This window comes from Phyllobates terribilis, unplaced genomic scaffold (assembly GCF_046119375.1).
Source record: "Phyllobates terribilis strain yellow unplaced genomic scaffold, ASM4611937v1 Scaffold_117__1_contigs__length_5270597, whole genome shotgun sequence".
NCBI lineage: Eukaryota > Metazoa > Chordata > Amphibia > Anura > Dendrobatidae > Phyllobates > Phyllobates terribilis.
In genome coordinates this window covers 5,077,820-5,221,998 of record NW_027362877.1, presented here as the reverse complement: position 1 = coordinate 5,221,998, position 144,179 = coordinate 5,077,820, and the positions used below count along the sequence as shown (strand labels likewise).

At 48.9% G+C, this 144,179-nt stretch overlaps 1 pseudogene; it reads right to left on the bottom strand.

The window, feature by feature from the left end:
- Positions 1 to 25,257: 25,257 nt before the first annotated feature.
- On the bottom strand, positions 25,258 to 112,919 carry LOC141201521 (uncharacterized; annotated as a pseudogene).
- Between the last annotated feature and the right edge of the window lie 31,260 nt (positions 112,920 to 144,179).

Below are 144,179 nucleotides of genomic sequence, written 5' to 3'. Positions count from 1 at the left end.
GGGGCACAGTATGGGAGGCAGTGTATAGGAGGGACATTGTGTAGGCACAATATGGAGGGAGTACAGTGTGGAGATGGGGCACAGTATGGGAGGCAGTGTATACGGAGGGACATTATGTAGGCACAATATGGAGGGAGTACCGTGTGAAGATGGGGCACAGTATGGAGAGGGGGCATTGTGGGGAGGGACACTGAAGATGGGGACAGAGTGGAGGCTATAGGTCATAACGTAGGCATAGTGTGTAGGATGGACAGTGTATAGGTCATAGTTGTTAAGGGGCGATAGTGTGGTGGATATCTTTAATATAACGGGAGATGCGTGTCTCTGTCTGAAGCCTTTATAGACTGCGCAAGCGCGACACGCCTGCGCAGTCTGGCTCCAGACAGAAGACCGCATGCAGCCGTTACAGGTAAGAAGAGTGTATGGCGCCGGAGATCACGGTATGCGTAGACACTGAATGCATACCGCGATCTCCAGCGCCATACTTACATACTTACTTGACCGGTAGGAGTGTTGCCGTGGCGTCTCTCTTTGCCGGAGACCGGGGCGTCGGAATCGGCGCATGCGTATAGCGCTATCCAGCGCCATTTTACTGAAGACACATTTACAGTGTGTCTTCAACAAAATGGCGCCAGACAGCGGGGTATGGGCACGCGCGTACTGCGGTGCCACACTCCTCCGGCAGAACAGGACACCACAGCGCTGGAGCACAGGGAAGAAAGGTGAGTACAAGTGTTTATTTTTTGTATGTGTGCAGCGTGAAAGGGATGAGGGGTGCCATACATACCAGGATAAAGAAAAAAATCGCTGCACAGCTGTTTAGTCGGTGCTCGAGTAGGGGCCGAACCCATGCAATATAGTGGAAAAACCTCGGCACTCAGATTAGATCAAGTAAAAGAAATTTTAATGCAGTCCAAAAATTAAATAAATGACAAACGTTTCAGTCAAACCGACCTTCATCAGTACAACAGACTGCCTGATACGAGGGGGTTAAGGCATGAGAATCATGGTGCCATGAACTAGCGGTGGAACCGCGTTCTACACCAGGCTCCCCATATACTCCATGGTTAAGGTAGTTTCCGCTATATTGAGACATTTTGTCCTGATTCCTGATTCTCATGCCTTAACCCCCTCGTATCAGGCAGTCTGTTGTACTGATGAAGGTCGATTTGACCGAAACGTTTGTCATTTATTTAACTTTTGGACTGCATTAAAATTTCTTTTACATGATCTAATCTGAGTGCCCAGGTTTTTCCACTATACATACCAGGATTGGGGGGTGAGGGGTACCACACATACCAGGATTGGGGGGTGAGGGGACAATGCATACCAAGATGAGGGGTACCACACATACCATTATTGTGGGGGTGAGTGGACCATGCATACCAGGATTGGGGGGTGAGGGGACCATGCATATCAGGATTGGGGGGTGATGGGACCATGCATACCAGGATTGGGGGATGAGGGGTTCCATGCATACCAGGATTGGGGGATGAGGGGTTCCATGCATACCAGGATTGGGGGGGTGAGGGGACCACACATACCAGGATTGGGGGGTGAGGGGTACCACACATACCAGGACTGGGGGGTGAGGGGACCATACCTACCAGGATGAGGGGTACCACAAATACCAGGATTGGGGGTGAGGGGACCATGCATACCAGGATCGGGGGGTGAGGGGACCATGCATACCGGGATTGGGGGGTGAGGGGTGCCATGCATACCAGAATAGGGATGAGGGGTACCATACATACCAGGATAGGAATGCGGGGTACCATGCATACCAGGATAGGGGTGAGGGGTGCCATGCATACTAGGATGAGGGATTAGGTGCCATGCATAACAGGTTTCTGGGATGAGGAGGCCATATATACCAGAATTGGGATGAGGGGTGCCATGCATACCATGATGAGAAATGGGGTGCTATGCATACCAGGATGAGGGGTACCATACATACCAGGATTGGGGGATGAGTGGTGCCATGCATACCAGGATGAGGGATTGGGTACCATACATACCAGGATTGGGGGATGAGAGGTGCCATACATACCAGAATTGGGATGAGGGGTGCCATGCATACCAGGATAAGGGATGAGGGGTGCCATGCATACCAGGATAAGGGATGGGGTGCCATGCATACCAGGATAGGGATAAGGGGTGCCATGCATACTAGGATGAGGGATTGGGTGCTATGCATACCAGGATAGTGATGAGGGGTACCATACATACCAGGATGAGGGGTACCATACATACCAGGATTGGGGGATGAGGGGTACCATACATACCAGGATGAGGGATGGGGTGCCATGCATACCAGGATTGGAGGATGAGTGGTGCCATGCATACCAGGATGAGGGATTGGGTACCATACATACCAGGATTGGGGGATGAGGGGTGCCATACATACCAGGATTGGGATGAGGGGTGCCATGTATACCAAATTTGGGATGAGGGGTGCAATGTATACCTGATTTGGAATGAAGGGTGCCAAACATACCAGGATTAAGGATGAGGGGTGCCATGCATACCAGGATTAGGGATGAGGGGTGCCATGCATACCAGGATTGGGGATGAGGGGTGCCATGCATACCAGGATAGGGATGTGGGGGGGCCATGCATACCAGGATTAGGATGAGGGGCCATGCATACCAGGATAGGAATGAGGGGTACCATGCATACCAGGATGTGGGTGAGGGGCCCATGCATACCAGGATGAGGGATACCATACATACCAGGATAGGGAAGAGGGATGGGGCACCATGCATACCAGGATAGAGATGAGGAGTACCACACATACCAGGATTGGGTATGAGGGGTGCCACGCATACCAGGATTGGGGATGAGGGGTGCCACGCATACCAGAATTGGGGATGAGGGGTGCCACGCATACCAGGATTGGGGATGAGGGGTGCATACATACCAGGATTGGGGATGAGGGGTGCCACGCATACCAGGATTGGGGATGAGGGGTGCCACGTATACGAGAATTGGGGATGAGGGGTGCCACACATACCAGGATTGGGGGTGAGGGGTGCCATGCATACTAGGATTGGGGGTGAGGGGTGCCATGCATACCAGGATTGGGGGTGAGGGGTGCCATGCATACCAGGATTGGGGGTGAGGGGTGCCATGCATACTAGGATTGGGGGTGAGGGGTGCCATGCATACCAGGTTTGGGGGTGAGGGGTGCCATGCATTACAGGATTGGGGATGAAGGGTGCCATGCATTACAGGATAGGGATGAGGGGTGCCATGCATACCAGGATAGGGATGAGGGGTGCCACGCATACCAGAATAGGGATGAGGGGTGTCATGCATACCAGGATAGGGATGAGGGGTGCCATGCATACCAGGATAGGATGGTGGGGACAGGATGAGGGCAGCACATACCAGCATGGGAGACGATATACCAATAAAAATGCTCGCCACCCGGACGTAGAACGGGTTCAATAGCTGGTAGTATATAAGGGAGGACGGTGTGGAGGCAATATTTTATAGGAGAGGAGGCCATGTATCATAAGAGGGACAGTGTGGATGTCATTTTTTGTGTATGGAGCACAGGGAGGCGCTATTATTTATTCCGGAGTACAGCACAGGCTTATTTACGGCACAAACAAAAACCGAAGGGAAGACCCGACCATAAAGTCCCAAACATCAAATATAGTGAAAAAAATATTATTTTATTTATTAATTACAGGTGACAGACAAGTGGATAGCAAACAATGATAATGATAAAACGTATAATTAAAAACATTTAAAAACAGAGGCGCATATCCGGGTGGTGTATGAGAAAATTCATAATGGGAGCAGCCAATTAATAAATAGGATTACCAGTCCATACACATTGGATTATAAATGTATACATATGATTGTCACATAAAAACTATATAATAAATTGACCAAAATATATGAAGTGCAAATGCATATGCTATGTTAAACCCTCTTCCATCAATATGTACAGTACAGACCAAAAGTTTGGACACACCTTCTCATTTAAAGATTTTTCTGTATTTTCATGACTATGAAAATTGTACATTCACACTGAAGGCATCAAAACTATGAATTACCACATGTGGAATTATATACTTAACAAAAAAGTGTGAAACAACTGAAAATATGTCTTATATTCTAGGTTCTTCACAGTAGCCACCTTTTGCTTTGATGACTGGTTTGTACACTCTTGGCATTCTCTTGATGAGCTTCAAGAGGTAGTCACCGGAAATGGCCTTCCAACAATCTTGAAGGAGTTCCCAGAGATGCTTAGCACTTGTTGGCCCTTTTGCCTTCACTCTGCGGTCCAGCTCACCCCAAACCATCTCGATTGGGTTCAGGTCTGGTGACTGTGGAGGCCAGGTTATCTGGCGTAGCACCCAATCACTCTCCTTCTTGGTCAAATAGCACTTACACAGCCTGGAGGTTGTTTGGGGTCATTGTCCTGTTGAAAAATAAATGATGGTCCAACTAAACGCAAACCGGATGGAATAGCATGCCGCTGCAAGATGGTGTAGTAGCCATGCTGGTTCAGTATGCCTTCAATTTTGAATAAATCCTCAACAGTGTCACTGTGACGCCTCAAAGCCTCCTGTAAGCCCTTTTCTTACCCTGAGAGATGGGGACTCGAAGTCGGGTCCTAAGTTGGAGAGATGGGATGCAGTCGTGGCCCGGACCCGCTCCGTGCCCAGGGCCATCACATTAAAAAAAGATGGTACGGGCTTATCTGGGTTGAGTGGCTGATTACGACTACGCCACCTGTGGCACCTGGTGAAGGCCACCAGCGCCGCTGCAGTCCGCTGAGGCATGGTCGTATAGTGGCCGACGTTGTTACTACTCCCCACAGGCGGAGCAAGGCCTCAGGGCAGAGAGACAGGATGACGGGGGTAGTAGTCTAGAAAGTCTGTGTCGTGCGGTGTAGCGCAGAATAAAGAGTCCGGAGGCCATAGGGGTGAACTTCCAAGGCTTTACTCACATCAGAGATGGCAGAAGGAAGGCGACTCCCTGCTCCTCGCGGAGTTCTGCGGCCACCAGAGACAAGGGTCCGACAACCTCCGAGTAAGTCCAGCGTTAAATCAGGACCCTGCACCAGAGTGTTCCTAAACTTCAGACCGGGTCCTTTCCTGTCTGTGTGTGTAGATAGGCCGGGTCTCCCTCTGAACTCCTCTCAGAAAAAGGGCACGGGTGGCAGCTCTGCTCTTTCCGTTACTCGGTGGGATCCTCAGGGCCTACCGGGCTTTCCCGACCAGGACGTGGAGTAGCAAGGTCGGGTGTCGGGGCCGGTACCCCTCTTGCAGCCGGGCTCCCTCTGAATACATCAGGTGGGCGAGGACAGGTGGCGTACACCGCTCCGTCTGCATCCTCCCTGGGACCCATTTGCGGTGGAGCTACACTCTTAAGCTCCGGGCCTTCTTGGTCGTGGTCCTTGACTGGGTTGAGACCTTCCTTGTCTGCAACCTGCCCCTCGTCCCAAGGTCGGGGTATGAGGGCTGTGCCTCCATCCCCTGCAGGTCCACACAGGATCCACTTTCAGGGTAGGAGATCACAGTACATGACAGCCAGTAAACTTGACTAACAAGGACCAAGAACGAAGATGGCTTATTATTAAATATGAATTTTACAGTGTCACTAAAATGTGAGTCCTCCACCCTCACCCACTAAATGGTTCCCCTAACTCTTGGTTCCCCAGTCTCCCTGTAACCAGGAGGGCAGCACCTAGTGCATTCTAGCCCCCTCTGGTGGAGAAGTGTGGTGTTGGATGTAAAGGAAGGGTCCTGAGCATCGCACTGTTCTTACCTCAGAGGAGGAACACTCCACTCCATTAAAGAAGTGCAACATCCCTGTGGTGGTCGAACCCCCAGGGGCGCCACATCACCAGCAAAGCACCCCCACACCATCACACCTCCTCCTCCATGCTTCACGGTGGGAACCATGCATGTAGGGTCCATCCGTTCACCTTTTCTGCGTCGCACAAAGACACGGTGGTTGGAACCAAAGATCTCAAATTTGGACTCATCAGACCAAAGCACAGATTTCCACTGGTCTAATGTCCATTCCTTGTGTTCTTTAGCCCAAACAAGTCTCTTCTGCTTGTTGCCTGTCCTTAGCAGTGGTTTCCTAGCAGCTATTTTACCATGAAGGCCTGCTGCACAAAGTCTCCTCTTAACAGTTGTTGAAGAGATGTGTCTGCTGCTAGAACTCTGTGTGGCATTGACCTGGTCTCTAATCTGAGCTGCTGTTAACCTGCGATTTCTGAGGCTGATGACTTGGATAAACTTATCCTCAGAAGCAGAGGTGACTCTTGGTCTTCCTTTCCTGGGGCGGTCTTCATGTGAGACAGTTTCTTTGTAGCGCTTGATGGTTTTTGCAACTGCACTTGGGGACACTTTCAAAGTTTTCCCAATTTTTCGGACTGACTGACCTTCATTTCTTAAAGTAATGATGGGCACTCGTTTTTCTTTACCTAGCTGCTTTTTTCTTGCCATAATACAAATTCTAACAGTCTATTCAGTAGGACTATCAGCTGTGTATCCACCAGACTTCTGCACAACACAACTGATAGTCCCAACCTCATTTATAAGGCAAGAAATCCCACTTATTAAACCTGACAGGGCACACCTTTGAAGTGAAAACCATTTTCGGTGACTACCTCTTGAAGCTCATCAAGAGAATGCCAAGAGTGTGCAAAGCAGTCATCAAAGCAAAAGGTGGCTACTTTGAAGAACCTAGAATATAAGACATATTTTCAGTTGTTTCACACTTTTTTGTTAAGTATATAATTCCACATGTGGTAATTCATAGTTTTGATGCCTTCAGTGTGAATGTACAATTTTCATAGTCATGAAAATACAGAAAAATCTTTAAATGAGAAGGTGTGTCCAAACTTTTGGTCTGTACTGTATATATACCACAATATATGTATCACTATTTCTCCAAGAATGTGCAAAGTTGCAATTATATATACATATATGTTCACAAGGTGTGTGAAATTCTGTAAACATTATCCCATGTTATCACAGGTATGCAAAATTTACAAATAAATTAAATATGGCAAAAAGAATAAGTAATAAGGAAATCCTTAACATGGAATGAACCACAAAAATGTGCATATGAGGTAATCCCTAAATGTTAAGCCATATAATTGGCATGCATCAGTTGGACCACATAATTGGCATATATCAAGCTAATGGGTACTTACAATGAATAGCCACGTTCCCGAACCCGGGCATGCGTACACACCGACGCGCGTTTCGGCAAGCGCCTTCGTCAGGGGGTGGAGACATCAGTAAAGCTGACACTATAAAAAGGGGCCAAGTGCCAATCAGAGAAGGAAGGTGTGTTGCGGTGGACCAATCGACATGGAGGGGGTGTGATGTGACGCGATACGGGCTACGGTGCGAGCCCGCCCCAATGACAGCCACGTCAGGTGACCGGCAGCTCCGAGAACACGTGGTGTCCACGTGACCCGGAACTGCAGGACCGCTGTGGACGCGGCCGGCATGGAGGCGAACAAGCGCGGGAGCGCGCCTGCGTGCCGCCATCTCCAGGACAGAAAAGGAGGCGTGGTGTGACACATGTAGTGCCGCGAGGGCAGCCGCGACCACCGCGTCATGCGACCCAGTGCCAAGACCACATGATCGCATGAACCACGTGATCCAGCGCAGAGGGCCACATAAAGATGCAGCGGACACAGGTGCCCAAGGGCAGCAGGGCAGACATGCGTACCGTCTCCCTTCTGATAGTAATATCAAGATATATAAAAGAAAGAAATAGGGCAGATCTCTAAACCCTAAGAAATGATATGCCAAAATGTGTCCAGCAAAGAATACACCCAATTAATAGGATAGTTCTGTCATAGGAGACATAATAATTTTATGAAGCGAAAATAATGAACGATCAAAAATAGATAAAATAATATAATAAGTAATAATAGATAATTAATTATAAATAAAAGTTGAAAAAATAAAATAAATGGTGATTAATTAATCAATCAAATAATAAACCAAATAATAAATACAAAATACATATTAAAAATGAGTAATAATAATGTGTGAAGAAAAACATAAATAAGATTATAATGAATATAAAAATAATAAGGTGAAAAAATAACAAAAATAAAATGACAATGTATAATGAGGTGGTGATGAAAAATATGTAAATAGATATATAAATATAAAGATAAATATAATAAAGTGAACGTAAATTATGATAAAGTGAAAAAAATATAAATAAAAATAAAATAAATTAAATGTGTAATTGAATACCATATGTATAATGTGTAAGAATGTGCAGAGATGACATATGCTGATGAAAAGTGATGTGAAAGAAAGTGATAATGTGCAAAAAAGAAAGACAAGTGACAAACCAAAAGAGAACACCACGAAACAACAAAACAAACCAAGTAAAGTGCCATGATGAATACTAGGATTGGGGGTGAGGGGTGCCATGCATACCAGGACAGGGATGAGGGGTGCCATGCATACCAGGACAGGGATGAGGGGTGCCATGCATACCAGGATAGGGATGAGGGGTGCCATGCATACCAGGATAGGGATGAGGGGTGCCATGCATACCAGGACAGGGATGAGGGGTGCCATGCATACCAGGATAGGATGGGGGGTGCCATGCATACCAGGATAGGGATGAGGGGTGCCATGCATACCAGGATAGGATGGGGGCAGCACAATTACCAGGAGGGGGCAGCACATACCCGCATGGGAGACCATATACCAATAAAAATGCTCGCCACCCGGGCGTAGAACGGGTTCAATAGCTAGTAGTATATAAGGGAGGACGGTGTGGAGGCAATATTTTATAGGAGAGGAGGCCATGTATCATAAGAGGGACAGTGTGGGTGTCATTTTTTGTGTATGGAGCACAGAGAGGCGCTATTATTTATTCAGGGGCACAGCACAGGCTTATTTAGGGCACAGCAGGGGCAGCTATTTTTATTCAGGCGGCATTATAATGACACTTTTATTATTAAGGGCACTGTGTCGACATGTGCTGCAGAAGACCGAAGAAAAGAACATCTGTTGAGCTGCGGATGTAAAAACTTACCCTGGAATCAGGGGCAGATGAAGAAGAAAAGGATGTGAGCAACCAGAGAAGACGTCTCCTATAAGGTACCGGGATCTAAGGCTGCATTTACACTGGACAAACGCGGCACCTAAATGCCCCCCGACTGGTTATATGGAGCCGATCGGCAGTCGTTTAATCTCCTGTGAACCTTAATATGATGGTTCTGTGGGCAGAGAATAGCACTGTCCTCGGCAGCACGTTTACACAGGATGATCTGCTGCCCAGAACAGGAATATTTAAGCTTAATGATTTCACCTGATGAACTAATGTTTTGCTCGTACATCGGGTGACTGTCAGCTGGTTTAGATCGGCCGATCAGTATCCGATTATTGGCCGGTGTAGATGCACCTTAAAGAGTTGCCCTGAGTAACGTTTCCCCCAGGATTCCAAAGAATTCATGTAACCAGTCTCGCCCCTATCTGAACCTAGCGGCGTGCGTGTAACATTGGTGGCCCGTACGGGGAGTCCTGAGCAGGAATTAGCGTGTAGAGGGAGAAGAGGAAAACTGGAAAAAAACAGCAGCTCAACTCTACTCTGCTACACCAGTTAAAGGGGACCAGCCCTAAAGAAAACTCACTAGCAGCAATGGATGTGGAAATACAAATGGACAGAATTAGTGAGCTGCTTCTTCAGTTAACCTGTGAAAAATTGAGAACAGTAGCAGAACATATAAAGATGTCAGAAGAACAGATTTCTAAAGCACACAACCGCAGACAACTGTTAGCTGCCATTAATTAAAAAATGGATGAGCTGGGAGAGAAAGAAGCTGAAGACGTCATGGGGACGGTCCTCCAGGAGCTAACACAGTTTCTAACCAGGTTGAAGTTGGAGGATGGAGGGGCAGCACCAATTACCAAAAGCGGGAATCTCTGTCCGCAGACTGAACTACAGGTATTGGAAGAACTAGTAGACTACCTGGTAAAACCACCCATCTTGGGATATCCTGATTTCAATTTACCATTTCTTCTTCATTGTGACGCTTCTCAAGTTGGACTGGGAGCTGCCCTGTATCAGCATCAAGATGGAAAAATGAGAGTGATTGGTTACGGTTCTAAAACGTTGACAGACGCCGAGAAGAATTACCATCTACATTACGGAAAATTGGAGTTCCTGGCATTGAAATGGGCTATCTGTAAACAATTTGGAGATTATCTCTACTATAGCAAAGAGTTTGAGGTATACACTGACAACAACCCTTTGACCTATGTCCTTACTACAGCCAAACTGAATGCAACGGGTCAGAGATGGGTCGCTGAACTAGCTGACTTCAATTTCAGCATCAAGTACAGGCCAGGAAAATGCAATGCGGATGCTGACCCGTACACAAATCGCAGAAAAGAGAGGTAATATTGTACAGTAAAAAATACATTTTAACCGGCCTCGGAGAGTTTTTTTTGGACGTGGCAACAACAAACTGATGTATTCAACAACAATGAACACTCCTCTCCAGATGATGATACCTTGCACCTGTCCATATTGCAAATGGAGCTAACAGTGGTATCAATAGGGAATAAGATAGATTTTTACAAATTTTTTGCAGCACGCTGTATAAGGTAATAACACCTGGCTGTATCGGTGTAATATGCTATCCATACTGTGATAGCTCACCCATAAACAAATTTCAGATACGAGAGGTAATTTTGGAGAATATGAAATCAATTTGAATTGGTCTTCCCATTATTAAATGTAAAAATAGAAGTTCCAGTGGAGATCCAACAGTAAAAGAAGATTAAGTTTATTCACAAAGTAGTTAAACGGCAGCAACACGACCAGCTAGTGTGAATACCAACGCGTTTCCACCACCTAAGGGGAATGATGTATTTATCGTCATGTGCATGCAATAAATAATAGTATGGGGAATAATACCTGACTGCAGTGATCAATATTTTAGATTAAATCCTGCCTCACGTTCAGACCTAGCAGCACCCTGGTGCCGAGTTGGAAGATCCAATAGGATTCTCGGTTTAGTACCATTCTTCTGTAATTGCCACCTCTGCTAGATTTATGGACTTTATCAATAGCTCTAAATCTGAGTCCTGACAAATCACCCTTATGTACAGTATAATAACAAAATGACGAGATACTGCAGAGATCAGAGAGATGTTAATAGCTGTTGTGCTGGTTGCAACCGACATACTGAACGCGGCCCTGAACACAATCGACTAAGGCTATGTGCACACCATGCAGAAATGCTCCGGAGTTTTCCTCAGCGTTTCTGCATCTCCCTGGCAGAAAAAACGCATGCGATTGTACATGCGGATTGTACATGAGGATTGTACATGCGGATTGTACATGCGGATTGTACATGAGGATTGTACATGCGGATTGTGCATGCGGATTGTACATGCGGATTGTACATGCGGATTGTACATGCGAATTGTGCATGCAGATTGTATGTGCGGATTGTACATGCGGATTGTACATGCGGATTGTACATGCAGATTGTACATGCGGATTGTACATGCGGATCGTACATGCGGATTGTCCATGCGTTTTCCTGCCAGGGACAAGCGGATGTGAAGCGTTCTTCACATGCATTTCCGCATGCGGGTTGACAAGCGATTTTAGCATCACTTGGAAAGTGCTTGTTAACTTGGTCACACTATATAAATCCATGCAAACAGCAAACAGCATAGATTTATATAATGTGACCATAAAAGAATGGTAAAAAATAAAAAATAATTCTATACTTACCTTCTGATGGCCCCCGGTGTCTTGCTTCGCTCCGTTCTCCCTTGCCGGCAGCTCGCGGTACACTGAAGGCCCTGCCGACATCAGCGTCGCATGACCCGTCACATGACTATGACGTCAGCGCAGGTCCTTCAGTCCATCGCGATGTGTCGGCATGAGAGGAGGAGCGCAGCGGGGGCCGTCAGAAGGTAAATATAACATTTATTTTATTCTTTTTTTTACAGGTTCTATGGTACCCGGGTCCGGAGGAGAGTCTCCTGTCCTCCACACCCGGGTACCATCCGCACATTGAACGCGTGTATTCCGCATGTGCTTATCTAGTGAAGCGGATTCCACGCGTTCTAATGCAATTCAATGGCGGCGAAAACGCAGCACTTCGGCAAAATAATTGTTAGTGCTGCGTATTTTTCCGCAATGATAATCCGCAGTGGAAATTTCCGCAGCATGTACACAGCACAGCGGATTATCATTGGGGAACATGGCGGACCTTCTACCAAGCGTTTTTTAAGCGTTTCTGCAGCGTTTTTGCCGCTGCGGAAACGCTTAAAAACCGCATCGTGGGCACACAGCCTAAGGAAACCACACCCGGTGTAATTCATAAACTGCTGAATATGGTGCGTTTTATTAGTGGAAAAGGAAGTGGATTCGTTACCTTTTAATACATCTAGTCCGGCCGCACTGGAAATATCCTTTTAAGCACAGCCATGTGTCTGAGATCTGCAGCTGAATTGATGGATCCGTGCTAGGAGCCAATACAGAGTCAGTAGTGGGGTCTCCTGGGGGTCTATCTGATGGGATTCTCTTTTAGGACACGTGACAATGTTTCATCTTGTTCTCGTACCGGTAAATATTTCTTCATTATTCTAACCCCATTATAATAACTGGGACTATACTCCGTGGATAATGTAATGACATTATTGGTAGCGGCTGTCGTGCATTATATTATGTGTGAATATGGGATATTATATGTTGTATGCTTCCTTCCCGCAGATACTATACTCCGGGTCCATGTAACTCTTTCCATGCAGGACTCTTTTTTCCCTATAGGACTCATGAGATTTGTATGCAGACCCTGATGGTAACAGTTTCCTGGCTACTGAGCTAAGTACAGGTGTGATGTAATTATCATAATTAACCTGTTACATTCATTGGTCGCCATTAACATGGGACTTGTGTATTTGTTCCTTGTAAATAGCACCATTGTGTTTTCAGCAGAGAGCCCTGAGTAAGACCCCTCAGGGGGTGGAAACACTTTGGTGTTCACACTAGCTGGTCGTGTTGCTGTCGTGTATTGTAACTACTTTGTGAATAAACTTCATCTTCTGTTACTTTTGGATCTCTGCTGGAACTTGTATTGTTACATTTGCTGTTCAGGCCGGTCCCGGGACTTCTGAGCGGATCCCTGCAGCTGTGTCCTGGATACTACTTACTGCTGAGCTCATCTTCCATCCTCCTCCTCCCTGCATATATCATTCCCATTATTAAGGAGTGGGTCTCCTACACATTTATTGTGTATATGTTATAATACCCCCGGTGGCACTAAAAACCATCTCTGACAAAACGCCAGCGGCCTGGACCTCCAAGGCGTAGAGAGACAGTTCATGCCACTTGTGTAGCTTTGATACCCAATAGCTGTAAGGCACAGAGGAATCACGGAGGACGTTGGTACAGTCAGCAAGGTACTCCTTCAGCATCTTCCAAAACTTTTCCCTTCTTGTCAGAGTACCTCACGAATCAGGGCCTAGGCGCTGGGAGGGTCTGAGAAAACTGTTCCAGACCTTTGACAGTGTTTCCTTGTCTCTGGTTTGTGTATCCCTCACCTGTACTCCTTGGTTATCCAACAAAATGTGACCTCTGCCACCAGCGTTGTCAGATAATTCTTCATCAAGGGCCTTCTGGTACTGCAACATTTTAATAGACTTCTCTGCCAGACTAGAACGTTCTCCTTGTAGCGCGGGTCTAGAAGTGTGACCAACCAGTAATTACTGCTGCTCAAAATGCATATAACACGAGGGTCACGGGAAAGGCAGCAGAACATAAAGTAAGCCATGCGTGCCAGACTGCCAACAGTCAAGACTTCCCTGTCCTCACCAAGAGGACGACTGTCTATGCTCTCCTCCTTCTCCTCCTCGCTCTCCCTCTTCTTGGGCCATCCAAGCTGAATAGACGGTAATAATCTGGTGTGGGTAGTACCGTCTGTAGCGCTGGAACCCAGCTCCTGATCTTCTTTCTCCTTATTATCACCCAATCCACATTGAGATGAGATAAGGCTGGGCTGTGTAGCATCACCCTGTCTAGTTCCTTGCTCCATCTCATTGTGCTCTGCCTGCAAAGCCTCCTCTTTAATTGTGAGCAGCGAGTGTTTCAGTAAGCAGAGAAGCGGGATGGTGATGCTAATTATGGCGTCATCACTGCTCCCCATCTTGGTTGAGTCCTCAGTTTTGGAGGACGGCACAGATGTCAGACATCCATGCCCACTCATCAGCTTTTATGTGCGGAGGCTGACCTGACTACCGACGGGCGTGTTGAAGCTGGTACTCAACAACTGCCCTCTGTTGCTCACAAATCCTTCCCAACATCTGCAACGTTGAGTTCCAATACGTGGGCAGTGGAACCTGTAGCTGACTTTCTAAAATGGGCACACATGCAGTGTACTTTCACAAGGAGCTCGGGCAGATCTGGGTAGGTTTTGAGAAACCGCTGAACCACTAATATGAGCACATGGGCCAGGCCTGGTACGTGCGCGAGATTGCCAAGCCTCAGAGCCTCCACCAGGTTCTGGCCATTGTCACAAATGACCATGCCTGGCTGTAGGTTCAGTGGTGAGACCTTCAGATCTGCCTGCTGTTACAGCTTTCAACAGCAGTGTGCGGTTTGTCACCTAAGCATATTAGCTTCAGCAGAGCCTGTTGCCGCTTTGCTAGGGCAGTGCTTCCAGCTTCCGACTGATGTGGTCATTTCGGATATGCAGGCTGAAGAGGAGGAATAGGTTTAGGAGCTGTAGAATGTGTGGGATTGACCCAGGGCCCACAATCCTCAGCGTCGGGAGGATGTGTTCCGTCCCAGGGTCCGACTGGGTCCTGGCTTCCACAGTTTTAACGTAGAGTGCCGTCAGTGAGATGTACCGTCCCTGACCACAAGCACTTGTCCATGTGTCTGTGGTTAGGTGGACCTTCCTAGTAACTGCGCTGGTGAGGGCACGGGTAATATTCTGGGACATGTGCTTGTGTAATGCTGGGACTACAAACTGGGAGAAATAGTGGTGGGTGGGGACCAAGTACCGAGGGATGGCCGCCGCCATGAGATTGCGGAAATCCTAAAAGGCAACATTTCCAGTGCAAGCAGTCCAGAAATGTGGCAGTTTAGTATTGTGGCCTGAGGATGGTTGGCTGCGTATGTGTGCTTGCGTTCCAAGGGCTGGGGTAGGGACAACTGAACGCAGCACTGGGACAAGAACGTGGTTGCTGATGGTGGTGGTTGCAAGTGTGCAATGACAGGTGTGTGGCGGGAGGCATCTTCGCCTGCGCCATAGACAGGGGATTGTCGTGCACGCACAACAGCGGAACAGGTAGTGGTGTCACCCGCAGACACTGTTGCTCTACCCTGGAGCTCTGACCAACTAGTCGGGTGCTTTGCTGTCATGTGCCTGAGCATGCTAGTTGTAGTCAGGCTGGTAGTTTTTCTGTCCCTGCTGATGCTGGCATTGTAGATGTTGCAAATGGCCTTTTTTGGGTTAACTGGACAGTCTTTAAAAAAGAGCAAGAATCGGGGAAGACATAGCAGTTGGACTGGCAATGTCCACTTCCCTAAACCTTGCCAACTTTAAATCGAGTATAATATTTGTCACATTCCCAAAAATGTCTGTATTATTACTGCAGTAATATAGGATCAAGTCTAATGACCACAGTTTTAGGTAGTGGCCTAATAGATATGCTATTGGTCAGCGACCAAGTGTGAATAGGTTTGAACACACAGCTGGCAGGCTTTAAATGGAGTATAATATCTGTCAAACAAGAGAAAAAAGAAACCAGCCTACCCACACTTCCTGGCGTCCTGAAGCATGGACCTCAAGGGACCACTTGCGTTAGAAGTAAAAATACAAAATGTTCCAGCTTCTGTCATGCGCAAAAAGATTTTAATGGTAAAATGGAAATTCCATGGAGAAAAAAGGCAAAGCAACGCGTTTCAGACGCAAGCCTGCGTTCTTAGTCAAAGCTATACCTGGAATTAACATGCGTGATTATATATAAAAGGCCCTCCAATACAATTCAAGATTGTCTTTTGTATTGGTAGTTTAATCGTGTGATTTCAATCAAGATAACGTCACATAATAAAGTCATCAATAGATAAACCCCAATATAAAACTACACAAATAAGAAAGTACAAAAATATATATATTTTTTAAATAACTAATACTACCCGGATACCTGGGGTTAGAATTATAGAGAGTGTTGCATCGTCCTGAAGAATAGGTAAAAATGTTAAGATTATCTTTCTAATACTTTAGCACTTTCTTTACAATTCAGTCCACAATTTTATAGTATTAAAAAAGATAATCTTAACATTTTTTTACCTATTCTTCAGGATGATGCAACAGACTCTTTATAATTCTAACCCCAGGTATCCGGGTAGTATCCAAAAGAGCACAAACCTTGGGAAATACTTTATCCCCAAATGTATGTAATCCAATACAAAAATGCCACACCGGGCTTAATTGCCAGGGATTTTATAAGTGTGGACACAGTCGATGTAATTTATGCCAAAATGTAGAAATAACAAAGGACTTTCATAATTCAGACAAATCACAATCATATCAAACAATACATTAATTGTAACAGTGATCATGTGGTGTATGTTATTAAATGTAATTCATGTGACAAAATGTATGTGGGGTGCACCATACGAAGATTAAAAAAACGAATCTCTGAGCAGATCACAGATGTATATAATATGTCAGATACAGACGCAACACATCCTATGCTTCCAGGCACTTCATACAATGCCACAACAAGAAGATTTCACTGCGGGTTTTCAATATCGAAAAAATTATACCCAATCCCAGAGGAGGAGACATCAGAAAACGTCTCCAAAACCCAGAGGCATAATTGGATGATGAATCTGGATACATGTTATCCTACCGGCCTGAATATGTGACGTGAGCTTACGCTCCACTGTTAACATCGCATCTTATATGCTCGCATGTATAATTGTTTAAAATATATATATTATTGTACTTACTTGTGAAGTTTTATATTGGGGTTTTTCTACTGATGACTTTATTATGTGACGTTATCTTTTTTAAATCAGATAATTTTTTATTCATTTAGAAAAAAATAATGAAATACAACTTCAGTATAACAATTTTCCATTTTCTTATTAGCAAAAAGAACCCTCAACCCCCCTCCCCTTTTACAGACAGCAATAATAATCCCTCATCGTTATATAAGATATGATCCAATATCCCACAAAACATCCTATAACCATTTCACTGCATTTCGCAGTGTATTCACCGGAATCTTCCCTCCAATAGCATTAATCACACCTTCCATGGTGCCCATAGGTTGTCACTGAGTTTGGTATTTTTCCTTTTGAAATAGATTTTCTCCTCCATCCGCACCACATAATCCACCTGCCTTATATACTCCTGTCTAGAGGGAGGCTCCGGTCGCACCCAATACCTCGCTATTACCTTTCTAGCTGCATATAAGAGTCTGGCAATTGCCAGTTTTGCGATATCATTCCCCACAAGTTCCTCCACATATCCCAGCAAGCAAACCACTGGATCTGTAGGAATTATACAGCGATAACGCCCTTCAATTAGGCCAGCTACTTCAGACCAATAGTTTCCAAGTTTTGGGCAACTCCACATGACATGTAGTATACCGTCAGCTTCTGACCCACATCTCGGGCAATCCGAGGTCTCCCGTACCCCTATTCTGAACATAAAATCGGGCGACCTATACGCTCTGTGAATAAGAAGTAGTTGGGACATTCTGGCGGGTTCACTTAGAGTCAGCTTGGGGATATATTCTAATATGGATTCCCACCTGTCATCCTCAATGGTACCAACATCTGCTTCCCACTTTCCCTTCGCCAAAACAGGATAATTCAGTAGAAAGCTGTGAAGCAGATCGGCATACACCGTAGATATGACACCTGTTTACATCCCCCCATACAAATATAATCAATGACGATGTCCCTTTGAACAGATCGGTTCCTGATTTTCCCTGGCTTAATAAACGCATGTTTAACCTGTGTATACTGATAACTGTGTCTGTCCGATCAGTGAAATTCCTCTTTCAGCGTCTCTAGGGTTTTGATGCTTTGATTATCCATCAGTTGGTAGATGTATTGTACACCCTTTACCACCCAGCCTCTCAGATCTCTTATTTTGTAAAATTCACATAGGTTTTCATTATCCCAAATAGGAGTATACGTTGTCAGCCCCACTATGCCTCTAATCTTCTTCACCCTCGTCCACAATTTATGGATTAGGCCACAGGTCAGGTATGACTTGCCCATCTTCCCAAAAAGTCCCGTTTCTAGACCCACTACCAATGGACTCTTTTTAAGATAAAGTTCCAGAACCGCCCAAATAGTCCCATTCCCTGCCCTCTGCTCCCACCCTCTAATATGCTGGGACTGAGCTGCCAAAAAATATACCCACGGGTTTGGTAGAGCGAGACCCCCCTCCTCCTTCGGCCTCTGGAGAGTCTCCATCTTAATCCTAGGCTGCCCTCCACCCCAGACCAGATCTCTAAATATTGCATTAATGTGCTGGAACACCGACCGAGGAATCCACACAGGGGAGTTATGTAAAACGTACAACAATTTGGGCATCAGCACCATTTTAAGAAGATTGGTGCGTCCCACCACCGAGAGGCGCATTTTGCTCCATGTAGATGCTTTATCCTTTAATTTCCCCAGTATTGGGTATACATTCACCTGAAGGTACTCCTTTACTGGTAATGTTATTGTAATTCCAAGATACTTAAATTCTCGTAGCAACTTGAGTTGTGTACGCTCCACCTGTTCAACATCTAAACTATTCAGGGAGTCTATTTCCATAATATGAGATTTATCCCAGTTAATTTGTAACCCAGATAATAAACCAAATCTATTGATAATAGCTATTGCTCCATGTAATGATATCTGAGGGTCCTGTAAGAATAATAAATTATCATCTGCGTACAACGCTATCTTCTCCTCCGCCACACCATACCGGAATCCCCTCACCACGTCTGACTGTCTCAGTACAGCAGCCAACGGCTCTATGGCCGGAGCAAATAACAGCGGGGAGATGGGGCAGCCCTGTCTGGTTCCTCTAGTCAAATCAAATTTATCTGACCACTCCCCATTTACTCTCAATCTGGCCACCGGACGTGTATATAACAATTTTATCCATGCCAAAAAAAACGGACCAATTCCCATCAACTGGAGAACACGAAAAAGATAACTCCACTCCACACTATCAAAGGCTTTCCGTGTGTCTAATGAGACCACCACTCCATGCCCAGCATTATCAGCGGCCAATTGCATATTAAGGAATAGTCGCCTCAAGTTAATGGCCGTCGATCTATCCGGCATAAATCCTGACTGATCCGGGTGTACAACACCAGAAACCACCCGGCTCAATCGGTTAGACATTACTTTAGCTAAAATTTTAATATCAGCCGGTAGTAAGGATATGGGTCTATACGAATCTGGCTGTGTCCGGTCCTTATCTGCCTTGGGCAGAACCACCACCGTAGTCTCCCGCATTGACTCCGGTAATTCTCCCACCTCCAGAGCCAAAAACACATCTTTGAATTTTGGCAATAGTACATCTCTAAGATGTTTATAGAATTCTGTTGGTAAACCATCTGCACCTGGGGCTTTATTATTTGCCATTGAAGCCAAAGCTTCCTCCATTTCCTCTACCGTCAGGGGGCCCTCCAAGCTATCCCTAGCCTCCTCACTAAGCCCAGATATCTGAGTACCCCTCAAAAATTGGTCTATATCATCTCCCGTGTTCCTTAATTTAGAGTTATATAGGTCACTATAGAAGTCTCTAAACACCCTCAAGATATCTCGCGTTTCAGTGACTAGGGTGCCAGTTGGATCCAAGAGACCATACACAAATCCCGGTTCCCTCTGCGCTGCCGCTATAGTAGACAACAGGTGACCAACTTTTTCACCCTCTTCATAAAAGGCAATTTTTTGGAATTCCCTCTTCTTTTCCCCATTGGCCAGAAATATTTTATCCACCTTTTTTTGAGCTTCCTTCTGTTCTGTTGCGCCTCTACGGTGGGATTAAGCACCAACTCCTCCTCTGCCCCCCTCAGCGCAGCCAATGCCTCTCTTTCCTCCAATCGGTTCTGACTTTTACATCTGGATATATCTCGAATCAGTAAACCCCTAGCATAAGCCTTCATTGTGTCCCACACAGTTCCTATGGCTGTACTTCCCATATTGTTCTGGAAGAATTCCTCCACCTCTCCTGCTATTTTCTGAATATCTACCGTTTCCAGCCATACCAGGTGAACCTTCCACTCTTTCCATCCACCATTCCCACACATACCGAACCTCAGTTCCACCAGCAAGGGACTATGATCAGAGAGTATCCTAGGCAAATAATCAATATGAGTGATGTTTTGGTTAACCAACCCATTTCCCAAGGCTAAGTCTATTCTAGACATAGAACCGTGCGTCAAGGAGTAACATGAATATGTCTTCACTCCCATATGTCTCACTCTCCACAAATCTATCTGGCCCACCTCTGACACATACTTAGCAAAGGGTGTCTCCCGCTCTCCGTCAGTTCTTCCCGGTTGCCTACTAGTTTTGTCCCAAATTTTAGTCATTATATTGTTAACATCTCCAATCAGCAACACAGGAATCCCTGTCCAATGCCTCGTGAGCTCTATAATCTCTTGCAGTTTTGTCCCAGTAAATGGAGGTGGAAAATACACTGCCACCACACAATATAATTTGCCATAAAGTCAGCAGACTAGAAAAACGTACTGTCCATTTTATCTATTTTAACCTCAACCTCCTCAAATGGAGTCCCCACATGCACCAAGATGGAAACCCCTCTCGCATATGCAGAATAAGTAGAGTGGTATACTTTTTGAACCCATTTCCTCGCCAGGAGCATAATTTTGTCCCTCATCAGGTGTGTTTCCATGAGGCAGATAATGGAAGGCCCGTGGGCCATAATATTTTGGAGAACAATAGCCCGTCTCTTACGGTCTGCCAAACCACGTATGTTCCAGCTTAACACCTTAACCATACCCGCCATTGTTTATCAGATTCAACTTCTGTGTATATAACCACATCATAAGATGTCCCCCATGCCGTCCGTCCCTGGCCCCCCCGCATCCAACCCCCCCTCCCCCATGCCCCAAACCAAAACTCCTCTGACCGCCCCTATCTCCCCCAAACCACCTCCCAATTTGTCGTTCCGTTCTCTCTATCCGAGAGTTGGTGAATGAAACCGGCCTATTCCACCAACTATCTTCCCAAAGGCCTCTCCCGCCTTATGAAAAACATATTATATAAAAGGTATATAAACTGTATGCACCACCAGTACGCCGCTCCAGTCCATGATCAGACTTGTATCCTGCAACAAATAGTTAAATGCAACCGAAAAAGGATAATTATAAATCACATTCACAAAACCACAATCTCCCTCTCTTCAGCCGTCCTTGTGCTCTCGCACTCGTCTAGAATTCTTTTCAATCCAGTCCAGAGCTTCTTCCGGAAATTGCAGAAAGTGTCCTCTACCCAGTGCAGCCAGTCTCAGCCTGGCCGGATACATCACAGAATACGCCGGTCCCATGTCTCTCAGCCTGGCCGGATACATCACAGAATACGCCGGTCCCATGTCTCTCAATTTTTTCTTTACATCTCTATAATTCATGCGCCGTGGGTGAATAGTCTGAGTAGAACGAGATATCTTGTCCATCAATTGTTAAATCCTTGATCTTCCTCGCCGTACGTAAGATAGTGTCTCTGTCCCTGTAATTTAAGAGCCTAGCCAGCATGGCCCGGGGGGCTGCTCCAGGAGGCCGGGGTCTCAGTGGGATTCTGTGAGCTCCTTCTACAACAAAGACCTTTGACAGTTTATCAGTTCCAAATTTTTCCAGCAGCCATTTCTCAATAAACTCTGTAGGGTTTGATCCCTCTGATTTTTCCGGAACCCCCACTATCCTGACATTGTTACGTCGTGACCTGTTTTCCGAGTCATCATTTTTAGCAGTGACATCTGTTAGTTGCTTGTCTGGCTTTTTCTGAGCAGCTTGTAGAGATATTATGGTGTCCTCCGCCGTGCTCACTCTTTCCTCTACCTCTCCTGTGCGGACATCGGCTTTCTGCATGGCAGCTTTAATGTTAGTAATTCCTGCTTGCACACCCGTAACCTGCTTTGACAACTTTGTAAGCGCCTGTTTGCAGTATGACACCACAGTGAACACATCTTTCAGGGTGAGTTCATCCACAGCAGGGTCAGCAGAAGACTCCATATTTTTGTCCTGCACCTCATCTCCAGAGCCATCAGCCGCACAGTCTCCTGCACCCACAGTATTCTCCTGATCCTCCATACCATCTTCTGCCCCAGCCTCCCTTTCTGAAAGTCCAGCACTGTGTTCACCCACTTCCACTCTTGCAAACCTCTCAAGGCGTGCAGCAGCCGACATCCTCCTGGAGCACGCCGCATTCTCTCTGGCCGCCTCCTCCTGAGTCTCAGCGCCATCTTGGCCCCTGCCCCCTCTACCAGGGCCAGTATCTCGCTGCCTGGTGCGGGTCATTACTTCTTTCCTGCTCGTCAGAAACGCTCCCCAGGGCGGCAGGAGAGCTTCTCACAGGATCCGGCGGTGTCTGAAGGGCTCAGCGGTATACCGGGTCGGCGCACACAGCGACGGTCGGCGAGAGAGCACCGGAACACGTCTGCCTACATCCCTGGCTAGGCCATGCCCCCAATGTGACGTTATTTTGATTGTCTTTTGTATTGGTAGTTTAATCATGTGATGTCAATCTTGAATTGTATTGGTGGGTCTTTTATATATAATCATGCATGTTCACTCCATGTATAGCTTTGATCATGTTTTCAGGATTTAGTATTGCACAGGTGATGGGATTATTGCCTGTGCAGGTGATGTAAATATCACCTGTGCAATACTAAGGAAATCCTGAAAACATGGCCTGTTGGTGGGCCTTGAGGCCTGGAGTTGGGGAACACTGCACTAATAGATAAGCTATTGGTCAGCGACCAAGTGTGAATAGGTTTGAAGACACAACTGGCAGACTTTAAATGGAGTATAATATCTGTCACGTTCCCAAAAATGTCTGGATTATTACCGCAGTAATATCTGACCACCTGAGATGATGGACAAGTTTCTCTGCTTCCACAATACAGCAATGCTATTAACCCCTTTACAGCCTGTGGCATATTAGTACGCACCAGGCTGTAACTCCCTTTTCAACCGGGCACATGTCTGCTGATTATTACAGCTGACATGTGTCCGCAACAGCCGCGGGTGAAAATTGCGATCCACCTGCGGCTGTTAACATGTTAAATGCCGCTGTCAATCTCTGACAGCGGCATTTAACATTGCCGCGCCAGAAGCACATCACTTACCCCGCCCATCCGTGACCCCGTCACTTGATCGCGGGTCACCGATGCGTGAGCATGACAACCCTGGGTCTGCAGCTGACTCCAGTGGTTGTCAAGAGCTGATCGCTATGAGCGCCACCTAGTGGTTGGTGCTCATAGCACAGGACCATTTCTGCTGCATAGAGGTGATCTGCTGATCCCCTGTATGTAGCAGAGGTGATCAGACAAGTGCTGCTTCTAGTCTCCTATGGAGACTATAGAAGCAAGCAAAAAGTGAAAAAAAAAGAAGTTTTTAAAAATATTAAACAATTGAAAAAATATAAAAGTTTAAATCACCCCCCTTTCGCCCCATTCAAAATAAAATAATAATAAAAAAACACATACACATATTTGGTATCGCCACGTTCGGAGTCGCCAGATCTATCAATATAAAAAAAAGAATTAATCCGATCGGTAAGCGGCATAACGAGAAAAAAATTCGAAACACCAGAATTACGCTTTTTGGTCGCCGCAGCATTGCAATAAAATGCAATAATGGGCAATCAAAACATCGGATTTACCCCAAAATGGCATCAATAAAAACTTCAGTTCGGCGCACAAAAAATAAGCTCTTACCCAACCCCAGATCCTGAAAAATGGAGACGCTACGGGTCTTGGAAAATGCTGCCATTTTTTTTTTTTTTTTTTTTTTTAGCAAAATTAGGAATTTTTTTTCACTACTTAAATAAAAGAGAACCTCTACATGTTTGGTGTCTACAAACTCGTAATGACCAGGAGAATAATAACGGTGGGTCAGTTTTAGGATTCAGTGAACGTGGTAAAAAAAATGTTTACAACAATCTGTGGTATTGCACTTTTTTTGCAATTTCACCGCACTTGGAATTTTTTCCCGTTTTCCCGGACACGATATGGTAAAACCAGTAATGTCGTTCAAAAGTACAACTCATCCTGCAAAAAAATAGGCCCTGACAAGGCCATATTGACCAAAAAATAAAAATGCTATGGCTCTGGGAACAAAGGGAGCAAACAACGAAAATGCAAAAACGGAAAATCCCAGGGTTGCGAAGGGGTTAAAATCAACCAAATCTGACTGTATGCTGCTAACAAGCAAATGGAGCAGTAAAAATGGTGTATTATATTGCTTTCACCAAAATTATCAGGATTAAGAGCAATAAGAATATTAGCCCTGATATGTAGGACTATGGATATGAGTAACAGCAGCAGAAAGAACATGCAAAGGATCCTATTGTGTTGTATACGCTCTCCACAAACTCTGCCTGCCTAACTCCTGCTATCACCAGGATTAATATTCAGTAGCATTAGTCTTTAGAAGGACTGTTCGTGTAGATTTGTAATGCTGTGGAATACCTCACTAAAACAACCGCCAATTCTCTCCCTCGCTCAGCAGCACCTCTCCCTACACTGTCTGATTCCGGAGTGACTATGACGAGCATGGCGGCGCCAGGTCTTATATAGACCCAATGACGCTATGCGGCCAGCCAATCACTGTAATGCCACAACCAACATGGCTGAGGCATTACCGTGGCTGGCAGGCAATCTCTGCATGTTAATTGGCTGTCTAAATGTCTAAACAGCACCAAACATGCAGGGAGAGGACTCAGGCTCCCGCCCGAGCATTCCAAATTTGCTCACCGAGTACCAAGCATCTCGAGCACTGAGATGCTCGGGCGAGTACCAAATCACTAATCAACCTTACTTTCATGTTTTGATTCTAAAAAAATTTCTATGGAATTCAGTGTTGGCAAAATTTTAGAAATTGTTCTTGTGTTCAGTGAGATATTAAATAAAATTTATCAAAAGGGGTGTACTCATTTATGCTGAGCAATGTTTATTAAAATTTATGAAACACAGAGAACATAATTACAGTTTCTTTCCTGTTTGACTACTCATGTTTTACAAGATATGATTTATGTGCAAAAGATTTCCCACATTCTGAACATGAATACGGCTTCTCTCCTGTGTGACTTCTCTCGTGGCTCAAAAGACTTGATTTTTTTTGTAAAGCATTTCTCAAAGTCAACATGAATACGGCTTCTCTCCTGTGTGAATTCTCTGATGTACAAGAAGTTTTAATTCATCTCTAAAGCTTTTTCCACATCGTAAACAAGAAAACGGTTTCTCCCTGGTGTGAATTTTTTGATGTCTAACAAGATCTGATTTACTTCTAGAACATTTCCCACATTCTGAACACAAATATGGCTTCTCTCCTGTGTGAATTCTCTGGTGTATAATAAGATTCCCTTTATCTTTAAAGCATTTTCCACATTCTAAACATGAATATGTCTTCTCTCCTGTGTGAATTCTCTGATGTGCAATAAGATTCCTTTTATCTGTAAAGCATTTTCCACATTCTGAACATGAATACGGCTTCTCTCCTGTGTGAATTCTCTGATGTTTTATAAGACTCCCTTTATCTGTGAAGGACTTCCCACATTCTGAACATGAATATGGCTTCTCACCTGTGTGAATTCTCTGATGTTTTAGAAGACTCCCTTTATCTGTGAAGGACTTCCCACATTCTGAACATGAAAACGGCTTTTCTCCTGTGTGAATTCTCTCATGTATAACATATTTTGATTTACTTGTAAAGCATTTCCCACATTCTGAACAGGAGTATGGCTTTTCTCCTTTGTGTTTTCTTTGTGTCTGAGCTGAGCTTTTAGTAAATTGCTTGTCACACGGAAGTCTTGTATCCACTGTGTCACCTGGAATAGTGGTAACAATGTGAGATTGCTCAGGAGAGGGTTCCTCATGATTAGGAGGATTATAAGAAAGTGAAGTGCTGTGAAGTCCAGGAGGTGCAGGAAGGGTGATGAGGTTTCCTCCATTAGAGTGCTTCATGATATCTTCTTTTTTACAATTTAGTGATAAACCGTTATTCTCACAAGGATTTCCTATAAGGATGAAACATAGATTTGTGTTAAAGAAAAAAATCATATCCAAAGAGATTTACACATTTATTTTCTGGATCTCACAATGAAGACCCTCGTCAGTGAAAGTACCGGTAATAAGGAAGACAACTACATGCCATAACATTAACACAATGACGGGTAAAGTGAATAACACTTATAAACTGGTGACATTGGCACAAGTCAGGGGTGGCAGAGACTAGACAGCAAATAGACAGTTCTTAAAGGGAACCTGTCATCAGGAATTAACCCCTTAATGTAGCACCAGTGGCATTTCACTCTCGTAGCAAGCTTCCTATCATGCCCTTAGTGTAGAAAAGTGTCCACTCAATGGAGTTTTAATATTTCAGTACCAAATGAAAATGAGATTGACTAGTCACAAAGGCGGCCCTACATCCAGGAGCAGTCGAGCTCCAGCCACCGTAATCATGTCCACAGCATGCATAAGAGCATAATAGGAAACCTCAGAAGACTGAAATAGTGCTGAAGGTACATTAACCCCTAAAGGACCAAGATACTTTGCTCGTTATGTGGGTTAATGACCCGGCCTCATTTTACAATTCTGACCAGCATCACTTTATGTGGTAATTCAACGTATCCCACTGATTCTGAGACTGTTTTTTTCGTGACAGATTGCACTTTATGTTAGTGGTAAATTTTGGTCGTTATTATTTGCCTTTAATTATGAAAATATAAAAATAAATTGGCAAAAAAAATTTGAGTATTTTGTAATTTTCAACCTGTGAATTTTTATGCCCTTAAACCAGAGAATTATATCACACAAAATAGTTAATAAATCACATTTTCCACATGTCTACTTTACATCAGCATCATTGATGAAACTTGTTAGGAAGTTAGAAGAGTTAAAAGTTTATCAGAAATTTCTAATTTTTTCCAACAAAATTTACAAAACCATATTTTTTTAGGGAAAACATCACATTTAAAGTGACTGAGGGTCCTGTGATAGAAAATACCCAAAAGTGACACTATTTTAAAAACTGCACCCCTCACAGTCCTCAAAACCACATTCAAGAAGTTTATTAACCCTTTAGGGGCTTCACAGGAATTAAAGCAATGTGGAAGGGAAAAAAATTTCCCAAAAAACGTTATTTTGGCCACAAATGAATCATTTTCACAAATACATTATCTAGGGGTGTAGTGAGCGTTTTGACGCCATATGTGTTGCACAAAATGTTATACCATTGAACGGAGAAGACACAAAGAATTAATTTTTACCACTATAATGTTGTTTTAGGCCCAGATTTTACATATTCACAAAGGTAAATGGGTAAAAATGACCACATAATTTGTTACACAATTTCTGCTGAACTATATGTGGCTGTACAGTACTGCTTAGCCACATGGCGAGACTCGGGAGGGAAGGAGCGTTATTATTATTATTTATTTATATAGCGCCATTGATTCCATGGTGCTGTACATGAGAAGGGGTTACATGCCAAATACAGATATCACTTACAGTAAACAAACTAACAATGATAGACGGGTACAGAGGGAAGAGGACCCTGCCCTTGTGGGCTTACATTCTACAGGAGCGGGGAAGGAGACAGTAGGTTGGGGGGGTTGCAATAGCTCCGGTGTTGTTGAGGTGGCAGCAAGCAAGGTCATAGCAGGCTGTAAGCTTGTTTGAAGAGATGGGTTTTCAGGTTCCGTCTGAAGGATCCAAATATGGCGGATAATAAGACGTGTTGAGGCACAGAATTCCATAGGATGGGGGATATTCAGGAGAAATCTTGGAGGCGATTTAGCGAGGAACGAATAAGTGTGGAGAAGAGAAGGAGGTGTTGAAAGGACCGGAGATTACGCAAGTGAATGTATCGGGAGATTAGTTTAGAGATGTACGGAGGAGAGAGGTTATGGATGGCTTTGTAGGTCAGTGTTAGTAGCTTGAACTGGATACGTTGGGCAATTGGGAGCCAGTGAAGGGATTTGCAAAGGGGGTAGCAGAGGAGTAGCGATGCGAGAGATGGACCAGTCGCGCAGCAGAGTTAAGGATGGACCAGAGGGGTGTGAGAGTGTTAGTAGGTAGGCCACAGAGGAGGATGTTACAGTAGTCGAGGCGGGAGATGATGAGGGAATGCACAAGCAGTTCAGTAGATTGAGGGTTGAGGAAAGGACGAATTCTGGAAATATTTTTGAGCTGGAGGCGACAGGAGGTGGCGAGAGCTTGGATGTGAGGTTTGAAGGACAGGGTTACTCCGAGGCAGCAGATTGTTGGTACAGGGGATGCATGATGTACTTTATTGTGATAGAAAGATCAAGTGGGAAAAATATGCGAGTTGGGGGAAAGATGAGGAGTTCAGTTTTGTGCACATTGAGCTTGAGGAAGCGAGAGGAGAAGAAGGAGGATATGGCTGATAGACACGCTGGGATTCTGGACAGCAGAGAGGTAGATCTGGGTGTCATCAGCGTACAGATGGTACTGGAAGCCATGGGATTTTATGAGCTGTCCCAGGCCAAGGGTATAGATTGAGAAAAGAGGGGGAGGGGTGAGGATGTAGTTTGTGAGTGGGAGACGCTAAATGTGCTGTTAGAAAGGTATGAGGAGATCCAAGACAGAGCAAGGTCTTTGACGCCAAAGGAAGAGAGGATCTGCAGTAGGAGGCAGTGGTCAACTGTATCGAAAGCAGGGGACAGGTTAAGAAGAAAGAGTACAGAGAATTGTCTGTTAGCTTTGGCTGTAAGTCATTGGTGATTTTGGTAAAAGCAGTTTCGGTGGAATGGTGGGGGCGGAAGCAGGATTGTCGGTTGTCGAAGAGAGAATTAGATGAGAAGTGGGAGCAAAGTTTAGCGTGAACATGTTGCTCAAGCAGTTTGGAGGCAAATGGGAGGAGAGAAATGGGGCTATAGCTGGACAAGGCAGTTGGGTCGAGGGATGGCTTTTTGAGGATGGGTGTGATTGTGGCATGTTTGAAGGCAGCGGGGAAGGTAATTGAAGTTAGTGATAGGTTGAAGAGATGGGTTACGGATGGGGTCGAGTGCACAAGTGGTGAGGTGTGATTTGGAGAGGAGACAAGTAAGGTCTCTTTCCGTGAAATTGGGAAGGGTGGTTATGGGGGAAGAGCAATGGTGTGGAAAACAAAGGGATTGTGGTGGTTGGGCAGTAAAGAATTGCCCTGTTTGGTCAATCTTGTTTTTGAAGTGTGTGGCAAACTCCTCAGCAGAGATGACAGAGGTCGGAGGGGGAAGTGGAGGGCAGAGGAGAGAGTTAAAAGTGTTGAATAATTATTTGGGGTTGTAGGACAGGGAAAATATGAAGGTTGTGAAGTAGGCCTGTTTAGCAGAGGTGAGTGCTGATTTGAATGCGAGTGTTGCTACGCTGTTTAGTGAGGTTTTTATGCCAGGTTTGCCTATTGACTCGTCGTGCTTTGCCATGCATAAGAGGCAACCGAGTCAATAGCTGATGCGAGAGTGGCATTGTAGAAAGCAGTGGCGCAGTTTGTGTTGTGGAGTGAAGATATGGATGTCAGTGGTAGAATAGAGTCAGAGAGTTTGTGAGTGTCTAGATATACAAGGTTTCTGATGGGGGTGTGCTAGTTGCTGGACATGGGTGACAGGTGACGAGGACAGGGATGAGAAAGTGAGTAGATGATGGTCAGATAGGGGAAGGGGGGAGGTTGTGAGGTTAGATAGGGAGCAGAGTCGGATGAAGATGAGGTCTAGGGTGTGTCCGTCTGTGTGGGTGGCTGAGGAGGACCACTGAGTAAGTCCAAAGGATGAAGTAAGTGACAGGAGTTTGGGTGCTGTTGACTGGCATGTGTCAGTGGGGATGTTGAAATCGCCCATGATGATTGTGTGAATGTCAGCAGAGAGAAAGTAAAGAAGACAGGTGGCGAATTGGTCAATAAAGGCAGTGACCAAGCCTAGCGGTCGGTATATGACAGCCACTTGGAGGTTGGAGGGAGAGTAGATGAGGACAGAGTGGACTTCAAAAGAAGGGAGAATAAGGGAGGGTAGAGGGGGAGTAGGGCCAAAGGTGCAGACGTTAGAAAGGAGAAGACCCACTCCTCCACCATGTCTGTCAACAGGGCGAGGAGTGCGGGTGAAGTGCAAGCCATCGTAACACAGCGCAGCAGGGGAAGCAGTGTCGGAAGGTGTCGGGTAGAGTGGGAATAGGGCCAAAGGTGCAGTTGTTAGAAAGGAGAAGACCCACTCCTCCACCATGTCTGTCACCAGGGAGAGGAGTGCGGGTGAAGTGCAAGCCACTGTAACACAGCGCAGCAGAGGAGGCAGTGTCAGAAGGTGTCAGCCATGTCTCTGTGATGCCCAGGAAGGAGACTGCGAAAGGTAAAGAGGTTGTGGACAAAATGGAGCTTGTTGCAGACAGAGCGGGCATTCCAGGGTGCTCCAGAGAGAGGGAGCAGGGGGGTGGGCATCATGGGCACGGGTTTTACATAAGAGAGGTTGTGGTAGTTTGCAGTTGGTTTGAAGCGATAGGTGGGGGAATTGGTCGAAGGCACAAGCTGTGGGGGTCCAGGATTGGGAGATATGTCGCCAGCAGTGAGGAGAAGTAGAGAGAGGGAGAGCAGGTGGGAGAAGGAGAGTGTCCGGCTTGTGTTATGTTTTGGTAGGATAGACCTGAGGTTGAGGAGCAGGTCTGTAGATGAGGTCAGGTGGGGAGGTAAGAGGGAAGGAGAGATGATGATTTGGTTAGAGAGTTTGGGGATAGCGAAGCACAGTTAGGATTAGTGGGGCAAGAACAGTAAGGGTGTATGTTAGTATAATGAATGTTAAGTGTGAATGAGAAAGAGAATCTAAGTACAATTAGTAAATAGTTATTCGTACATTCTGGTCACTTCTGGCCCATTTCTGGCATATTTCATTTTTAGACCCTTAAAAAGCGACCCTTTAGAAACCAGACTCGTCTGTGCCAGACTTGGCTCACTTGATTTATGGAGCTCTGAACAGCACATGAGATGGCTCAGGTGTGCAGGAGCCGCAGGAAGACTGCTCACAAAAGCATGGGTGGAGGGGGGAGTAATTAGGACACAGAGGCTAAATGTATTCAGGAAACAGACAGTCAAGGACCAGTGTGTTTTGGGATCAAAGGATTGAGGTGATGAACGTGCAGATGGGATCAAACATACCAAGGACAGATAGAATGAAATTAGCAGGGATCAGTGGATACACAGCAGATATTGGATGCAGGGAACATACCGGGAGACAGATAGATACAGTTTGGAAAAGACGGCCAGATATGCAGTGTGGGGCAGCATATAGTGAGCGCTACTTGACTCTTGGAGAACAAATTTTTTTAGAATAGTTTGCGGACTCCATATAAGGAGCCCCTAAGTGCAGAAGAGCAGAATCCCCCCTCAAGTGATCCCGTTTTGGAAATTACACCTATCTGGGAATTTATCTACAGGTATAGTGATTGATTTGACTCCATCAATGATTTTCAGAAACGAGCAGCAGTGGATGTTGCAAAGTGAAAATGCAAATATTCCATTATAGTGCCTGTGAAGACCCGGGGTCTTCCATGGGCGATATGCTACTAAGACAACACAGGGTGAGGGTAAAACAGCGTGGCAATACTTTACTGACCCACAAAGAGGACAATAAACACACAGAACAGTCCCAGCAAATACCTAAGATGGTACAACATTACACAGTCTCACCATTCCACTACGCCCGCCTGGGATAGAACAGCTGCGACTTTGGAAACTTCCAGGGCCAACTACCTCAACCAGTGGCTTCTCGCTTATGGAGGGTCCCCACAGAGAGAAGGTAGCGGTAAGCTTAGGAAGCTAGTAGTCCATCAAGGTACAAGGCCAGTTGACCTGAGGGTCCCACCCTGGCTTTTCCAAGAGTTTCTATGGGGCCAGGTGACCAGTGGGTCCCAATCTGGCTTCTTTGAATGTCTCCATGGGTTCCAGGCGACCAGTGGGTCCCTCCCGGCAACTCCAAACAACATATCCATGGGGCCAAGTGACTTCATCATCCCAACCTGGTCTCCCCAAATGTATCCTTGTTCTCTGATTGTCAATGGAGTAGAGATCCGTATCTTTCCATTCAGGGATGATACCCTTATGCCGGAGTCATGTAGAATCCAAATCTGTGTCTCTTTGAATGGAATTGACATGCTACCCATCTACTGTCCTGAAGGATGTCTCTCATTCTCCTTTCTGATTCTCTGCTTCAAGACTAACTACTACAGAAGCACAGGTCCCTTAAAAATAGCTACAGTTGTCTGTGCAAGTACACATTCACAGGTAAGGTGTTACGGAGGGCATTGTTTGAGCTAATCAATTTACATAGTTGGTATCACAGGGGGGTCTTGAAAATAAACATCTAGTTGCCTTTTAGTGCAACATGTCTTTAGCATAGTAAACATCCTTGTTTCCAAACAAATAGAAGTTAATATTCAGGGTTATACAAATACTGGTCTGTTCTTATTGACCAGGCACATAAATACACAAACATTTACAAGTCAACACCAAGATAATAGTGTATTCATTTATATATTTTACTCACTTATATCGCGCCATTGATTCCACAGCGCTTTACAGACATTATGGGCACTGTCCCCATTGGGGCTCATAATATAAATTCCCTATCAGGATGTCTTTGGAATGTGGGAGGAAACCGGAGAACCTATAGGAAACCCAAGCAAACACGGGGAGAACATACAAACTATTTGCAGATGTTGTCCTTGGTGGGATTTGACCCCAGGGCCCCAGCGCTGCAAGGCTACAGTGCTAACCACTGAGCCACTGTGACTTAACAAATCTAATCATCTGGCTAATTAAAATTTTAACATGTATCGTCACAGCGCCCATACGATGTAGTGCCCAGTACACAGTAGTGCCCGGTATACTGCAGTGCCTAGTACATTATGCTCAGCTCGAGCTTCTGGAGACACGCACCCTGTAAATTAAGTGGGCTCTCCTTGCTACAATAATGCAAAACATGTGGACGCTAACTTGTGGTTTAAGCGTACTGTGGGGAACAGGAGGAGAGGATATTTAGATGAGCAGATTTTGCTGGATTTCATTAGGTGGGAGCCACGTCACATAATGTGGACACGCTATGTTTTTGTTAATATGATGAACCAGAGTGGGGACTTGTTTTTCGTGGGTTGAGTAGAAGCTTTTATTGGTGGCATTCTGGGGAACAAAACATTTTAGATCACATTTATCCTGCGCTCTACGCTGAGCACTTACATCAGGGTTTCTATCTAAATCTACAAAATACGTGATTCAGATGACACCCCCAAGGGATCCATTCACTATAATGTGGCAGCAGAGTTACTCTGGACACCGTCAGGCCTCTGTTCAGCTGTGTCCATCTTGTCAGAGATGCACAAAACTGTGCTAACGGCTCTTTTACGCACGCTGAAAAAGACGGAGAATGCCAAATCCAGGTCAGACGGGGTCCACAATGCCTCCATCTGCCTCATTACAGGGAATCTTCTGCCAAAGGTTCTGTCTGTATCACAAGCTCAGTCATTTATATGGCAGCACGGAACTTGTGTAATAAAAATATGGAAGTAATATTACAAGTCATATAATTAGGAAAATTAAGAATTTGATTCCTAAATCATCAAAAACAGGTGTGGAGGCGGCCCCGTTAGTCATCTGTGCGCATCCGGACCCTACAGGAGCAGCCGCGCCATCACCGGACTCTTCTGCTGTGATGTGGACAGCGGATAAAGCTTCACTGCACCGGAGACTCCACACAATATCACACACCGGTCATCATCATCACCAGACGCCAGTCATCATCATCATCACACACCGGTCATCATCATCATCATCATCACACACCGGTCATTATCATCATCACACGCCGCTAATCATAGTCACATGCCAATCATCATCACACACCGCTAATCATAGTCACATGCCAATCATCATCGTCATACGCCGGTCATCATCATCACACGCCGCTAATCATAGTCACATGCCAATCATCATCGTCATACGCCAGTCATCATCATCACACGCCGGTCATTATTACATACCTGTGGAAACATCTACCGGAATCTCCTCCTTCCCGTCACTCACACACGGCTGATCCCTCCTCGTCATCGCTTCTTCTTCTGTCTCGTCCTTCACTTTATTCTTAGTCGGATCTTCCTCCTGATATATCAGATGTAACAATCAGCACAATACAAGAAACCATCAAAATCTGTGACATCTATGACCTCGATCAGAAATGTCCCCCCATATACAGATCCGGTACAGGGCTCAGCACAGTCTACCTGATGACTCTCCGGGATGTTGTGATTCTCCTCTGGACAGTCCTGGGAATACAGAGGACGGGGACATCTCTCTGGTGGATTTCTTTTCATGAGTCCATCTGTAGGAAACACACAGTGATTATTATTATTATTATAGCGCCATTTATTCCATGGCGCTTTACATGTGAAATGGGGTATACATAGCAAAAACAAGTACAATAATCTTGAACACAATGTGACAGCGACTGGTACAGGAGGAGCAAGGACCCTGCCCGCGAGGGCTCACAATCTACAAGGGATGGGTGAGGATACAGTAGGTGAGGGTAGAGCTGGTCATGCAGCGCTATTTGTGGAGTGGTGGTTACTGCAGGTTGTAGGCTTGTTGGAAGAGGTGGGTCTTCAGGCTCCTTTTGAAGGTTTCCATGGTCGAAGAGAGTCTGATGTGTTGGGGTAGAGAGTTCCAGAGTAGGGGGGGATGCACGGGAGAAATCTTGTATGCGATAGTGGGAGGAGGAGATAAGAGGGGAGTAGAGAAGGAGATCTTGTGAGGATCGGAGGTTGCGTGCGGGTATGTAACGGGAGACTAGGTCAGAGATATATGGAGGAGACAGGTTGTGGATGGCTTTGTATGTCATGGTTAGGGTTTTGAACTGGAGTCTCTGAGCAATGGGGAGCCAGTGAAGAGATTGACAGAGAGGAGAGGCCGGGGAATAGCGGGGGGACAGGTGAATTAGTCGGGCAGCAAAGTTTAGGATAGATTGGAGGGGTGCGAGAGTGTTAGAGGGAAGGCCACAGAGCAAGAGGTTGCAGTAGTCGAGGCGGGAGATGATGAGGGCGTGCACTAGTGTTTTTGCAGATTCATGGTTGAGGAATGTGCGGATCCAGGAGATATTCTTGAGTTGGAGTCGGCAGGAAGTGGAAAGGGCTTGGATATGTGGTTTGAAGGAGAGATCAGAGTCCAGGGTTACTCCAAGGCAGCGAGCTTGAGGGACTGGGGAGAGTGGACAGCCATTGACATTGATAGATAGGTCAGTTGGGGGGGGGGGGTGAATGGGATGGCGGAAAGATGATGAATTCACTGATGGAATAGATTGTGTCATGTGATGAGATGACGGGAGTAGTAGTAGGTGACCAGAGAACAGATATGACAGTCTCCCCTTCTCACCCTGCTGATTGGTCCATGAATCCATCATCTCTTCTTCTTCATCGATAACCTCAATCTTATTACCAATCAGATCTTCACCCTAAAAATAAAAATGTAAGATGGGCTCAGGTCCCATCACTTCATGGTCAGATGTTGTGGGGACTTCAGTGTCATCTACCTGATGATCCTCCGGGATGTTGTGATTCTCCCCTGGACAGTCCTGGGGATACAGAGGATGGGGACATCTCTCTGGTGGATTTCTCCTCCTGGATCCATCTGTGGAGACACAGAGACTGAATACATGACCTGCCGTGTATCTGTCTATATACGAGACTCGTCTCTCAGAACCAGTAATTCTAGGTTTATGCATCAGGGAATAAATTACATTGTTGTGGTCCTCACCACCGGTACCGAGGTCCCAGCACATTGTGGCCTCAACTATGAAGTGATAATCAGCGAGGCCAAAGCCTAATGCTCTCTGCTCTGCACTCGGAGGATGAGGACCCTGAGGAGAGGGACAGAGAAGACCCTCGTCAGTCAGATGGAGAAGCCGTACTAAGAAACACAACTTCTCCAAGTCTCATCTCCACCAGGGACGGAACCACAGAGGAGCTGGAGAAAGCTCCACATTTCCATCTATCGGTTTCTTCTCTCCTAATTTACTGTATAGAGATTGAGGGAAGGACGGTGACCATTTACCAGTGATTGTATTTTGAGAGCCAAAAAAGACACGAGTTAATGCGTTTTTATTCCTTTTTAAACAGACATAAATCTCCGCATCCACCTCGATATAAACACTAAAATAGGCAGCAAGTGCTGAAAAGTTCTGCGTTTGTCTCTGAAGGAGGAAAAAAGGGCACATGTACGAAAGATGAAGTCACAGAACCCGGAAGGACAGTGTTGTGGGGAGCACCCGGTACACAGCGGTTAGTACCTATCAATGTGTAGAAAGGACAACTAGAGAGCCGGCACCGGGGTCATGGGCGCTTACTGATGCACACGGGGAGCCAAGGAGAGATTGTCGGGTCCGATGCCACAGAATCTGTTTAACCCAAAAAATATATTCAAATAACAAAAAAACAAGTTTGGAATCGCTGTACCTGTTCTGACCTGGAAAATCGCCACAAGGTCGTTCTTACCGCCCAATAAATGCAGAGAAACAAAAAACAAAATATAAATGTGGAATTGCGTTTTTTTTTTTTTTCACTAACTGTCTCACCGCAGCTGGATTTTTTTTCCTGATTTCAGCACATTATATGGTAAAATGCACAATGTGTCCTGTGAAAAAACCACAAAACCTCAAACATCTGTGGATAGAAAATAGAAATGCTGATGGAAGGAGAGGAAAAAAAATGAAAAAAATGGAAATTTTCCCCAACAGGATGGGGTTGAAACATTGCTATTGACTCCTATGATTGCTGCCTCCTGTAGGTGGCGCTAGAGACCCCGTTCTCTGCATATCTTATTTCCCATGGGGCATTGCACGGCCTATAACTCTCCGTACTCAGAATCTCCGCTCTCCTCCAGGAGACACATTACCCCCTATAGAGAGGAGTGCGCGGTGATCCGACCTTCTCCTCCAGTGCGGAAAGTTCTGTGCTTCTCCGCCGGCAGAGCGAGTGGTGAATAGACGCGGGGGCCGAGAACTGCTGGAGCCCCCATGTCAGGCTCTGGGGGGTGATCGGCTCCACCACGCTCCATCTTCATGTCAGGACTCGTGTTTCGGGGTCTGAGGGACGGTCCGATGCCGATATTTATCCAGGACTTTGTGCTCAGTATGGAGAAAGTGATTTGTCACAAAAAAGAAGAATGAACGGAGGAGACCAAGGAAGGTCACACAAGTGTCAGCCAAGAGGGAGGAGCCGGACGCCCAACCACGACTGATGACGACATTGAGCCGGCACCGATTCTGAGGGACGGACGAGCGACAGCGGATTAGGGGGAAAATCACCAGTAAATTAACCCCGACTCTGCTGAGTAACAATCCACGACAGACTCAGGTACCGAAATATCTCACAGGAGAGAAAGGACAGAAGCGCTGGCACATCTGCAGACAAAATGTGACCGATGCTCTAAGGAAGGTGAAAGATTCTGAAAGAAGCCGCCGAGGACGAAGACTCAAGACTGATGAAGACGACAGAGGAGAAACCGCGACTCACAGATCAGAAGAGAATAATCAGGGAATGAAAGCTGTGAGAAAATGTAGAGAAAACCAGAGCAAGTCTGGAGAAAAATCATCTATTATAGGACGAGGCTGAGAGACGTCATCACATCCACCGGAGCCAACAAGAGTCTCCTCTCACCTGGTGATGTCAGAGGCCGGAGCTCCTCCATCATCACCTCCTGGTACCGATCCTGGTGTCCTTCTAGATACTCCCACTCCTCCATGGAGAGATAGACAGCGACGTCCTGACACCTTATAGGAACCTGACAACAACGACACCGTCATCACCCAGAATCCGCCAGTGCTGTCCTGTATAATGTCCCAGCAGTCACCTCTCCGGTCATCACCCAGAATCCTCCAGTGCCGTCCTGTATAATGTCCCAGCAGTCACCTCTCCGGTCATCACCCAGAATCCTCCAGTGCCGTCCTGTATAATGTCCCAGCAGTCACCTCTCCGCTCATCACCCAGAATCCTCCAGTGCTGTCCTGTATAATGCCCCAGCAGTCACCTCTCCAGTCATCACCCAGAATCCTCCAGTGCTGTCCTGTATAATGTCCCAGCAGTCACCTCTCTGCTCATCACCCAGAATCCTCCAGTGCTGTCCTGCATAATGCCCCAGCAGTCACCTCTCCAGTCATCACCCAGAATCCTCCAGTGCCGTCCTGTATAATGACCCAGCAGTCACACCTGTGCTCATCAACTAGAATCCTCCAGTGCCGTCCTGTATAATGTCCCAGCAGTCACCGCTCTGCTCATCACCCAGAATCCTCCAGTGCCGTCCTGTATAATGTCCCAGCAGTCAACTCTCCGCTCATCACCCAGAATCCTCCAGTGCTGTCCTGTATAATGTCCCAGGAGTCACCTCTCCAATCATCACCCAGAATCCTCCAGTGCTGTCCTGTATAATGTCCCAGCAGTCACCTCTCCGGTCATCACCCAGAATCCTCCAGTGCCGTCCTGTATAATGTCCCAGCAGTCACACCTCCGCTCATCAACTAGAATCCTCCAGTGCCGTCCTGTATAATGTCCCAGCAGTCACCTCTCCAGTCATCACCCAGAATCCTCCAGTGCTGTCCTGTATAATGTCCCAGCAGTCAACTCTCCGCTCATCAACTAGAATCCTCCAGTGCTGTCCTGTATAATGTCCCAGCAGTCACCTCTCCGGTCATCACCCAGAATCCTCCAGTGCTGTCCTGTATAATGTCCCAGCAGTCACCTCTCCGCTGATCACCCAGAATCCTCCAGTGCCGTCCTGTATAATATCCCAGCAGTCATCTCTCCGCTCATCACCAAGAATCCCCCAGTGCTGTCCTGTATAATGTCCCAGCAGTCACCTCTCCGCTCATCAACTAGAATCCTCCAGTGCTGTCCTGTATAATGTCCCATCAGTCACCTCTCCGGTCATCACCCAGAATCCTCCAGTGCTGTCCTGTATAATGTCCCAGCAGTCAACTCTCCGCTCATCACCAAGAATCCTTCAGTACTGTCCATTATAATGTCCCAGCAGTCACCTCTCAGGTCATCACCCAGAATCCTCCAGTGTCGTCCTGTATAATGTCCCAGCAGTCACCTCTCCGGTCATCACCCAGAATCCTCCAGTGCCGTCCTGAATAATGTCCCAGCAGTCACCTCTCCGGTCATCACCCAGAATCCTCAAGTGCCGTCCTGAATAATGTCCCAGCAGTCACCTCTCCGGTCATCACCCAGAATCCTCCAGTGCTGTCCTGTATAATGTCCCATCAGTCATCACCCAGAATCCTCCAGTGCTGTCCTGTATAATATCCCAGCAGTCACCTCTCCACTCATCACCCAGAATCCTCCAGTGCCGTCATGTATAATGTCCCAGCAGTCAACTCTCCGCTCATCACCAAGAATCCTTCAGTACTGTCCATTATAATGTCCCAGCAGTCACCTCTCAGGTCATCACCCAGAATCCTCCAGTGTCGTCCTGTATAATGTCCCAGCAGTCACCTCTTCGGTCATCACCCAGAATCCTCCAGTGCCATCATGTATAATGTCCCAGCAGTCACCTCTCCGGTCATCACCCAGAATCCTCCAGTGCTGTCCTGTATAATATCCCAGCAGTCACCTCTCCGGTCATCACCCAGAATCCTCCAGTGCTGTCCTCTATAATGTTCCAGCAGTCACCTCTCCGGTCATCACCCAGAATCCTCCAGTGCTGTGTTGTATAATATCCCAGCAGTCACCTCTCCGGTTATCACCCAGAATCCTCCAGTGCTGTCCTGTATAATGTTCCAGCAGTCACCTCTCCGCTCATCACCCAGAATCCTCCAGTGCTGTCCTGTATAATATCCCAGCAGTCACCTCTCCGGTCATCACCCAGAATCCTCCAGTGCTGTCCTGTATAATGTCCCAGCAGTCACCTCTCTGCTCATCACCCAGAATCCTCCATTGCTGTCCTGTATAATGTCCCAGCAGTCACCTCTCCAGTCATCACCCAGAATCCTCCAGTGCTGTCCTGTATAATGTCCCAGCAGTCACCTCTCCGCTCAGCAGCTCAATCATCTTGTTGCTGAGCTCTAGGATCTTCTTCTTCTTCCTCTCATGTATCGGGGGGTGCGGGGGAGGCTCTGTGATGGGGTCTGGGCTCCGCCCTCCTGACTCCTGGAGATGGATGATGGGAGTCACACCCTCCCCCGGTGTCTTCCTCACTATTGTGTAATCCTGTGTATGGAGAGAGACACTTAGGGAGAAGAATTCCTTCCCGACTCCAGATCTGACAATCAGTAGAAATCCCGGGATCAATAACCGTCTCCAGTAATCTGGGACCATAACCTGGAATATTATTACACTCAGGACAGACATCCAGGCCCCTCTACAGCTCTTATAGGGAATCCCCATGACAACTCCTCCTGGCAGAGAGCTGCACACAATAACTGCTCTTACAGTAAAGAATCCTTCTCTTCCGCTTCTGGATTTCCTCTTCCCGATGTCGGACTTGTTACATAACACAATAAAGCTGATAGAAATGTAGAGGAGTTACCTCTCCGCTCAGCAGGGAGATGATCTCCAGGGTGAAGTGTAATAATCTGGTGGTCTCGTCCTCGTCCATCCTCGGGGTCATTCAGGAGAAGGAGGGATGAGCACTGGATCAGCTGGAGGGATCTCGTCCTGCCGGCGTCTTCATGATAAAGGAGAAGATGGAGATCACAGGGGACGATATAACGACAATCACTGAATTCTGCCCCAAATATCCGACATTTATCAGGAAGAATCTGGAGGAAAAGCCACAAACTCCACCGCGACCTCCTCCACCGATCTGACCGCACATTATCAGCCTCGTAGGAGGTCGGTCACCGTAGTAACTACACCTGCAGCGGAGGATGGTCACCGTGGTAACTACACCTCCAGCGGGGGACGGTCACCGTGGTAAATAAACCTCTAGGGGAGGACGGTCACCGTGGTAACTAAACCTCCAGGGGAGGACGGCCATCGTGGTAACTAAACCTCCAGGGGAGGACGGTCACCGTGGTAACTAAACCTCCAGCAGAGGACGGTCACCGTGGAAACTACACCACCAGCAGAGGACTGTCACCATGGTAACTACACCGCCAACAGGGGACGGTCACAGTGGTAACTACACCTCCAGCGGACGGTCACCGTGGTAACTACAGCTCCAGCGGACGGTCACCGTGGTAACTACAGCTCCAGCGGGGGACGGTCACCGTGGTAACTACACCTCCAGCGGGTGACGGTCACCGTGGTTACTCCACCTCCAGCGGGGGACGGTCACCGTGGTTACTCCACCTCCAGCGGGGGACGGTCATCGTGGTAACTCCACCTCCAGCGGGGTACGGTCACCGTGGTAACTCCACCTCCAGCGGGGGACGGTCACCGTGGTAACTCCACCTCCAGCGGGGGCGGTCACCGTGGTAACTCCACCTCCAGCGGGGGCGGTCACCGTGGTAACTCCACCTCCAGCGGGGGCGGTCACCGTGGTAACTCCACCTCCAGCGGGGGACGGTCATCGTGGTAACTCCACCTCCAGCGGAGGACGGTCACCGTGGTAACTCCACCTCCAGCGGGGTCGGTCACCGTGGTAACTCCACCTCCAGCGGGGGACGGTCACCGTGGTAACTCCACCTCCAGCGGGGAACGGTCACCGTGGTAACTCCACCTCCAGCGGGGGACGGTCATCGTGGTAACTCCACCTCCAGCGGAGGACGGTCACCGTGGTAACTCCACCTCCAGCGGGGTCGGTCACCGTGGTAACTCCACCTCCAGCGGGGGGCGGTCACCGTGGTAACTCCACCTCCAGCGGGGACGGTCACCGTGGTAACTCCACCTCCAGCGGGGGGCGGTCACCGTGGTAACTCCACCTCCAGCGGGGGTCGGTCACCGTGGTAACTCCACCTCCAGTGGGGGTCGGTCACCGTGGTAACTCCACCTCCAGCGGGGGGCGGTCACCGTGGTAACTCCACCTCCAGCGGGGGCGGTGAGGTGAGGAGGAGCCGCTGCACATCCCCCATACAACACTGAGGAGCCGCAGTCACATGGAGCAGGAGCCTCCACAGGAACAGCTCTGATCTCACCCCACACTCTCCTCTCACAGATTCACCACAAACCCTCCCTGTAATCTCACCGGAATGGCGGGAAGCGGAAACCTGCTGCTGGCTGATACCAGAGAGCAAGAGCTGCGCACAACCAGGACGGAGCTGCTGCACTGAGAGCGGGAGGACCTGTGGTGACGTCACCGCCATGTGATCAGGGGGCGGGGCTCAGAAGAAAAGTGGTGAAGGACCTGTGGTGACGTCACCGCCATGTGATCAGGGGCGGGGCTCCGGAGAGATGTGAAGGCCATGTGATGTGATGACGTCACCGCAGCGCCTCCCGCTCGGTATAGGTCTGTGTTGCGCTCTGTTGCTCTCTGGTGTCAGCCCCAGTGGTGATGGATGGAGTCACAGCGGAGGCTGCTGTCTGTGTACAGGGCGGGGACTCCAGCACTGAGCCCTCAGCATGTGGGGCCCCGGGCCACGAATAAGACGCCCCTCCTCAGGGCTCCGCCCACGCCCCTGCGCAGAACTCTGCCCACGCCCCTCCTCTGAGCTCCGCCCACGCCTCCTCCTCAGAGATCCGCCCACTCCCCCTCCTCAGAGCTCCGCCCACGCCCCTCTTCAGAGCTCCGCCCCTCTTCAGAGCTCCGCCCCCTCTTCAGAGCTCCGCCCCCTCCTCGGTGTCTCTGCAGAGATGAGGAGATGGAGTTCCTGCACTGAGGCTCCTGTGCACACAGCGCGGTCTATAAGGACGAGTCCTACAGCCGCTCCATACTGGTTATACTGAGGGGGCGTCACACAGGGGGGCAGCACTAATCAGGGGGCTTCTAAGGCGATTGCTCACTCTATCTATCTCTCTGGAGGACATACTGTGCGGCTGTATAAGGGGCTGTGCACACGGGCAGTAATGGCGGCATGTGGGAGGGATATGGGGTGCTGGCTGTATTTGGGAGGTACATGGGGTGCTGGCTGTATTTGGGAGGTACATGGGGTGCTGGCTGTATTTGGGAGGTACATGGGGTGCTGGCTGTATTTGGGAGGTACACGGGGTGCTGGCTGTATTTGGGGGGTACATGGGGTGCTGGCTGTATTTGGGAGGTACATGGGGTGCTGGCTGTATATGGGAGGTACATGGGGTGCTGGCTGTATTTGGGAGGTACATGGGGTGCTGGCTGTATTTGGGAGGTACATGGGGTGCTGGCTGTATTTGGGAGGTACATGGGGTGCTGGCTGTATTTGGGAGGTACATGGGGTGCTGGCTGTATTTGGGAGGTACACGGGGTGCTGGCTGTATTTGGGGGGTACATGGGGTGCTGGCTGTATATGGGAAGTACATGGGGTGCTGGCTGTATTTGGGAGGTACATGGGGTGCTGGCTGTATATGGGAGGTACATGAGGTGCTGGCTGTATTTGGGAGGTACATGGGGTGCTGGCTGTATTTGGGAGGTACATGGGGTGCTGGCTGTATTTGGGAGGGATATGGGGGTGCTGGCTGTATATGGGAGGTACATGGGGTGCTGGCTGTATATGGGAGGTACATGGGGTGCTGGCTGTATTTGGGAGGTACATGGGGTGCTGGCTGTATTTGGGAGGTACATGGGGTGCTGGCTGTATATGGGGGGTACATGGGGTGCTGGCTGTATTTGGGAGGTACATGGGGTGATGGCTGTATTTGGGAGGTACATGGGGTGCTGGCTGTATATGGGAGGTACATGGGGTGCTGGCTGTATATGGGAGGTACATGGGGTGCTGGCTGTATATGGGAGGTACATGGGGTGCTGGCTGTATATGGGGGGTACATGGGGTGCTGGCTGTATATGGGGGGTACATGGGGTGCTGGCTGTATTTGGGAGGTACATGGGGTGCTGGCTGTATATGGGAGGTACATGGGGTGCTGGCTGTATATGGGAGGTACATGGGATGCTGGCTGTATTTGGGAGGTACATGGGGTGCTGGCTGTATTTGGGAGGTACATGGGGTGCTGGCTGTATTTGGGAGGTACATGGGGTGCTGGCTGTATTTGGGAGGTACATGGGGTGCTGGCTGTATTTGGCAGGTACATGGGGTGCTGGCTGTATTTGGCAGGTACATGGGGTGCTGGCTGTATTTGGCAGGTACATGGGGTGCTGGCTGTATTTGGCAGGTACATGGGGTGCTGGCTGTATTTGGCAGGTACATGGGGTGCTGGCTGTATTTGGCAGGTACATGGGGTGCTGGCTGTATTTGGGAGGTACATGGGGTGCTGGCTGTATATGGGAGGTACATGGGGTGCTGGCTGTATTTGGGAGGTACATGGGGTGCTGGCTGTATATGGGAGGTACATGGGGTGCTGGCTGTATTTGGAGGTACATGGGGTGCTGGCTGTATTTGGGAGGTACATGGGGTGCTGGCTGTATTTGGGAGGTACATGGGGTGCTGGCTGTATTTGGGAGGTACATGGGGTGCTGGCTGTATTTGGGAGGTACATGGGGTGCTGGCTGTATTTGGGAGGTACATGGGATGCTGGCTGTATTTGGGAGGTACATGGGGTGCTGGCTGTATTTGGGAGGTACATGGGGTGCTGGCTGTATATGGGAGGTACATGGGGTGCTGGCTGTATTTGGGAGGTACATGGGGTGCTGGCTGTATTTGGGAGGTACATGGGGTGCTGGCTGTATTTGGGAGGTACATGGGGTGTTGGCTGTATTTGGAGGTACACGGGGTGCTGGCTGTATTTGGAGGGTACATGGGGTGCTGGCTGTATATGGGAGGTACATGGGGTGCTGGCTGTATATGGGAGGTACATGGGGTGCTGGCTGTATTTGGGAGGTACATGGGGTGCTGGCTGTATTTGGGAGGTACATGGGGTGCTGGCTGTATTTGGGAGGTACATGGGGTGCTGGCTGTATTTGGGAGGTACATGGGGTGCTGGCTGTATTGGGAGGTACATGGGGTGCTGGCTGTATTTGGGGGGTACATGGGGTGCTGGCTGTATTTGGGGGTACATGGGGTGCTGACTGTATTTGGGAGGTACATGTGATGCTGGCTGTATTTGGGAGGTACATGGGGTGCTGGCTGTATTTGGGGGGTACATGGGATGCTGGTGTGGCATCCCAGGGGTCTGGTTTCCACAGTAATGCAATATTATGTCTGAGAGCAGGTGGGAGGTCCTTTGGTCAGGGATCCTGTGCATGCCACACCTCCTGCCCAGTCCTGGGAGGGGAAGAACTTCCCCTATATAAACCTGGGGCTGAGGCAGGGTTAGTGAGTAGAAGAAGAACAGAAGTAGAGACAGAGAAGCAGCATAGGAAGAAACAACAGGAGCTCTGTGGGAGCAGTGTTACAAGGAGTCAGGGGCTGGCAGCTGCAGAGCTCGCCCTGACTGAGAAGTATCACCGGACCCGGAGTCCGAGGCTGTGGGGACTAATCTCTACCCAGCAGCAGAAACCGACCGGCAGGGGATTGCAGGTCCTCTGGCCCAGAAACCCGAAGGCACGGTCACAAGAGTGGGACCAGCACCGCCATCGTGGAGCTGAAGCCATTAGAAGGCCCCGAGTCACCGGCCATACGGGTGAGCACCACACGGTACACTCAGGGACGTGGGCTACTTATACCCGCCTCTAGCAAGGTAGCCAGAAGAGTATCGTTCGTTTGGGAGGCCTACAACTCCGCCTGGCCAGGGGAGATCCCATCTGCTCAAGGACTGACCAGGCTCCAATCGCTAGCCAGTACTCCGGGAGGGTCTATCTTTGTTACCAGTAAAGACCCTGAACTTCACCGTACCGTCTCCGAGTGGTTCCTGCTATCCCCATCATCCACGTCGGCTGCCCTGAGGCCATACCCCTCCCGTTGGGGGTTATACTACCACGCTGCACAATCCTACCACCGGCCTCAGCGGTCTGCCCTGCAGCAGCAGCTCTAAAGCTGCATTCAACGGGTGGCGTAGTCATCTAACATCACTGCTAATACAGCGCCACTTAGGCTGACTCCCTGGGCACGGACCGGGTCACCGCCACGAGACTACAACCCTCAACAGATCCGGCTCCGGGTAAGCTCCCGCATGCGCAACGCAGCGCGACACAGGCCCAGGGGCGCGTCACTGGCTGTATTTGGGAGGTACATGGGGTGCTGGCTGTATTTGGGGGGGTACATGGGGTGCTGGCTGTATATGGGAGGTACATGGGGTGCTGGCTGTATTTGGGAGGTACATGGGGTGCTGGCTGTATTTGGGAGGTACATGGGGTGCTGGCTGTATTTGGGGGGGTACATGGGGTGCTGGCTGTATATGGGGGGTATATGGGGTGCTGGCTGTATATAGGAGGTACATGGGGTGTCGGCTGTATTTGGGAGGTACATGGGATGCTGGCTGTATTTGGGAGGTACATGGGGTGCTGGCTGTATTGGGAGGTACATGGGGTGCTGGCTGTATTTGGGGGGTACATGGGATGCTGGTGTGGCACCCCAGGGGTCTGGTTTCCACAGTAATGCAATATTATGTCTGAGAGCAGGTGGGAGGTCCTTTGGTCAGGGATCCTGTGCATGCCACACCTCCTGCCCAGTCCTGGGAGGGGAAGAACTTCCCCTATATAAACCTGGGGCTGAGGCAGGGTTAGTGAGTAGAAGAAGAACAGAAGTAGAGACAGAGAAGCAGCATAGGAAGAAACAACAGGAGCTCTGTGGGAGCAGTGTTACAAAGAGTCAGGGGCTGGCAGCTGCAGAGCTCGCCCTGACTGAGAAGTATCACCGGACCCGGAGTCCGAGGCTGTGGGGACTAATCTCTACCCAGCAGCAGAAACCGACCGGCAGGGGATTGCAGGTCCTCTGGCCCAGAAACCCGAAGGCACGGTCACAAGAGTGGGACCAGCACCGCCATCGTGGAGCGGAAGCCATTAGAAGGCCCCGAGTCACCGGCCATACGGGTGAGCACCACACGGTACACTCAGGGACGTGGGCTACTTATACCCGCCTCTAGCAAGGTAGCCAGAAGAGTATCATTAGTTTGGGAGGCCTACAACTCCGCCTGGCCAGGGGAGATCCCATCTGCTCAAGGACTGACCAGGCTCCAATCGCTAGCCAGTACTCCGGGAGGGTCTATCTTTGTTACCAGTAAAGACCCTGAACTTCACCGTACCGTCTCCGAGTGGTTCCTGCTATCCCCATCATCCACGTCGGCTGCCCTGAGGCCATACCCCTCCCGTTGGGGGTTATACTACCACGCTGCACAATCCTACCACCGGCCTCAGCGGTCTGCCCTGCAGCAGCAGCTCTAAAGCTGCATTCAACGGGTGGCGTAGTCATCTAACATCACTGCTAATACAGCGCCACTTAGGCTGACTCCCTGGGCACGGACCGGGTCACCGCCACGAGACTACAACCCTCAACAGATCTGGCTCCGGGTAAGCTCCCGCATGCGCAACGCAGCGCGACACAGGCCCAGGGGCGCGTCACTGGCTGTATTTGGGAGGTACATGGGGTGCTGGCTGTATTTGGGGGGGTACATGGGGTGCTGGCTGTATATGGGAGGTACATGGGGTGCTGGCTGTATTTGGGAGGTACATGGGGTGCTGGCTGTATTTGGGAGGTACATGGGGTGCTGGCTGTATTTGGGAGGTACATGGGGTGCTGGCTGTATTTGGGAGGTACACGGGGTACTGGCTGTATTTGGGAGGTACATGGGGTGCTGGCTGTATTTGGGAGGTACATGGGGTGCTGGCTGTATTTGGGAGGTACATGGGGTGCTGGCTGTATTTGGGGGGTACATGGGATGCTGGCTGTATTTGGGAGGTACATGGGGTGCTGGCTGTATTTGGGGGGGTACATGGGGTGCTGGCTGTATATGGGAGGTACATGGGGTGCTGGCTGTATATGGGAGGTACATGGGGTGCTGGCTGTATTTGGGAGGTACATGGGATGCTGGCTGTATATGGGAGATACACGGGGTGCTGTCTGTATTTGGGAGGTACACGGGGTGCTGGCTGTATTTGGGAGGTACACGGGGTGCTGGCTGTATTTGGGAGGTACATGGGGTGCTGGCTGTATTTGGGAGGTACATGGGGTGCTGGCTGTATTTGGGGGGTACATGGGATGCTGGCTGTATTTGGGAGGTACATGGGGTGCTGGCTGTATTTGGGAGGTACATGGGGTGCTGGCTGTATTTGGGGGGGTACATGGGGTGCTGGCTGTATATGGGAGGTACATGGGGTGCTGGCTGTATTTGGGAGGTACACGGGGTGCTGGCTGTATTTGGGAGGTACACGGGGTGCTGGCTGTATTTGGGAGGTACATGGGGTGCTGGCTGTATTTGGGAGGTACATGGGGTGCTGGCTGTATTTGGGAGGTACATGGGGTGCTGGCTGTATTTGGGGGGTACATGGGGTGCTGGCTGTATTTGGGGGGTACATGGGGTGCTGGCTGTATTTGGGGGGTACATGGGGTGCTGGCTGTATTTGGGGGGTACATGGGGTGCTGGCTGTATATGGGAGGTACATGGGGTGCTGGCTGTATATGGGGGGTACATGGGGTGCTGGCTGTATTTGGGAAGTACATGGGGTGTTGGCTGTATTTGGGAAGTACATGGGGTGTTGGCTGTATTTGGGAGGTACACGGGGTGCTGGCTGTATTTGGGAGGTACACGGGGTGCTGGCTGTATTTGGGAGGTACACGGGGTGCTGGCTGTATTTGGGAGGTACACGGGGTGCTGGCTGTATTTGGGAGGTACACGGGGTGCTGGCTGTATTTGGGAGGTACATGGGGTGCTGGCTGTATTTGGAGGTACATGGGGTGCTGGCTGTATTTGGGAGGTACATGGGGTGCTGGCTGTATTTGGGAGGTACATGGAGTGCTGGCTGTATTTGGGAGGTACATGGGGTGCTGGCTGTATTTGGGAGGTACATGGGGTGTTGGCTGTATTTGGGGGGTACATGGGGTGTTGGCTGTATTTGGGGGGTACATGGGGTGCTGGCTGTATTTGGGGGGTACATGGGGTGCTGGCTGTATTTGGGGGGTACATGGGGTGCTGGCTGTATTTGGGAGGTACATGGGGTGCTGGCTGTATTTGGGAGGTAAATGGGGTGCTGGCTGTATTTGGGAGGTAAATGGGGTGCTGGCTGTATTTGGGAGGTAAATGGGGTGCTGGCTGTATTTGGGAGGTACATGGAGTGCTGGCTGCATAGGAGGTACATGGGGTGCTGGCTGTATTTGGGAGGTACATGGGGTGCTGGCTGTATTTGGGAGGTACATGGGGTGCTGGCTGTATTTGGGGGTACATGGGGTGCTGGCTGTATGCGGGGTGCAGTAGGATGGGTACATGGGATGCTGGCTGTATTTGGGGGTACACGGGGTGCTGGCTGTATTTGGGAGGTACATGGGGTGCTGGCTGTATGCGGGGTGCAGTAGGATGGGTACATGGGATGCTGGCTGTATTTGGGAGGTACACGGGGTGCTGGCTGTATTTGGGAGGTAAATGGGGTGCTGGCTGTATGCGGGGTGCAGTAGGATGGGTACATGGGGTGCTGGCTGTATTTGGGAGGTACATGGGGTGCTGGCTGTATTTGGGAGGTACACGGGGTGCTGGCTGTATTTGGGAGGTACATGGGGTGCTGGCTGTATTTGGGAGGTACATGGGATGCTGGCTGTATTTGGGAGGTACATGGGGTGCTGGCTGTATTTGGGAGGTACATGGGGTGCTGGCTGTATTTGGGAGGTACATGGGGTGCTGGCTGTATTTGGGAGGTACATGGGGTCCTGGCTGTATTTGGGGGGTACATGGGGTGCTGGCTGTATTTGGGGGGTACATGGGGTGCTGGCTGTATTTGGGAGGTACATGGGATGCTGGCTGTATCTGGGAGGTACATGGGGTGCTGGCTGTATCTGGGAGGTACATGGGGTGCTGGCTGTATTTGGGAGGTACATGGGGTGCTGGCTGTATTTGGGAGGTACATGGGGTGCTGGCTGCATAGGGGGTACATGGGGTGCTGGCTGTATTTTGGAGGTACACGGGGTGCTGGCTGTATTTTGGAGGTACACGGGGTGCTGGCTGTATTTGGGAGGTACACGGGATGCTGGCTGTATTTGGGAGGTACACGGGATGCTGGCTGTATTTGGGAGGTACATGGGATGCTGGCTGTATTTGGGAGGTACATGGGGTGCTGGCTGTATTTGGGAGGTACATGGGGTGCTGGCTGTATTTGGGAAGTACATGGGGTGCTGGCAGTATTTGGGAAGTACATGGGATGCTGGCTGTATTTGGGAGGTACATGGGGTGCTGGCTGCATAGGAGGTACATGGGATGCTGGCTGTATTTTGGAGGTACATGGGGTGCTGGCTGTATTTGGGAGGTACATGGGGTGCTGGCTGTATTTGGGAGGTACACGGGGTGCTGGCTGTATTTGGGAGGTACACGGGGTGCTGGCTGTATTTGGGAGGTACACGGGGTGCTGGCTGTATTTGGGGGTACATGGGGTGCTGGCTGTATTTGGGAGGTACATGGGGTGCTGGCTGTATTTGGGAGGTACATGGGGTGCTGGCTGTATTTGGGAGGTACACGGGGTGCTGGCTGTATTTGGGAGGTACACGGGGTGCTGGCTGTATTTGGGAGGTACACGGGGTGCTGGCTGTATTTGGGAGGTACACGGGGTGCTGGCTGTATTTGGGAGGTACACGGGGTGCTGGCTGTGTTTGGGAGGTACACGGGGTGCTGGCTGTGTTTGGGAGGTACACGGGATGCTGGCTGTATTTGGGAGGTACACGGGGTGCTGGCTGTATTTGGGAGGTACACGGGGTGCTGGCTGTATTTGGGAGGTACACGGGGTGCTGGCTGTATTTGGGAGGTACACGGGGTGCTGGCTGTATTTGGGAGGTACATGGGGTGCTGGCTGTATTTGGGAGGTACATGGGGTGCTGGCTGTATTTGGGAGGTACATGGGGTGCTGGCTGTATATTGGGAGGTACATGGGGTGCTGGCTGTATATTGGGGGTACATGGGGTGCTTGCTGTATTTGGGAAGTACATGGGGTGCTTGCTGTATTTGGGAGGTACATGGGGTGCTTGCTGTATTTGAGAGGTACATGGGGTGCTGGCTGCATAGGGGGTACATGGGGTGCTGGTTGTATTTGGGAGGTACATGGGGTGCTGGCTGTATTTGGGAGGTACATGGGGTGCTGGCTGTATTTGGGAGGTACATGGTGTGCTGGCTGCATAGGAGGTACATGGGGTGCTGGCTGTACCTGGGAGGTACATGGGGTGCTGGCTGTACCTGGGAGGTACATGGGGTGCTGGCTGTATATGGGGGGTACATGGGGTGCTGGCTGTATATGGGAGGTACATGGGGTGCTGGCTGTATTTGGGAGGTACATATGGGGTGCTGGCTGCATAGGAGGTACATGGGATGCTGGCTGTATTTGGGAGGTACATATGGGGTGCTGGCTGCATAGGAGGTACATGGGGTGCTGGCTGTATTTGGGAGGTACATGGGGTGCTGGCTGTATTTGGGAGGAACATGGGGTGCTGGCTGTATTTGGGAGGTACATGGGGTGCTGGCTGCATAGGAGGTACATGGGGTGCTGGCTGTATCTGGGAGGTACATGGGGTGCTGGCTGTATCTGGGAGGTACATGGGGTGCTGGCTGTATATGGGGGGTACATGGGGTGCTGGCTGTATTTGGGAGGTACATATGGGGTGCTGGCAGCATAGGAGGTACATGGGGTACATGGGGTGTTGGCTGTATTTGGGAGGTACATGGGGTGCAGGCTGTATTTGGGAGGTACATGGGATGCTGGCTGTATTTGGGAGGTACATGGGGTGCAGGCTGTATGCGGGGTGCAGTAGGATGGGTACATGGGATGCTGGCTGTATTTGGGGGTACACGGGGTGCTGTCTGTATTTGGGAGGTACATGGGGTGCTGGCTGTATTTGGGAGGTACATGGGGTGCTGGCTGTATTTGGGGGGTACATGGGGTGCTGGCTGTATATGGGGGGTACATGGGGTGCTGGCTGTATTTGGGAGGTACATGGGGTGCTGGCTGTATTTGGGAGGTACATGGGGTGCTGGCTGTATTTGGGAGGTACATGGGGTGCTGGCTGTATTTGGGAGGTACATGGGGTGCTGGCTGTATTTGGGGGTACATGGGGTGCTGGCTGTATGCGGGGTGCAGTAGGATGGGTACATGGGATGCTGGCTGTATTTGGGGGTACACGGGGTGTTGGCTGTACTTGGGAGGTACATGGGGTGCTGGCTGTATTTGGGGGTACATGGGGTGCTGGCTGTATGCGGGGTGCAGTAGGATGGGTACATGGGATGCTGGCTGTATTTGGGGGTACACGGGGTGCTGGCTGTATTTGGGAGGTACATGGGGTGCAGGCTGTATGCGGGGTGCAGTAGGATGGGTACATGGGATGCTGGCTGTATTTGGGGGTACACGGGGTGCTGGCTGTATTTGGGAAGTACATGGGGTGTTGGCTGTATTTGGGAAGTACATGGGGTGTTGGCTGTATTTGGGAGGTACACGGGGTGCTGGCTGTATTTGGGAGGTACACGGGGTGCTGGCTGTATTTGGGAGGTACACGGGGTGCTGGCTGTATTTGGGAGGTACACGGGGTGCTGGCTGTATTTGGGAGGTACACGGGGTGCTGGCTGTATTTGGGAGGTACATGGTGTGCTGGCTGTATTTGGGAGGTACATGGGGTGCTGGCTGTATTTGGGAGGTACATGGAGTGCTGGCTGTATTTGGGAGGTACATGGGGTGCTGGCTGTATTTGGGAGGTACATGGGGTGTTGGCTGTATTTGGGGGGTACATGGGGTGTTGGCTGTATTTGGGGGGTACATGGGGTGCTGGCTGTATTTGGGAGGTACATGGGGTGCTGGCTGTATTTGGGAGGTACATGGGGTGCTGGCTGTATTTGGGAGGTACATGGGGTGCTGGCTGTATTTGGGAGGTAAATGGGGTGCTGGCTGTATTTGGGAGGTAAATGGGGTGCTGGCTGTATTTGGGAGGTAAATGGGGTGCTGGCTGTATTTGGGAGGTACATGGAGTGCTGGCTGCATAGGAGGTACATGGGGTGCTGGCTGTATTTGGGAGGTACATGGGGTGCTGGCTGTATTTGGGAGGTACATGGGGTGCTGGCTGTATTTGGGGGTACATGGGGTGCTGGCTGTATGCGGGGTGCAGTAGGATGGGTACATGGGATGCTGGCTGTATTTGGGGGTACACGGGGTGCTGGCTGTATTTGGGAGGTACATGGGGTGCTGGCTGTATGCGGGGTGCAGTAGGATGGGTACATGGGGTGCTGGCTGTATTTGGGAGGTACATGGGGTGCTGGCTGTATTTGGGAGGTACACGGGGTGCTGGCTGTATTTGGGAGGTACATGGGGTGCTGGCTGTATTTGGGAGGTACATGGGATGCTGGCTGTATTTGGGAGGTATATGGGGTGCTGGCTGTATTTGGGAGGTACATGGGGTGCTGGCTGTATTTGGGAGGTACATGGGGTGCTGGCTGTATTTGGGAGGTACATGGGGTCCTGGCTGTATTTGGGGGGTACATGGGGTGCTGGCTGTATTTGGGGGGTACATGGGGTGCTGGCTGTATTTGGGAGGTACATGGGATGCTGGCTGTATTTGGGAGGTACATGGGGTGCTGGCTGTATTTGGGAGGTACATGGGGTGCTGGCTGTATTTGGGAGGTACATGGGGTGCTGGCTGCATAGGGGGTACATGGGGTGCTGGCTGTATTTTGGAGGTACACGGGGTGCTGGCTGTATTTTGGAGGTACACGGGGTGCTGGCTGTATTTTGGAGGTACACGGGGTGCTGGCTGTATTTGGGAGGTACACGGGATGCTGGCTGTATTTGGGAGGTACACGGGATGCTGGCTGTATTTGGGAGGTACATGGGATGCTGGCTGTATTTGGGAGGTACATGGGGTGCTGGCTGTATTTGGGAGGTACATGGGGTGCTGGCTGTATTTGGGAAGTACATGGGGTGCTGGCAGTATTTGGGAAGTACATGGGATGCTGGCTGTATTTGGGAGGTACATGGGGTGCTGGCTGCATAGGAGGTACATGGGATGCTGGCTGTATTTTGGAGGTACATGGGGTGCTGGCTGTATTTGGGAGGTACATGGGGTGCTGGCTGTATTTGGGAGGTACACGGGGTGCTGGCTGTATTTGGGAGGTACACGGGGTGCTGGCTGTATTTGGGAGGTACACGGGGTGCTGGCTGTATTTGGGGGTACATGGGGTGCTGGCTGTATTTGGGAGGTACATGGGGTGCTGGCTGTATTTGGGAGGTACATGGGGTGCTGGCTGTATTTGGGAGGTACACGGGGTGCTGGCTGTATTTGGGAGGTACACGGGGTGCTGGCTGTATTTGGGAGGTACACGGGGTGCTGGCTGTATTTGGGAGGTACACGGGGTGCTGGCTGTGTTTGGGAGGTACACGGAGTGCTGGCTGTGTTTGGGAGGTACACGGGATGCTGGCTGTATTTGGGAGGTACACGGGGTGCTGGCTGTATTTGGGAGGTACACGGGGTGCTGGCTGTATTTGGGAGGTACACGGGGTGCTGGCTGTATTTGGGAGGTACACGGGGTGCTGGCTGTATTTGGGAGGTACATGGGGTGCTGGCTGTATTTGGGAGGTACATGGGGTGCTGGCTGTATTTGGGAGGTACATGGGGTGCTGGCTGTATTTGGGAGGTACATGGGGTGCTGGCTGTATTTGGGAGGTACATGGGGTGCTGGCTGTATTTGGGAGGTACATGGGGTGCTGGCTGTATATTGGGGGTACATGGGGTGCTGGCTGTATATTGGGGGTACATGGGGTGCTTGCTGTATTTGGGAGGTACATGGGGTGCTTGCTGTATTTGAGAGGTACATGGGGTGCTGGCTGCATAGGGGGTACATGGGGTGCTGGCTGTATTTGGTAGGTACATGGGGTGCTGGCTGTATTTGGGAGGTACATGGGGTGCTGGCTGTATTTGGGAGGTACATGGTGTGCTGGCTGCATAGGAGGTACATGGGGTGCTGGCTGTATCTGGGAGGTACATGGGGTGCTGGCTGTACCTGGGAGGTACATGGGGTGCTGGCTGTATATGGGGGGTACATGGGGTGCTGGCTGTATATGGGAGGTACATGGGGTGCTGGCTGTATTTGGGAGGTACATATGGGGTGCTGGCTGCATAGGAGGTACATGGGATGCTGGCTGTATTTGGGAGGTACATGGGATGCTGGCTGTATTTGGGAGGTACATGGGGTGCTGGCTGTATTTGGGAGGTACATGGGGTGCTGGCTGTATTTGGGAGGTACATGGGGTGCTGGCTGCATAGGAGGTACATGGGGTGCTGGCTGTATCTGGGAGGTACATGGGGTGCTGGCTGTATCTGGGAGGTACATGGGGTGCTGGCTGTATATGGGGGGTACATGGGGTGCTGGCTGTATTTGGGAGGTACATATGGGGTGCTGGCAGCATAGGAGGTACATGGGGTGCTGGCTGTATTTGGGAGGTACATGGGGTGTTGGCTGTATTTGGGAGGTACATGGGGTGCAGGCTGTATTTGGGAGGTACATGGGATGCTGGCTGTATTTGGGAGGTACATGGGGTGCAGGCTGTATGCGGGGTGCAGTAGGATGGGTACATGGGATGCTGGCTGTATTTGGGGGTACACGGGGTGCTGTCTGTATTTGGGAGGTACATGGGGTGCTGGCTGTATTTGGGAGGTACATGGGGTGCTGGCTGTATTTGGGGGGTACATGGGGTGCTGGCTGTATATGGGGGGTACATGGGGTGCTGGCTGTATTTGGGAGTTACATGGGGTGCTGGCTGTATTTGGGAGGTACATGGGGTGCTGGCTGTATTTGGGAGGTACATGGGGTGCTGGCTGTATTTGGGAGGTACATGGGGTGCTGGCTGTATTTGGGGGTACATGGGGTGCTGGCTGCATGCGGAGTGCAGTAGGATGGGTACATGGGATGCTGGCTGTATTTGGGGGTACACGGGGTGTTGGCTGTATTTGGGAGGTACATGGGGTGCTGGCTGTATTTGGGAGGTACATGGGGTGCTGGCTGTATTTGGGGGTACATGGGGTGCTGGCTGTATGCGGGGTGCAGTAGGATGGGTACATGGGATGCTGGCTGTATTTGGGGGTACACGGGGTGCTGGCTGTATTTGGGAGGTACATGGGGTGCAGGCTGTATGCGGGGTGCAGTAGGATGGGTACATGGGATGCTGGCTGTATTTGGGGGTACACGGGGTGCTGGCTGTATTTGGGAGGTACATGGGGTGCTGGCTGTATTTGGGAGGTACATGGGGTGCTGGCTGTATTTGGGAGGTACATGGGGTGCTGGCTGTATTTGGGAGGTACACGGGGTGCTGGCTGTATTTGGGGGTACACGGGGTGCTGGCTGTATTTGGGGGTACATGGGGTGCTGGCTGTATTTGGGAGGTACACGGGGTGCTGGCTGTATTTGGGAGGTACATGGGGTGCTGGCTGTATTTGGGAGGTACATGGGGTGCTGGCTGTATTTGGGAGGTACATGGGGTGCTGGCTGTATTTGGGAGGTACATGGGATGCTGGCTGTATATGGGAGGTACATGGGATGCTGGCTGTATATGGGAGGTACATGGGGTGCTGGCTGTATATGGGAGGTACATGGGGTGCTGGCTGTATATGGGAGGTACATGGGGTGCTGGCTGTATTTGGGAGGTACATGGGGTGCTGGCTGTATTTGGGAGGTACATGGGGGTGCTGGCTGTATTTGGGAGGTACATGGGGTGCTGGCTGTATTTGGGAGGTACATGGGGTGCTGGCTGTATTTGGGGGGTACATGGGGTGCTTGCTGTATTTGGGAGGTACATGGGGTGCTTGCTGTATTTGGGAGGTACATGGGGTGCTGGCTGTATTTGGGGGGGTACATGGGGTGCTGGCTGTATTTGGGAGGTACATGAGGTGCTGGCTGTATTTGGGAGGTACATGGGGTGCTGGCTGTATTTGGGAGGTACATGGGGTGCTGGCTGTATATGGGAGGTACATGGGGTGCTGGCTGTATATGGGAGGTACATGGGGTGCTGGCTGTATTTGGGGGTACATGGGGTGCTGGCTGTATGCGGGGTGCAGTAGGATGGGTACATGGGATGCTGGCTGTATTTGGGGGTACACGGGGTGCTGGCTGTATTTGGGAGGTACATGGGGTGCTGGCTGTATGCGGGGTGCAGTAGGATGGGTACATGGGATGCTGGCTGTATTTGGGGGTACACGGGGTGCTGGCTGTATTTGGGGGGTACATGGGGTGCTGGCTGTATTTGGGGGGTACATGGGGTGCTGGCTGTATTTGGGAGGTACATGGGGTGCTGGCTGTATTTGGGAGGTACATGGGGTGTTGGCTGTATTTGGGAGGTACATGGGGTGCAGGCTGTATTTGGGAGGTACATGGGATGCTGGCTGTATTTGGGAGGTACATGGGGTGCAGGCTGTATGCGGGGTGCAGTAGGATGGGTACATGGGATGCTGGCTGTATTTGGGGGTACACGGGGTGCTGTCTGTATTTGGGAGGTACATGGGGTGCTGGCTGTATTTGGGGGGTACATGGGGTGCTGGCTGTATTTGGGGGGTACATGGGGTGCTGGCTGTATTTGGGAGGTACATGGGGTGCTGGCTGTATATGGGAGGTACATGGGGTGCTGGCTGTATTTGGAAGGTACATGGGGTGCTGGCTGTATGCGGGGTGCAGTAGGATGGGTACATGGGATGCTGGCTGTATTTGGGGGTACACGGGGTGTTGGCTGTATTTGGGAGGTACATGGGGTGCTGGCTGTATTTGGGAGGTACATGGGGTGCTGGCTGTATTTGGGGGTACATGGGGTGCTGGCTGTATGCGGGGTGCAGTAGGATGGGTACATGGGATGCTGGCTGTATTTGGGGGTACACGGGGTGCTGGCTGTATTTGGGAGGTACATGGGGTGCAGGCTGTATGCGGGGTGCAGTAGGATGGGTACATGGGATGCTGGCTGTATTTGGGGGTACACGGGGTGCTGGCTGTATTTGGGAGGTACATGGGGTGCTGGCTGTATTTGGGAGGTACATGGGGTGCTGGCTGTATTTGGGAGGTACACGGGGTGCTGGCTGTATTTGGGGGTACATGGGGTGCTGGCTGTATTTGGGAGGTACACGGGGTGCTGGCTGTATTTGGGAGGTACATGGGGTGCTGGCTGTATTTGGGAGGTACATGGGGTGCTGGCTGTATTTGGGAGGTACATGGGATGCTGGCTGTATTTGGGAGGTACATGGGATGCTGGCTGTATATGGGAGGTACATGGGATGCTGGCTGTATATGGGAGGTACATGGGGTGCTGGCTGTATTTGGGAGGTACATGGGGTGCTGGCTGTATATGGGAGGTACGTGGGGTGCTGGCTGTATATGGGAGGTACGTGGGGTGCTGGCTGTATTTGGGAGGTACATGGGATGCTGGCTGTATTTGGGAGGTACATGGGGGTGCTGGCTGTATTTGGGAGGTACATGGGGTGCTGGCTGTATTTGGGGGGTACATGGGTTGCTTGCTGTATTTGGGAGGTACATGGGGTGCTTGCTGTATTTGGGAGGTACATGGGGTGCTGGCTGTATTTGGGGGGTACATGGGGTGCTTGCTGTATTTGGGAGGTACATGGGGTGCTGGCTGTATTTGGGGGGGTACATGGGGTGCTGGCTGTATTTGGGAGGTACATGGGGTGCTGGCTGTATTTGGGAGGTACATGAGGTGCTGGCTGTATTTGGGAGGTACATGGGGTGCTGGATGTATTTGGGAGGTACATTGGGTGCTGGCTGTATTTGGGAGGTACACGGTGTGCTGGCTGTATTTGGGAGGTACACGGTGTGCTGGCTGTACTTGGGAGGTGCACGGGGTGCTGGCTGTATTTGGGGGGGTACATGGGGTGCTGGCTGTATTTGGGAGGTACATGGGGTGCTGGCTGTATTTGGGAGGTACATGAGGTGCTGGCTGTATTTGGGAGGTACACGGTGTGCTGGCTGTATTTGGGAGGTACACGGTGTGCTGGCTGTATTTGGGAGGTGCACGGGGTGCTGGCTGTATTTGGGAGGTGCACGGGATGCTGGCTGTATTTGGGAGGTACACGGGGTGCTGGCTGTATTTGGGAGGTACATGAGGTGCTGGCTGTATTTGGAAGGTACATGGGGTGTTGGCTGTATTTGGGAGGTACATGGGGTGCTGGCTGTATTTGGGAGGTACATGGGGTGCTGGCTGTGTGATAGAGCGCCACAAAGTAGGGGAAAGTAAGTGCTCCTTAGTGGAGCTGAAGGTTCAGTAAGGGCACAGTATGGGAGGCAGTGTATATGGAGGGACATTGTGTAGGCACAGTATGGAGGGAGTACAGTGTGGAGATGGGGCACAGTATGGGAGGCAGTGTATATGGAGGGACATTGTGTAGGCACAGTATGGAGGGAGTACAGTGTGGAGATGGGGCACAGTATGGGAGGCAGTGTATACGGAGGGACATTGTGTAGGCACAGTATGGAGGGAGTACAGTGTGGAGAGGGGGCACTGTATGGGAGGCAGTGTTTACGGAGGGACATTGTGTAGGCACAGTATGGAGGGAGTACAGTGTGGAGATGGGGCACAGTATGGGAGGCAGTGTATACGGAGGGACATTGTGTAGGCACAGTATGGAGGGAGTACAGTGTGGAGATGGGGCACAGTATGGGAGGCAGTGTATATGGAGGGACATTGTGTAGGCACAGTATGGAGGGAGTACAGTGTGGAGATGGGGCACAGTATGGGAGGCAGTGTATACAGAGGGACGTTGTGTAGGCACAGTATGGAGGGAGTACAGCGTGGAGATGGGGCACAGTATGGGAGGCAGTGTATACGGAGGGACATTGTGTAGGCACAGTATGGAGGGAGTACAGTGTGGAGAGGGCACAGTATGGGAGGCAGTGTATACGGAGGGACATTGTGTAGGCACAGTATGGAGGGAGTACGGTGTGGAGATGGGGCACAGTATGGGAGGCAGTGTATACGGAGGGACATTGTGTAGGCACAGTATGGAGGGAGTACAGTGTGGAGAGGGGGCACAGTATGGGAGGCAGTGTATACGGAGGGACATTGTGTAGGCACAGTATGGAGGGAGTACAGTATGGAGATGGGGCACAGTATGGGAGGCAGTGTATACGGAGGGACATTGTGTAGGCACAGTATGGAGGGAGTACAGTGTGGAGATGGGGCGCTGTGTATACGGAGGGACATTGTGTAGGCACAGTATGGAGGGAGTACAGTGTGGAGAGGGGGCACAGTATGGGAGGCAGTATATACGGAGGGACATTGTGTAGGCACAATATGGAGGGAGTACAGTGTGGAGAGGGGGCTCAGTATGGGAGGCAGTGTATACGGAGGGACATTGTGTAGGCACAGTATGGAGGGAGTACAGTGTGGAGAGGGGGCACAGTATGGGAGGCAGTGTATACGGAGGGACATTGTGTAGGCAGAGTATGGAGGGAGTACAGTGTGGAGATGGGGCACAGTATGGGAGGCAGTGTATACGGAGGGACATTGTGTAGGCACAGTATGGAGGGAGTACAGTGTGGAGAGGGGGCACAGTATGGGAGGCAGTGTATACGGAGGGACATTGTGTAGGCACAGTATGGAGGGAGTACAGTGTGGAGATGGGGCACAGTATTTGAGGCAGTGTATACGGAGGGACATTGTGTAGGCACAGTATGGAGGGAGTACAGTGTGGAGATGGGGCACAGTATGGGAGGCAGTGTATACGGAGGGACATTGTGTAGGTACAATATGGAGGGAGTACAGTGTGGAGATCGGGCACAGTATGGGAGGCAGTGTATACGGAGGGACATTGTGTAGGCACAGTATGGAGGGAGTACAGTGTGGAGATGGGGCACAGTATGGGAGGCAGTGTATACGGAGGGACATTGTGTAGGCACAGTATGGAGGGAGTACAGTGTGGACAGGGGGCACAGTATGGGAGGCAGTGTATACGGAGTGACATTGTGTAGGCACAGTATGGAGGGAGTACAATGTGGACAGGGGGCACAGTATGGGAGGCAGTGTATACGGAGGGACATTGTGTAGGCACAGTATGGAGGGAGTACAGTGTGGAGAGGGGGCACAGTATGGGAGGCAGTGTATACGGAGGGACATTGTGTAGGCACAGTATGGAGGGAGTACAGTGTGGAGAGGGGGCACAGTATGGGAGGCAGTGTATACGGAGGGACATTGTGTAGGCACAGTATGGAGGGAGTACAGTGTGGAGATGGGGCACAATATTTGAGGCAGTGTATATGGAGGGACATTGTGTAGGCACAGTATGGAGGGAGTACAGTGTGGAGAGGGAGCACAGTATGGGAGGCAGTGTATACGGAGGGACATTGTGTAGGCACAGTATGGAGGGAGTACAGTGTGGAGATGGGGCACAGTATGGGAGGCAGTGTATACGGAGTGACATTGTGTAGGCACAGTATGGAGGGAGTACAGTGTGGAGATGGGGCACAGTATGGGAGGCAGTGTATATGGAGGGACATTGTGTAGGCACATTATGGAGGGAGTACAGTGTGGACAGGGGGCACAGTATGGGAGGCAGTGTATACGGAGGGACATTGTGTAGGCACAGTATGGAGGGAGTACAGTGTGGAGAGGGGGCACAGTATGGGAGGCAGTGTATACGGAGGGACATTGTGTAGGCACAGTATGGAGGGAGTACAGTGTGGAGATGGGGCACAGTATGGGAGGCAGTGTATACGGAGGGACATTGTGTAGGCACAGTATGGAGGGAGTACAATGTGGAGATGGGGCACAGTATGGGAGGTAGTGTATACGGAGGGACATTGTGTAGGTACAGTATGGAGGGAGTGCAGTATGAAGAGGGGGCATTGTGGGGAGGGGCACTGCAGATGGGGACAGTGTGGTGGCTATAGGACATAATGTAGGTGTAGTGTGTAGGATGGACAGTGTATAGGTCATAGTTTTTAAGGGGCGATGGTTTGGCAATTATTGTTCAGGGGGAGCGACGGTGTGGAGGCAATATTTTATAGAAGAGGAGGTCATGTATCATAAGAGGGACAGCGTGGATATTATCTTTTGTGTATGGATTTATTATTTATTCAGGGGCACAGCACAGGATTATTTAGGGCACAGCAGGGGCAGCTATTTTTATTCAGGCGGCATTATAATGACCCTTATTTTTACGGGCAGTGTCGGCATGTGCTGCAGAAGACCGAAGAAAAGGGACGTGTGTGGAGACGAGCTGCGGATGTGAAAACTTACCCTGGAATCAGGGGCAGCTGAAGAAAAAACAACAAGGTTACTTACCGGTAGTCAGTTTTTCCAGAACCCATGACTGCACACCTGAGAGAGAGAGGATCCGCCGACCAAGGACAGGAAACCATCTGAAATAAAAGGGGCGGCTCCTCTCCTCCGCTTCAGTTGGTTACAGAGCATTGAGAGGACCTTCATAGAAAGAGTTATACACAAAATCCAACACCACATTATATAACACCCAACAAACGTGCACACCCATATGGTGAGAAAGAAGGAAGGAGGGGAATATACGGGTGCCGTCATGGGTTCTGGAAAAACCGGCTACCGGTAAGTAATCTTAGTGTTTTCCCTTCACCCATGATGGCACACCTGAGAGACTTTTGGTGAAAAAAACGCCATTCCCGTTTGTGGCTCCACAATTACTCCCCAGCAGCAAGCCCGCTGTCTTGGGGTCATACTCTATTCAGATCTTTCCTTCACTCCTCACATAAAATCACTTGCTCTCTCGTGTCATCTACACCTCAAACACATCTCTATAATCAGAACTTTTCTTCCCTTTGACTCAGCAAAAAGTCTTACTGTAGCTCTTATTCACTCTCGTCTGGACTATTGCAACTCTTTACTAATCGGTCTCCCACTTTCTAAACTTTCCCCTCTCCAATCTGTCCTGAATGCAGCAGCCAGGATCATATTCCTCGCCAGCCGCTACACCGATGCCTCTTCCCTGTGCCAGTCATTGCACTGGTTGCCCATCCAATACAGAGTTCAATATAAACTTATCACTCTTACCCACAAAGCTCTCCACGATTCAGCATCACTCTACATCTCCTCCCTCATCTCAGTCTACCACCCTACACGTGCCCACCGTTCTGCTAATGACTTCAAACTAAAATCCTCCTTAATCCGAACCTCCCACTCCCGTCTCCAAGATTTCTCACGTGCTGCACCAATTCTTTGGAATGCACAACCCAGGACAATTCGATTAATTCCCAATACCCACAGCCTTAAGCATGCCCTAAAAACCCATTTCTTTAGGCTGGCCTATCGCCTTAACACACTTGTCTAACTGTCCCAGTTTGGCCCATATTAAAATTTTCTTCAAAATCATGTTTATCCCATCCATGCACTGAATAGCCTCTGTCTGTACTGTACACACACTGGCAGGCGACCAGTTCATGTAGTGCTTTGTACTTACCCTATTTAGCATATTATGGCTGTATTATACAATATTTGTATGTTTTACATTGTGTCCCACCCCCTCCTCCCCCCTAATTCCTCATAGACTGTAAGCTTGCGAGCAGGTCCCTCACTCCTTTTAATATCTGAGTTATGCTTATTTGGTAATGTCTTTTTGTCTATTCAAGCCCCCCCTAAAATTGTAAAGTGCTGCGGAATATGCTGGCGCTATAAAAATTATTATTATTATGAAGGGAGGGACCACCGCTTGCAGCACCCTTCTACCAAAGGTTAAGTCAGTAAGGTAGGATAGATCCAACCGATAGTGTTTGAAGAAGGTAGATGGTGACGATCAGGTAGCGGCCTTATAGATTTGATCTATCGATACCTCTGCCTTTTCCGCCCAAGAGGTAGCGATGGCTCTGGTGGAGTGAGCTATGATGCTTTCAAGGATCGGGGTGTCACTTGCCGAATAAGCTAAGGAAATGACCTCTCTAATCCATCTGGCTATAGTCCATTTGGTCACTCCATAACCCTTCCTACTCCCCTGGAAAGCTACAAACAGTGATTGGACTCGCCTCCACTGACTAGTTACATGTATATATTGTAATAAGGCCCTTTTAACATCAAGGTTATGAAACTTTTGTTCCCCTAGGGTCTTTGGGTTATCACAAAAGGAGGGCAGAACAATTTACTGAGATCTATGAAATTTGAGCACTACCTTAGGGAGGTGTGAGCGAAATACGCTCTCTTCTATGCCTTCCGAACTCCAAATTAATAAGTTTTGTTTTATGAGCGCTCGGGAAATCAGTACAGCACAGCCAGGAATGGTGTACTAGAAAAAGACTTCTGCTTTATTAACACATGTGACACTTTAAATAGGGTCAGAGACAAAGGAATAGTTCCCTCTGACCTATGAACCAATAGTAACCATAGGGGAGTGAACAGTAATGTGAAACCTCACTGCCCCTCAGTGTTACCTGATGACCATTACATAAGAGTGAAGACAATATGGATACCACAGACAAACAAGATGGATTCTTTTCTCTCACAGAGGTAAGCTGGGTCAGGCCTCAATACTATTCTATCGTCAAATACTTTTGTATATGGAGGATTTATGGATCGGGCTTGTAAATCGCTTACTCTACGGGCAGATGTCAAAGCCACCAAAAGAATTGTTTTGAGAGTAATGTATTTTGCAGACATCTCCTGGATTGGTTCAAAAGGTTCCTCAGTTAGAGCCTCAAGCACCAAATTCAGGTCCAATGGGGGAACTTTGGGTATTGAGACCGGCCTAGATCTATCACAAGATTTAATGAACCTTGCAACCCATTTATTGGCTGCGAGTTTGCAGTTATACAATGCTCCTAGGGCTGAAACCTGGACTTTGAGCGTACTGGTAGCTAGACCCAACTCAAACCCCTTTTTTAAAAACTCCAGGATTGAATTAATTGGAGGTTTTTGGCTTAACGGCTCCCCTAGGAAATCTAAAAACTTCCTCCATGTTCTACCATAGATTTTGGTGGTTATGGGCTTCCTACTCCTCAACAGAGTAGAAACTAATCCTGACGAAAAACCTCTACCCCCTCAATATTTCCCTCTCAAATTCCAAGCTGCAAGGTGGAAACCCTTTACTTGAGAGTGGAATATTGGTCCCTGTGCCAGAAGGTCTGGGATTTCCAGAAGGATCCATAGGTCTGATGGGGACATCATTCTCAGGAGGGAGAACCATGGTCTCTTCGGCCAAAAGGGGGCAATGAGGATCACTCTTGCTCGATCCTTTCTGAGCTTCCTCACTACAAGAGGTATCATAGCTATTGGAGGGAAGGCGTAGGCCAACTTGAAACCCCAGGGAATCTGGAGGCCGTCTATCACCAATGGGTTTCCCCTTGGATCTAGTGAGCAGAACTTCTCCACCTTTCTGTTGTTTTTGTCGGCGAACAAATCTGTTTCTGGCAGACCCATAGCTGTACTATCTGCCGGAATACTCTGGGGTTCAGGGCCCATTCCCCCTGTCTTAAATTGTTGTGGCTTAGGAAGTCTGCTCTTGTATTTTCTATGCCACATATGTGTAGTGCTGAAAGAGATAGGAGATTTTGCTCCGCTACTTGAAAAAGTCTGCTTACTGCTTCCAGAAGGGAATGAGATCTTGTTCTCCCCTGGTGGTTTATGTAAGCCACGGTGCTTCTGTTGTCCGACAACCCGAACATGACTGCCCCGGAGTAAAGGGAGGAAGCCCTCTAAAGCGTTCCACACTGCCTATAGCTATTTTAAGTTTGACTACCCTTTTTCCTCTAGGACTGACCAAGAGCCCTGAATTATGTGGTTTCCCAGGTGTGCCCCCCACCCTGAGTTGCTCGCATCGGTCATGATGATGTTGTGCACTGTTGTGTCCCACAAGGGTCCAGACCTTTCTAGGGTTTTCTCTAAACTCCGAGTGTCAGACTTGTATTCTATCTGACAGCAAGATAGACAAAGTCACAAAGTTGGTCTCTGCAGCTATACGGACCTCAGATATGTCCTTGAGGAAAGCACTGTCCCTGCTAGGTACTCTAACATTGTGCATTCCGGCAGTCAAGTGGGCTCAATTTCACACAAGAGTCCTTCAGTGGGAAATCTTGTCAGCACAAAAATTTTAAAAGAGTATTTAGGCTATGTGCCCACGATGCAGAAATGAAGCAGAAAATTTCTGCAGCATTTCTGCATCTCCCTGGCAGAAAAAAACGCATGCAGATTGTGCATGCGTTTTTCCTGCAGAATACATGCGGATCCACATGCGGGTTCACATGCGTTTCCGCATGCAGATTGACAAGCACTTTCCAGGCGATAGCATCACTTGGAAAGTGCTTGACAACTAGGTCACACTGTATAAATCCATGGAAACAGCATGGATTTATACAGTGTGAACCATAAAAATTAAAACAAATAAAGCTATACTCACCCCCGAGGCCCGGCGTGGCTGCAGCGCTGCTTCCTGGCTTGTTCCCGGCTGCCGGCATATCGCGAGACAGAGCGGTGAAGGGCCTGCGGTCACATGACTGTGACGTCACCGAAGGTCCTTCAGCGCTGCTGGCATTCAGAGAGAAGACGCCGGACAGGTGAGTATAAACTTTATTTGTTATTTTATTCTTTTTTTACAGGTACAATGGTACCCAGGTCTGGATGAGAGTCTCCTCTCCTCCAGAACTGGGTACCATCCGCACATAGAGACGCATAGAAGCCGCTTGTACAAATGTACAGTCGCGGTTTCTATGCGTCTCAATGCAAGTCAATGGCGGGAGTTCCGCTGCGCTTCCGCAAAATTAAATGACATGCTGCGGATTTTTGGACGTAGCATAAACGCTGCGGAAAAATCCGCAGCATGTGCATAGAACATGCGGAATCCCATTGGGGACCATGGGGTGCGGATCTACATGCGTTTTTCAAGCGTTTACGCTGCGGAAATTCCGCAGCATATACGCTTGAAAAATGCTACGTGGGCACACAGCCTTAGAAGGAAAGTTACATCTCTCCTTACATACCAGAAACTCCCTCTTGTGGTGGATGGACAGGTCAAATTTAACTTTAGGGGTCCAGTGGGTTCTAGTCTTGATTTTTGTGTGTTCACTATCCAGCCCAGGGTTCTGCAAGGTCATCATGACTTCTTTCAGCTGAGAAACACAATGGCTCTCTGAATTCCCTACAATAAGGAAGTCGTCCAGATACGGTATTATGACCGTGTTTTGAATGCGAAGAAAGGCCGTTACTTCGGCTATTAGTTTGGTGAACACCCTTGGGGCAATCGACAACCTGAAGGGGAGAGCTCAGAACTGGAAGTGCCTGCACCTTCCTTGGATGTAAAGCGCAACCTTAGATACTGTTGGTCATCTGGGTGAATGGGGACGTGATTATACGCGTCTTTCAGATCTGTCACTGCTATAAAACAATTTTGAAACAGAAGCTTAATTGCTGAATTCCATCTTGAATGTATGGTTGTTTATGAAACGGTTGAGGCCTTTTAAATTTATAATAGTCCTGAAAGAACCGTCCTTTTTTTTTATTAGAAAGAGAGGGGAATAAAATCCCCTTCCTTTCTGACTGACCAGAGCTTCGCATAGCATTCGCTTCTCCAAAAGGGTAAGGATCTCTGATTCCAGAGCCAGCTGTTCGTCCGGGAACTTCCTTACCGGGGTCATCGCAAATATTTGCCGTGGTTGCTGAAGGAATTGAATCTTCAGTCCATCCCTTTAATATGTTGAGGACCCAGGAACTCGAGATGTTTTCCCAGGCCTGGACAAAATGAGAGAGCCTCCCTCCTACTTGTGGCCTGGCGTCATTGTGGAGGCTTTTTGGAGGTGGAGGAGGGACCACCGAACATATATCCTCTTTTCTGTTCTTGAAATCCAATTTCCTTTTCTCCCCCGAGGGGCGACCTCTATTAAATTTCCCCCTCCGAAAATAGGTTCTCCTGGTGTCTGCTGAAAACCCAGGGAATCTTCATTTTTTGTTTCTCGCCTTTTCAAGGACGTCTTCCAACTTCTTCCCAAAGAGAAATTGACCGCCACAAGGTATGGAAGACAGCCTAGACTTTGATTGTAAATCTCCAGGACATCCCTTGAGCGACAGAGCTCGTCTTGCCTCGTTTGACAGACTGGCTGACCTAGCTGCGAGCTTAACAGAATCGGCAGAAGTATCTGCCAGGAAGGCATTTTGTCTCTTGAGGTATTTTGTCTTTTAGTTGATTTTCCAACTGCTGCAACCAGACCCTCAGGGAACAGGCAGTACATGTTCCTGCAATAGCTGGTTTTAGGCCACTTGCTGCTGATTCCCAAGTATGTTTTAGGAAAGTATCTGCCTTCTTATCCAAGGGGTCTCTAAGCACCCCTGAGTCCTCAAAGGGGAGTGCTGATCTCTTAGATGACCTAGATCCAGCACCGTCAATTTTTGGCACCTTGTCCCAATTTTCAGAGTCCTTAAGCTCAAAGGGATATTTCCTTTTTGAGGATGAAGGCAAGGCCCCTACTTTCTCCGGCTTCCTCCATTCTCTATTAATAAGTGCCTGGACCTTTGCATTTACCGGAAAGGTGCGTTTTTTCTTCTCTTCTAACCCTTAAAAAACATAATGTCTTCTAGGGATTTTACGGATTTATCCTCCTTTAACCCCATAGTGGTTCTGATGACTTTTATCAATTTCTCGGTGTCTTCTATGGGGAAGCATGCCCCCCCCATCACTGTCCGAGGAGGATGAGGATGAAGCTTCACTGCAACACTGTCCCCCTGACAACACCGAAGAATCTGATATGACCTTCCTTCTGTTCCTTAAAATTGTTTTAAGGGAACCCTCTACCTCTGATCTGATGACTGACCTTTGCATATTGCACATTCCTTGTTCCGCTTCTCGTCGGTAACTTTCTTGGGCTCCTGGTGATTAAACACACAACAGGAGGCCCAGTAGCAAATATATATAGTGACATTCACGAAGATCACTCACCCCGCCATTGCGGATACCGGAATTGAAGACTGTTTCAGGATACGCGACCCATCCTTCCTGGAGACCGTGGAGTCCTGAGAAGCTTTACTCCTCTGACTGGGACAGCTGCTGCTTTTACCGCTGGACCCTCTGGAACGGCGAGCAGATGGAGGTGGTGATGAGGTTGGTAACGACTGTGGCTGTGGCGACAGCTGCTGCTGCTCCATGTCTAACATTATGGCGGACTCCTTGAGCAGTGTTCTGACCGTAGGTGCACCTTTATATAGGGAGGAGGGCGGGGTCAGCCACCAAATCCCTGCGGTCTCCTCCTGCCAACGTCAGCCACTGGGCTATACGGCCGGCAATTCACAGGGCGCCGCCATCTTACTTCCGGCGCCGCCGCCAACAACACCGGGGCACGCCCTGCCCAGCATGCCCCGCGACTTCAGAGGCACGTGACCGCTTACTCCTGGTCATGTGCGCTGCAGGGGGAGGGTGGCGCCGCGGTGCACAGAAGCCCAGGACCTCTGCCCCCACATGCAGCAGGTCCCCAGGGAACCTGTGGACGGCGCTACCAGGCCCTAAAGGCCGGCGCCACGGAACACCAGCCCGCTCTTCCACCGCTGGGACAGGCCTGGGTAAGTGGATCTTTATCCTGGTGAGCCGCCTGATACTTCATGAGGTCTCCCATCAAGGACAGGAAACCAACTGCAGCGGGTGTGCCGTCATGCGTGAAGGGGAAAAAGGATGTGAGCAACCAGGGAAGACATCTCCTATAAGGTACCGGGACCTAAGGCTGCATTTACACTGGACAAACGCAGCCAAAATGCCTCCCGACTGGTTATATGTAGCCGATAAGCAGTCGTTTAATCACCTGTGAACCTTAATATGATGGTTCTGTGCGTAGAGTATAGCATTGTTCTCGGCAGCACGTTTACACAGGATGACCTGCTGCCCAGAACAGTGATATTTAAGCTTAATGATTTCCCCTGACAAACTAATGTTTCTCCTTCCCCCATGATGGCACTACGGAGAGAGGTGATCTGCCCTTCAAGGACAGGAAACCTACAGATAAAAGGGCGGTACCTCTCTCCCACATCAGTTGGTTTCCTGTCCTTGTCGGGACCCTACAGTCCGGAGGAGGCATACCTGTGGGGTGCCAGAAGATGAATGTCGTGGGATGCCAGGCCCGGCCAGTCCGATCCAGGCAGCGGGATTCCCCTGCCTCGGCTGGTGCGGTGTCCTGATGCGCCACCGCTGCGGTCAGTGGGCCCTTGGGGTGTGCGGAGGGGGTCCGGACGAAGAGGCAGGGCCTGTCGGGGCCATCGAGGACTGTGCTGGACCCCCCTGGTTGCGGAGGTGAGAGTGCGGCGCGGCGGCATGCATTTCAACTTCCGGGTGTGCGCGCGGGGCGCCCTTGGATGACGCGGCGCCGCAATGCATGACTGGGTAGCCAGTCTGCGCAGGCGCGGGCGTCCTCCTGCAGGTGCAGGGGGCGTCGGGTCACCACAGGCACTATGGGAGGGACTCCCAGTGCCTTAAAAAGACAGCGAAGGACGCCAGTAGTTGCTCATCAGAGCTCTGGCACGCTGTGTAGAGAAAAAAAAAGAAGGATATATTTATACATATATAATAATGAGTGAGCAAGAGCTACCTCCTCAGTCGCCACCGCCAACCCAACGAAAGAAGAGACGGGACACCAGGACCGGAACAGTGGAAGCGGGCGCTCTGGCAGATCGTCGCAGCGCAGCTAGGACTCCACCTCGGCATCTTCCAGGAGGATTCCGTCTGCAAAGATGGCTCCACCTCCTGAATCGGTACCCGCTCTTCCGTCTGGTTGGTAAGTGAGCTTTGTGAAAGTCCACTTTGTAACTAGGGGCCCTTGCTCTCTCTCTCTCTCTTTTGTCTCCTATAGGGAAAAAAGAGTACAGGGAAAACAAAAAATAGGACTTGTGCACTATGCACTGAAACCTTGCCCACTACTTGGGATAAGAGACTCTGCAGCTCCTGCATTGAGCAGACTATATGCGAGGGAACCCTGAGATTTGCCTCTGAACTTAGAGACCTGATTAAATCGCATGTCGAAAACACCATTAAATCTTTTCAGGGGGGCAAAAGGTTAAGGAAAACTAAAAACATATCCCCCAAGTCCAGGTCTAGCAGTTCTGAGGATGGCGGAGATTCGGACACTTCCATCTCTTCCTCCTCTTCCTCATCTTCAGATAGAGGAGGACGGAGCTGTTTCCCTATCGAGGAAACAGCCTCCTCAAGGCTGTCAGATCTACTATGGGATTAACAGATACCCGGCCTAAAAAATCCATACAAGACGTGATGTTCGGCAGTCTAGAACAAAAAAAGAGGAGATCTTTTCCACTCAACGAACATGTTCACTCGCTGATTAAGAAAGAGTGGAAAAGACCGGAGAGGAAGGACTTCCTTTCCCCCAAATGAAAGTACCCGTTTGAGGACCCAGTATGTTCCTTTTGGGAGAATAAATGAGAATGAGAATGAGAATGCTTGGTCTGGGGGATATAAAATGAGAATGCTTGGTCTGGGGGATAATGTGTGTAAGTGGGTAAATAGCTGGCTGAGTGATAGAAAGCAGAGGGTGGTTATCAATGGAGTAAGCTCAGGGGGTGTCAGGGTTACTAGCGGGGTGCCTCAAGGGTCTGTCTTGGGCCCTATATTATTTAATATATTTATTAATGATCTAGTGGAAGGGTTGCATAGTAAAATAGCAATATTTGCAGATGATACTAAACTTTGTAAAGTAGTTAACACAGATGAGGATAGGGCACAGCTACAGGAGGATTTAGATAAATTGGGGAGTTGGGCCAAAAAATGGCAAATGGGGTTCAATGCCGATAAATGTAAGGTCATGCACATGGGAAAGAAAAACAGCAGTCACCCATACATATTAAATGGGAAACCGTTGGGGAAATCTGACATGGAGAAGGACCTGGGCGTCTTGGTTAATAGCAAATTAAATTGGAGTGCCCAGTGTCAGGCAGCAGCTGCGAAGGCAAATAGAGTCATGGCATGCATCAGAAGAGGAATAGGGGCATATGATGAGAACATTGTTCTTCCTCTGTATAAAGCGCTGGTAAGGCCGCACTTAGAATATTGTGCACAGTTCTGGGCTCCGGTGCTCAGGAAAGACATATTGGAGCTAGAGAGGGTACAAAGGAGGGCGACTAAGGTAATAAAGGGAATGGAGGGACTAGAATACCCAGAGAGGTTGTCAAAATTAGGCCTATTTACGTTGGAAAAGAGAAGGCTTAGGGGAGACCTCATAAACATGTATAAATACATCAGGGGGCAGTACAGAGATCTCTCCCATGACCTGTTTATACCAAGGATGGTGACAAAGACGAGGGGGCACACTATGCGTCTGGAGGAAAGGAGGTTCCTGCACCAGCATAGAAGGGGATTCTTTACGGTCAGAGCCGTGAGACTCTGGAACTCTCTGGGAGAGGAAGTGGTGATGTCCAACTCACTTAATGAGTTCAAGAGAGGCCTGGACGCCTTTCTTGAGAACAATAAAATTACATCTTATGCTTAGTGATAGTTAATTAATCCAGATTGGTGTCGGGAAGTGAATTTTTTCCTCAATGATGTCAATTGGCCTATACCGCATGTTTTTTTTTTGTTTTTTTTGCGTTCCCCAGGATCAACGCTGCGGAATAGCTGCAGTGCACAAGAAATAGGCTGAACTGGATGGACGCTTGTCTTTTTTCGGCCTTATAAACTATGTAACTATGTAACTATATGAGAAAGCACCAAAACTAGATGTCACCATAGCCAAGGCCTCAAAGAAATACTCCCTTCCATTTGAGGACATGGGCGTCTTAAAAGACCCCATGGATAAAAAGGCAGACACCTTCCTAAAGGGTTCCTGGGAAGCCGCTGGAGGGGGGTTAAAACCTGCGGTAGCTGCCACGTGTATGGCCAGGTCACTAATGGTCTGGCTGGATCAGCTTGAATCACAACTGAGGCAAAAAACATCGAGAGACACAATCCTTGAATCTATCCCGATAATGAAATGGGCAGCGGCCTTCCTGGCTGACGCCTCGGCGGACTCCATCAGGTTAGGTGCTAGAGCAGCAGGGCTTGCTAACGCGGCTAGACGAGCCCTCTGGCTCAAATGTTGGCCCGGGGATCTGTAAACTAAGTCTAGGTTGTGCTCCATCCCCTGTGAGGGCGAGTTTCTATTTGGGTCCGCCCTTCATGATATCTTAGATATAAGGCAGGGGACAATAAGAAGCGGTTTCCTATCCTGTCTAACACTACTTACAGGAAACCTTTTCGGAGTAGAAGGTTTATACGTAGGAAGCCCCCTAAAGAACAGGATAGATGGGAAGACAGGAGAAGGAAGACCAAGGGATTCCTATTTAACAAGCCCTCCAGTGATAACAGAAAGGCCCCCCAATGAAGATTTGCCCCGGGTGGGGGGAAGGCTATCAAGTTTTCTCCCGGCCTGGGAGCTAATATCCAACAGCTCATGGATTCTGAGCATAATACAATCGGGCCTGAAACTGCAGTTCCTCAAATTCCCTCAGCAAAACTTTGTTATAACCCCCAAAAGGTCTTCAAATGAGGAGCAACTGGCCTTGGAGCAGGAAATCCAGGGACTGGTAAGGAAGGCAGTCCTTCAGGAGGTCCCGGGGGGGGGGGGGGGGTGGCATGGGCTTCTATTCTCCATTATTCCTGAGAAAAAAAAAACAGATGGGCCATATAGGACGATTGTGAATCTAAAAAAACTGAACAAACTGTTGAAGGTGGAAGCCTTCAAAATAGAAACAATAAAATCTTCAGTAAGAATGCTGTTTCCCGGTTGTTTCATGGCCGTCCTGGACTTAAAGGACGCTTATTATCACGTCCCGATACACTAAGACTACCGGAAGTTCCTCAGGGTAGCAGTTCCTATGGGTGGAGTGGTCGAACACTACCAATATACAGCCCTCCCATTCGGCATTGCCATAGCCCCAAGAATCTTCACCAAAGTTGTTGCAGAGATGATGGCTCATCTAAGGGAACAGAACACCCTGCTCGTCCCATACCTAGACGACTTCCTGATAATAGGCAGCTCCTTCCTAGACTGCAAATCCCATCTGAAAAAGGTCATGGATTCCTTGACTCGCTTAGGATGGCTTTTGCATCTGGAAAGTTCCAAAACAGAACCATGCCAAATACAGGAATATCTAGGCATCGTGCTGGATTCAAAAGGTCAGGAGTGTCGTCTCCCCTCAGGGAAAATTCAATAAATCCTAAGCCAGATATCTCGGGCAAAGTACCACCCGTCTATGTCCCTTTGGAAAGCCATGTCCCTACTAGGTTCCCTGACAGCATGCTTTCCGGCCATCGAATGGGCATAAATACATACCAGAACCCTTCAGTGGGAAATCCTAGAGGCAGAAAAAGCCCTAAAAGGGCGTTTAGAAGGGCTTTTAACGCTATCTGCAAAAACCATACTTCCCCTAGAGTGGTAGGGGAACATTAGACAATCTAGCCCGGGGGATTCCTTGGACAATCCCAACACCGCAAATCTTGACCACAGATGCAAGGCTGGGGGGCTCACCTCAACAATCTGGTAGCTCAGGGGGTCTGGACAGAATGCCTAAAACTAATGTCCTCAAACATGAAGGAGCTCCTAGCAGTAGAGCAGGCACTCCGGGAATTCATGCATACGCTACAGGGTCATCACGTGAGGGTCTTTTCAGACAACCAAGTAGTAGTGGCATACCTGAACCACCAGGGGGGTGCACGGTCCCATTCCCTAATGCAGACGAAAGAGGTCATCTTTCACTTAGCCGAGGGGAACTTACAATCCCTATCCGCTCTACACATAAAAGGGATAGAAAATCGCACCACAGACTTTCTGAGTTGGACACAGCTGAAGCAGGGCGAGTGGGAATTAAGTCAAGCTGTTTTTCGGCAGATTGTACAAAGGTGGGGCCGGCCCTCCATAGATCTGTTCGCCAACAATCAGAACAAAAACACACGCTCTTTTTACGCCCTAGATCCCAAAGGGAACCCCGTAGCCATGGATGCCTTCATGATCCCATGGAATTACCCTCTAGCTTACGCTTTTCCTCCGACCGCTCTGATTCCAGCTGTTCTGAGGAAAATCAGAGAAGAGGAAGCAAGGGTAATCTTGATAGCCCCCTTTTGGCCAAAGAGGGCATGGTTTTCATGGAAGAGGAGGATATCAATCTCCGACCCATGGGTTCTTCGGGAGCTCCCGGACCTTCTTTCTCAGGGTCCAGTCCTCCATCCTCGGGCGTCAAGCTTATACTTGACAGCCTGGAATTTGAGAGGGCTCTTCTGAAAGACAAAGGTTTCTCCCCAAATCTTATCACCACACTACTTCAAAGTAGAAAACCAGTCACCACCAAGCTGTACGGGGAAAACCTGGAAGAAATTCCTTTCAGTCTCAGGTTCCAGGTTGGGTAGGGAGGTTCCATTCACAGCCATCCTGGAATTTTTACACAGGGGGTTGGAGCAGGGTCTGGCCACAAGTACCTTAAAAGTTCAAGTTGCGGCCCTGGGAGCGCTCTATAATTTTGACCTGGCTAGGGATAGATGGGTATCTAGGTTTATTAAGGCATCAGCTAGATCCCATCCCATCCCGAAATACTACACCCTGGGATTTAAACTTGGTCCTTTCAGCTTTAACGTATGCCCCCTTTGAACCCGTCGGAAGCATCCCTAAAAATTCTGTCCCTAAAGACAGCACTCTTGGTAGTTCTCACATCCGCACGTAGGGTTAGTGATATTCAGGCTTTATCGGCAGGCTCCCCCTTCACACAAATCTTGGAGGATAGGGTTATTCTGAAAGCCGACCCTGCCTATCTACCAAAAGTGGCGTCAAGATTTCACAGGTCCCAGGAAATCACCCTTCCTTCTTTCTGCCCTAACCCTAGGAACACGAAAGAGAAGGTCTTGCATACACTAGACGTCAGAAGATGCCTAATCCAATATCTAGAGGCGACACGAGTGTAGGCAGGATAGTTCTCTTTGTTTGCTTCCAGGGCCCTCGTAAGGGGAAGAAAGCTTCTAAGGGCACGCTGGCCTGATGGGTAAGGGAGGCCATCACACTATCTTACTCCTCACGGGGAGAAGCTGGCCCGGAGAAACTGAAGGCCCACTCAACGAGAGCGGTGGCAGCCTCCTGGGCGGAGAAGGCCGGTGCTACGATAGAGCAGATAAGTAGAGCAGCAACCTGGTTTTCCCCCTCTACCTTCTTTAATCACTACCGGCTTGACTTAACCTCTTCTTCGGATCTTACTTTCTGGAGAAGGGTTCTGGAAGCTGTGGTCCCACCCTAATGAGTCACTTCTCTGTAATTCTCTCCGTGGTGCCGTCATGGGGGAAGGAGAAAGACGTAGTTACTTACCGGTAACGGGATTTCTCAGAGCCCATGACGGCACCCGTACATTCCCTCCCTTCACGTGTGGGTGCGCACACTTAGTGGTTACTTGTTGTAGCCATGTGGTGTGTCTGACGAGGTCTTAAATTGTAAAATTTCGTGTTACTAACCTGGTGGTCCTCTCATGCTCTGTAAACAACTGATGCGGGAGAGAGGTACCGCCCTTTTATCTGTAGGTTTCCTGTCCCTGAAGGGCGGATCCCCACTCTCCGTGGTGCCTTCATGGGCTCTCAGAAATCCCGTTACCGGTAAGTAACTACGTTTTTTGCTTGTACATCGGGTGACTGTCAGCCTGTTTAGATCGGCCGATTATTGGCCAGTGTAGATGCACCTTAAAGAGTTGCTGGCTCACACTGTGCTCAGCGAGACCCACCTGCTCTGATGAGAGTTGTAGTCTGTACCTGGCGCCTGTGGATAGCGGTCACTTTACGTCTATTCACAGACGCCAGAGCCGGTTTCAGGGAGCATGGACGACATCCGAGCTCTGGGAAAATGTTTGGTAATAAATTGGTGAACGAGGGACTGTTTCTTGTTTTTATTTCTCTAGTTTTATGTTTTTCAGGTTTCCATTTCTGGACTATATCGGATTCGATGGATTCCTGCGGACCTGCAGGGGATTTTTTTTTGTTCAATAAATTGGTGAACTACAGTCATGGCCAAAAGTTTTGAGAATGACACCAAAATTATATTTTCACATGATCTGCTGGCCTCTGGTTTTTATTAGTGTTTGTCTGATGTTTATATCACTTACAGAAATATAATTGCAATCATATTATGAGTACCAATAGGTTATATTGACAGTTAGAATGAGTTAATGCAGCAAGTCAATATTTGCAGTGTTGCCCCTTCTTCTTCAAGACCTCTGTAATTCTCCCTGGCATGCTCTCAATCAACTTTTGGACCAAATCTTGACTGATAGCAGTCCATTCTTGCATAATCAATGCTTGCATTTTGCCAGAATTTGTTGGTTTTTATTTGTCCACCCGTCTCTTGATGATTGACCACAAGTTCTCAATGGGATTAAGATCTGGGGAGTTTCCAGGCCATGGACCCAAAATCTCTATGTTTTGTTCCATGAGCCATTTAGTTATCACCTTTGCTTTATGGCAAGGTGCTCCATCATGCTGGAAAAGGCATTGTTGGGTGCCAAACTGCTCTTGGACGGTTGGGAGAATTGCTCTTGGAGGACATTCTGGTACCATTCTGTATTCATGGCTGTGTTTTTAGGCAAGACTGTGAGTGAGCCGATTCCCTTGGCTGAGAAGCAACCCCACACATGAATGGTTTCAGGATGCTTTACAGTTGGCATGAGACAAGACTGGTGGTAGCGCTCACCTCTTCTTCTCCGAATAAGCTGTTTTCCAGATGTCCCAAACAATCGAAAAGGGGATTCATCAGAGAAAATGACTTTGCCCCAGTCCTCAGCAGTCCACTCCCTGTACCTTTTGCAGAATATCAGTCGGTCCCTGATGTTTTTTCTGGAGAGAAGTGGCTTCTTTGCCGCCCTCCTTGAAACCAGCCCTTGCTCAAAGAGTCTCCGCCTCACAGTGCGTGCAGAAGCACTCACACCAGCCTGCTGCCATTCCTGAGCAAGCTCGGCACTGCTGGTAGTCCGATCCCGCAGCTGAAACAGTTTTAAGATACGGTCCTGGCTCTTTCTGGTCTTTCTTGGACGCCCTGGAGCCTTTTTGACAACAATGGAAGCTCTCTCCTTGAAGTTCTTGATGATGCGATAGATTGTTGACTGAGGTGCAATCTTTGTAGCTGTGATACTCTTCCCTGTTAGGCCATTTTTGTGCAGTGCAATGATGGCTGCACGTGTTTCTTTAGAGATAACCATGGTTAACTGAAGAGAAACAATGATACCAAGAACCAGCCTCCTTTTAAAGTGTCCAGTGATGTCATTCTTACTTAATCATGACTGATTGATCGCCAGCCCTGTCCTCATCAACACCCACACCTGTGTTAATGGATCAATCACTAAAACGATGTTAGCTGCTCCTTTTAAGGCAGGACTGCAATGATGTTGAAATGTGTTTTGGGGGTTAAAGTTCATTTTCTGGGCAAATATTAACTTTGCAAGTACAGTAATTGCTGTTAAGCTGATCACTCTTTGACATTCAGGAGTATATGCAAATTGCCATTACAAAAAATGAAGCAGTAAACTTTGGAAAAATTACTATTTGTCTCATTCTCAATACTTTTGGCCATGACTGTATAGTAAGGAAGTATTTATTAATCACATTAGATGCACAAATTCTGGGGTGGCTGCGGGCTGGTATTTTTAGGCTCGAAAAGGCTCAACAACTGAGGACCTTCCCAGCCTGATAATATCAGCCAGCAGCTGTCTGCTTTACCTAGGCTGGTTATCAAAAATAAGGGGGACCCCACGTTGCTTTTTTCATTTATTTTTTAGCTAAATACAAGTACAGTAAACTACACACACGGCACTAATTATATATCTCACTGATTATTTTTCATCTATCTCGATCTTTGCACATCTAACACCTAAATATCTGTCATTTCTATTCTGCATTCTATTCTGGTATGTGTCACACGGACGGCACATGGATGTCACACTTTGTCATCTGTGTGCAGGACGTATTGACGTCTGTTCTGCCGGAAAAAAACAGACATGTCCACGGGTGGGTCACACGGACGTCCGGTCCGTGTGAATACACGGACATGTGCTCAGCCCATAAATTATAATGGGTGTACGAGTTTAAGTGTATCCGGTGGAGGGGACCTAGAGGGTATGGGCACTTTTAGTTTGAGTTACCAGTAGGGGGCGTGACCACTTAAAGTGCCTAGGGCAGCATGAATGCCAAATACGGCTCTGAGCTCAACCCTAATAAAGTAATTAGAGCTGCAGCTAAAGGGGGTTCGATTTCAATTCTGGATAGTGGGTAATGATGACTGAATATGTTCGAAATCCGATCTCAAAAGTTAAATTTGGCACGAATGTGGCACATTCGGATTCGTGATCGTAAAGGCGAGCATTTTTACTTAAATTCGGGAAAATCGGCAAAGTTCGGGAACGTGATTGCGGGGCAACTACAGCGTTTTTAACAGTTTGTCTAGCATAGTGCCTGTGTATGATGAGCAGGGGGACGTGGTACATGAGTGGAGGGGCTGGGGAGAGCTCAGAACAGGTCAGATCAGCGGCACACTTGTAATTTTTTTTCCCTGTAACTTTAAGTGAGGAAAGCGCGGCTAGCCAATCAGAGCGCAGGAAGCATCCACACTGTCTAGACACAAGGGCTTCTGCCATTGGCTGCTGAAATCACATGTCCTCTCTATATAATGAGCGGTCATGTTCCCTCAGCGCCATTTTATGCATGTCACACTGCCGGTGATAGACGCTCCAAATGAGAGATATTAGCTAGATAGATGGGCGCTTGTTTGGAAGTCAGATAGTGTAGATAAGTCCTCTGCTGTGTACCTGTGAAATCGACCTTGCAGCACATTTTTATTTTTATTGTGCAATTACTGAGATTCAGACAGAATCAGCAGGGCCCGTGCCACAGAACAGCGTTGTGCACGGCTTGTATTGTGCTGTATGCACCAGTATCCCTTCAATCTATTTTTTCACTTGCTAATGCGATAAAGCTAGCAAGCCCTTGCAGCCCACCTATTGATTTTGTGGGGTTGAAATTCAGCTATATGCAGACTCAGCAGAGCACAAAACTTTTTTTTTTCATTTGCTAATGTGACAGTGCAAGCTATAGTAGCCCACTTTGTCATTTTTTTGGTGGGTGAAATTCAGCTGTATGCACAGTAAAAAAATATTCCCATGGGTTGTAGTGAATATTCATGGTCTTTAATAGCGGCACACAGACCACAAAGCGGCAGCAGGAGCCGTGCTGCGGGTACAGTGTGTGCGCTACTAAGGAGAGTGAATGGTCGCTGCTCCCCACGCACAGTCCCGGTCTCCCCTCAGCTGCACCTGCTCCCACTGTTATCAGCGGGATCGGCCATCGGATGATAGGAGGTGTAGTCTTCCGCGGTCCATTCTTTGTGCGGTTTTGCAGCGTTTTTGACTCGTTGACTTGAATTGAGTCAGTCCAATATGCAGCAAACATCCGCAGCAAATCCGCAAATATATTTATACCTGAATTTTTTGTTGCAGATTTGATTGACTCAATTCAAGTCTATGGGTGAAAAACGCTGCAGAAACGCACAAAGAATTGACATGCTGCAGATTTAAACGCAATGACAATCCGGTCAAGAAAATTCCTGCTCATGTGCACAGCACTTCAGGATTGTCATTGCATTAGCTGGCACACGGATTACCTAGCGCTTTTGGTGCATTTCCGAGCGGAAAAAACGCAGCGAAAACACATCAGAAACGCACAGTGTGCACATTGCTTTTTAATGTTTCTACGATTTTAATTTGTATTTTTTCATATAAGTTTTTGTTTTTATTCACACTGGAAAACAGGTGCTGGATTATCAGTAACTTAATAAATTCCATCCATTCCTTCCCAACTGTTATTTTCCCTCCGAGCACTTCCCACGGATCTCACCAAGCACTGAGAGATGAGCTGAAAGCAGACATATTTTTCTATAGAGGAATGGCAGACATGGGTGTTGTCCACATAGAAAGCCTCTCCTAAATCCCATGCACAAAAAAGCCGCCCTACAATCGGCCAGGACACATGCGGAAACATATGAAGACTCCTGGGACTTTATACTCTGGAGTGATGAGACCAAGATAAATGTGTTTGGAACTGATGGCTTCAAAACTGTCTCAAATATGAGGAATACAATGAGAATGCATGGTGTCTACAGAGAAACCTGGTGGTGGCCGTGTCCTCATGTGGGGCTGCATGAGCGCTGCTGGTGTCGGGGAGCTACAGGTCATTGATGACATCATGAATTCATAGATGTTCTGCTTTGTTACGCCCACTGGTGGTGCAAGTGGATTTCTGGACCCACCGGGCCGACCCTGGAGGGGCGTAACTAAGCAGCTACTTTGGTGTTCACTGGAGCCTCTAGTGGTGAGGTCAGGCTTGTGCAGGAGGTAGCTGCCAAGTACAACTCCAGGGTGGTGTCCGGCAGTAGCTGCTGAGCCCAGAGGTCAGGTTAGCTGACACTGATTACGGCTCCATTCAGACTTAGTAGATACAGTCCAGGATCACTGACATAGAGACTTAGGTTAATGTTCAGACACTGGACGCACTGTGACCAGGGGACTTCAGGAACAGGAATGGCCACACTAGGACCAGGGGAAAATGTTCAGGGCTCTGGCCGAACCAGGCCATTTGACAAGGGGTCAGGCACTGGCTGCTCCGGGACCAAGCGACGAGGGTACAGGCACTGGCCGCTCTGGAACCAGGCGATAAGGGTTCAGGCACTGGCCGCTACAGGACCAGAGGACGAGGGTTCAGGCACTGCCCGCTACAGGACCAGGGGACGAGGGTACAGACACTGGCCTCTCCAGGACCAGGGGATGACGGTACTGGCACTGGCCTCTCCAGAACCAGGGGACAATGGTACAGGCACTGGCCAGTCCAGAACCAGGGGATGAGGGTTCGGGCACTGGTCACTCCAGGATCAGGGGACAAGGGTACAGGCATTGATCTCTCCAGGACCAAGGAACGATGGTACAAGCACCGGCCACTCCAGAACCAGGGGATGAGGGTTCAGGCACTGGCTGCTCCAGGACCAGGGGATGAGGTTTTAGGCCCGGGCCACTCTAGGACCAGGAATTCGGGTACAGGACTCTGGCCACAGCGGGACCAGTGGTTTACGGACTCAGGACCCTGGTCACCCCAAGACCAGGGGACCTCACAAGTCACTAGCAGTACACCTTGCTAAGGGGAGAGTGAGTCTTTTATACAAGATGCCTCCCAGCTATTGGTTGGGAGCCATCTTGCAGGTGTACTATTTATGCTAAATGCATTTAGCATAAGGCACACACTGCCCCTTAAGAACAGGGAAACACGCGCATACTAGACAGCGCCAGGAGTTGCAACGCATTCACAAGAACAGAGGACAAGGAGAGCGCCAGGAAACACGCCCACAGCCGCAGCGGTCAGGAAGCGTCTTTGCATGGAGGGAGAAGAAGACACCATGCAAAGGCGTCGGCAGCAGCGTTACACTCTATAGTGGAAGAAAAGATGCTGCCATCACTCCGTGCCATTGGTAGACCTGCACTTCTCCAACATGACAATGATCCAAAACACACATCTAAGGCAACTGTTGCATTTCTGAAGAACAGGGTGACAGTGATTCAGTGGCCAAGTGTCTCCTGATCTGAACCCAACCAAACACCTATGGGGAATTCTGAAGAGACAAGTTGTCATCGCTCCATCCAGCATCCAGGCTCTAAGAGCTCGTTATTGAAAGAGAGAAAAAAGATAGATGTTGTATTATGTCACCAAGGCCTAGAAGACTTGGTGCTGTGCTTAAAAATCATGGAGGCCATACAAAATTCTAGATGTAGTAGCTTTTGATGTGGGGTGTACTCATTTTTGCACCAAATAATTTGAGTAAAACTGAAGATTTTGTAATAAGAGTTATATTATTACCCTTACTTTCATATTTTGATTACAAAAAAATGTTCTATGAAATTCAGTGCTGGCAAAATTTTAGAAATTTATTCAGTAAGATATTAAATAAAATCTTACTTATCAAAGGGGGTGTACTTATTTATGCTGAGCAATGTTTATTACATTTATGAAACACAGTGAACATAATTACAATTTCTTTTCCGTATGACTTCTCTCATGTTTTAAAAGATATGATTTATGTATAAAAGATTTCCCACATTGTGGACATGAATACGGCTTCTCTCCTGTGTTACTTCTCTCGTGGCTCACAAGACTTGATTTTTTTGTAAAGCATTTCTCACAGTGAACATGAATACGGCTTCTCTCCTGTGTGAAGTCTCTGATGTATAAGAAGTTTTGATTTATTTCTAAAGGTTTTCCCACATTGCAAACAAGAAAACAGTTTCTCCCCGGTGTGAATTCTTTGATGTTCAACAAGATTTGATTTTTTTCTAAAACATTTCCCACATTCTGAACATGAATACGGCTTCTCTCCTGTGTGAATTCTCTGATGTCTAATAAGACTTCCTTTAACTGCAAAGGACTTCTCACATAGTGAACATGAATATGACTTCTCTCCTGTGTGAGTTCTCTGATGTGTAACAAGTTGAGATTTATCTGTAAAGCACCTTCCACATTCTAAACATGAAAAAGGTTTTTCCCCTGTGTGAATTCTTTGATGTTTAACAAGCTCTGATTTACTTCCAAAACATTTCCCACATTCTGAACATGAAAATGGCTTCTCTCCTGTATGAATTCTCTCGTGTGTTGCAAGATTTGATTTATATATAAAACATTTACCACATTCTGAACAGGAAAATGATTTTTCTCCTGTATGAATTTTCTCATGTGCAACAAGGTGTGATTTATATAAAAAAGATTTCCCACATTCTGAACATGAATATGGCTTCTCTCCTGTGTGACTTCTCTCATGTTGCACAAGAGTTGATTTTTTTGTAAAGCATTTTTCACAGAATGAACATGAATACGGCTTCTCTCCTGTGTGAGTTCTCTGATGTGTAACAAGTTGTGATTTATCGGCAAAGCACCTTCCACATTGTAAACATGAAAAAGGTTTTTCTACTGTGTGAATTCTTTGATGTTTAACTAGCTCTGATTTACTTCCAAAACATTTCTCACATTCTGAACATGCAAATGGCTTCTCTCCTGTATGAATTCTCTGTGTGGCTAGATTTGATTTATATAAAAAAGATTTCCCACATTCTGAACATGAAAATGGGGTTTCTCCTGTATGAATTCTCTCATGTGTAGCAAGGTGTGATTTATATATAAAAGATTTCCCACATTCTGAACATGAATACAGATTCTCTCCTGTGTGACTTCTCTCATGTTCCAAAAGACTTGATTTTTTCGCAAAGCATTTCTCACAAAATGAACATGAATACGGTTTCTCCCCTGTGTGAATTCTCTGATGTTTAACAAGATCTGATTTATCTCTAAAGCATTTCTCACATTCGGAACATGAATATGGCTTCTTTCCAGTATGAATGCTCTGATGTCTACTAAGATGCCCTTTACCTGTGAAAGACTTCCCACATAGTGAACATGAATATGGCTTTTCTCCTGTGTGAATTTTCTGATGTGTAGTAAGATGCGCTTTATCTGTGAAGGACTTCCCACATAGTGAACATGAATACGGCTTCTCTCCTGTGTGAATTCTCTGATGTCTAATAAGATTCCCTTCATCTGTAAAGCATTTCCCACATTCTGAACATGAATATGGATTCTCAACTGTGTGAGTTTTCTGATGTCTAATAAGACTCCTTTTATATGTAAAGCATTTCCCACATTCTAAACATGAATACGACTTCTCTCCTGTATGAATTCTCTGATGTGTAATAAGATTCCCTTTATCTGTGTAGGATTTATCACATTCTGAACATGAAAATGGCTTCACTCCTGTGTGAATTCTCTCATGTATAACATATTTTGATTTATATGTAAAGCATTTCCCACATTCTGAACAGGAGTATGGCTTCTCTCTTTTGTGCCTTCTCTGTGTTAAAGAATCTGAGCTTTTAGTAAATTGCTTGTCACACTGAAGTCTTATATCCACTGTGTCACCTGAACTTTCGGTAACAATGTGAGATTGCTCAGGAGAGGGTTCCTCATGATTAGGAGGATTATAAGAAGGTGAAGTGCTGTGAAGTCCAGGAGGTGCAGGAAGGGTGAAGAGGTTTTCTCCATTAGAGTGCTTCCTGATATCTTCTTTTTTACAATTTAGTGATAAACCGTTATTCTCAGGATTTCCTATAGCATGAAAGATAGATTAGATGTGATTTTTTTTCTTCAACACAAAATGGATTTCTCAATGTATTTTCTGGATCTCACAAACAAAACCCTCGTCAGTGAAAGTACCGGTAATAAGGAGGGCAACTCCATGCCATAACATGAACACAATGACAGGTAAAGTGAATAACACTTATAAATTGGGGACATTGGCACAAGTCAGGGGTGGCAGAGATTAGACAGCAAATAGACAGTTCTTAAAGGGAACCTGTCATCAGGATTTACCCCCTTAATGTACCACCAGTGCCATTTCACTCTCTCAAGCTTCCTATCATGTCATCAGTGTAGAAAAGTGTCCACACAATTAAAAATTACTTTTTAACATTTCAGTATCATATATAAATGAGATTGACTAATCACAAAGGCGGCCGTACATCCAGGAGCAGTGGAGCTCCGGCCTCAGTAATGAAGTCACAGAAGATGTGGTATCCAGCTCCAAGGAAAAAGATACTTTTAATTAGTCCATGTTATAAATTACATCCATGAGGAAAGGGTATGGGGGGTAGGTGGACAGTGCTACGCGTTTTTAACGATCTGGCGTTCTTTGTCACAGCTTCTGGAACAGTGTGTGATTTAATCAGATGGGTCGCCATGTCTACAGACCTCATCACTGAAAAGAAATCAGCATGGATTCCGGAACAGTGTGTCAGCGCATCCTGAAGGATCTAAAAACAATTGCAGACTGGTGAAATAATTAGTTCACATTTATTATTTATTTTACTCACTTATATAGCACCACTAATTCCACAGTGCTTTCCAGACATTATGGGCACTGTCCCCATTGGGGCTCACAATCTAAATTCCCTATAAGTGTGTCTTTGGAGTGTGGGAGGAAACCGGAGAACCTGGAGGAAACCCACGCAAACACGGGGAGAACATACAAACTCCTTGCAGATGTTGTCCTTGGTGGGATTTGAACCCAGGACCCCAGTGCGGTAGGGCTGCAGTGCTAACCACTGAGCCACCATACAGTGCTATCCACTGAGCCACTGTACAGTGCTAACCACTGAGCCACTGTACAGTGCTAACCACTGAGTCACCGTGCAGTGCTAACCACTGAGCCACCGTGCAGTGCTAACCACTGAGCCACTGTACAGTGCTAACCACTGAGCCACTGTACAGTGCTAACCACTGAGCCACCGTGCAGTGCTAACCACTGAGCCACCGTACAGTGCTAACCACTGAGCCACCGTGCAGTACTAGCCACTGAGCCACCGGGCAGTGCTATCCACTGAGCCACCGTGCAGTGCTAATCACTGAGACACCGTACAGTGCTAGCCACTGAGCCACCGTGCAGCGCTAACCACTGAGCCACCTAGCAGTGCTAACCACTGAGCCACCGTGCAGTGCTAACCACTGAGCCACCGTGCAGTGCTATCCACTGAGCCACCGTGCAGTGCTAACCACTGAGCCACCGTGCAGTGCTATCCACTGAGCCACCGTGCAGTGCTAACCACTGAGCCACCGTGCAGTGCTAACCACTGAGACACCGTACAGTGCTAGCCACTGAGCCACCGTGCAGTGCTAACCACTGAGCCACCATGCAGTGCTATCCACTGAGCCACCGTGCAGTGCTAACCACTGAGCCACCGTGCAGTGCTAACCACTGAGCCACCGTGCAGTGCTAACCACTGAGCCACTGTACAGTGCTAACCACTGAGCCACTGTACAGTGCTAACCACTGAGCCACCGTGCAGTGCTAACCACTGAGCCACCGTACAGTGCTAACCACTGAGCCACCGTGCAGTACTAGCCACTGAGCCACCGGGCAGTGCTATCCACTGAGCCACCGTGCAGTGCTAATCACTGAGACACCGTACAGTGCTAGCCACTGAGCCACCGTGCAGCGCTAACCACTAAGCCACCTAGCAGTGCTAACCACTGAGCCACCGTGCAGTGCTAACCACTGAGCCACCGTGCAGTGCTATCCACTGAGCCACCGTGCAGTGCTAACCACTGAGCCACCGTGCAGTGCTATCCACTGAGCCACCGTGCAGTGCTAACCACTGAGCCACCGTGCAGTGCTAACCACTGAGACACCGTACAGTGCTAGCCACTGAGCCACCGTGCAGTGCTAACCACTGAGCCACCATGCAGTGCTATCCACTGAGCCACCGTGCAGTGCTAACCACTGAGCCACCGGGCAGTGCTAACCACTGAGCCACCGTGCTTGCCATTATCAAATTATGAACCGACATCGCTGCCAGAAGAAAACACAATTATGCAGCGGCACATAGAGAATAAGTGCAAATACAAATAGGGAAAAACAAATATACAATGAAAAATGGGAATTAGTATAAAAAACATCCAAAAACCCCATCTAAGGAGAAACATAGAGAGGAGAGATGCATACCTCTCTGGATTATTGAGCAGTGAAGCATTACCTCTCTGGATTATTGAGCAGTGAAGCATTACCTCTCTGGATTATTGAGCAGTGAAGCATTACCTCTCTGGATTATTGAGTAGTGAAGCATTACCTCTCTGGATTATTGAGTAGTGAAGCATTACCTCTCTGGATTATTGAGTAGTGAAGCATTACCTCTCTGGATTATTGAGTAGTGAAGCATTACCTCTCCGGATTATTGAGCAGTGAAGCATTACCTCTCCGGATTATTGAGCAGTGAAGCATTACCTCTCCGGATTATTGAGCAGTGAAGCATTACCTCTCTGGATTATTGAGCAGTGAAGCATTACCTCTCTGGATTATTGAGCAGTGAAGCATTACCTCTCTGGATTATTGAGCAGTGAAGCATTACCTCTCTGGATTATTGAGTAGTGAAGCATTACCTCTCTGGATTATTGAGTAGTGAAGCATTACCTCTCTGGATTATTGAGTAGTGAAGCATTACCTCTCTGGATTATTGAGTAGTGAAGCATTGCCTCTCTGGATTATTGAGTAGTGAAACATTGCCTCTCTGGATTATTGAGCAGTGAAGCATTACCTCTCTGGATTATTGAGCAGTGAAGCATTACCTCTCTGGATTATTGAGCAGTGAAGCATTACCTCTCTGGATTATTGAGCAGTGAAGCATTACCTCTCTGGATTATTGAGCAGTGAAGCATTACCTCTCTGGATTATTGAGCAGTGAAGCATTACCTCTCTGGATTATTGAGCAGTGAAGCATTACCTCTCTGGATTATTGAGCAGTGAAGCATTACCTCTCTGGATTATTGAGCAGTGAAGCATTACCTCTCTGGATTATTGAGCAGTGAAGCATTACCTCTCTGGATTATTGAGCAGTGAAGCATTACCTCTCTGGATTATTGAGTAGTGAAGCATTACCTCTCTGGATTATTGAGTAGAGAAGCATTACCTCTCTGGATTATTGAGCAGTGAAGCATTACCTTTCTGGATTATTGAGCAGTGAAGCATTACCTCTCTGGATTATTGAGCAGTGAAGCATTACCTCTCTGGGTTATTGAGCAGTGAAGCATTACCTCTCTTGTTTATTGAGCAATGAAGCATTACCTCTCTGGATTATTGAGCAGTGAAGCATTACCTCTCTGGATTATTGAGCAGTGAAGCATTACCTCTCTGGACTATTGAGCAGTGAAGCATTACCTCTCTGGATTATTGAGCAGTGAAGCATTACCTCTCTGGGTTATTGAGCAGTGAAGCATTACCTCTCCGGATTATTGAGCAATGAAGCATTACCTCTCTGGATTATTGAGCAGTGAAGCATTACCTCTCTGGATTATTGAGTAGTGAAGCATTACCTCTCTGGACTATTGAGCAGTGAAGCATTACCTCTCTGGATTATTGAGCAGTGAAGCATTACCTCTCTGGGTTATTGAGCAGTGAAGCATTACCTCTCTGGATTATTGAGCAATGAAGCATTACCTCTCTGGATTATTGAGCAGTGAAGCATTACCTCTCTGGATTATTGAGCAGTGAAGCATTACCTCTCTGGATTATTGAGCAGTGAAGCATTACCTCTCTGGATTATTGAGTAGTGAAGCATTACCTCTCTGGATTATTGAGTAGTGAAGCATTACCTCTCTGGATTATTGAGTAGTGAAGCATTACTTCTCTGGGTTATTGAGCAGTGAAGCATTACCTCTCTGAATTATTGAGTAGTGAAGCATTACCTCTCTGGATTATTGAGTAGTGAAGCATTACCTCTCTGGATTATTGAGCAGTGAAGCATTACCTCTCTGGATTATTGAGTAGTGAAGCATTACCTCTCTGGATTAATGAGTAGTGAAGCATTACCGCTCTGGATTATTGAGTAGTGAAGCATTACCTCTCTGGATTATTGAGTAGTGAAGCATTACCTCTCTGGATTATTGAGTAGTGAAGCATTACCTCTCTGGGTTATTGAGTAGTGAAGCATTACCTCTCTGGATTATTGAGTAGTGAAGCATTACCTCTCTGGATTATTGAGCAGTGAAGCATTACCTCTCTGGATTATTGAGCAGTGAAGCATTACCTCTCTGGATTATTGAGCAGTGAAACATTACCTCTCTGGATTATTGAGCAGTGAAGCATTACCTCTCTGGATTATTGAGTAGTGAAGCATTACCTCTCCGGATTATTGAGTAGTGAAGCATTACCTCTCCGGATTATTGAGTAGTGAAGCATTACCTCTCCGGATTATTGAGCAGTGAAGCATTACCTCTCTGGATTATTGAGCAGTGAAGCATTACCTCTCTGGATTATTGAGCAGTGAAGCATTACCTCTCTGGATTATTGAGCAGTGAAGCATTACCTCTCTGGATTATTGAGCAGTGAAGCATTACCTCTCTGGATTATTGAGCAGTGAAGCATTACCTCTCTGGATTATTGAGTAGTGAAGCATTACCTCTCTGGATTATTGAGTAGTGAAGCATTACCTCTCTGGATTATTGAGTAGTGAAGCATTACCTCTCTGGATTATTGAGTAGTGAAGCATTGCCTCTCTGGATTATTGAGTAGTGAAACATTGCCTCTCTGGATTATTGAGCAGTGAAGCATTACCTCTCTGGATTATTGAGTAGTGAAGCATTACCTCTCTGGATTATTGAGCAGTGAAGCATTACCTCTCTGGATTATTGAGCAGTGAAGCATTACCTCTCTGGATTATTGAGCAGTGAAGCATTACCTCTCTGGATTATTGAGCAGTGAAGCATTACCTCTCTGGATTATTGAGCAGTGAAGCATTACCTCTCTGGATTATTGAGCAGTGAAGCATTACCTCTCTGGATTATTGAGCAGTGAAGCATTACCTCTCTGGATTATTGAGCAGTGAAGCATTACCTCTCTGGATTATTGAGTAGTGAAGCATTACCTCTCTGGATTATTGAGTAGAGAAGCATTACCTCTCTGGATTATTGAGCAGTGAAGCATTACCTTTCTGGATTATTGAGCAGTGAAGCATTACCTCTCTGGATTATTGAGCAGTGAAGCATTACCTCTCTGGGTTATTGAGCAGTGAAGCATTACCTCTCTGGATTATTGAGCAGTGAAGCATTACCTCTCTGGATTATTGAGTAGTGAAGCATTACCTCTCTGGATTATTGAGTAGTGAAGCATTACCTCTCTGGATTATTGAGCAGTGAAGCATTACCTCTCTGGATTATTGAGCAGTGAAGCATTACCTTTCTGGATTATTGAGCAGTGAAGCATTACCTCTCTGGATTATTGAGCAGTGAAGCATTACCTCTCTGGGTTATTGAGCAGTGAAGCATTACCTCTCTTGTTTATTGAGCAATGAAGCATTACCTCTCTGGATTATTGAGCAGTGAAGCATTACCTCTCTGGATTATTGAGCAGTGAAGCATTACCTCTCTGGACTATTGAGCAGTGAAGCATTACCTCTCTGGATTATTGAGCAGTGAAGCATTACCTCTCTGGGTTATTGAGCAGTGAAGCATTACCTCTCCGGATTATTGAGCAATGAAGCTTTACCTCTCTGGATTATTGAGCAGTGAAGCATTACCTCTCTGGATTATTGAGTAGTGAAGCATTACCTCTCTGGACTATTGAGCAGTGAAGCATTACCTCTCTGGATTATTGAGCAGTGAAGCATTACCTCTCTGGGTTATTGAGCAGTGAAGCATTACCTCTCTGGATTATTGAGCAATGAAGCATTACCTCTCTGGATTATTGAGCAGTGAAGCATTACCTCTCTGGATTATTGAGCAGTGAAGCATTACCTCTCTGGATTATTGAGCAGTGAAGCATTACCTCTCTGGATTATTGAGCAGTGAAGCATTACCTCTCTGGATTATTGAGTAGTGAAGCATTACCTCTCTGGATTATTGAGTAGTGAAGCATTACTTCTCTGGGTTATTGAGCAGTGAAGCATTACCTCTCTGAATTATTGAGTAGTGAAGCATTACCTCTCTGGGTTATTGAGTAGTGAAGCATTACCTCTCTGGATTATTGAGCAGTGAAGCATTACCTCTCTGGATTATTGAGTAGTGAAGCATTACCTCTCTGGATTAATGAGTAGTGAAGCATTACCGCTCTGGATTATTGAGTAGTGAAGCATTACCTCTCTGGATTATTGAGTAGTGAAGCATTACCTCTCTGGATTATTGAGTAGTGAAGCATTACCTCTCTGGATTATTGAGTAGTGAAGCATTACCTCTCTGGGTTATTGAGTAGTGAAGCATTACCTCTCTGGATTATTGAGTAGTGAAGCATTACCTCTCTGGATTATTGAGCAGTGAAGCATTACCTCTCTGGATTATTGAGCAGTGAAGCATTACCTCTCTGGATTATTGAGCAGTGAAGCATTACCTCTCTGGATTATTGAGCAGTGAAGCATTACCTCTCTGGATTATTGAGTAGTGAAGCATTACCTCTCTGGATTATTGAGTAGTGAAGCATTACCTCTCTGGATTATTGAGCAGTGAAGCATTACCTCTCTGGATTATTGAGCAGTGAAGCATTACCTCTCTGGGTTATTGAGCAGTGAAGCATTACCTCTCTGGATTATTGAGTAGTGAAGCATTACCTCTCTGGATTATTGAGTAGTGAAGCATTACCTCTCTGGATTATTGAGTAGTGAAGCATTACTTCTCTGGATTATTGAGTAGTGAAGCATTACCTCTCTGGATTATTGAGTAGTGAAGCATTACCTCTCTGGATTATTGAGCAGTGAAGCATTACCTCTCTGGATTATTGAGCAGTGAAGCATTACCTCTCTGGATTATTGAGTAGTGAAGCATTACCTCTCTGGATTATTGAGCAGTGAAGCATTACCTCTCTGGATTATTGAGTAGTGAAGCATTACCTCTCTGGATTATTGAGTAGTGAAGCATTACCTCTCTGGATTATTGAGCAGTGAAGCATTACCTCTCTGGATTATTGAGCAGTGAAGCATTACCTCTCTGGATTATTGAGTAGTGAAGCATTACCTCTCTGAATTATTGAGCAGTGAAGCATTACCTCTCTGGATTATTGAGCAGTGAAGCATTACCTCTCTGGATTATTGAGCAGTGAAGCATTACCTCTCTGGATTATTGAGTAGTGAAGCATTACCTCTCTGGATTATTGAGCAGTGAAGCATTACCTCTCTGGATTATTGAGCAGTGAAGCATTACCTCTCTGGATTATTGAGCAGTGAAGCATTACCTCTCTGGATTATTGAGTAGTGAAGCATTACCTCTCTGGATTATTGAGTAGTGAAGCATTACCTCTCTGGATTATTGAGTGGTGAAGCATTACCTCTCTGGATTATTGAGCAGTGAAGCATTACCTCTCTGGATTATTGAGTAGTGAAGCATTACCTCTCTGGATTATTGAGTAGTGAAGCATTACCTCTCTGGATTATTGAGTAGTGAAGCATTACCTCTCTGGATTATTGAGTGGTGAAGCATTACCTCTCTGGATTATTGAGCAGTGAAGCATTACCTCTCTGGATTATTGAGTAGTGAAGCATTACCTCTCTGCGCAGGTTCAGACCGGGGAACACACGAGCCCAAACTGTAACTCCAGAAGGCTTCTGTGGTGCACAGTCGTCTCATACGATCGCCGCCCCGGGTAGATGTAATAACTCCTTCTATACCCATAACACGTAAAGATGAGATCTGTCTATTATGTGGAGACATTAAATGTTTAGATGCCAGTCTGCAGCTTGTTGAGAGCATTCAGGCTGCGCTGACACACTGTTCCGGAATCCATGCGGGTTTCTTCTCAGTGATGACGTCTGTGGACGCGCCTAACCGTCTGATACATCAGCACCGGTTTGTCATTATCAATGGAATGTAAGATGCACCGACATCGGCTCCGCAAAACCAGCAGAATTAGATGAAGAGACATCTGAAGATAGTAACAATAGTCCATCCAATTACATATAACCGGGGGAAGTGATAATAACATTTATATTAATTTTCATATAACTTTCATTTGAGGCATCGAATAAACGTAACGCAAAGCAAGCGAAAGCCCCTCAGGTCTCTAGATGTCAGACCAGAGCCGTCAATCCATAGACCCCAGATCTTGTCACATTTACAGACAGCATCTCCTTTTAGGTATATGCCTTTTTCCAAATTTACCAGCCAGTTACCTTTATCATTCTGATATCATGGGCTCCTGATCTGCTATCTATTTTCTTGCCATATATAACATACGTGCCGCCGCAATTTTGCCGAACTCCTCAACAGTCAGATCTTCAACATATCCCAGTATACATAGTAATGGTGAAAGCTCTACGTCAACTGAATAAACCCTGTTAATCATTGCTACAACACTCTTCCAGAAGGACACCAGGTTAGGACCGTTCCACATCATATGAAGCAGGTCTGCTATGGTAGTTTTGCATCTAGGACAGTGGGGACTTGAACGAAATCCGATGTTCAATAAGAATTGAGGCGTCCTGTATACCCGGTGTATCACATATATATGGGACAGTCTATGGGATTCACTTACAGACAATTGTGGAACTCTTTCCAGTATATCTGACCAGTGATTTTCCTCTATGGTCCCATTACACTCTCCCATTTCTCCTTTGATCGCGTCAGCTGGTTTGTCAATATAATATTATAAAGTAATGAGATCAGTCCACGAGAACTGTGTAGATTTGCTATTCTCTGTTTTATTAGGTTTCGGGGTACCCCTCCTTCCAGAACAATGCCTTCCCCCCGATACGCGCGCCTAAATTGTAAGTATCTATAGAATTCAGAGGAGGTAACTCATATTCATTGTGTAGCTGTGAGAATTCCTTAATCACATCCCTATCAGCACTTGATTAAGTCTGTTTAAACCCTTGGAGCTCCAGGAGTTAAATCCCACCAGTTGCTGTAGATTTGGAAGCCATGGAGTGTTCCATAATGAAGAAAATTGTGAAACACCTTCTATTCCTTGTAATTCTTTCACCGTCCCCCAAAGTTTGTGACATAACAGCATAGTCGGTATTTTGCCTCCAAGTGTCCCAAACTTATGCGCCTCCAATACCTCATAGAGTTTATCTGATTGGAAATAATGCTGTAGCAACATACGCTGAGCACCCCCTCCCCCAGGGTCGTCCCATCTCCACATACGCTGAGCTCCCCTCCCCCAGGGTCGTCCCATCTCCACATACGCTGAGCTCCCCTCCCCCACAGTCGTCCCATCTCCACATACACTGAGCCCCCCCTCCCCCAGGGTCGTCCCATCTCCACATACGCTGAGCACCCCCTCCCCCAGGGTCGTCCCATCTCCACATACGCTGAGCTCCCCCTCCCCCAGGGTCGTCCCATCCCCACATACGCTGAGCTCCCCCTCCCCCAGGGTCATCCCATCCCCACATACGCTGAGCTCTCCTCCCCCAGGGTCGTCCCATCCCCACATACGCTGAGCTCCCCCTCCCCCAGGGTCATCCCATCCCCACATACGCTGAGCTCCCCTCCGCCAGGGTCGTCCCATCCCCACATACGCTGAGCTCCCCGTCCCCCAGGGTCATCCCATCCCCACATACACTGAGCTCCCCTCCGCCAGGGTCGTCCCATCCCCACATACGCTGAGCTCCCCGTCCCCCAGGGTCATCCCATCCCCACATACGCTGAGCCCCCCCTCCCCCAGGGTCGTCCCATCTCCACATACGCTGAGCTCCCCGTCCCCCAGGGTCGTCCCATCCCCACATACACTGAGCTCCCCCTCCCCCAGGGTCGTCCCATCTCCACATACGCTGAGCCCCCCCTCCCCCAGGGTCGTCCCATCTCCACATACGCTGAGCCTCCCCTCCCCCAGGGTCGTCCCATCCCCGGATAGGTTGAAGCTGAGATGCCGAATAATACACCCATGGGTTAGGAACTGCAAGCCCTCTCATTGTTTAGTTTCTTTGCAATGTTTCCAGTGTAATTCTCGGAGTCTGTTTGCCCCATATTAATTCTCTAAGCTCCTGACTGACTTTAAAGAAAAGCCTCTGACTTATCCATATTGGGGAGTTGTGTAGAACATACAGCAGTTGTGGCATCCGGGTCATTGTGACCAGGTTAGCACGGCCCACCACCGACAACGGTAACTTAGACCAGGCGCCTCGTTTACCTCTAAATTTAATCAAGACTGGGTCAAGGTTCAACTTCTCATAATCATTTATTTTTGCTGATATATTGATGCCTAAATATTTAAACTCTGACACCAATTGTGAACCCGAGTTAATGTAGTGGGAAGCATTCTCATCTGTATTATCCAATGGAAGTATGACTGATTTGCTCCAGTTTATCTTCAGACCAGAGTATTTTCCAAATATTTCTATCGTTTCCATTGCTATAGGAAGGAACTCAGAAGTTTTAGCCAGAAATAATAAAGAGTCATCAGCGTATAACACGACCTTCTCTTCACTGTTCCCTCTACGAAACCCAACTATTCCTGGATGTTCCCTGATAACCGATGCCAGGGGTTCAATGCCCAGTGCAAAGAGCAGGGGGGACAATGGGCACCCCTGCCTCGTACCTCTACTCAGTCCAAAAGCCGGGGAGAGGTGTCCATTTACCTGTATTCTAGCCACCGGCTTACCATACAGCAATCTAACCCATGAAATAAAACTATGTGCTATACCAAACTTCTCCAACATCGCCCATAAATATTCCCACTCAACAGAATCGAAAGCCTTAGCGGCGTCCAGAGAACATACAGCCCTGTCCCCATCACCATCCACCGGCAACTGAAGATTAAGAAACAATCTGCGGATATTAACAGCTGTGGATCTAGCCGGCATGAAGCCTGACTGGTCGGTATGAATTACTGTAGAAATTATTGTATTCAATCCAGACGCCAGAACCTTCGCAATGATTTTAACGTCAGTTGACAATAAAGATATGGGCCTGTATGAGTCAGGGATTAAAGGGTGTTTACCTGGCTTAGGTATGACTACTATCACCGCCTGTCACGGGTGTGTCGCAACGAAGATTGTCACGATTACACAGCCTGACTTCTCGCAGCTGAGTTTTTGGTGCTTTGTGTTTTTCGGCAGTAAGGGAGTTGACTCTCTCTCTCTCTGTGCTAGACAGGTCCAGCCTCGCCCAGCTGCAATCAATGCTGCTGTAGTGGGACTCCTTCAAATGCCTGCCGGTCTGTTAGGGAAGTGTCGGTGAAAGCATTTCATACAGACAAACAGAGCGGATCGTGGTGTTTTGGAGTTCTGAGCTAAGTGTATTTGGTGTGATTTTTCCCTTCCTCGCTTTATCATTTATCTCCTTTCCCGTTGGTGTTCCCTCTGTTGTAGTTGTGTAGTTTTTGTATGCAAGGTAGTTTTTGGTTTGACCCTTGTACTGTCTCGTTCGTCTAAGTACTGAGTGTTGGCATATTATTTCCTGTCCCCTATTGTTGTGATCGGGGTCCTTCTCAGGACTAGATTACTGAGGTGCAGGGATCCTCAGGAGGTAGGGGTTACGCTGGCGGCCTGGACCTCTGTACCTTTAACAGTACCTCCAGGTAGAGGGATTAGTCAGGGCCCCAGCTTAGGGTCAGCATAGGCCCCTGACCTCCTGTACACAGAGACAGCGTGACATTTTCACCGACCAACTAAGATTCTCTCCAGCTACCATGGATCCAGTAGCCAGTCTAGCTCGGCAGTTGCAGAGCTTATACATGGAGCTGGCGGACGTTAGGTCTAAGGTTTTGTATCCCCAGGAGCAAGCCGGACCAGAACCTAAAGTAGCTCTCCCTGACAGGTTCACTGGGGGGTGGGACAAGTTTTTTGTTTTCCGGGAGGCATGCAAGTTGTACTTTCGGCTGCGGCCTCGGTCATCGGAGAGTGAAGAACAAAGGGTGGGAATTGTCATCTCGCTCCTACAAGGGGACCCACAATCTTGGGCGTTCTCTCTTCCCCCGGGCTCCCCGGCTCTCCAGTCAGTGGATAGGTTTTTTGCAGCTCTGGGTCTCGTATATGATGACCCGGATCGGATCTCCCTTGCTGAATCTAAGTTACGTAGGATCCAGCAGGGAGATCGTCCGGCGGAGGAATTCTGTTCGGAGTTCCGTAGGTGGGCCACGGACACCCAGTGGAATGACCCGGCTCTTAGGAGCCAGTTTTGTCAAGGTTTATCCGACAAATTAAAGGATGTGTTGGCACAGTATGACCCTCCCGCGTCACTGGAAGCCGCTATGGCCCTTGCTATTCGCATTGACAGACGGCTTCGGGAGAGCAGCGGGGTAACTCCACCCCCTGTGATGACTCCACCTCCTACAAGGTCCTCTCATATGGAGGTTCCCCTGGTCAGTCCAGAGGAGCCTATGCAATTAGGAGGGACATCATTTGGGGGGAGGGGACCGGTGGTGCGCCATAAGACAGGAAGGTGTTTCTTCTGCGGGAGAAAGGGACATTTTATTGGGGGGTGTCCATCCTGTCCCTTGCAGAGTGAAGAGTCGTCGGAAAACTGTTGATCCCAGGTTGTGTGGTGGACGGCAATCTGGGAGTAGGTATTTCGTCCCTAGGTTCGTCTCAGTTTCTCGTACCGGCGGAGGTGGTGGTGGGTACGAGAACTGAGAGGATATCTGTTCTTCTGGATAGTGGGGCCGGGCTAATCTGGTGGACGCTCGGTTTGCCCGGGTTCAAGGTATGCGATTGAGTGAGTTGGCTAAACCCATCCCCATATTCTCGATCGATGCCAGGCCTCTCAGTCAGGGAACTTTTTTGCAAGCTGTGCATAACGTAAAACTTCAAGTGGGGGCGATACATAAAGAACTGTTGTCTTGCTACGTGTTGGAGGGTCTTCCCACTCCTATAGTGTTGGGCCTTCCTTGGTTAACTAAGCATAACCCGGTTATTAATTGGCAATCCAGAGAGATAAGCCAATGGAGTAAATTCTGTAATAAAAACTGCATGAATACGGTCATCGGTGCGGTTACTCCTAGGGTCTTACCTCCATTTCTGGCGGACTTTGAGGATGTATTCTCGGAGAAAGGGTGTCAGGAACTACCTCCTCATCGCGAGTATGACTGTTCTGTAAAACTGCTCCCTGAGGCCAAGTTACCTAAAGCTAGGTTGTATAACCTTTCTGGTCCTGAGAGGCAGGCCATGAAGGATTATACTTCAGAAAGTCTGGCTAAGGGGCATATTAGACCTTCATCTTCACCGGTGGCAGCGGGGTTCTTCTTTGTTAAGAAGAAAGATGGAGGCCTACGCCCTTGCCTGGATTTCCGTGAACTTAATCGGATTACGGTCCGAGATCCGTATCCGCTCCCACTTATTCCCGATCTCTTTAATCAGATCGTGGGCGCCAAATGGTTCTCTAAGTTGGATCTCAGGGGGGCGTACAATCTGATTAGGATGAAGGAGGGGGATGAGTGGAAGACGGCGTTTAACACTCCTGAGGGGCATTATGAGAACCTTGTCATGCCATTCGGTCTGACTAATGCCCCGGCGGTGTTCCAACACTTTGTTAATGACATTTTTCGCCGCCTGGTGGGACAGTTTGTTGTCATATATCTGGATGATATCTTAATTTACTCGCCGGATCTGGTGTCTCATCAGGAGCACGTTAGGCAGGTGTTACAGATCTTGCGGGATAATAAACTGTATGCCAAATGGGAAAAGTGTGTGTTCGCCGTACAGGAACTCCAGTTTTTAGGCTTCCTGGTTTCAGCGTCCGGTTTTCGTATGGACCCTGGGAAAGTGCGGGCAGTTCTTGAGTGGGATCGGCCAGAGAATCTTAAGGCACTACAACGTTTCCTGGGGTTTGCTAATTATTACCGGAAGTTCATTCGTAATTTCTCGTCCACGGTTAAGCCTCTCACAGACATGACTAAAAAGGGGACGGATTTTTCTAGGTGGTCTGACAAGGCTTGTCAAGCATTCTCCTCCTTGAAAAAATGTTTTGCCTCGGCACCCATACTCATTCAACCTGATGCGTCACAGCCATTCATTGTAGAGGTAGACGCTTCCGAGGTAGGGGTGGGAGCAGTATTGTCACAAGGTTCGTCCCCTGGTAAGTGGCATCCGTGCGCCTTTTTCTCTAAAAAAATTGTCGTCCGCTGAGAGGAATTACGATGTCGGCAATAGGGAACTCTTGGCCATTAAGTTAGCTTTTGAGGAGTGGCGCCATTTTTTAGAGGGGGCAGTCCATCCGGTCACCGTCATCACCGATCTCAAGAACCTGCTATATCTGGAGTCCGCAAAACGTCTGAATCCCAGACAAGCTAGGTGGTCATTGTTTTTTACCAGGTTTAATTTTGTCGTTACATATCGTCCTGGGTCAAAAAATGTAAAGGCGGATGCCTTATCTCGTAGTTTCCCTGGGGCCGGGAATACGGACGACCCGGTTCCTATCCTTCAGGAGGGGGTGGTGGTGTCGGCAGTATGCTCTGAGCTTGAGGAGGAGGTATTGGAAGCTCAGGGGGACGCCCCTGTTGGACCTCCGGGGAGACTGTTTGTTCCAGATCAGTTGCGACAAAAGGTGATCGAGGCACACCATAACTCAGTTTTTGCAGGACACCCGGGGAGTAAAGCAACGGTGGATCTCCTCTCGCGTCGGTTTTGGTGGCCTAACTTACATAAGGAGGTGGTAACTTTTGTCGCGTCCTGTGGGGTTTGTGCGCGCTCTAAGACCTCACATACCCGTCCGTCTGGGGCCCTCTTACCTTTGAAGATCCCGGAGCGTCCTTGGACTCATCTGTCTATGGACTTTATTACGGACCTCCCGCCGTCTTCGGGTAAAACGGTCATACTCGTTGTAGTGGACAGGTTCAGCAAGATGGCACATTTTATCGCTCTTCCTAATGCTAAAACTCTTGCGCAGGTGTTCATTGGGGAGATTGTGAGGCTTCACGGGGTACCCTCCGATGTGGTGTCAGATCGGGGGTCTCAGTTTGTGTCCAAATTCTGGAAGGCGTTTTGTACACGGCGGGGGATGCATTTATCGTTCTTATCGGCTTTTCATCCTCAGACCAATGGTCAGACTGTTAGAACCTTGCTGTTAGGTTTTTTTTCCTTTGCTGGTCACATGACCTTGTTGGCCTATTTAATCCTGCTCCGCCCTTCTGGCTTTGCTGGACTTCATTGTATATCTACTTTCTAGCTAGCCTGTGCTCTGTATCTAACTCTGTTAGTTTGCTTGGTCTACGGACCTCTATGTTCTATCTATTTTGTTTGTTCGTCTGTCTGCTACTATTTCTGTTAGGAGGTGTCCCATATTCCTCCCAGTCCTTAGTACTTGTAGGGATTCCCTCCCCACATCTATAGGTCTCCGTACAGACTAGATTAGGACTTTAGCAGGTCTGATCGCAGGATCAGGTTCCCTGTTACATCGTAGGGATTCAGCTGAGTCCTATAGTAGGGACAGATCTCCTCTCTTTCCTTAGCTTTGGTAGCAGAACATAACAGTAAGTCCAGCCAGCAAATTCTCTAAGGAAAGATTTTTCTGTTCCATCATGGTGTCGGTTCAGGATTTGGCTAAACACCTGCAGGGACTCTCTCTGGAAGTGGCCGAGCTCCGTCAGCACGTGAGTAACTGTCCTGGAGCATATTTCTTGGAGCCTAAGGTATGTTTGCCGGATTTATTTTTTGGTGAACATCGAGAATTTTTTTCATTTAAAAATGCTTGCTTATTGTATTTTCGTTTGAGACCCAAGTCCTCTGGGGATGAATCCCAGCGCGTAGGGTTCATAATGTCACTTTTGCGCAAAGAGCCTCAGGAGTGGGCCTTTTCTTTGCAACCTAGTGATACATGCTTCAGATCAGTGGATAGTTTTTTTTCTGCTTTAGGACTATTATATGATGATCCTGACCGTGTGGCATCAGCTGAGACTGAGTTGAGACGTTTAAAACAAGGATCAGGTAATGTGGAAAAATATTGTACTCATTTTCGTCGTTGGTCCACTCAAACAGGGTGGAACGATTCTGCTCTGAAAAGTCTATTTCTTGCTGGGCTCAGTGAAAGGGTTAAAGACCTGCTAATTGCTTATCCTACACCTGAAGATTTGCAACAGGCTATGCAATTAGCTATACGGGTGGATAGAAGACTGCGTGCTAGGGTTAATGAGAGCAAATCCTCTGCTATGTCAGTTTCTGGTTATGAGAATGTGTGTACTAACAGTGGTGAACCGATGGAGATTGGATCGGTGACACCTCGCTCTCAAGAAAAAGACCGTCATTTTTCGGAAGGCTTGTGTTTCTATTGCGGAAAATCTGGTCATTTGATTAAAGGCTGTGAGCTTCGTATGAAGAAAGAAAAAAAAAAGGTCAGTCATGCCCGTATTGCCTGTTTAAATTCCAAGGGTATATTTTTAGCTGCTTCCACGATTGCTCAGGAAAAATTAATGGAATTTCGGGTGTTTGTGGGTTGTGGGTCTACTCTGAATGTAATTGATGGGGGATTTGTGGAAAGACTCAATTTAAAACCTGAACCTTTATCATCCCCCATTGCTGTGGTTTCTGTGGATGGTTCCCCTTTGAAGAATATTACTCTCAAGGTCAGTGAATTTCCTCTCACTATTAATGGTGTTCACCATGAGAAATTGGATTTGGTAGTGTTGAATAACTTGCCTTCTCCAGTAATATTGGGTTTGCCCTGGTTAAAATTTCACAATCCTGTACTGGATTGGTCTACCAGTGAAATTAAATCCTGGAGCCATAATTGTTATGACAAGTGTTGTAACGGGCGTATTGCAGCTTTGGATAGGGGAGAATTGCCTGTTCCTATTCAGGATTTTTGGAGAGTTTTTTCTGAGAAGGAATCGCAGGTTTTGCCTCCCCATAGAGACTATGATTGCTCTATTGAATTTGTCCCTGGAGCGACTCTTCCTAAAAGTCGTTTATTTAACCTTACTATTCCTGAGAGGAAGGCTTTGGAGGAATACATACAGACAAGTTTGGCCGCTGGTCACATTAGGTCCTCTAAGTCTCCTATGGCGGTTGGATTTTTTTTTGTAAAAAAGAAGGACGGTGGTTTACGTCCTTGTCTGGATTTTCGTGAGATTAACAAAATTACTGTACGCAATCCTTACCCACTGCCATTGATTCCTGATCTGTTTAACCAGTTAATGGGGGCCAAGTGGTTCTCTAAAATTGACCTTAAGGGGGCATACAATCTGTTGCGCATGAAGGAGGGTGACGAATGGAAGACTGCTTTTAACACTCCTGTGGGTCATTTTGAGAATCTGGTGATGCCTTTTGGTCTTACCAATGCTCCTGCATTTTTTCAGAATCTTATTAATGACATCCTTGGGCCTTTGATTGGCAAAAATGTGGTTGTGTATTTGGATGACATTTTGATTTATTCGCCGGATCTGGAGTCTCATTGGCGGAGCGTACGTGAGGTATTACAGTTATTAATGGACAATTCGCTTTTTGCTAAGCTAGAGAAATGTGAATTCGCTGTACAGAGAATTAGTTTTTTGGGTTACATTATCTCCAGCGAAGGTTTTGAGATGGATCCGGTTAAAGTTCAAGCTATACAGGAATGGCCTAGGCCTATTGGTTTGAAATCGATACAGAGGTTTTTAGGTTTCGCCAATTATTACAGAAAATTCATAAAAATTTTTTCTAGTATTGTCAAACCTCTGACCGATCTCACCAGGAAAGGTGCTGATGCGGTTCAGTGGTCTTCTGAGGCCATTGAAGCTTTTGTGTATCTCAAGGAGAGGTTCACCTCTGCTCCCATCCTTATGCAGCCTGATGTGACTAAGCCGTTTTTGGTTGAGGTTGATGCTTCCTCTGTGGGGGTTGGAGCAGTATTGTCTCAGGATAAAGGGGTCCCTGTGCCTTTTTTTCAAAAAAATTTTTGGAAACTGAACTGAATTACGATATTGGTAATCGGGAATTATTGGCTATTAAACTCGCATTTGAACACTGGCGCCACTTCTTGGAAGGTGCGGAATTTCCCGTTCAGGTTCTTACGGATCATAAAAATCTGATATATCTTGATGCTGCCAAGCGCCTGAATGCCCGTCAGGCTAGGTGGGCACTGTTTTTCTCGCGGTTTAATTTCTCCGTTACTTACATCCCTGGTACTAAGAATGTTAAGGCGGATGCCTTGTCTCGCAGTTTTTCTCCCATAGTCGGTGCTGAGAAAGAGGAAAACATTTTACAAGAAGGTGTTGTGATAGCTGCTTTAGACTCCGTTTTGGAAGATGAGATTCTTAAAGCTCAGGAGAATGCCCCATCTAACACTCCTCATGGGAGGTTGTTTGTGCCTGGGACCTTTAGGAGAGATTTGTTTGTTGAGTGTCACGAATCTCGGTTGGCAGGTCATCCCGGAATCTCTGAGACCAAGAGACTGGTGGGTCGCCGTTTTTGGTGGCCTGGATGGCAGAAGAAAGTCATTAGGTGGGTGCGCCAATGTACTATATGTGCTAGATCTAAGTCCTCACATACTCCTGCTGCGGGGTTGCTTTGTCCTTTGGAGGTCCCCAGTGCTCCTTGGACACATTTGGCTATGGACTTTATAACTGACCTTCCCCCCTCTGAGGGTTTTACTGTCATCTGGGTGGTCGTGGACCGTTTTAGCAAGATGTGTCACTTGGTTCCCTTCGTCAAACTGCCCTGCGCTAAAACTCTCGCTAAGGCCTTTGTCAAGGAAATTGTCAGACTTCATGGCGTTCCTACTGACATTGTTTCTGATAGGGGTCCTCAGTTCGTGGCTCGTTTTTGGCGTGCCTTTTGTGACAGGTTGGGAATTCATTTGTCGTTTTCGTCCGGATATCATCCTGAATCTAATGGCCAGACAGAAAGGAAAAACCAGGATGTTGAGCAGTTCTTGCGTTGTTTTGTGGCAGACAATCAAGAGGGGTGGTCTGAGTTTCTGCCACTTGCTGAATTTGCTCTGAACAATCATACATCTTCTTCTGCTGGTTGTTCGCCTTTTTTTTGTTGTTCTGGGAGACATCCGTCGTTTGGGTCGTTCTCCAAGTTGGGATCTGCCGTGCCTGAGGAGGAGAATTTTTCCGGTGATTTGGAGAGAGTTTGGACGGATGTGCGTGGTAATCTTCAGGAGGCCAACAGAAAATCTAAAGACTACTTTGATAGGAAACGACAGGAGGTTTTGTTCGCTGTTGGTGACATGGTTTGGTTGTCCTCTAGGAATCTGCGGTTGAGGATTCCTTCTAAGAAATTGGGTCCCAAGTTTGTAGGGCCCTTTAAGGTGCTTCAGGTTGTCAACCAATCTGCTGTTAGGTTGGAGGTTCCTACCTCCTGGAGAATTAATCCGGTATTTCATGTCTCTCTGTTAAAAAAAGCTGTTGTGTCGGATGGTGACGCCTCTGCCTCTGTTCCTCCGGTGGTGGAGGACGGGGAATATGAAATTTCTCGCATCCTTGACTCTAGACGGTATAGAGGTAGTTTGCAGTATCTTGTGGCCTGGAAAGGTTTCGGACCCGAGGATAACTCTTGGGTGAGGTCAGATGATGTTTCCGCGTCCAGACTTATCAGAGCGTTTCACAGGAGATTTCCTGATAAGCCTGGTCCTAGGGGATCCGGAGGATCCTCTTAGAAGGGGGGGTACTGTTAGAACCTTGCTGTTAGGTTTTTTTTCCTTTGCTGGTCACATGACCTTGTTGGCCTATTTAATCCTGCTCCGCCCTTCTGGCTTTGCTGGACTTCATTGTATATCTACTTTCTAGCTAGCCTGTGCTCTGTATCTAACTCTGTTAGTTTGCTTGGTCTACGGACCTCTATGTTCTATCTATTTTGTTTGTTCGTCTGTCTGCTACTATTTCTGTTAGGAGGTGTCCCATATTCCTCCCAGTCCTTAGTACTTGTAGGGATTCCCTCCCCACATCTATAGGTCTCCGTACAGACTAGATTAGGACTTTAGCAGGTCTGATCGCAGGATCAGGTTCCCTGTTACATCGTAGGGATTCAGCTGAGTCCTATAGTAGGGACAGATCTCCTCTCTTTCCTTAGCTTTGGTAGCAGAACATAACACAGACGGAACGTATGAACCAGAGCTTGGAGACATATCTCCGGTGTTTTGTGTCAGAGAACCAGGAGGACTGGGCTTCTTTCTTACCTCTGGCAGAGTTTGCTCTTAATAATAGGCGGAGCGAGTCCACTGGTAAGTCCCCGTTTTTTGGGGCATATGGTTTTCACCCCCAGTTTTGTACTTTCAGTAGGGGGGGCTCTTCGGGGGTTCCTGAGGAGGAACGATTTTCCTCATCACTCGCTTCAGTATGGAGAGGGGTGCTGAAGAATCTGAATACTATGGGGAACCAATACAAACGTATGGCTGATAGGAGGAGAGTGTCTGGTCCGGACCTAAGTGTGAACGATCGGGTATGGTTGTCTACCAGGAATATAAAACTTAAGGTTCCCTCCTGGAAACTGGGTCCCAGGTTCATCGGGCCGTACAGGATCAGTTCTATAATTAATCCGGTGGCATTCCGTCTTGACCTCCCCCCTACGTTTAAAATTCACAACGTGTTCCACAGATCGTTGCTTAAGAGGTATGTGGCGCCGGTGGTACCGTCACCTTTACCTCCCCCTCCAGTGGTGGTCAATGGTAACTTGGAGTTCCAGGTATCGAGGGTCATCGATTCACGCTTTAATCGCCGGTCCCTTCAGTACCTGGTTCATTGGAAGGGGTATGGTCCTGAGGAGAGGATGTGGGTTCCTGCGTCGGATATTAACGCAGACCGATTAGTTCGGGCCTTCCACACGACTCACCCGGATAAACCTGGCCCTGAGGGTCCGGAGGCCCCTCGTAGAAGGGGGGGTACTGTCACGGGTGTGTCGCCACGAAGATCGTCACGATTACACAGCCTGACTTCTCGCAGCTGAGTTTTTGGTGCTTTGTGTTTTTCGGCAGTGAGGGAGTTAACTCTCTCTCTCTCTCTGTGCTAGACAGGTCCAGCCTCGCCCAGCTGCAATCAATGCTGCTGTAGTGGGACTCCTTCAAATGCCTGCCGGTCTGTTAGGGAAGTGTCGGTGAAAGCATTTCATACAGACAAACAGAGCGGATCGTGGTGTTTTGGAGTTCTGAGCTAAGTGTATTTGGTGTGATTTTTCCCTTCCTCGCTTTATCATTTATCTCCTTTCCCGTTGGTGTTCCCTCTGTTGTTGTAAGTAGTTTTTGTATGCAAGGTAGTTTTTGGTTTGACCCTTGTACTGTCTCGTTCGTCTAAGTACTGAGTGTTGGCATATTATTTCCTGTCCCCTATTGTTGTGATCGGGGTCCTTCTCAGGACTAGATTACTGAGGTGCAGGGATCCTCAGGAGGTAGGGGTTACGCTGGCGGCCTGGACCTCTGTACCTTTAACAGTACCTCCAGGTAGAGGGATTAGTCAGGGCCCCAGCTTAGGGTCAGCTTAGGCCCCTGACCTCCTGTACGCAGAGACAGCGTGACACCGCCTCTTGCATTGAATGGGGTAGGGTTTTACCCCCTCACCGTCTCCGCAGGTAGCCAGTAAGTGGGGAAGTAGAATATCTGCAAATTTCTTATATATTTCTGTGGGAAGCCCGTCTAGTCCTGGCGATTTGTTATTAGCCATAGAGGCTCCTGCCATTTGTACCTCCTCCAGCTGTAGTGGTCTGTTTAATAATTCTTGATCTTTACCGCTGAATGTCGGTAGTTTCATTTCCCTCAAGTAAGATAAGATTTGTTCTCTATTAAATTGCAGTTTGGGTGTATATAGATCTTTATAAAATTCTAGCAGAGTGTTTGAGATCTGGTCAGTCTGGTTTACTACCGCTCCTTCCCAGTCCTTCAGCACCAATAATAGACCTCCCCGTCTGGGCTCTTGCCATCATGGCCAATAAGTCTCCTGTCTTATCCCCCTCCTCGATGAAGTGTGTCTGGGTAAAACATGCGTTTGTTTTTAACTTTTTTCCTAATATGTGTGGTATATGCTTCTTGCGCCTCTGCCCACTCCATCAGGTCCTCTTTTACACGGTTAGTACAAATTTCTCTTCTGTAGATCTAATTCTATCCCATAAAAACTCCCCAAACTGTTTTGTCTTAGTTTTGGATCTGTTAATGGCCTGTATTAAGACTCCTCGTAAGCCGCTTTCATGGCATCCCATAATGTGTTTGCGACACTCGTTTGTCGTTTTCCTTAAAATAATGTTCTAAGGTCGATGTGATCCGTGTAATATCTATAATTTGAAGCCAGAAGGGATTCATGGCCGATATAGTCAGAGAATCCAGCGGCCTGGGTAACAAACAGAGAGTAGTCAGCGAGGGTGAATGACCTGATAGCGTCTGGGCAGATATTCCACTGTTCTCACCAAGGGGGAAATATGTTCTGTGCCCAATACCAGATCAATACGCCATAATGTTTTATGTGTCTTAGAATAGCAAGAAAACTGTCTAGCGTTAGGATATGTGAGACGCGATATGTCCACTAATGATAGTTCTGATAGTATTTCTCCTAACTTAGTTATGGGGCAGTTTTTGTAGCAGTCTCTGATTTATGTCTATCCCAATATGGATGAACACCATTATTGAAATCTCCCAAACAAAGGACTGGAACTGCCGGTCTCTTATTCATTAGTGAAGCAATATTTTTCAGACTAATGTTGTTATATGGAGGAGGAACATAGACGGCCACAAGTAGAATTTCTTTTGTAAATATTTTTACAGTGGATCCCCGAAATCTGCCTTCTCCATCTATCTTGGAATCAATTAATTCAAAAGGGATCGTCCTATGTACTAGGATGCTGACCCCCCTAGAGTATGTGGAGAAGGCAGAGTGGAAGCTGTGGCCGATCCATGAGTATTTCATGCCCACAACACTGTTTTTCTCAAAGTGCGTTTGCTGCAAACACCACTGCAGGCAGGTGATCCCGGATATGCTCCATGACCGCCGCTCTCTTTAAGGAGTCCCCCAGATCTCTGACCCGGGCAGCCTTAAGGATGGCACCACTGCAGGCAGGTGATCCAGGATATGCTCCATGACCACCGCTCCCTTTAAGGAGTCCCCCAGACCTCTGACCCGGGCAGCCTTAAGGATTGCACCACTGCAGGCAGATGATCCCGGATATGCTCCATGACCACCGCTCTCTTTAAGGAGTCCCCCAGATCTCTGACCCGGGCAGCCTTAAGGATGGCACCACTGCAGGCAGGTGATCCAGGATATGCTCCATGACCACCGCTCCCTTTAAGGAGTCCCCCAGATCTCTGACCCGGGCAGCCTTAAGGATTGCACCACTGCAGGCAGATGATCCCGGATATGCTCCATGACCACCGCTCCCTTTAAGGAGTCCCCCAGACCTCTGACCCGGGCAGCCTTAAGGATGACACCACTGCAGGCAGGTGATCCCGGATATGCTCCATGACCACCGCTCTCTTTAAGGAGTCCCCCAGATCTCTGACCCGAGCAGCCTTAAGGATGGTACCACTGCAGGCGGGTGATCCCGGATATGCTCCATGACCGCCGCTCTCTTTAAGGAGTCCCCCAGACCCCTGACCCGGGCAGCCTTAAGGATGGCACCACTGCAGACAGGTGATCCCGGATGTGCTCCATGACCGCCGCTCTCTTTAAGGAGTCCCCCAGACCTCTGACCCTGGCAGCCTTAAGGATTGCACCACTGCAGGCAGGTGATCCCGGATATGCTCCATGACCGCCGCTCTCTTTAAGGAGTCCCCCAGACCTCTGACCCGGGCAGCCTTAAGGATGGCACCACTGCAGGCAGGTGATCCTGGATATGCTCCATGACCACCGCTCTCTTTAAGGAGTCCCCCAGACCTCTGACCCGGGCAGCCATGAGGATGGCACCACTGCAGGCAGGTGATCCCGGATATACTCCATGACCGCCGCTCTCTTTAAGGAGTCCCCCAGACCTCTGACCCGGGCAGCCTTAAGGATTGCACCACTGCAGGCAGGTGATCCTGGATATACTCCATGACCACCGCTCTCTTTAAGGAGTCCCCCAGACCTCTGACCCGGGCAGCCATGAGGATGGCACCACTGCAGGCAGGTGATCCCGGATATACTCCATGACCGCCGCTCTCTTTAAGGAGTCCCCCAGACCTCTGACATTCCACAAAAGGAATTTTACTTTATCAGCCATTATATATGGTTATAAGGGATTGAAAAATACAGGTGAATTGTAAGGTATCTCACCTTTCTCTTCCCTTTTATGACCCTCTTTACAGTATTTCCACTTAGTCGGCTTGACCGCTAGTATTTGCAGAAGCAAAAAACAAGTTATAGAAACAAAAACCCCACAAACACATTTAAACAAGAAAACATTAATCCATCCATTCAATCTGGATGAAGAAAGCCACCAGTCCATCCTGTAGCCGTATACAAGGAAAGCGAATGAAGAAAGTCACCAGTCCATCCTGTAGCCGTATACAAGGCAAGCGAATGAAGAAAGTCACCAGTCCATCCTATAGCCGTATACAAGGCAAGCGAATGAAGAAAGGCACCAGTCCATCCTGTAGCCGTATACAAGGCAAGCGAATGAAGAAAGCCACCAGTCCATCCTGTAGCCGTATACAAGGCAAGCGAATGAAGAAAACCACCAGTCCATCCTGTAGCCTTATGCAAGGCAAGCGAATGAAGAAAGTCACCAGTCCATCCTGTAGCCGTATACAAGGCAAGCGAATGAAGAAAGTCACCAGTCCATCCTGTAGCCGAATACAAGGCAAGCGAATGAAGAAAGCCACCAGTCCATCCTGTAGCCGTATACAAGGCAAGCGAATGAAGAAAGTCACCAGTCCATCCTATAGCCGTATACAAGGCAAGCGAATGAAGAAAGGCACCAGTCCATCCTGTAGCCGTATACAAGGCAAGCAAATGAAGAAAGCCACCAGTCCATCCTGTAGCCTTATACAAGGCAAGCGAATGAAGAAAGCCACCAGTCCATCCTGTAGCCGTATACAAGGCAAGCGAATGAAGAAAGCCACCAGTCCATCCTGTAGCCATATACAAGGCAAGCGAATGAAGAAAGGCACCAGTCCATCCTGTAGCCGTATACAAGGCAAGCGAATGAAGAAAGCCACCAGTCCATCCTGTAGCCGTATACAAGGCAAGCGAATGAAGAAAGGCACCAGTCCATCCTGTAGCCGTATACAAGGCAAGAGAATGAAGAAAGTCACCAGTCCATCCTGTAGCCGTATACAAGGCAAGCGAATGAAGAAAGCCACCAGTCCATCCTGTAGCCGTATACAAGGCAAGCGAATGAAGAAAGGCACCAGTCCATCCTGTAGCCGTATACAAGGCAAGAGAATGAAGAAAGTCACCAGTCCATCCTGTAGCCGCATACAAGGCAAGCGAATGAAGAAAGGCACCAGTCCATCCTGTAGCCGTATACAAGGCAAGCGAATGAAGAAAGGCACCAGTCCATCCTGTAGCCGTATACAAGGCAAGCGATTGAAGAAAGCCACCAGTCCATCCTGTAGCCGTATACAAGGCAAGCGAATGAAGAAAGGCACCAGTCCATCCTGTAGCCGTATACAAGGCAAGCGAATGAAGAAAGCCACCAGTCCATCCTGTAGCCGTATACAAGGCAAGCGAATGAAGAAAGCCACCAGTCCATCCTGTAGCCTTATACAAGGCAAGCGAATGAAGAAAGTCACCAGTCCATCCTGTAGCCGTATACAAGGCAAGCGAATGAAGAAAGTCACCAGTCCATCCTGTAGCCGTATACAAGGCAAGCGAATGAAGAAAGCCACCAGTTCATCCTGTAGCCGTATACAAGGCAAGCGAATGAAGAAAGTCACCAGTCCATCCTATAGCCGTATACAAGGCAAGCGAATGAAGAAAGGCACCAGTCCATCCTGTAGCCGTATACAAGGCAAGCGAATGAAGAAAGCCACCAGTCCATCCTGTAGCCGTATACAAGGCAAGCGAATGAAGAAAGCCACCAGTCCATCCTGTAGCCATATACAAGGCAAGCGAATGAAGAAAGTCACCAGTCCATCCTGTAGCCGTATACAAGGCAAGCGAATGAAGAAAGCCACCAGTCCATCCTGTAGCCGTATACAAGGCAAGCGAATGAAGAAAGGCACCAGTCCATCCTGTAGCCGTATACAAGGCAAGAGAATGAAGAAAGTCACCAGTCCATCCTGTAGCCGTATACAAGGCAAGCGAATGAAGAAAGCCACCAGTCCATCCTGTAGCCGTATACAAGGCAAGCGAATGAAGAAAGGCACCAGTCCATCCTGTAGCCGTATACAAGGCAAGAGAATGAAGAAAGTCACCAGTCCATCCTGTAGCCGCATACAAGGCAAGCGAATGAAGAAAGGCACCAGTCCATCCTGTAGCCGTATACAAGACAAGCAAATGAAGAAAGGCACCAGTCCATCCTGTAGCCGTATACAAGGCAAGCGATTGAAGAAAGCCACCAGTCCATCCTGTAGCCGTATACAAGGCAAGCGAATGAAGAAAGGCACCAGTCCATCCTGTAGCCATATACAAGGCAAGCGAATGAAGAAAGGCACCAGTCCATCCTGTAGCCGTATACAAGGCAAGCGAATGAAGAAAGGCACCAGTCCATCCTGTAGCCGTATACAAGGCAAGCGAATGAAGAAAGTCACCAGTCCATCCTGTAGCCGTATACAAGGCAAGCGAATGAAGAAAGGCACCAGTCCATCCTGTAGCCGTATACAAGGCAAGCGAATGAAGAAAGGCACCAGTCCATCCTGTAGCCGTATACAAGGCAAGCGAATGAAGAAAGGCACCAGTCCATCCTGTAGCCGTATACAAGGCAAGTGAATGAAGAAAGTCACCAGTCCATCCTGTAGCCGTATACAAGGCAAGCGAATGAAGAAAGGCACCAGTCCATACTGTAGCCGTATACAAGGCAAGCGAATGAAGAAAGCCACCAGTCCATCCTGTAGCCGTACACAAGGCAAGCGAACAATCAACCTAAAACTAAAAGGGTTAAACACTTCCTGGGGGCCTGCAATATTCAGATATAGCTCAGGATAGTTGTGTCCACTGGGTGATGGGCTAGGCAGTAAAGGATATGACCCCAACAGTCAATCGGGAAACTCTGATCGTATATATCTTTAATTATCCAGGTTCACAGTTACTGATTTTGATGGATCCTCTGCTCATTCAGATCAATCCAGCGGAGTGCGTCTTTCAGATGTTCAATAAAGAAAGTCTCTCCCAGAGCCGCCACTTTAAGTTTCGCAGGGTAAATCATGGAGTATGAGGTTTGCAGACTACGCAGCCTTCAGTTTACATGAAGAAACTGCGCCCTACGTTTTGAAACTTCAATGGAGTAATCCGGAAAAAAGAAATTCTTTGGCCGTTAATAGAGATGCCCCCTTTATCACGGGCGGCCTTAAGGGTGGCATCTCTGTCTTTGTAGTGCAGCAGCTTTATTAACACTGGACGTGGAGGGGACCCTGGTGACAGTGGCCGGGTTGGCACCCTGTGCGCCATTTCCACAGCAAAGAAGGCAGACAGGCAATCAGCCCCAAACAAAGAACATAACCATGTCTCAAAGTACTCATTCGGATTATTGCTCACAGTTTTTTCAGGGACACCCATCACTCTTATATTATTTCGCCGGAGTCTGTTCTCCAAATCATCTGTTTTAGGTAATAGGGTCATGATCGGCTGTCCATGTCTGTGACTGTCCTGTGATATCTGAGACTGTTTATCCTCCAGATCACTGGTTCTGCCCTCTGCTGCTGTAGTGCGGTCGTTAACCTTTTGTAGCCCTTGCCTCATAAAACAAAGTTCCTCTTTAATCTCTCCCATCTGACTGTTAAGTGAGGCTAAAGCAGCTTCATACTGTGTTACAGCCACAAACACATCCTTTATCGTGGGCTCATTAATGTTCTGATCTGTATTATGGTGGGAAGCAGTGATTTCTGGCTGAGGCTGTGGGCACGGGAACTTGCAGAGACCTTATCAGCAGTGTTATTGAATTCCTCTGAGAGCACAGAGAAAGGATTAGACACCTCAATGATTTGTGTCTGTGCCTCATTGTCAGTGCAGGCTCCTGTGTCTGAAGCTCTAACACATCCAGCCGGCCTCAGTGCTGTGCCTGCAGCCACTGACTTCCCTGTTCTGTAACCTGCTGCAGAGGAGCCTGCGCCATCTTGGGTGCCTCCATTCCCTCCTGCTCCCCGTCGTCTCGCTGCTGCTCCTCTGGCCATGATGGCTCCTCCTATGCACACCGGTAAGTGCTAGGACGTGTATAGAAGGGGTAATACCGCTTTTTATTAAGTTAGGGGACCAATGGATCCTCCGGCAGGCTAGTTATCCCAGGGGCTCTCCTAGCACACTTCCACTCACATGTCCGGCCACGCCACGCCCCATGGGTGTAATTTTTACACATGGACTAATTAAACGCATGTTTTTACTTGGAGCTGGATACCGCATCTTCTTTGGCTATTCATCACGCTTTGATCAGAACCTTCTCCCGTGCTCCAATCATGAACCACACAGGTGAGCTGGATTTACTTTATCTCTTATCAGTAATCATGTCCACAGTATGTCTACGAGCATGATAGGAAACCTTAGAAGACTGGAATAGCACTGAAGACACATTAACCACTTAAGGACCGAGCCACTTTGTATGTTAATGACCCGGCCTCATCTTACAATTCTGACCGGCGTCACTTTATGTGGTAATAACTCTGGAGCTTCCGCACATCCCAGCGATTCTGAGAATGTTTTTCGTGACACATTGCTCTTCATGTTAGTGGTAAATTTTGGTCGTTATTATTTGCATTTATGAAAATATCAAAAATTTCACCCAAAAAAATTGAGAGTTTTGCAATTTTCCAACATTGAATTTTTATGCCTTTAAACCAGATATTTATTAACTATTTTTGGTGGTAAAACTAACATTTACTACATGTCTACTTTACATCAGAGTCATTTTTAAAACAAATATATTTTTTGTTACGAAATTAGAGGGTTAGAAATTTATCAGAAGTTTCTCATTTTTACAAGAATATTTACAAAACCTATTTTTTAGGGACCACATCATGTTTGACTTTGAGGGGCCTATGTGACAGAAAATACCCAAAAGTGACACGATTTGAGAAACTGCACCAATCAAAATTGCTCAAAACCACATTCAAGAAGTTTATTAACCCTTTAGGTGCTTTACAGGAATTAAAGCAATGTGGAAGAGAAAAATGAAAAATTATTTTTTTCCCACAAAAATGTTGCTTTAGCCCCAGATTTTGCATTTTTACAAGAATGAAAGGAGAAAATGCATCATACAATTTTATGTGCACTTTCTCCTGAGTACACCGATACCCCATATGTGGGGGGAAACCTACTGTTTGGGTGCATGGCAGGGCTCAGAAGGGAAGGAGCGCCATTTGACTTTTGGAGTACAAAATCGTCTAAATAGATAGCAGACGCCATGTCACGTTTGCAGAGCCCCTGATGTGCCTAAACAGTGGAAACCCCCCACAACTGACCCCATTTTGGAAACTACAACGCTCAAGGAATTTATCTAAAGGTATGGTGAACATTTTAAAACCACAGGTGTTTCACAAAATTTTAAGAAATTGGACTGTGAAAATTAAAAATTATGTTTTTTCTCCAAAAATGTTGTTTTAGCCACGAATTTTTCATTTTCACAAAGAAATCATCCAGGGGTGCAGTGATCATATTGACTCCATATGTGTTTCACAAAATGTTATACCATTGAACGGTGAAGAACAAAAATGACATATTTACCACTAAAATGTTGTTTTAGCCCCAGATTTTACATTTTCACAAGGGGAAATGGGCAAACATGACCACATAATTTGTTACACAATTTCTGCTGAACGGGGCAATACCCCATATGTGTCTGTACTGTACTGCTTAGCCACATGGCGAGACTCGGGAGGGAAGGAGCAATATTTGACTCTTGGAGAACAAATTTTCATAGAATAATTTGCAGACTCCATATACAGAGCCCCAAAGTGGCAGAAGAGCAGAATCCTCCCTCAAGTGACTCTATTTTGAAAATTATAACCCTTTAAGAATTTATCTACTATTGTAGTGATGAATTTGACTCCATGAATGTTTTCCAGAAACTATCAGCAATGAATGTTGCCAAGTGAAAATGTAAATATGCCATTATAGTGCCTGGTACATTGTAGTGACTGGTACATTGTAGTGACTGGTACATTGTAGTGTCTGGTACATTGTAGTGACTGGTACATTATAGTGCCTGGTACATTATAGTGCCTGGTACATTGTAGTGACTGGTACATTGTAGTGACTGGTACATTGTAGTGTCTGGTACATTGTAGTGACTGGTACATTATAGTGCCTGGTACATTATAGTGCCTGGTACATTATAGTGCCTGGTACATTATAGTGCCTGGTACATTGTAGTGCCTGGTACATTGTAGTGACTGGTACATTGTAGTGTCTGGTACATTGTAGTGCCTGGTACATTGCAGTGTCTGGTACATTGTAGTGCCTGGTACATTGTAGTGCCTGGTACATTGTAGTGTCTGGTACATTGTAGTGCCTGGTACATTGTAGTGACTGGTACATTGTAGTGACTGGTACATTGTAGTGCCTGGTACATTGTAGTGCCTGGTACATTGCAGTGTCTGGTACATTGCAGTGTCTGGTACATTGCAGTGTCTGGTACATTGTAGTGCCTGGTACATTGTAGTGCCTGGTACATTGTAGTGTCTGGTACATTGTAGTGACTGGTACATTGTAGTGTCTGGTACATTGTAGTGCCTGGTACATTGTAGTGACTGGTACATTGTAGTGACTGGTACATTGTCGTGCCCGGTACTTTGTAGCGCTCAGTACTTTATGCCCGGCTCATGCTTATGGAGTCACACACCCTGGAAATTAAGTGGGCTCTTCTATCTACATTAATGACAAACATGTGGACGCTAACAGCGGTTTTGGCACACTGTGGGGCCTAGGAGGAGGGGGGTATTTGGATTTGGGAGCGCAGATTTTGCTGGATTTCTTTTAGTGGGAGCCACGTCACTTTTCCAGAGCCTTTGTTCTACCAGTAATATGGATGCCCCCTATACTTCTGTTTACAGATGATGAACCTGAGTAGGGACTTGTTTTTTGTGGGTTGAGTAGAAGCTTTTATTGGTGGCATTTTGGATCACATTTATCCTGTGCTCTACGCTGAGCACTTACATCGGGGCTTCAATCAATATTTACAAAATACGTGTTTCAGATGACACCTCCGAGGGATCCATTCATATAATGAGACAGCAGAGTTGCTCTGGACTCTGTGTTGGCTCTGATCAGCGGTGTCCTTTTTTTCAAAAGTGCACAAAGCTGTGGCGGACCGTGCTTTTATGCACGCTTAAAAAGACGGACAACGACGGATCACAGGTCAGACGGCGTTCACAATGTCTCCATCTGCCTCATTATAAGAAATCAGTCTGTCTGAATCACAAGCTCAATCATTTACATGGCAGCACGGGACTTGTGTAAGAACAATATGGAAGTAAAGGATGGAAGTAATATTAAAGCCAGTAATTATTATACACTGGACATTATTACACACCTGTGGAAACATCTACCGGAATCTCCTCCTTCACGTCACTCACACACGGCTGATCCCTCATCGTCATCGCTTCTTCTTCTGTCTCGTCCTCCTCTTTATTCTTAGTCGGATCTTCCTCCTGATATATCAGATGTAACAATCAGCACAATACAAGAAACCACCAAAATCTGTGACATCTATGACCTCGATCAGAAATGTTCCCCCATATACAGATCCGGTACAGGGCTCAGCACCGTCTACCTGATGATCCTCCGGGATGTTGTGATTCTCCTCTGGACAGTCCTGGGAATACAGAGGACGGAGACATCTCTCTGGTGGATTTCTTTCCACGAGTCCATCTGTAGGAAACACATAGTGACAGAATACAGTGACATGTAAAAGTTTGGGCCCCAATGGTCAAAATTACTGTTATTGTGCACAGTGAAGCAAGTTGAAGATGAAATGATCTCTAAAAGGCCTAGAGTTAAAGATGACACATTTCCTTTGTATTTTAGGCAAATAATAAATAAATAATGCAAAAGTTTAGGCACCCTGCATGGTTAGTACCTAGTAGCGCCCCCTTTTGCAAGTATCACAGCTTGTAAACCCTTTTTTGGCCAAATTCTTATTTGAGGGATTTTCATCCTTTCTTCCTTTGAGAATTCTTCCAGTTCTGTGAGATTCTTGGGTCGTCTTGCCTCCTCTGCTATTTTGAGGTCTAGCCACAGATTTTCAAGATGTTCAGATCAGGGGACTGTGAGGGCCATTGTAAAACCTTCAGTTTGCGCCTTTTCAGGTCTTCTATTGTGGATTTTGACCTGTTTTTAGGATCATTATCCTTTTGTAGAAGCCATCTTCTTTTCACCTTCAGCTTTTTTACAGATGCTGTTATGTTTGCATCAAGAATTTGTTGAAATTTCATTGAACCCATTCTTCCCTCTACCCGTGAAATGTTCCCTGTGCCACTGACTGAAACAGAACCCCAAAGCATGATTGATCCACCCCCATGCTTAATAGTTGGCGAGATGTTCTTTTCCTAAAATTCTGTGCCCTTTTTCCTCCACACATACCTCTGATCATTTTCTATTTTAACCTCATCGGTCCACAGGACTTGTTTCCATAATGCATCAGGCTTGTTTAGATGTTCTTTTGTACTTCTGACACTGAATTTTATGGTGAGAATGCGGGAGAGGTTTTCTTCTGATGACTCTTCCATGACGGCCATATTTGTGCAGGTGTCTCTGAACAGTAGGACAATGTACCTCAACTCCAGAGTCTGCTAAATCTTTGTGAAAGTCTTTTGCAGTCAGCTGGGTGTTCTGATTTGCCTCTCTAGCAATCCTACGAGCAGCTCTCACTGAAATTTTGCTTGGTCTTCCAGACCTTATATTGACCTCCACTGTGCCTGGTAACTGCTATTTCTAAATTACATTTCTGAGGAAAGGGCAACTTGAAAACGCTTTGCTATCTTCTTATAGCCTTCTCCTGCTTTGTGGCCTCCACCATTTTCTGAGTACTTGGCAGCTGTTTAGAAGAACCCATGGCTGCTGGTTTTGGCACAATGTTAGAGGAGGCTGGGTTTTTATAAAGCTAAGAAATTGGCATCACCTGGTCTTTACTATCGATGATAGTGAACGAGTCATAACCCTAACAGGCTAAGTAAGGTCTGAGACCTTGGTTGAAGTCATCTGAGCACACAAATCTCCAAGGGCGCCCAAACTTTTACATCAGCCCATTTTCCTTTTAGTAGTTTTTAAACTGTAAAAAATGACAATATTTCTTATTTTTTCCTAAAATACAAAGGAAATGTGTCATCTTTAACTTTAGGCCATTTAGATCATTTCATCTTCAACTTGCTTAACTGTTCACAATAAGTCATTTTGACCAGGGGTGACCGAACTTTTACATGACACTGCAGATTGTGTCATGTGATGATGGGAGTAGTAGTAGCTGACCGCAGAACAGACATGATAGTCTCCCTCCTCACCCTGCTGATCGGCCCATATTGCAGTCGCCTCTTTTACTCCATGTATAACCTCAACCTTAATATCAATCAGATCTTCACCCTAAAAAGAACAATGTAAGATGAGCTCAGGTCCCATCACTTCATGGTCAGATGTTGTGGGGACTTCAGTGTCATCTACCTGATGATCCTCCGGGATGTTGTGAATCTCCTCTGGACAGTCCTGGGGATACAGGGGACGGGGACATCTCTCTGGTGGATTTCTCCTCCTGGATCCATCTGTGGAGACACACAGACTGAATACATGACCTGCCGTGTATCTGTCTATATATGAGGCTCGTCTCTCAGAACCGGTAATTCTATATTTATGTATCAGGGACTAAATTACATTGTTGTGGTCCTCACCACCGGTACAGAGGTCCCAGCACATTGTGGGCCTCAAGTATGAAGTGATAATCAGCGAGGCCAAAGCCTAATGCTCTCTGCTCTGCACTCGGAGGATGAGGACCCTGAGGAGAGGGACAGAGAAGATCAGGGCTGTGGAGTTGGAGCCCATTTTGCTGGAGTCGATATAAAATGGACCGAGTGACTCCTAAAATATATAATAAATTGGGTATAGAAATTCAATGCAGTTTGTGGGAAATATTTTTTCATAAGAATTTGGGAAAGTTATGAAATGTCCTATAAATGTCCGTCCTATTCCTGATCTAAGGGTCTAGACTTTTAGATGAGATGAATCTGTGGTACAGTAAATTTATCACTTAAACATGAGCCGTGTATGAGGGAGTCGGTGTCATGGAAATTGAGGAGTCGGAGGTTTGGCTTACCGATTCCACAGCCCTGGAGAAGACCCTCGTCAGTCAGATGGAGGAGCCGTACTAAGAAACACAACTTCTCCAAGATTCATCTCCACCAGGGATGGAACCACAGAGGAGCTGGAGAAAGCTCCACACTTCTATCCATCGGTTCCTTTCCTAATTCGCCATTATGGAGATTGGGGGAAGGACGGTGACCATTTACCAGTGATTGTTTTTTGAGAGCTCACAATGTCACTATGTGGATGTGGCCTCCCTCCTGGACAGGATCCTCTGGGATCACTCAGAGGAGAGAACCTGACATCCTCCTATTAAAAGATAAGTTACCGCTTTTTTATTCTTCTTTAAATAGAGATAAATCTCAACATCCGCCTCGATATAAACACTAAAATAGGCAGCAAGTGCAGCGTTTGTCTCTAAAGGAGGAAAAAAGGCACATGTACGGCTGACGGATGAAGTCACAGCACCCGGAAGGACGGTGTTGTGGGGAGCACCCTGTACACAGCGGTTAGTGCCCATCAATGTGTAGAAAGGACAACTAGAGAGCCGGCACCGGGGTCATGGGCGCTTACTGATGCACACGGGGAGCCAAGGAGAGATTGTCTGGTCAGACTCCACAGAAAAGCTCCATAATACATATTCTTCTGAGCAAACATCCCTTTAAGGGAGACTTACACTTATTATTACCACCCTTGTGCTGCCCGATGTTCCTGCAGGGCCAACACCTGCGTCATCATCCCACTTATATCGTTCTGATCAGACCCCATGAAGAGGAGGAGTGGACCACCTGACATTTTGCTATCGTTGAGCCCTTGAGGCGAGAACACCCCGTCCCGCGCATTCTGATGTCATGTGATAACGCTCTTTAACCCCTTGCTGATATCTGGTGTTCATGCATGGAGCATGCCAGGTGCACGTATGTGGAGAGAGCTCCAATTGCTGCCATTTAACCACTTCACTGCTGCTGACAGCCTGACAGTGCCATTTAAAGGGAACCCGTTATGTAAAACAATGCTATTAACCTGCAGACATCAGGCCAATCTACAGGTTAATAGCATTTTGAACCTGCTCGGTGCCCACATTTACAGCCACGCTGCCGGTAGGAAATGAACCTTATTCCACTCCCCAGTGTTTGGCTTCGGTCATAGAGTTTGGGTCGGAGCAGCTACAGTCACTGCTCAGTGTAAAGAGAGCGGCAGCACTTAACGCACCCCGGCACTGACTGACAGCCAGCTCAGCATTAGAGCTGGCAGTCAGTCAGTGCCGGGGGTGCGGATTCAGCCGCTGCTCACTGTATACTGAGGAGAGACTGAAGCTGCGCCCCCAGGTACTGACTGATAGCCAGCTCAAATGTTGACCCGGCTGTCAGTCAGTGCCGGGGGGCGCAGTAACAGCCGCTGCTCTCTATACACTGAACAGTGACTGTAGCTGCGCCGGCCGAAACTATGACTGGAAACCGAACACTGCTAGGGAACATCTGCAGGTTAATAGTGTTATTTTACATGACAGGTTCCCTTTATGTGGTTGGGTGTCCCATTCTTCTGCCAATCAGTCAATAAATCGGAGGATCCCAACAACGGTTTGCCATGACTACCAGCGGCCTGCAGAAGACCCCCGTCTCTGCCTCCATGGGTTTCCTATGAAGCCCGGTATGAATAGGATTGTAGCATCGGCGTCTCTACCAGTTACCTGTTGTGCCCGCCAGTTTGCCTACCTGGAGCACCCGTCTGGCTATCAGCCGAATCAGCCTGCTTGTCTACAAGTCAGCCTGCCTGCTGTGCTCATCCGCTGTACCGGTCAGTTCCTGCCATCTGACCCGTGGGAATCACCTGCTCTCATACAAGGTCGGTCCCAGAGTGGCACCTGGTCCCTCTGCTCGGTCCCTCCCTGGTTCACGGAGTCGACTGAGCCGCTGTGCGACCTTAGTCACGCTCCTCTGGTCCCTCCTTGCACCACAGCACAGAGGTTCCACCACCCGGATCCGCAACAAGGATCTTAGGTTGAAGTCGCCATTATTTTTGCTTTGTCTCCCAAAATGAGAAGAATTTTATTTATTTTTTTTTTTTTAAAAAAACAAACATATTTGGCATTTTCACTTCAGGATTTATCCCACACAGTAAACGCCATAAGGAAAAAAACATCAAAACCTCAAAAACACCTCCCCAAAAGTGCAATGAAAATAGATCAAAAAGTCACAGATACCCCTAAAATGGTACCAATAAAAAGGTCAGCGGCCATTCAAGAAGAGAAGCCCTCACACAGCTCCGATAAAGGAAGATAGTGATGGGTGTCAGCAGGGCCGGCTCCAGGTTTTTCTGGGCCCCGGGCGAAAGAGTCTCAGTGGCCCCTTTAACACATACCACGATTCATGATGCACAGATACCGCAGAGAAATATATATATATATATATATATATATATATATATATAGTACAATGCAAAGATTTCACTTCTTACATTACATGAGTGATATCTATTGTAAATTCCACAATAGCTCAGAAACCAGCGAATCGCTCCACACAGTATACTGGCCCCCATATAAAGCTCCATACGGAATACTGGCCCCCATATAAGGCCCCATGCAGGATGTCACCCCCTTCTCTTTATAATGCCCCATGCAGGATGTCACCCCCCCTCTCTTTACAATGCCCCATACAGGATGTCACCCCCCCTCTCTTTATAATGCCCCATGCAGGATGTCACCCCTCCCCTCTCTTTGTAATGCCCCATGCAGGATGTCACCCCCCCTCTCTTTACAATGCCCATGCAGGATGTCACCCCTCCCCTCTCTTTATAATGCCCCATGCAGGATGTCACCCCTCCCCTCTCTTTATAATGCCCCATACAGGATGTCACTCCCCCTCTCTTTATAATGCCACATGCAGGATGTCACCCCCCCTCTCTTTATAATGCCCCATGCAGGATGTCATCCCCCCCTCTCTTTATAATGCCCCATGCAAGATGTCACCCCCCCATATTATGCCCCATGCAGGATGTCACCCCCCTCCCCATATTATGCCCCATGTCTCCATACATTAAAAAAAAAAAAAATCAAATACTCACCTCCCTCCTCCAGCCGCTGCTCGGGTCCGGACTCCAGCGTGGCCGGCGTCGTCCCTCTCTGCGCTGCCTGTGACGGCTCAGGGGAGCGCCCGGTGGAAAGACGTCACCGTGCCCTCTGACCTGAGACGTCACAGGAAGCGCACAGCAGGAAGACGGCGGATCTGCGGAGGCACGGGGAGAGGTAATTATCTGGCTGCCGGGGCCCTGAGCAAGCGGCGGAGAAGGGTGGGCACTGACACCGCTCTCCTCCGCCCATGGCCCAGCGGGGTGCGCGACCGCCAGTGGGCCCCCCTGCCTGCTCAGGGCCCCAGCACTTGCCCGGGTGCGCCGGGTGCTGACGCCGGCCCTGGGTGTCAGGAACAGTTCTGAATATTTAACCCATAAAATATATTCTAAAAAAAAAAAAATGGAAGTTTGGAATCACCGTAACTGTAATGACCTGGAAATTCACAGCGAGGTCACAAAACCCAAAACATAAATGTGGAATAGGATTTTTGTTTTCTTTTTATTAACTGTTTGGCCTCATCTGGAATTTTTCCTGTTTTTCAGCACATTATATGGTAAAATGTCATGTAAAAAACAGAAGAGCTCAAACATCTGTGGATGGAAAAATATAAATATTATGGCCTATAGAAGAAGGGGAGGAAAAAAATGGAAATTTGCCCTATCAGGATGGGTTTGAAACTTTGACATTGACTCCTAGGATTCCTGAATCCTGTAGATGGCGCTAGAGACCATGTTCTCTGCATCTGGCAAAAGGAAATTTGCATATCTTATTTCCCATGGGGCATTACATGGCCTATAACTCTCCGTACTCAGAATCTCCGCTGTCCTCCAGGAGACACATTCCCCCTATAGAGAGGAGTGCGCGGTGATGAGACCGTCTCCTCCAGTGCGGAAAGTTCTGTGCTTCTCCGCCTGCAGAGCGAGTGGTGAATAGACGCAGGGGCCGGAGAACTGCTGGAGCCTCCATGTCCGGCTCTGGGGGGTGATCGGCTCCACCACGCTCCATCTTCATGTCAGGACTCGTGTTTCGGGGTCTGAGGGACGGTCCGGTGCCGATATTTATCCAGGACTTTGTGCTCAGTACGGAGAAAGTGATTTGTCACAAAGAAGAAGAATGAACGGAGGAGACCAAGGAAGATCACACAAGTGTCAGCCAAGAGGGAGGAGCCGGACGCCCGACCACGACTGATGACGACATTGAGCCGGCACCGATTCTGAGGGACGGACGAGCGACAGCGGATTAGGAGGAAAATCATCAGTAAATTAACCCCGACTCTGCTGAGTAACAATCCACGACAGACTCAGGTACCGAAAGATCTCACAGGAGAGAACGGACAGAAGCGCTGGGACATCTGCAGACAAAATGTGACCGATGCTCTAAGGAAGGTGAAAGATTCTGAAAGAAGCCGCCGAGGACGAAGACTCAAGACTGATGAAGACGACAGTGGAGAAACCGCGACTCACAGATCAGAAGAGAATAATCAGGGAATGAAAGCTGTGAGAAAATGTAGAGAAAACCAGAGCAAGTCTGGAGAAAAATCATCTATTATAGGAGGAGGCCGAGAGACGTCATCACATCCACCGGAGCCAACAAGAGTCTCCTCTCACCTGGTGATGTCAGAGGCCGGAGCTCCTCCATCATCACCTCCTGGTACCGATCCTGGTGTCCTTCTAGATACTCCCACTCCTCCATGGAGAGATAGACAGCGACGTCCTGACACCTTATAGGAACCTGACAACAACGACACCGCCATCACCCAGAATCCTCCAGTGCTGTCCTGTATAATGTCCCAGCAGTCACCTCTCCGCTCATCACCCAGAATCCTCCAGTGCTGTCCTGTATAATGTCCCAGCAGTCACCTCTCCGGTCATCACCCAGAATCCTACAGTGCTGTCCTGTACAATGTCCCAGCAGTCACCTCTCCGCTCATCACCCAGAATCCTCCAGTGCTGTCCTGTATAATGTCCGAGCAGTCACCTCTCCGCTCATCACCCAGAATCCTCCAGTGCTGTCCTGTATAATGTCCCAGCAGTCACCTCTCCGCTCATCACCCAGAATCCTCCAGTGCTGTCCTGTATAATGTCCCAGCAGTCACCTCTCCGCTCATCACCCAGAATCCTCCAGTGCTGTCCTGTATAATGTCCCAGCAGTCACCTCTCCGCTCATCACCCAGAATCCTCCAGTGCTGTCCTGTATAATGTCCCAGCAGTCACCTCTCCGCTCATCACCCAGAATCCTCCAGTGCTGTCCTGTATAATGTCCCAGCAGTCACCGCTCCGGTCATCACCCAGAATCCTCCAGTGCTGTCCTGCATAATGTCCCAGCAGTCACCTCTCCGCTCATCACCCAGAATCCTCCAGTGCTGTCCTGTATAATCTCCCAGAAGTCACCTCTCCGCTCATCACCCAGAATCCTCCAGTGCCGTCCTGTATAATGTCCCAGCAGTCACCTCTCCGCTCATCACCCAGAATCCTCCAGTGCTGTCCTGTATAATGTCCCAGCAGTCACCTCTCCGGTCATCACCCAGAATCCTTCAGTGCTGTCCTGTATAATGTCCCAGCAGTCACCTCTCCGGTCATCACCCAGAATCCTCCAGTGCTGTCCTGTATAATGTCCCAGCAGTCACCTCTCCACTCATCACCCAGAATCCTCCAGTGCTGTCCTGTATAATGTCCCAGCAGTCACCTCTCCGGTCATCACCCAGAATCCTCCAGTGCTGTCCTGTATAATGTTCCAACAGTCACCTCTCCGCTCATCACCCAGAATCCTCCAGTGCTGTCCTGTATAATGTCCCAGCAGTCACCTCTCCGCTCATCACCCAGAATCCTCCAGTGCTGTCCTGTATAATGTCCCAGCAGTCACCTCTCCGCTCATCACCCAGAATCCTCCAGTGCTGTCCTGTATAATGTCCCAGCAGTCACCTCTCCGCTCATCACCCAGAATCCTCCAGTGCTGTCCTGTATAATGTTCCAACAGTCACCTCTCCGGTCATCACCCAGAATCCTCCAGTGCTGTCCTGTATAATGTCCCAGCAGTCACCTCTCCGGTCATCACCCAGAATCCTCCAGTGCTGTCCTGTATAATGTCCCAGCAGTCACCTCTCCGGTCATCACCCAGAATCCTCCAGTGCTGTCCTGTATAATGTCCCAGCAGTCACCTCTCCAGTCATCACCCAGAATCCTCCAGTGCTGTCCTGTATAATGTCCCAGCAGTCACCTCTCCACTCATCCCCCAGAATCCTCCAGTGCTGTCCTGTATAATGTCCCAGCAGTCTCCTCTCTGCTCATCACCCAGAATCCTCCAGTGCTGTCCTGTATAATGTCCCAGCAGTCACCTCTCCGCTCATCACCCAGAATCCTCCAGTGCTGTCCTGTATAATGTCCCAGCAGTCACCTCTCCACTCATCACCCAGAATCCTCCAGTGCTGTCCTGTATAATGTCCCAGCAGTCACCTCTCCTGTCATCACCCAGAATCCTCCAGTGCTGCCCTGTATAATGTCCCAGCAGTCACCTCTCCGGTCATCACCCAGAATCCTCCAGTGCTGTCCTGTATAATGTCCCAGCAGTCACCTCTCCGGTCATCACCCAGAATCCTCCAGTGCTGTCCTGTATAATGTCCCAGCAGTCACCTCTCCAGTCATCACCCAGAATCCTCCAGTGCTGTCCTGTATAATGTCCCAGCAGTCACCTCTCGGGTCATCACCCAGAATCCTCCAGTGCTGTCCTGTATAATGTCCCAGCAGTCACCTCTCCGCTCAGCAGCTCAATCATCTTGTTGCTGAGCTCTAGGATCTTCTTCTTCTTCCTCTCATGTATCGGGGGGTGCGGGGGAGGCTCTGTGATGGGGTCCGGGCTCCGCCCTCCTGACTCCTGGAGATGGATGATGGGAGTCACACCCTCCCCTGGTGTCTTCCTCACTATTGTGTAATCCTGTGTATGGAGAGAGACACTTAGGGAGAAGAATTCCTTCCCGACTCCAGATCTGACAATCAGTAGAAATCCCGGGATCAATAACCGTCTCCAGTAATCTGGGGCCATAACCTGGAATATTATTACACTCAGGACAGACATCCAGGCCCCTCTACAGCTCTTATAGGGAAGCCCCATGACAACTCCTCCTGGCAGAGAGCTGCACACAATCACTGCTCTTACAGTAAAGAATCCTTCTCTTCCTCTTCTGGATTTCCTCTTCCCGATGTCGGACTTGTTCCATAACACAATAAAGCTGATAGAAATGTAGAGGAGTTACCTCTCCGCTCAGCAGGGAGATGATCTCCAGGGAGAAGTGTAATAATCTTCTGGTGGTCTCGTCCTCGTCCATCCTCGGGGGGTCATTCAGGAGAAGGAGGGATGAACACTGGATCAGCTGGAGGGATCTCGTCCTGCCGGCGCCTTCATGATAAACGAGAAGATGGAGATCACAGGGGACGATATAACGACAATCACTGAATTCTGCCCCAAATATCCGACATTTATCAGGAAGAATCTGGAGGAAAAGCCACAAACTCCACCGCGGCCTCCTCCGCCGACCTGACCGTTCATTATCAGCCTCGTAGGAGGACAGTCACCGTGGTAACCACACCGCCAGCAGAGGTCGGTCACCGTGGTAACTACACCTCCAGCAGGGGACGGTCAGTGTGGTAACTACACCTCCAGTGGGGGCGGTCACCGTGGTAACTACACTCCAGCGGAGGACGGTCACCGTGGTAACTCCACCTCCAGCGGGGGCGGTCACCGTGGTAACTCCACCTCCAGCGGGGGACGGTCACCGTGGTAACTCCACCTCCAGCGGGGGACGGTCACCGTGGTAACTCCCACCTCCAGCGGGGGACGGTCACCGTGGTAACTCCCACCTCCAGCGAAGGACGGTCACTGTGGTAACTCCACCTCCAGCGGGGTCGGCCACCGTGGTAACTCCACCTCCAGCGGGGACGGTCACCGTGGTAACTCCACCTCTAGCGGGGGACGGTCACCGTGGTAACTCCACCTCCAGCGGGGGACGGTCACCGTGGTAACTCCACCTCCAGCGGGGGACGGTCACCGTGGTAACTCCACCTCCAGCGGGGGACGGTCACCGTGGTAACTACACCTCCAGCGGGGGATGGTCACCGTGGTAACTACACCTCCAGCGGGGGACGGTCACCGTGGTAACTCCACCTCCAGCGGGGGACGGTCACCGTGGTAACTCCACCTCCAGCGGGGGACGGTCACCGTGGTAACTCCACCTCCAGCGGGGGACGGTCACCGTGGTAACTCCACCTCCAGCGGGGGACGGTCACCGTGGTAACTCCACCTCCAGTGGGGGACGGTCACCGTGGTAACTCCACCTCCAGCGGGGGACGGTCACCGTGGTAACTACACCTCCAGCGGGGGACGGTCACCGTGGTAACTACACCTCCAGCGGGGGACGGTCACCGTGGTAACTACACCTCCAGCGGGGGACGGTCACCGTGGTAACTACACCTCCAGCGGGGGTCGGTCACCGTGGTAACTACACCTCCAGCGGGGGTCGGTCACCGTGGTAACTCCACCTCCAGCGGGGGTCGGTCACCGTGGTAACTCCACCTCCAGCGGGGGACGGTCACCGTGGTAACTACACCTCCAGCGGGGGTCGGTCACCGTGGTAACTCCACCTCCAGCGGGGGACGGTCACCGTGGTAACTACACCTCCAGCGGGGGACGGTCACCGTGGTAACTACACCTCCAGCGGGGGACGGTCACCGTGGTAACTCCACCTCCAGCGGGGGTCGGTCACCGTGGTAACTCCACCTCCAGCGGGGGTCGGTCACCGTGGTAACTCCACCTCCAGCGGGGGACGGTCACCGTGGTAACTCCACCTCCAGCGGGGGACGGTCACCGTGGTAACTCCACCTCCAGCGGGGGACGGTCACCGTGGTAACTCCACCTCCAGCGGGGGCGGTCACCGTGGTAACTCCACCTCCAGCGGGGGACGGTCACCGTGGTAACTCCCACCTCCAGCGAAGGACGGTCACTGTGGTAACTCCACCTCCAGCGGGGTCGGCCACCGTGGTAACTCCACCTCCAGCGGGGGACGGTCACCGTGGTAACTCCACCTCCAGCGGGGGACGGTCACCGTGGTAACTCCACCTCCAGCGGGGGCGGTGAGGTGAGGAGGAGCCGCTGCACATCCCCCATACAACACTGAGGAGCCGCAGTCACATGGAGCAGGAGCCTCCACAGGAACAGCTCTGATCTCACCCCACACTCTCCTCTCACAGATTCACCACAAACCCTCCCTGTAATCTCACCGGAATGGCGGGAAGCGGAAACCTGCTGCTGGCTGATACCAGAGAGCAAGAGCTGCGCACACCCAGGACGGAGCTGCTGCACTGAGAGCGGGAGGACCTGTGGTGACGTCACCGCCATGTGATCAGGGGGCGGAGCTCAGGAGAGAAGTGGTGAAGGACCTGTGGTGACGTCACCGCCATGTGATCAGGGGGCGGAGCTCAGGAGAGATGTGAGGGCCATGTGATGTGATGACGTCACCGCAGCTCCTCCCGCTCGGTATAGGTCTGCGTTGCGGTCTGTTGCTCTCTGGTGTCAGCCCCAGTGGTGATGGATGGAGTCACAGCGGAGGCTGCTGTCTGTGTACAGGGCGGGGACTCCAGCACTGAGCCCTCAGCATGTGGGGCCCCGGGCCACGAATAAGACGCCGCAGCTCAGAGAGGAGCCGCGCCCTGTGTGTACAGAGGCCAAGAAACTGCAGCAGAACCAAGACCCTGAGCCGGAGGAGACGCTGCGGAGTGTAGGAGCGCGTTCACACTGCGCCGCTTCATAGCCAGAACCCAAGAGCAAGACGCAGGAAGTAGTGATGTGTAGCTCCTGAACCTCTTTATAGTGAATGATATGAGTCGTCTCCTGGCAGGGAGCCAATTGAAATGTAAACGGCTCTTTGCCAGTTCACGTTCCACAGTCAGTCCCCTCTGGCCCCGCCCTCCCCTCTGGCCCCGCCCCTCCCTCCTCTCTGGCTCCGCCCCTCCCGGTCCCGCCCTCCCGGCAGTAGTCACTCTGATCCTGAGGATGCTGCTCCTCCTGCTGCCGCACATAGCACTGACTCACAGCCCCGCCCCTCCCTCCCCTCTGGCCCCGCCCCTCCCGGCCCCTCCCTCCCGGCAGTAGTCACTCTGATCCTGAGGATGCTGCTCCTCCTGCTGCCGCACATAGCACTGACTCACAGCCCCGCCCCTCCCTCCCCTCTGGCCCCTCCCCTCCCCCTCTGGCCCCGCCCCTCCCTCCCCTCCGGCCCCGCCCCTCCCGGCCCCTCCCTCCCGGCAGTAGTCACTCTGATCCTGAGGATGCTGCTCCTCCTGCTGCCGCACATAGCACTGACTCACAGCCCCGCCCCTCCCTCCCCTCTGGCCCCTCCCTCCCCTCTGGCTCCGCCCCTCCAGGCCCCTCCCTCCCCTCTGGCCCCGGCCCCGCCCCTCCCGGCCCCTCCCTCCCGGCAGTAGTCACTCTGATCCTGAGGATGCCTGCTCCTCCTGCTGCCGCACATAGCACTGACTCACAGCCCCGCCCCCCCCTCCCCTCTGGCCCCTCCCTCCCCTCTGGCCCCGCCCCTCCCTCCCCTCTGGCCCCGGCCCCGCCCCTCCCGGCCCCTCCCTCCCGGCAGTAGTCACTCTGATCCTGAGGATGCCTGCTCCTCCTGCTGCTGCACATAGCACTGACTCACAGCCCCGCCCCTCCCTCCTCTGGCCCCGCCCCTCCCGGCCCCTCCCTCCCGGCAGTAGTCACTCTGATCCTGAGGATGCCTGCTCCTCCTGCTGCTGCACATAGCACTGACTCACAGCCCCGCCCCTCCCTCCTCTGGCCCCGCCCCTCCCGGCCCCTCCCTCCCGGCAGTAGTCACTCTGATCCTGAGGATGCCTGCTCCTCCTGCTGCTGCACATAGCACTGACTCACAGCCCCGCCCCTCCCTCCTCTGGCCCCGCCCCTCCCGGCCCCTCCCTCCCGGCAGTAGTCACTCTGATCCTGAGGATGCTGCTCCTCCTGCTGCTGCACATAGCACTGACTCACAGCCCCGCCCCTCCCTCCTCTGGCCCCGCCCCTCCCGGCCCCTCCCTCCCGGCAGTAGTCACTCTGATCCTGAGGATGCCTGCTCCTCCTGCTGCTGCACATAGCACTGACTCACAGCCCCGCCCCTCCCTCCTCTGGCCCCGCCCCTCCCGGCCCCTCCCTCCCGACAACATGGTCGCATCCTGTGTGTCTTTTGATGAATAGGGCTCCGGCACAGGACGACTTCCATGGAAACCCATGTAAACAGTTCCATAGGTGTTTATGGAATACCAGCAGGATTGAAGCAGAATTGAAGTCTATGGAGAATAAACTGATTGTACAAAGTTCTCTTCAATTAATGGCACTAATGCCCATGTGATCCAACCCCTTTAATGACATTATATTAGTGAGGGCAAAAGACATTGCTCCTTGATGGGACACAAAAAACAGATAATAACAGAGGAAATAAACGGCGTCAGTCCATCCAAGCTCTGGCACTGAGTTTATCCAATGGGCCCTGCAGACAATTCTAGGCGGCGTTCACACTTTGTGGATTTGCAGCGCAGTTTCCCTGCAGATCATCAGCCTGGATGTTCCACGGCATTTACAGAAGCCGACAGCGGCCATGGTCTCTACCCAAAACACATTCTCACTTCCTGGAAAACTTCAGAATCTGCCATGAGGTGTGAAATGGTCTTCAGCAGCAGCGTGTGAATATGTGCCGAGTATCCGAGCTGCGGAATTCATTGCAGTCAATGGACGGGTGAATCCGCCTGGATGCAGATGCCACAGTTCACACTGCAGACGGCCCACAGCCAACCTGCCCAGTGTGAACGCAGCTTTACAATGTGGCGCTGATCATTACCAGCTTGTTGCTATTTTGCATCTTCATTTTGTGTTAAAGTTTTTACAGCAAATAATATAAAATCCGGTTATTCTGGAAACTATTCTGTTTTATGTCAGAAATTGTCAGATGTGGAGATTCTACTAAAAGGCTAAAACCTCCCAGAATATGGCGTCAAACGTAAAGCCAAAGGGAACAGGAAATGAGGAGCCGGCTCCCCAAAAATCACACTCTGCAGTGACACCGAGGAGGGGGCGGAGCTCTGAGGAGGGGGCGGAGCTCTGAGGAGGGGCGGAGCTCTGAGGAGGGGGCGGAGCTCTGAGGAGGGGGCGGAGCTCTGAGGAGGGGGCGTGGCCGAGCACTGCTTGTTACTTCCTTGTTGTCTTTCTCTCGGGTTCTGCCTGTGAAGCTGCACAGTGTGAACGCGCTCCTACACTCCGCAGCGTCTCCTCCGGCTCAGGGTCTTGGTTCTGCTGCAGTTTCTTGGCCTCTGTACACACAGGGCGCGGCTCCTCTCTGAGCGGCGGCGTCTTATTCGTGGCCCGGGGCTCCACATGCTGAGGGCTCAGTGCTGGAGTCCCCGCCCTGTACACAGACAGCAGCCTCCGCTGTGACTCCATCCATCACCACTGGGGCTGACACCAGAGAGCAACAGAGCGCAACACAGAGCTACACCGAGCGGGAGGAGCTGCGGTGACGTCATCACATCACATGGCCTAAACTTATCTCCGGAGCTCCGCCCCCTGATCACATGGCGGTGACGTCACCACAGGTCCTCCCGCTCTCAGTGCAGCAGCTCCGTCCTGGTTGTGCGCAGCTCTTGCTCTCTGGTATCAGCCAGCAGCAGGTTTCCGCTTCCCGCCATTCCGGTGAGATTACAGGGAGGGTTTGTGGCGAATCTGTGAGAGGAGAGTGTGGGGTGAGATCAGAGCTGTTCCTGTGGAGGCTCCTGCTCCATGTGACTGCGGCTCCTCAGTGTTGTATGGGGGATGTGCAGCGGCTCCTCCTCACCTCACCGCCCCCGCTGGAGGTGGAGTTACCACGGTGACCGTCCCCTGCTGGAGGTGGAGTTACCACGGTGACCGTCCCCCGCTGGAGGTGGAGTTACCACGGTGACCGCCCCCCGCTGGAGGTGGAGTTACCACGGTGACCGCCCCCCGCTGGAGGTGGAGTTACCACGGTGACCGTCCCCCGCTGGAGGTGCAGTTACCACAGTGACCGTCCCCCGCTGGCGGTGCAGTTACCACGGTGACCGTCCCCCGCTGGCACTGTAGTTACCACGGTGACCGTCTCCCGCTGGAGTTGTGGTTACCACGGTGACCTTCCCCCGCTAGCGCTGTAGTTACCACGGTGACCGTCCCCCGCTGGTGGTGTAGTTACCACGGTGACCGTCCCCCCCGCTGGAGGTGGAGTTACCACGGTGACGGCCCCCCGCTGGCTGTGTAGTTACCACGGTGTCCTCCTACGAGGCTGATAATGAGCGGTCAGGTCGGTGGAGGAGGCCGCGGTGGAGTTTGTGGCTTTTCCTCCAGATTCTTCCTGATAAATGTCGGATATTTGGTGCAGAATTCAGTGATTGTCGTTATATCGTCCCCTGTGATCTCCATCTTCTCCTTTATCATGAAGACGCCGGCAGGACGAGATCCCTCCAGCTGATCCAGTGTTCATCCCTCCTTCTCCTGAATGACCCCGAGGATGGACGAGGACGAGACCACCAGAAGATTATTACACTTCACCCTGGAGATCATCTCCCTGCTGAGCGGAGAGGTAACTCCTCTACATTTCTATCAGCTTTATTGTGTTATGTAACAAGTCCGACATCGGGAAGAGGAAATCCAGAAGAGGAAGAGAAGGATTCTTTACTGTAAGAGCAGTGATTGTGTGCAGCTCTCTGCCAGGAGGAGTTGTCATGGGGATTCCCTATAAGAGCTGTAGAGGGGCCTGGATGTCTGTCCTGAGTGTAATAATATTCCAGGTTATGGCCCCAGATTACTGGAGACGGTTATTGATCCCGGGATTTCTACTGATTGTCAGATCTGGAGTCGGGAAGGAATTCTTCTCTCTAAGTGTCTCTCTCCATACACAGGATTACACAATAGTGAGGAAGACACCGGGGGAGGGTGTGACTTCCATCATCCATCTCCAGGAGTCAGGAGGGCGGAGCCCGGACCCCATCACAGAGCCTCCCCCGCACCCCCCGATACATGAGAGGAAGAAGAAGAAGATCCTAGAGCTCAGCAACAAGATGATTGAGCTGCTGAGCGGAGAGGTGACTGCTGGGACATTATACAGGACAGCACTGGAGGATTCTGGGTGATGACCGGAGAGGTGACTGCTGGGACGTTATACAGGACAGCACTGGAGGATTCTGGGTGATGACCGGAGAGGTGACTGCTGGGACATTATACAGGACAGCACTGGAGGATTCTGGGTGATGACCGGAGAGGTGACTACTGGGCCATTATACAGGACAGCACTGGAGGATTCTGGGTGATGACCGGAGAGGTGACTGCTGGGAGATTATACAGGACGGCACTGGAGGATTCTGCGTGATGACGGAGAGGTGACTTCTGGGACATTATACAGGACGGCACTGGAGGATTCTGGGTGATGAGTGGAGAGGTGACTGCTGGGACACTATACAGGACGGCACTGGAGGATTCTGGGTGATGACCGGAGAGGTGACTGCTGGGACACTATACAGGACAGCACTGGAGGATTCTGGGTGATGACCGGAGAGGTGACTGCTAGGACATTATACAGGACAGCACTGGAGGATTCTGGGTGATGACCGGAGAGGTGACTGCTGGGACATTATACAGTACAGCACTGGAGGATTCTGGGTGATGACTGAAGAGGTGACTGCTGGGACATTATACAGGACAGCACTGGAGGATTCTGGGTGATGACCGGAGAGGTGACTACTGGGACATTATACAGGACAGCACTGGAGGATTCTGGGTGATGAGCGGAGAGGTGACTGCTGGGACATTATACAGGACAGCACTGGAGGATTCTGGGTGATGACTGAAGAGGTGACTGCTGGGACATTATACAGGACCGCACTGGAGGATTCTGGGTGATGAGCGGAGAGGTGACTGCTGGGACATTATACAGGACAGCACTGGAGGATTCTGGGTGATGACCGGAGAGGTGACTGCTGGGACATTATACAGGACGGCACTGGAGGATTCTGGGTGATGACCGGAGAGGTGACTGCTGGGACATTATACAAGATGGCACTGGAGGATTCTGGGTGATGACCAGACAGGTGACTGCTGGGACACTATACAGGACGGCACTAGAGGATTCTGGGTGATGACCGGAGAGGTGACTGCTGGGATATTATACAGAACGGCACTGGAGGATTCTGGGTGATGACGGAGAGGTGACTGCTGGGACATTATACAGGACGGCACTGGAGGATTCTGGGTGATGACCGGAGAGGTGACTGCTGGGACACTATACAGGACAGCACTGGAGGATTCTGGGTGATGACCGGAGAGGTGACTGCTGGGACATTATACAGGACAGCACTGGAGGATTCTGGGTGATGACCGGAGAGGTGACTGCTGGGAGATTATACAGGACGGCACTGGAGGATTCTGGGTGATGAGCGGAGAGGTGACTGCTGGGACATTATACAGGACAGCACTGGAGGATTCTGGGTGATGACCGGAGAGGTGACTGCTGGGACATTATACAGGACAGCACTGGAGGATTCTGGGTGATGACCGGAGAGGTGACTGCTGGGACATTATACAGGACAGCACTGGAGGATTCTGGGTGATGACTGGAGAGGTGACTGCTTGGACATTATACAGGACCGCACTGGAGGATTCTGGGTGATGACGGAGAGGTGACTGCTGGGACACTATACAGGACGGCACTAGAGGATTCTGGGTGATGACCGGAGAGGTGACTGCTGGGACATTATGCAGGACGGCACTGGAGGATTCTGGGTGATGACCGGAGAGGTGACTGCTGGGACACTATACAGGACAGCACTGGAGGATTCTGGGTGATGACCGGAGAGGTGACTGCTAGGACATTATGCAGGATGGCACTGGAGGATTCTGGGTGATGACCGGAGAGGTGACTGCTGGGACATTATACAGGACGGCACTGGAGGATTCTGGGTGATGACCGGAGAGGTGACTGCTGGGAGATTATACAGGATGGCACTGGAGGATTCTGGGTGATGACCGGAGAGTTGACTGCTGGGACACTATACAGGACAGCACTGGAGGATTCTGGGTGATGACCGGAGTGGTGACTGCTTGGACACTATACAGGACAGCACTGGAGGATTCTGGGTGATGACCGGAGAGGTGATTGCTGGGACATTATACAGGACAGCACTGGAGGATTCTGGGTGATGACCGGAGAGGTGACTGCTGGGACATTATACAGGATAGCACTGGAGGATTCTGGGTGATGACCGGAGAGGTGACTGCTGGGACACTATACAGGACAGCACTGGAGGATTCTGGGTGATGACCGGAGAGGTGACTGCTTGGACACTATACAGGACAGCACTGGAGGATTCTGGGTGATGACCGGAGAGGTGACTGCTTGGACACTATACAGGACAGCACTGGAGGATTCTGGGTGATGACCGGAGAGGTGATTGCTGGGACATTATACAGGACAGCACTGGAGGATTCTGGGTGATGACCGGAGAGGTGACTGCTGGGACATTATACAAGATAGCACTGGAGGATTCTGGGTGATGACCGGAGAGGTGACTGCTGGGACATTATACAGGACAGCACTGGAGGATTCTGGGTGATGACCGGAGAGGTGACTGCTGGGACATTATACAGGACAGCACTGGAGGATTCTGGGTGATGACCGGAGAGGTGACTGCTGGGATATTATACAGAACGGCACTGGAGGATTCTGGGTGATGACCGGAGAGGTGACTGCTGGGACATTATACAGGACAGCACTGGAGGATTCTGGGTGATGAGCGGAGAGGTGACTGCTGGGACATTATACAGGACAGCACTGGAGGATTCTGGGTGATGAGCGGAGAGGTGACTGCTGGGACATTGTACAGGACAGCACTGGAGGATTCTGGGTGATGACGGTGTCGTTGTTGTCAGGTTCCTATAAGGTGTCAGGACGTCGCTGTCTATCTCTCCATGGAGGAGTGGGAGTATCTAGAAGGACACCAGGATCGGTACCAGGAGGTGATGATGGAGGAGCTCCGGCCTCTTACACCAGGTTCGCTGTAGATGACGTGTAATGATGAATCTCCCATTTTTGGCTTTTCTCCTCTTTTTTGCCTTGTACATGTGACTCTTGTGCTGCTGTTCTCGCTCCCTCACTGTCTCGTCTTCTCCGCTCCCCTCCCCCATCGCTCACACAGGAGAGTGATTGTCAGCAGCGTTTGATTTTACATTCTGTGGATAAATCAGCAGATTTCCGATTGTGTTTGGAGGACAATGAAGCCTCATAAGGCGACAGCAGAAGAAATATTAGGAAGATTCATCGCTTCATGACATAATGGCCGATCAGTAATGAGGGTTATGAAGGGTCGTTCCTCCTGAGCTTTTTGGGGTCTCAGGACTTGTTCTGGTGACTGATGGGGTCCTTTGTCCCCTGATCCGACGTCCCACACTGGACGGTTACTCCGGTGATGTCCCCCCCCCCGGTATCAGTATAGTACAATATAAGGGAGGGCCCTGCTCACAGTCTACATGTTAGGGGGGAATAGAAGGAGTTTTGTATCGGACACGACCAGAATAAGATGTTACACGTCTCTGAGGTCTCAGATTTGTAGTGATTTACATTTATTGTTCATTGTTACTTACAGGGAACCTGTCTGGTTGGATATCGCCAGTAACATGCACATATGGGGTTAATCTGCTGGTTAATAGCATTAGGGAGGTGCCCGGCCGCTGTACTGAGTGTGCGGCACCCGGAAGCCGCCGGCTTTCAGTCATGCAGGCGCCAACGCACCTACAGTCACCGTACGCAGCACTGAGCGGCGTCTGTAACTGCGCCCGGGACTGAGACTGACAGCCGGCTAAGCAGTGCATCAGTACAGAGCGACTGTCACTCAGTGTCGGGGCGCAGTTACAGCTGTCGCTCACAGTGCTGCCAGTGGTGACTGTAGCTGCACCTTCTTGATTCCTTGGGATTACATCAGGCCTATGCATTTTTTGTGAGGGTGGTAGTAGTGGCGAGGGACTGTTGTGTTCCTACACCCTGGCTCCCTGACAAAGACAAATGTCCCCATTCTCCTGTGCTGTGCGTGTGGTGCAGAACACTCACGTTTTGGTCGCAGATCTCTGCCGTCTTCGGTTTTCCTCTTCAGTAACCGCCGCACACACGATAGGGGACTTCCACTCCGCTTTATAAAAAAGAACTTTACTTAACCGTCCAACTTCACCATGAGGGAACACGCAGTATTGGGCGCATCCTTTTCCAGGTGCACAGTTCATTGCACAGCATATGTTAATATTCACCGTCTGTTTCTCCTGAGATGTCCCTTCCATAGTCGACCTCTTTGGCCTCTGAGACCCTCGCAGTTTTTAGAGTCCCGTTCCATTTCCCCTTCTGGGAAGATTTTGAGACAAGTTACTTTGCTGACTCCTGTGGACCGTAGGCCCCGAACATTAAGGGAAAGTCGTTTTAGAGTTCCTGACTAACGTTCCTCTGCTGCTGGTGGGACCTGGTTTCTGTGCCCCCTGGACCTCCAGCTACTGCTCTGTCACATCCCTCCCTCAGAACTAACTGACAGGAAAATCCATTACTCCTCCCTGGCCTAATCTCCTCCCCTTTTGACTGGGCCAATCACCAATCCTCCTTCGGTTGCTGGGCAGACTTCCCCTTTACTCCCCTGCTGCAGTCACTAAACCTCCTGGTAACTACCCCGGCTCCTCCTGCTCTGCAGCTATTGCTAAACACAGTAACTGTTTCTATCCTAAACTATTGCATTCACCCCTACACTGTACCCAATTCCTAGTAATAATAATAATTTTTATTTATATAGCGCCAACATATTCCGCAGCACTTTACAATTAAGCGGGGACATGTACAGACAATAAATTCAATACAAGGTAAGACAGTGTAAACAGTTACATTAGGAGCGAGGGTCCGGCCGCTCGCACGCTTACAATCTACAAGGAAATGGGGGGACACAGTAGGTGGAAAGTGCTTGTTATTTCAGGTCTGACAATTATAATAAATAGGGATTTTCATATAAAGCTGCATGATCCGGTCATCAGCCCGTATGTATAAGTGCAATAATCTAGTATCGAGTGCAGTTATCTTGTGCATGGAGGGTGTGGAGACAGATGAAGAGTAGGGAACAGATTCTGAATAATATTTAGAAGGAGGGAACAGGGGAAAGTTGGTTTACTGAGTAGTTGAGGTGATCGGCTTGTTTAAAGAGATGGGTTTTTAAAGCGCGTTTGAAGACATGGGGGCTAGGCATCAGTCGGATCGTTTGGGGCAGAGCATTCCAGAGAACTGGCGCAGCACGAGAGAAGTCTTGGAGACGGAGGTGCGAGGTTCAGATTATGAGGGATGTTAGTCTTAGGTCATTTGTAGAACGGAGGGCACGTGTAGGGCGATAGAGATGAGAGAGGAGATATAAGGCGGCGCAGAACTGTGGAGAGCTTTGTGGGTGAGAGCGATGAGTTTATATTGGACCCTGTAGCGAATGGGCAACCAGTGTAATGACTGGCACAAGGTGGAGGCATCGGTGAAGCGGCTGGACAGAAATACGACCCTGGCTGCCGCATTCAGGACAGATTGGAGAGGAGAAAGTTTGGTAAGAGGGAGACCGATCAGAAGAGAGTTGCAGTAGTCCAGACGAGAGTGAATAACAGCGACAGTAAGAGTTTTAGCAGTTTCAAAGGTGAGAAAAGGTCGGATTCTGGAGATGTTTTTAAGATGCAGGTGACAAGAGCGAGTGAGTGATCGGATATAGGGAGTAAAGGAAATGTTAGTGTCGAATATGACCCCAAGGCAGCGGGCGTGCTGCTGGGAGTTATGGTTGAACCCTCCAAGGTAATTTCGATGTTAGGTAGAGTTGGGTTAGTAGAGGGGGGAAACACAAGAAGTTCAGTTTTAGAGAGATTCAGTTTAAGATAGAGGGAAGACATGATGTTAGAGACAGCGGACAGACAATCCTTGGTATTTTGTATTAGGGTAGGGGTGATGTCAGGTGAAGAGGTGTATAGTTGGGTGTCGTCAGCATAGAGATAATACTGAAACCCAAATCTGCTGATTGTTTGTCCAGTAGGGGCAGTGTATAGAGAGAAGAGGAGGGGGCCTAGGACTGAGCCCTGCGGGACCTCGATAGTAAGGGGACGAGGAGAGGAAGAGGAGCCGGCAAAAGATACAGTGAAGGAGCGGTCAGAGAGGTAGGAGGAGAACCAGGAGAGAACGGTTTCCTTGAGGCCTATAGAGTGGAGCACAGTGAGGAGGAGCTGGTGATCCACAGTGTCAAATGCAGCCGAGAGATCCAGGAGAATCAGCAGGGAGCAGTGACCTTTGGATTTAGCTGTTCGTAGATCATTAGAGACTTTAGTGAGGGCAGTTTCAGTGGAGTGTAAGGAGCGGAAACCAGATTGTAGAGGGTCAAGAAGAGAGTTATCTGAGAGATAGCGGATTAGACGGGAGTGGACCAAGCGTTCCAGGAGTTTAGAGATGTAAGGAAGGTTAGAGACAGGTCTGTAGTTAGCAGCGCAGTTCTGGTCTAGGGATGGCTTTTTAAGTAAAGGGGTTATGATGGCATGTTTAAATGAGGAGGGAAAGGAGGAGGTCATACAGGCACGTGGAGGCCACACACAATACTGAGCCTCATCAGGAGCATGCCCAGGCGTTGTAGGGAGGTCATACAGGCACGTGGAGGCCACACACAATACTCAGCCTCATTAGGAGCATGCCCAGGCGTTGTAGGGAGGTCATACAGGCACGTGGAGGCCACACACAATACTCAGCCTCATCAGGAGCATGCCCAGGCGTTGTAGGGAGGTCATACAGGCACGTGGAGGCCACACACAATACTCAGCCTCATCAGGAGCATGCCCAGGCGTTGTAGGGAGGTCATACAGGCACGTGGAGGCCACACACAATACTCAGCCTCATCAGGAGCATGCCCAGGCGTTGTAGGGAGGTCATACAGGCACGTGGAGGCCACACACAATACTCAGCCTCATCAGGAGCATGCCCAGGCGTTGTAGGGAGGTCATACAGGCACGTGGAGGCCACACACAATACTCAGCCTCATCAGGAGCATGCCCAGGCGTTGTAGGGAGGTCATACAGGCACGTGGAGGCCACACACAATACTCAGCCTCATCAGGAGCATGCCCAGGCGTTGTAGGGAGGTCATACAGGCACGTGGAGGCCACACACAATACTCAGCCTCATCAGGAGCATGCCCAGGCGTTGTAGGGAGGTCATACAGGCACGTGGAGGCCACACACAATACTCAGCCTCATCAGGAGCATGTCCAGGCGTTGTAGGGAGGTCATACAAGCACGTGGAGGCCACACACAATACTCAGCCTCATCAGGAGCATGCCCAGGTGTTGTAGGGAGGTCATACAGGCACGTGGAGGCCACACACAATACTGAGCCTCATCAGGAGCATGCCCAGGCGTTGTAGGGAGGTCATACAGGCACGTGGAGGCCACACAGAATACTGAGCCTCATCAGGAGCATGCCCAGGCGTTGTAGGGAGGTCATACAGGCACGTGGAGGCCACACACAATACTGAGCCTCATCAGGAGCATGCCCAGGCGTTGTAGGGAGGTCATACAGGCACGTGGAGGCCACACAGAATACTGAGCCTCATCAGGAGCATGCCCAGGCGTTGTAGGGAGGTCATACAGGCACATGGAGGCCACACACAATACTCAGCCTCATCAGGAGCATGCCCAGGCATTGTAGGGAGGTCATACAGGCACGTGGAGGTCACACACAATACTCAGCCTCATCAGGAGCATGCCCAGGCGTTGTAGGGAGGTCATACAGGCACGTGGAGGCCACACACAATACTCAGCCTCATCAGGAGCATGCCCAGGCGTTGTAGGGAGGTCATACAGGCACGTGGAGGCCACACACAATACTCAGCCTCATCAGGAAAATGCCCAGGCGTTGTAGGGAGGTCATACAGGCACGTGGAGGCCACACACCATACTGAGCCTCATCAGGAGCATGCCCAGGCGTTGTAGGGAGGTCATACAGGCACGTGGAGGCCACACACAATACTGAGCCTCATTTTGACGTGTTTTAAGGACATTACATCAAAGTTGGATCAGCCTGTAGTGTGTTTTTCCACTTTAATTTTGACGGTGACTCCAAATCCAGGCCTCCATTGGTTAATAAATGTGATTTCCATTGATGATTTTTGTGTGATTTTGTTCTCAGCACATTCAGCTTTCTACAGAACAAAGTATTCAATGAGGAGATTTCATCCATTCAGATCTAGGAGGGGGGATTTCACTGTTCCCTTTATTTTTTTGAGCAGTGTATATGAATTGAAATGTCTGCTAACATGCTGCACCTAATCTAATACTCTATATATACTCACCCTATAACTAACACATCAGACATTAGGTCACATACATACTCATATATAAACACAGGGTACAGCAATATGTGCAGAAAGAGGGAAGAGGCGCATGACCGTCCTGGTCACCCTCTTACACATTTCCTCCCCCCGTGATATTAATATCTCACTCCTCTGCTACGTGTTATCTCTTCTGAAATCTGCATTGTATCTCCATGTTACTTGCAATGCTCTGCAGCTAATCACTGGTATATACACTGCTCAAAAAAATAAAGGGAACACTTAACAGAATATAACTCCAAGTGATCAAACTTCTGTGGAATCAAACTGTCCACTTAGGAAGCAACACTGATTGACAATCAATTTCACATGCTGTTGTGCAAATGGAATAGACAATAGATGGAAATTATTGGCAATTATCAAGACACCGTCAATAAAGGAGTGGTTCTGCAGGTGGGGACCACAGACCACATCTCAGTACCAATGCTTTCTGGCTGATGTTTTGGTCACTTTTGAACGTGTAAACCTGCCGCCGTTTCACTCGGGTGCGCCAGTTACGTTGCCTTCACCAGCCTTTGTTGCGCCTTCACCCAGGCTTGCATTGTACAGCGCCTCCTGCTCTGCAGCTTAGGAAACAAACCACTGACACCCAAACCTTTGCTGAAGGTTTTTTAATGGATTCTGTGGCCATGAGCCACTTGTAAGACTCGGCTGGAGGGAGTGGACCGCCCCACTGCCACCTGCAGATCACTCCCAAAATAAAAGCCCACGCTGGGTTTTCTTAAATCCAGCTTGGTCAAATAGTTTGACCAAGTCCAAACTTTCCTTTTATTTTGCTCTGCAGCCACAGGTGTTTCTGTGACTCCAGTGCACTCCAGCGGGTTCAATGTGCCTCTATGAGCATCCTGGGGGATACATACCGTCCCCCGCATATAATCCCCCTCACTGCCTCACGACTGTAATACAGGGATAAAAACCTGTGATCCCAATGTATTACCTGTGACAATACAGCTTTTCTTCTCAGTTATTCCAGATGATTAGATTTGTTAAATCAAGAGAAATGGCATTTATAGAAGGGCCGGATGATTTTCTCACAGTGAATGTCATTGTAGGTTAAAATAATTGATAAACAATGTAGAACTTGTGGAGACCGGTTGGACTTGATGGACCTGAGTCTTATTTAAACCTATATAACTATGTATTCATGGGGTTAACCGCAAAGGTCAGAGTTTAAGCGCCGATCGCTGCCGTTACAGGTAGATGCTGGATATTGGGAAGGGATTAAATACTTTATAGGAAAATGTATATTTTATTAGAACAGATGTTTTTCGGTCATCCCATCTGAAAATAACTATAAAGTGAAGACCCCGATGGGCTCATACTGGGACCCCCTCACATAGACTCCTCGGGTGCTATTACTTTCAACAATAAAGAGGTTAAATAGCCGGAGGTTTACTTATTTCTAGTTCTCAGAAGGAAGAAACTCCTCAGACAACCCCCATGGGGAATCGGCATCTGTCCCTTATTCATTATCCTGTGACTATGACATAAATCTGTGTTGGGAGTCCTCCTATAATCCATGTGGTGACGGCTCGGAGGACCTGCTTCTCCCGCTGCGCAGTGACTGGGCTTCTGTGCACTGCTGATCACCATTATTGGCATCCCTTCATTTTTTTCATGGCCTGTACAATATCTTCAGAAATAATGAAAGTTACAGTATATCCT